The 144,179-nt window shown below is 40.8% G+C and overlaps 2 protein-coding genes across 2 annotated transcripts; both read right to left on the bottom strand.

The window, feature by feature from the left end:
* Nucleotides 1–28,818: 28,818 nt before the first annotated feature.
* Nucleotides 28,819–36,418, bottom strand: sox7 (SRY-box transcription factor 7). The gene is made up of 2 exons (XM_052024701.1): nucleotides 36,097–36,418; nucleotides 28,819–29,920 (listed from the first exon to the last, which is right to left on the bottom strand). Exons 1-2 carry the CDS (start codon nucleotides 36,323–36,325, stop codon nucleotides 29,064–29,066), a joined length of 1,086 nt encoding a protein of 361 aa, XP_051880661.1. The 5' UTR covers nucleotides 36,326–36,418; the 3' UTR covers nucleotides 28,819–29,063.
* Nucleotides 36,419–47,750: 11,332 nt separating this feature from the next.
* Nucleotides 47,751–143,467, bottom strand: pinx1 (PIN2 (TERF1) interacting telomerase inhibitor 1). The gene is made up of 7 exons (XM_052024704.1): nucleotides 143,240–143,467; nucleotides 136,261–136,370; nucleotides 133,332–133,424; nucleotides 131,376–131,448; nucleotides 121,717–121,809; nucleotides 118,670–118,770; nucleotides 47,751–48,629 (listed from the first exon to the last, which is right to left on the bottom strand). Exons 1-7 carry the CDS (start codon nucleotides 143,256–143,258, stop codon nucleotides 48,219–48,221), a joined length of 900 nt encoding a protein of 299 aa, XP_051880664.1. The 5' UTR covers nucleotides 143,259–143,467; the 3' UTR covers nucleotides 47,751–48,218.
* Between the last annotated feature and the right edge of the window lie 712 nt (nucleotides 143,468–144,179).

Raw genomic sequence — 144,179 nt, 5'->3', positions numbered from 1 at the left:
CCCAGAGGAAACCCACGTGGTCACAGGGTGAATGTGCTAACTCCATCCAGACAGCACTGGAGGTCAGGGTTAAACCCAGGTTGCTGGAGCTCTGAGGCAGCAGCTTTACTGGCTGTGCTACCAGACAGTGGAGATGCCAGTGACTGAAGTTGAAGCCTCATACATGCAAAGCATGTACTCTTTTACTGAGCTGCATCACCATCTCCGACCTGAGAATTAGTAGGATGGGAAGATAATAGGAGAGTATGATTGGTGGGGGGAGTGGACGTGGGCAGGTATAGTGGGAGCAAGGAATAAGGTCAAACATTGTTGGAGGAGGATGTGGTATTTATAAGTTTCTGACAGGTGAGCTTGCTTACAATTGAAATCAGAATTGTAATACAGGTCCTCCCCAACTTACGAATGCCTGACTTATGTACTAGCCATACAAACTATCGAGCATTTGGGAGACCAGCGGGATGGATTTGCCAGCTACTGCTGGGCTGCAGGTGACTGTACTTGTCTATAGTTAGAATTTTGCTACATCAAACCCAAGAAGAATACATTCTAGTTTACACATTGGTGTCCATTTGGTGAATCCTATCTGCAGGCAAGCCATCTGGGCCAGCAGCAGTGTCCTCTTTTGAAACTGTCAATAGTATTTAAAAGCTCGTCTGTGGTAAAAATCTTTTAAAAGAGTATAATTATTAGCCTGAGACAGAGCTCTCAACCATGTCTTCCCGCACCTCTACTCTTACACCTTCTCCTCTCTACCAAAGCAAGATTTATGTTTGCCCTTTGGGAGAGAGAGCTGTCGAGGTTGCAAAGGTTTTCTACATTTTTCAGTTTTTATTGTCAATATGGATCTTCTTTGCGGGGTCTGGTGTTTGACAGGGAGCAGATTTGTGAAGAACTTTATTTTGCCAACATGCAGAGTTAGCCCTAGGTTGTTGTAATCTTCAGAGAAGGAGTTAAGGACTGTTTGTAGGTCATCCTTTGAGTGTGCAGCTACAACTCACATATCTGCATGCTGGAATCCAATTATTATTGCTATGTAACTGATTCCACCATGAAGGCAAGAGAGATTGAAGAGGCTGTTATCTGTCCAATATTGGATACAAATGCCTTTTGGTAGGCAATCTTGGAATAATGCTTCCACACTAGAGAGAAAAGGACGGAGTTTGTGCCAGTACATGACCCTGTTTTATGCCAGTTTGGATAGCAAGGAGCTCAGAAGTAGATCCACTGTACAGAAAGGAAGCAGTAACTGAGCATCTTACAAAAGAACACAAGAGCTGGAGTAGGCCATCAGGAGTATGCCAGTTCCTCATAACCATCAATTCTTTGATCTTTCAAATATTTATCTATCTCCACCTTAAATATATCTAATAATCTGGCCACCACCACCCTCAGGGCAGAAAACTCACTACCCTCTGAGAAAAAATTTCTACACACATCAGTTTTAAACGACTGGCCCATTGTAACCATGACCCCTTGTTGGTAAATCTCCCACTAGTGAAAACATCTCAGCATCTACCCTGACACACCTCATTCTTCTAAACGCCATCCCCAAACTGTCTAGCCTCTCTTGCTAGGATAACTCTCTTATCCCAGTAAATTAGTGAGTTTCCTTTGGAACCCCTCCAATACTACTATATTTTTTTGGTGAGGCCAAAACTGTGCACCAGGTGTGGCTTCACCAACACCCTGTACAACTGTAAACTCCAACCCTTCACAATAAAGGCCAACATGCCATTTGCCTTCATAACCACATGTTGGAGCTGCCAGTTAACTTTTTGAGATTAATTCTCTAGAACACCTAGGGAATTCTAGAACACTCTGAACTTAACTCATTTGCAGCCTCTCTTTCAGTTAGTTAATCAACTTTTGATTCTTCTTACCCAAGTGCATGACCTCATGCTTCCCACATTAAACACCAATCACTAGGTTTTTGTCCAATCACTCAAACTATCCATATCCCATTTCAAAATTGCAATGTCCTCATCACAGCATGCCCTTCCACCTATTTTCGTCTCATTGGAAAACTTGGAAACCTTGTATTTCATTTCCTCCTCCAGGGTATTAATGTAATCAATTGACTCCAAGAACTGATCCCTGGACTACTGCACTAGTTACATCTCTCCAGCCTGAAAGGACCTGTTTGTTCCAACTCTGTTTTCCGTGTGAAAGCCAGTTTTTAATCCATGCTACCACACTTCCTCCCATACCTTGGGCTCTTAATTTTATGCACCAGCCTCGTATGTGGAACCTTATCAAATGCCTTTTGGAAATCTAAAAACATCTACAGTTTCCTCTCTCTCAATTCTTCTTGTCAACTCCTCAAAGAATTAAAGCAAATTTGTCAAAGTTGATTTACCTTTCATAAAATCATGTTGACTAGGTTTGATGAAATTCAGCATTCCTAAATTATTAGCTATTTCCTCTTTAATTATTGACTCTAGCATCTTGCCAACAACAGATGTTAAACTAACTGGCCTGTTATTCCCCACTTTCTGCCTTCCTCCCTTTTTGAACAAGGGAATCACATTGGCTGTTTTCCAATCTTCTGGTACCCTCCCAGAATTTAGTGAGTTTAAAAAAAAATTAATCAATGGTCCATTATCTCTGCAGCCACTTCCTTTAAAATCTCTGGGAGCAAGCATTTGGGTCCTGGCAATTTGTCCACCTTTTAGCCCTGTGAGTTTCTCTAATATCTTATCCCTTGTGATTGTTTTTTTATATATAAGTTCTTCCCTGTTATTTAAAATTGACTCATTTGTTAAGTTAGGGCTATTTGTGTGAAGACTGATGCAAAAAATTGATTTAACATAATTGCCTTATCTTTATTTCCTGCTACATCAGCCTCATTCTCTAGAGGTCCCACACCCACCTAGCTGCCTGCTTTCTATTTCTATAGCCATAGAAACTCTTGCAGTTTGTTTTGATATTAGGCAAGTTTTCTTACATAATTAATTTTCTACCTTCTTATGAACATTTTAATCTTTTAACCTGGGGTGTACACTCTCAAATTGCATCTGGAATTCTATTATATTGTGGTCACCACTTCCTTGGAGGTAAATTTGTTTGGGCAGCAAAACGTTGACATGATTTTCCACAGAGATATGCAATCAATAGAATCAAAGGCTTTGGATAGATGGATGAAGGCTTTATACAATTCCTGGTGACACTTTGACACTTTTCCTAGATCTGCCCACCCACAAGAATCATGGTAGGGTCTCATGATGGTCTGAAGCCACATTGTGATTCTAGGAGTACCTCCTCGCAAGAAGGGGCAGGTGTTCCAGTAGTTCCATTAAGAGTATTAGTAATGACTTGCTTGTGGTCACGGGTTGGCCCTTTGTCTCTTTTTGAAAATGATGATGTTATTAGTCTCGCCTAATGTGTGAATTTCTTCAGTATGAGAGATTTTAAAGAGCAGTACAGAGAGCTTGTCAGTATTTCCCCTCCCACTTTTAGTATTTCAACTGGTGTGTCAGCATGTGATGGCACCTGTGTCAGTCAATGCATGGAAGAAAAACAAGCCACCAATTTCATGCACCTGTTTTGGACTTTTGCCAATGTCAATCTACTATTCCACCAGTAGGAGATTATCTGGTTAACTGAAGTTTTGGGGGAAATAGTTAAATATATCTGTGTAGGGATTGAGAGTTTGTCTGTGTCGAATTCAATGCGAACAAATATTGATGCACTATTCAAATATGAATGGTGAAAAATCCTATATTTACCCACACCTCTATGTAAAGGGGAGTTACTTTGAAGGATAATGCAAATGGAATGAGACAGCAGCATATCAGGATCAATGTCCTCGGGGGATCGTTTGCTAGTGCTGTTGGGGAGGGTTTAAACTAATATGGCAGGGGGATGGGAATCCATGCAGAAAGACAGAGGGAAGCAAAGCAGAGACCAGAGCAACAGTTAGAAAAGAGAAAAGTAAGAGTGGAGTACAGAGAAGTCAAACACAAAGGACACAGAGGTTACTAGATTCTAAAAGGGCAATGAGTGTAAGGGCACTTTATCTGAATGCCCGTAGTATTTGAAACAAGGTCAGTGAACTTGTGGCATAAATCAGTACAAAGGGGTATGATTTAGTGGCCATTACAGAAATGTGGTTGCAGGGTGGAGATGATTAGGAATTAAGTATCCAAGGGTATCAGGTAATACGGAAGATTAGGCAGGAAGGTAAGGGAGGTTGGGTGGCGCTGTTAATTAAGAATGAGATCAGGGCGAAAGTGAGAGACGATATAAGATCTAAGGAGCAGAATGTTGAGTCCATCTAGGTGGAGGTTAGGAATAGTAAAGGGAAAAAATCACTGGTGTGAGTCATCTAAAGGCTACCGAATAATAACATTACAGCGGCACAGGCAATAACCAAGAAATATTTGATGCATGTAAGAATGGAACAGCAGTTGTCATGGGGAGACTTCAACTTCCACATAGATTGGGCAAATCAAGTTAGTCAAGACAGTCTTGAGGAGGACTTCATAGAATGTATCCATGATAGCTTTCTTGAACAGTATGTTAGTGAACCTACAAGGGAAAATTCTACCTTAGATGTGATTCTGTGCAATGAGACGGGTAAAATTAGCGATCTTGTAGTTAGGGATCCTCTTGGAAAGAGTGACTGTAGTATGATTGAATTTCTCATACAAATGGAGGGTGCAATAGTTCGATCTAAAACCAGTGTATTATGCCTAAACAAGGGAGACTACAACGGGATGAGGGAGGAGCTGGCTAGCGTAGACTGAAAACACAGGCTATATGGTGGAACAGTTGAGGAATAGTGGAAGACTTACAAAGAGATTTTTTCACAGTGTTCAACAAAAGTATATTCCAGTTGAAAGCAAGGACAGTAAGGGTGGGGAGAGTCAGCCTTGGATAACAATGGAAATAAAAGAAAGCATCAGGCCAAAAGCTCATGCATACAAAGCCACCAAGAGTAGTGGGAAACTGGAAGATTGGGAAAACTTTAAAAAAGCACCAAAGAACCACTAAGCAAGCAATAAGGAAAGGGAAGATAGATTACGGAAGTAGACTAGCACAAAATATAAAAACAGATAGTAAAAGATTTTATAATTATATAAAGCAGAAAAGGGTGGCTAAAGTGAACGTAGGTCCCTTGGAAGATGAGAAGGGGGAATTAATATTGGGTAATGTGGAAATAGCTGGTCTTGAATGACTGTTTTGTGTCGGTTTTCACGGTGGAGGACATGTCTAACATGCCAAATAGAGATGTTATGGATGCAATGGGAGGTGAGGACCTCGGTACAATCGCTGTCACTAAAGAGGTAGCGATGAGCAAACCAGTGGGTCTAAAGGTAAACAAGTCCCCTGGTCCCCTGATGGGATGCATCCCAGGGTACTGAAAGAACTGGTGGAAGTTACAGTAGATGCACTTGTGATTATTTAACAAAATTCTCTGGACTCTGGGTAGGTCCCTATGGATTGGAAAAGAGCGAATATCATGCCACTGTTTAAAAAAGGATGTAGGCAAAAGGCAGGTAACTATAGGCCAGTTAGCTTAACGTCTGTAGTCGGGAAAATGCTTGAAGCTATCGTTAAGGAAGAAATAACGAGACATCTGGATAGAAATGGTTCCATCAGGCTGATGCAGCATGGGTTCAGGAAGGGCAGGTCCTGTTTGACAAACGTATTGGCGTTCTTTGAGGATATAATGAGTGCATTGGATAGAGGGGAACAGGTGGATGTTATATACTTGGATTTCCAGAAGGCGTTCGATAAGGTGCCGCATAAAAGACTTATCCATAAGATAAGGATGCATGGAGTCGGGGGTAATGTATTGGCATGGATAGAGGATTGATTAAACCAATAGAAGGCAGAGAGTTGGGATAAATGGGTGTTTCTCTGGTTGGCAATCAGTGGTGAGTGGGGTGCCGCAAGGGTCAGTGCTGGGCCCACAACTGTTCATGATATACATTAACGATTTGGAAGAGGGGACCAAGTGCAGCATATCTAAATTTGCTGATGACACCAAATTGATTGGAAAACCAAATTACGCAGAGGATGCGGAGAGTCTGCAGAGAGAGATAGATAGATTAATTGAGTGGGCAAGGGTCTGGCAGATGGAATACAATGCTGGTAAATGTGAGATCATCCACTTTGGAAGGAAAAATAGAAGATCAGATTATTATTTAAATGGTGAAAGATTGTAGCATGCTGATGTGCAGAGGGACTTGGGAGTGCTTGTGCATGAATCGCAAAAGGTTGGTTTGCAGGTGTAACAGGTTATCAAGAAGGCAAATGGAATGTTGGCCTTCATTGCTAGAGGGACTGAATTTAAGAGCAGGGAGGTTATGCTGCAACTGTACAGGGTACTGGTGAGGCCGCACCTGGAGTACTGAGTGTAGTTCTGGTCTCCTTACTTGAGGAAAGATCAACTGTCTTTGGAGGCAGTGCAGAGGAGGTTCACCAGGTTGCTTCTGGAGATGAAGGGGTTAGCCTATGAGGAGAGATTGAGTCACTTGGGACTGTACTTGCTGGAATTCAGAAGAATGAGAGGGGATCTCATATAAAATTATGAAAGGGACAGATAAGATAGAGGCAGGAAGGTTGTTTCCACTGGTAGGTGAGACTAGAACTAGGGAACATAGCCTCAAGATTTGGGGAAATAGATTTAGGGTGGAGATGAAGAGAAACTGCTTTTCCCAGAGAGTAGTGAATCTGTGGAATTCTCTGCCCAGGGAAGCAGTAGGGGCTACCTCATTAAATATATTTAAGACACCATTAGATAGATTTTTGCATAGTAAGGGAATTAAGGGTTATGGGGGAAAGGCAGGTAGGTGGATCTGAGTCCTCGGCCAGATCAGCCATGAGCTTATTGAATGGCAGAGCAGGCTCGATGGGCTAGATGGCCTACTCCTGCTCCTATTTCTTATGTTCTTATATGTTAAATATTATGATGTTTATAAAGGTAGAAGTGCACGTGGTTGCTGCCAGAAGATTTTGTGAATCACTAAATGTAATCGTAATGAGCCTTCGTTGTTTAGAATTTTGGAAACACTGGTTTGCCTGATAATGTAAATTATGGAAGGGGCAGCAATCATTCATCTAAGCTCACACATTTGGTGCTGCCAACAAGAAAGTGATTCTCCTTGCTTTATAAAGGAGGAAACCACAACTCCCAACTGACATATACACTTGTGATGAGATAATGCTGTTATTTAATTTAATCTGAGGAAAGACAGAGCAATTAAGTGATTTTATCTGATTGACTGCTGTGATTCCCCAAACACCATCTGTTACCAGGATACTTACAAACAAAAAGTTGGCTAATTTCTGCAACTGTGGTGCTTCATCTGCATTTTGGCAGCACTTTTCAGGAAAACAGATAATGTCTGATTTTAAAGTAACTTCTACAAATACAGCAGAGAACATTTAGAAAGCTGGAGAAGTAAAATACAGTAATGTATAAGAGGCTTGAACATCCATTTCTCTAATCTCTCACTAAAGCCATGACTGAAGATTGCCAGATTTCCAGTATGAATTGGCATTTAAGCCAATTCCCTTTGGATTTTTATCCAAGTTGTGAGCAAAGATCAGAAAAGCTCTTTTGGAAATTACTAACAAAGGATATTTGTTTAACTTTAATGGGCTATTTTTGCTAAAAGATAAGCTCTTTGTTTTTAAGGCTCCAATTTCACTTTAGGATTCTATTTTAATGCTGGGATTTGGTTGAAGAATTTCTATATGATTGTGGTGCAGGTTTCCCAGCAAGCTTTATATATTAGAAGAGGAAACAGAGGTGGAACAGCAAAAGTGCTGTGGAGCATCTCATGTAAAGTCAGTACCCTATGTGGTTCTGCCCTCTTACACACATACTAATCTACTAGAAAGTAGTGACCTTGACAATCTTACTTGAACACATCCTTCATGTTCCACACAATAAGACTGCATTTCTGTATAGAAGTAGCCCTAGTAATAGAGCTGTCATCAATCCATCAGGGGACCTGCTGACCTCCCCCAGAACCAGGACTTGCCTTAATGTGGCTCATGCTTATTGTGCTTCTTTCCTGGTCATTGGATCTATCCAAAGGGCAACTTCTGCCACATCAATCAATCTGTGGGCCTTGTCTAATTTGAGTGATTGCAATGCATCTTCACAATGCAGATCTCCTCAGTGTCATTTAGGCAACCTAAGACATCTGGAACCTGTATCTGAGCCTACCACATAATGCTGCAAAGAAATGTGTTGTAGGACTTTTGTTTTTACCTCATTATTATATGGTTGCCTGTATTTAAGCAGACACGCTGTAGAGCTGATGCCCCTGCCAGTAGAAATCCTAAAAGTGGTTTTGCGTGACACATAGATAGAAGGGCAATTAGCATATCCTTTATTAAATAAGGGGTCTAAAACTATGTGCAGTACTTATGGTGTGTCCTCACCAATACCCTGTAGAATTGTAACAATACTTCCCTATTTTTAAACTCCAACCCCCTTGCCATAAAGGCCAATATACCATTCGCCTTCCTATTTGTTACATATGCCTGCTAACTTTTTATGATTCATGCACAAGAACACCCAGTTCTCTCTGTTGTCTGGCAACACAATGGCGCACCTAGTGGAGCTGCTGCCTCACAGCTCCCAACAATCCATATTCAATCCAGACCTCTGGTGCTGTCTGTGTGGAGTTTGCACATTCTCCCTGTGATTGGATGGGGCTTTCTCCGGGTGCTTCAGTTTCCTCCCACATCCCAATGACATGTGGGTTTGTGGGCTAATTAGTTTGCTGTAAATTGCCCTTAGTGTGTAGGAGAGATGAAGAACATGGAAGGAATGGATGGAAGTGTAGTAAGATTAAAAAATAGGTGCTTGGTAGTTGGTGCAGTCCTGTGGGCTGAAGAGCCTGTTTCCTTGCCATAAGACAATGACCTTATAACTCTACTCATTTGTAATCCCTCTCCATTTAGATAATGATCTGCCTTTTGATTCCTCATTTTGCATGACCTCACACTTTCTCACATCAAACTCCATTCATCAAGTTTTTGCTCATTCATCTGCCTAAATCCTGTTTCAGAGTCCAAATATCTTCATTGCAACATGACTCCCATCTATTTTGGTGTCATCAGCAAACTTGAATACTTCGCACTCTGTCTTCTTTATGATGACCAGCTTTCAATTCCACGCTATTGCTCTCCCGTCAGTGCCATGAGCTCTTATCTTGTGCACCAGCCTCTTATGTGGCACCTTGTTAATTGCTTTCTGGAAGTCTAAGTACACGATACAGGTCACCCTCTGTCAACTCAGCTTGTTACAAAGAATTTTAGCCAATTTGTCAGACATAATTTACCTTTCATGAAACTATATTAACTTGGTTTGTTTACATTAAGCTTTTCTATTTTGCCACATCTTGATTTCCATATTAAATGGACCAATTGTCTGAACCAGGCAGGTGCCTTGAACATCCAAAGGTAGGGCCCATGTAGTATGGCACTGGTCAGAATGCTGGGGCCAGCAGGGTAATTAGACGACTGAACCCATTTGGAATAACGGGTCAGGTGAAACTGCTTAAGCTTGACCTTGATGTAATCAGTGCCATCTATATTTGTCCAGCTTTACTCTCAGTGTATCCCTCTTGAGACTCTTTGCTATAATGGGAAAATTTCATCTTACAGTATCATGCTCAACAATGACCTCCCCAATTATAGACTAGCACAGTCCTGGTAGGTTCTGGGTACTACAAAGAAGACTGAAAGTGACATGGTTGGCATAAGCCAATTTTGTGACACACTACCAAACATTGTGCAAGTCCACTTCCAAGTTAAAAAAACAAAAAAAAATAAGTACACATTGCATAAATTAACAGAAAGAAATCCCAGTTTAGCCTTGATTCCTTTTCAATCAGTGGAGCCACAGACATATATTTGGACTGGTCGATACTCAACTGCTGCCCATCCTGCATAATTTTCTCCAGTGATAAGGCCACATCAGGAAATGCAGCTGAGGGAGGAAGGAAATAGTGTTCAGACCAAGTGAAAAAGAATCCAAGGGCTTCAGGAAGTTCAGCTCGATAGGAATTGATGGAAGTTGTACTTTTTTTTGCCTGCCTGTAGCTTGCATATTCAAATAGAATAAGAGAACACAATTATGGCAACTTGCACATGGATCCAGAAGTTGTGTGTCTCTGGAGGCATTATTGTAACATCAATTTAATATTTTTAATGTTTTCATCGGCTTTCTCAGAAATCTGCAGCTGTTTCCATATTTAATTTAACAAGTGCAGAGTCAATTGTAGTTGTGAAGCTCTTTTAAACACACAGATTCTGTATCCTACTTGTCTCCGTTGAACATAAGTTAAACCCTATCTGTGGCAGTTAAATGATGGATTAACATTATTTGTGCGTATGTGAACAGTCAAAAATTGCATCATGAATAACAACACTACCAAGTGATTTCTCATTATAATAAACAAATTTCATCCTTTTGACTTGCGCAAGGCCTCTTCTCCAATAGGAGATATTCTCCAAGTAATTTACCCATCGAATTTTCTCCTTCCCTGTGGAAAATTGCCTGGCTTCTATGTCTGGCACGTATGAAGCTTTGATCACAGAAATATTTTCATAATTACACCTCTGATTGCCTTGTGAACCAATGTGATGCATTTTTGCTACAATCAAATGAATTTTTTTTAAATTTTGTGGAATAAACAAGCCTTGTGTTCAATGTTAAGTAATTGTCAAGCAGAAAGTCAGGTGAAATTAAATGGGGCAGATTTTCCGATCAGATTGGTACAATTTTTATATGTAAATGAGGTGAATTTAATCAGAAAATTAGACAGTAATTCATAATATTAGATCTCAAGACGTCTAATTGGAAGCACCTGACTGAAACAACTGGGTGGTTCATTTACCTATTAAAATATAAGCCTGAATTTCTTGCAAGTACTTGCCATTTGTCCATTCAGAAATTATATTCAAGTGAAATGAGTATCCAAATATGGTAGGTAATGTTGAGTATATCAAACTTAATTTAAAAACTCAATAATGTTAAGTAAACACACAATCCAGTTTTCTATGTTACTTTTGCCTATTTAAAAAAGTGTTATTGACACTTAAGCCTCAATGTTAATTCAGTGCTCGAGTTAGACAGATGAGAACACCCTTGAAGTCATCAGCATGACACCAATTAATCATAATTTCGTTTCAATTTAACTCTCAGGCATGCTTCTGATCATGTTGGTCAGTGGATAATCTACCCTCGTACCAAGCACAATACAGCACAATTACTGAGGTCTGCTTAAAGCAGGGTAACATAAAGTGAAATTGCAGCTCTTGCTCACACGATTTTGCTCTGAAACTTCTCACATTTTAATGAGCTCCTGTTTGCCTAAGGCACGAAGGTGAAATGGGAACATAACAAAAAGAGCAGCCCAATATTTTAATCATCCAAATTGCCTTCTTTGACTCAGTAAGCAGGGTTTAATTTAAGCCTTTCATGAAGCCGTGTGACAATTGTGCTTTGCTTGTAGCTACCAACACAATGAAAGAAAGGATCTGCATTTATTTTCTGGATGTTGATATTCATAGAATCATAGAGAATCATAGAGTCATGCAGCACTGAAACAAACCCTTCAGTCCACAGACTATCAAGCATCCATTTTCACTAATCCTACATGAATCTCATTTTATTCTTCCCACATTCCCATCAACTCCCACCCAGATTTTACCACTCGGCTTACCTGTACACTAGCGGCAGTTTTCAGTGGCCAATTAATATAGCAACCTACAAATCTTGGACACGTGGGAGGAAACTGGAGCACTGGAGGAAACCCACGGAATCAGAGGGCGAATATGTAAGCTTCGTGCAGACAGCACCAGTGGTCATGATTGAACCCGGGTAACTGGAGCTGTGAGGCAACAATTCTACCAGTTGCACCACTCTGCAGCCCAAATAATGACATTGAACACCTTCAGAATTACTGAAATTAAATTGGTTTATTATTGTCACATGTACTGATGTACAGTGAAAAACTTTGTTTTGCATGCTATCCTTACAGATTATTTCATTCCATCAGTGCATTGATGTAGTACAAAGGAAAACAATAACAATGCAGAATAAAGTGTTACAGTTACAGAGAAAGTGCAGTGCAGGCGGACAATAAGGTGCAAGGCCATAACGAGGTAGATTGTGAGATCAAGAGTCCATCTTATCATACTAGGGGTCCATTCAATAGTCTTATAGCAGCGGGATAGAAGCTGTCCTTGAGCCTGGTGGTACGTGCTTTCAGGCTTTTGTATCTTCTGCCCGATGGGAGAGGGGAGAAGAGAGAATGTCCTGGGTGGGTGGGGTCTTTGAAAAAGAGTGTTAGGAGTCGACCACATGGTTTGAATGAACTGTATTAGTGAACAGTTCAGGCAGAGGTTTAAGGAGATTCGGCATGTTATTGAAGACTCTGACAGACTTCTGTAGATGTACAGTAGAAAGCATCCTGATTGGTTGTATCATGGCCTGTTATGGAACTCCCAATGCACAGGAGAGCAAGACACCACAGAGAGTAATAGACTCAGCCAGTTCCGTCACAGGCACAGCTTGCCCCAGCATCAAAGGCATCTACAAGAGATGATGTTTTAGGAAGGTGACATCCATCATCAGGGACCCCCACCATCTGGGCAATGCCCTCTTCTTGATGCTGCCATTAGGCAGGAGGTGCAGGAGCCTGAAGACTCACGCCTCAAGGTTCGACAACAGCTACTTCCCCACTACATAAGGTCCTTGAACCGAACTGAAAAACCCTAACACTACCTTGGACTATTTTCTTTTTCTTTCTGTCGGCTTGCACTAGTGTTGTAATGTTTCTTTTGCTGTTTATATATGCACAGAAGTAAGTTAGGTATAATTCATGTTAATTTATGTTGACCTATGTTTGTAATGTGCTGTGTTTTCCCTGCAAAAAGATAATTTTCATGGCATTTATACCCAGTGTATGTATGCCTATGATAATAAACATTGTTTTAATTAGATGATCAGATTAACTCAATTTAATTTGAGCTCATGACTTCTGGATTCCAAGTCCACTACCATAACACCAGTAAATATAATTGCCGTAATGCGCTGTATGTTGAGGACACAAGCAATTAATTAAACAGTAATTGTTTCTGTTGCTGAATTTAAATTCTTGGCGATGGAGCGGAGGTTGCTTTTCTCCTTATTGCAATTGCATCTCAAAAATCAACTGCTGTAGTTGGTGGTGCACATTAGCCATGGTCTCCTCCTGACTCCAGACCATGCCAGCATTTGCATGCACAGTTTTAATTATTCTGCATTCAGTTGAAATGGGATGGAGAGAGGTTTGAGGTGGTGGAAGGAGACTTGCAGGAGTTTGCATTTGTTCCTGCTCTACATCATTTTTCCTCGTCTGAATGTAAGTAATTGACCTAGAGATAATGTGGCTAATTTAAGTGACAAAGTTGAGTTGGATTGAACACATCCAAATTCAGGGCATTTTTTTCCACAAGCTTCACTAAGAAACCAATACATTCCAACTTCCTGCTGATGATGGTGGCAAGAACGCTGAACAGAACAGACCCACATAGCTTGGTTAAAACTTTATTTCAACATGGTTAGCTATTGGTGAGGAGGACCTCTCCTACTTTTGGTCCCATGGATACTATGGGCTTCTGTAGCCCTCTGTTACTCCTCTCCTCTGATCAAATATTTATCCCTCACCTCCAAATCCTTAATTGCATTACCCAGAGCTGTTTTCTTCCCTGATGACAGTCTGATTCCTCTTCTGCCCCAACCCCCATAACCCACCAACTATTGTCAGTTATATCTGCCACTTTGATATTATTCTCATCATTTTCAGGAGAGGTTTAGATTTGGGTCAATTAAATGATGTCGGAGCTAAACTCCCAGGTCTTATAATCTTGAGGCTTGGAAAGAGAAAATAATCCCACATTTTACATCACTTTTTCCAGCGCATTGAAATCCTGGGGGAAGATGTAGCCTACAATGTACGTATAATGTTACAACTGCATCCTTTTGTTTTGTTTAAGGTCATTAATTTCCATAAACTGAATCTGCCTTAGCTTTCTGCATTAAGACACATCTTAAACAAACAGACAGCACATTCTTTTAAATGCCAAACTCAAATGAAGCTTAATACTGAAGTCATTTCTGAGATGCCTCAACGATGAATCAACATTGTTATCAACTCTTGATTCCAAGTCCCTTAGGGATAGTGACATTGCTACCAAACAAAGTGAATTAATCTTGCTTGAATTAGTATCTGTCAGACTTGCTTTAAAATTGCATACAGTTGTAATGGGCCATCATTCCCTAGCTACACATTGTATACTATAATTTCAGATCAACAATATTCAAGGTGTGTTTTGATGTCTGAAGTGATTAACTTAATAATATGTTCCTTCATGAGTACAAACTTGGCAAGCCTCCTAAGGGAAGTTGGGATTTTTTTCTCTGTAACGTCGAAGATATATGCACTAAACTATCACAAAACATATTGATGTTACGTTAAATAATTTAGAAAGAATGAAGATTATAAAGATTGGCTTCTATGCAGTTTACTTAGTATTAAATGCAACAAATGCAACATGATGGTTACCCCATGGAAGCGTCACCTGTGGATTGTAAACAATTAGTGTTTAATAATGCAGCCTTTTTACAGTAGAATAATTTGCCATTATCTTTTGAGGACAGGGTTTGTCTTCCATGTTTTTTGAAAAATTTATCTAACTCTGGCTCTTAAAATAGGGATATTGCATATGAGCTGTTAAGAGGCATGATGTGATGGACAAATAACATTTTACTCTATATTTTATGTTTCTATTTTATATTGAGATTTGTGCATGTGTCTCATAAATTGTAGTACAAAATGTTTCAACTCAGAAATTTCAGAATACAGGAACCCCTCAGGTTATGAATGACCTGACTGAATGATATGAATTCTCCCATATATTTTCTAAAGAATTCTTCAAAGTAACAATAATAAAATGTTTCCTGATATTCATTAATTACTGGGTACAGTATATATTCCATTAGTTTACTTATGGGTAGTGTTAGGACAAATATTCAATGAAATGAAAGAACTATGGCAAGTGTATGTAGAACAATACAATAAATAGAAAACGGATGTTTCTGATTTACGGAGAAATCGGATTTTGGATAGTTCACAGGAACGGAACCCTTACGTAACCCGGTGACTGCCTATATTTCCATATATCGTTGGCAAGGAGTTTACCTTGCCTGCGCTAGTGAGATCATTAAATTTTTTGTGTCACTGGCCTGTAGTATCGGATTGAAAAAGCTGAGGCTCAAGCACTACCATGTAGCTCCACTTAGGATTAGGGACGCTTTAGTCGATTACTCCCATGGAAGTCCAGTTCATTCTATTTTCTGTTCAGTCTCCTTAAGTCACCAGAAGTGAATAGTGATTCCTCTCTGAGCTTGGCTTTGGATTTTTGGCTCTCTGTTTTCATCAATGATTTGGGAATAAGGTTACAGAAGACTGCATTTATATTTGTCTGCAAGACTAAAATAGTATATGTGGTACCAAAGACCAAAGGAAACTGCAGAAATGCCTAATAAGGTGGTGAAACAGGCAAAAGGTGAAATTCAGTGTCAATAAATCTGAGGTTATATATTTGGATAAAAAGTTATTATTATATTTTGGATAGAGGAGAAAGCAGATAGATTTGGGGATTCAGATTCCCAATGCACAAAAGTTTAATTTTGTGTGAATTAGACTGTTATATAATAAAACAGTGGAATACTGAGTTTTATGATGAGCAAAAAATAAAAAGCTTGGACATAATGGTGAATCAAAGTTGCACTTTAACGACACTATATCTGGAGTTCGTCACCACATTATACAAAGGACGTTGAGATACTGGAGAGCACACAATTCAGATTCACAGGAATGCTGTCTAATATGAAAAAATGCAAAACATGTAGACTTGAAAAAATCAAACTTTTTGTTAAATAAAAGACTAAGGACTGACTTGATACAGACATTAAAATGATGAGGGAATGGAACACAGACAATTGTTTCTAATGGTTAAGGTTCTCGAGAAAGGAGAATACTAAATGGACCAAGATCAAGAGAAACTATTTTAGATACAAAAATGTGAGACTATGAAATACTCAGCTGAAATTAGTGGGGTATATATTTGTGCTAGACTGAAGACTATAACAGCTGAATGCATATCATTTTACATTCCACCTAATTTTCTTTCCTTGGTTTAGTGCGTTGTTTCTAGTCTTGAATTTCAGGTTTTGTAATTGCAAGTTAACCACTGATTTATAATCTGTTGCTGACTGGCCTGAATCCTGCAAAGGAGGGCTTGAACATTGTCCACAACTAAAGAGCGGCATGTGGAATAGATTTATGGTTGTGATAGTGCTTTGCAGCTAGAGTTCAAAGTCACGAGCTTGAATGTGCCTTTCTCAGTATTGTCCAATGATTCTGATACATATAGAGAGTACCATCATGCATTCAGTTGAAATGTCATTTTTACTGCACGTTTTACAAAAGACATCAGGGCAGTGGTTGAGAGGGCAAAAAGGCACAGTGCACACACTATTTTGAAATTATTTACAGGGGAGGGTTGGAGAAGATGCACATAATTTTCTTCCATATAACTTTATGCTCTAGCTTGAACATTGAACTTGCTTATTTGCCCACAGCAAGTTGACTCGTACATAAGAATGTGACATATCTTATTGAAAGCTATTTTAGCTGTCTGATGCATCCAGCACTTTCAGGGATGGAAAGGCAGTAAGAACTTCAGAATCCTTTCTAAGTTCAGTTGATTCATGGTGACTTGGCCATTTGGATTTAGAAATGGCTTGCCTATAGAAGGTAGAGGGTAGTGGTTGATGGGTCTTATTCTGGTTGGAGATCTGTAACTAGTGGTGTTCCACAGGGATCCATACTGGGACTTATGCTGTTTGTGATGTATATAAATGACATAGATGAAAACATGGATGGGTGGGTCAGTAAATTTGCAGATGACACAAAGATTAGTGGTGTTATGGATAATGTAGAAGATTGCCAAAGGATACAGCAGGATATAGATCAGTTGCAGATATGGGCAAAGAAATGGCAGATGGAATTTAATCTGGCTAAGTGTGAGGTGTTGCACTTTGGGAAATCAAATGTAAAGGGAAATTACACATTTAATGGCAAGACCTTTAACAGTGTTGATGTACAGAGGGATCTTGGGGTCTAAGTCCATAGCTCCCTGAAAATGGCCACACAAGTTGATAGGGTGGTAAAGAAAGCATATGTCATACTTGCCTTTTTTAGTCGAGGAATTGAGTTCAAGAATCAGGAAGTTACGTTGCAGCTTTATAAAACTCTGGTTAGGCCGCATCTAGAGTAGTGCATTCAGTTTTGGTCGCCCCATTATAGGAAAGATGTGGAGGCTTTGCAGAGGGTGCAGAAGAAGTTTACCTGGATGCTGCCTGGATCAGAGGGCATGTGCTATAAAGAGAGGTTAGACAAACTAAGGTTGTTTTCTTTGGAGCGGCAGAAGCTGAGAGGAGACCTGATAGAAGTTTATAAAATTATGAGAGGCATGGATAGAGTATACAGCGGTACGTTTATCCCAGGGTCAAAATGTCTAATACCAGAGGATATGAATTTAAGGTGAGAGAGGGAAAGTTCAAAGGAGATATGTGGGGCAAGTTTTTTACACAGAAAGTGGTGGATGCCTGGAATGCACTGCTTGGGGTGGTGGTGGAGGCAGATACAATAGAAGCATTTAAGAGACTCTTAGACACATGAATATTCAGAGAATGGATAGATATGGACCATGTGCAGGCAGCTGGCATCAGTTTAATTAGGTATCATTAGCTGGGCCGAAGGGCCTGTTTCTGTGCTGTACTGTTCTATGTTCTATGGTCCATAATTCTTGACCAGTATACCTAAAACTTGCCCATTACACAGGTGGATTTCAGGGCCCTGAATTTTCACAGGATCATCCTGGTAGCTGATGGCAAGTGTGGCAGGGATCTGTGAAACCTCCAATGAAACAGTTGCAATGGCCAACATCCTACCAGAGAACCTGGTGCAGAAATTGCAGGTGCCACAATGTCCATCTTACGGATATGCAGCCACTTACACCAGGGCAAGCAATGAACGAAAAGTGGAAAATTTTAATTGTACTATTTAATAAAAACTAAAAAGTGTATAGTTTCCAAAAATGTCTTACTTATGTGAAGGATCCGGTTCTATTGGCTGCTATCCTGGCATTTATTCAATTTGCTTCCCCCAGGAGCTATATTTACCTAGTTTAAAAGTACATTTCGAGCTTTTTGTCTAGACATTCAATGTTGAAAACCTTTGAGAACAACAGTAGGTACAGCCGTACTTCTACAACATCATCAACTCCTGAACATTTTAATGATAAGGTAAACTTGTGGACAACAATGAGACTTAAGGCACATATTTCAATGTGATTCCCCCAGAGGTATGCAAAATCATAAAACTTACCCTTATTATCATGAGAAAAATTGTTAAATCCACCCTTTTATGACTTACAGTCGAAGAAAAATGTTAGTGTATGCCATCAACATCCAGCTTTCCAAACTCTTTCATAGGAAGAGATTATCAGGTGAAAAGGCTCAAGGATGTGCTCAAAGCCTCCTTGAAGAAATGCATTAACCTTACTGACTCCTGGGAGTCTCTGGCCCATGATCACTCAAAGTTTTCACTCGAGCATTCAGGATGATAATGAGAACTTGTGTCCACACATCAGGAGTACATTGGAACACACAGTGCTGAGAAAGAGTACTCCAAGAACTACCCATGCACTCAACCCATCAGGCACCTTCTGCCCCATCTGTTGACGAGTCTGCAGTTCCCAGATTGGACTCATTAGCCATCTTAGAACGCATAAAACTGGAATGAAGTAGAGTCTTTTGGGAGTCTGGTGTTGGGCATGCAAACAACATTTGCATGCACACAGTGGATCTGGCTAACCATAATCAGGGCCTCAGTGTTGGGGAAGTTAGCTTGGGTGAGGACACATATTGTTTCATTTATCCTTCCAGTGAATATTGTGGTGACATTATTTTTCTTTCAAGTGCCTTGAGGAGCACACTCTAGGTAGCCTAAGCTTCAAAAGCATACAGGAGTGCTGGGATCACTGCTAACCTATAGACAATAGTTTTGTGCCAGGTCTGAGGACTTGGTCTTCAAACACCCTTTTCCTCAATGAACCAAAGGCTGTACTGGTGCATTAAAGGTGATTGTGAACATCATTGATGCCTTCACCTTGGGGTGCTTCTCAAAATATAAAAAGTTGTCCACATTTTCCAGGGTCACCGTGAAACCTTACAGTTGGAAAATTGAACATGGGTCTCTGGCGTTGTGAGGCAGCGACTCTACTAGCTGTGTCACTCTGCCGCCCTACTATGGTTAGTAAGTTTGTAAATGCTGTGAAGATTAGTGGTGTTTTTGATAGTGAGAGGGTAGTTATAGGCTACATGTTTATATTACTTATGCAATAAGGAGAATATGGTAGAAAAGATAGGAATGTGGGAGGCATATTTAAAGAGAAACAGCACAGAATCAGCATCTGTGGAGAAAAGCAGGTGGTCAACGTTTCAGGTCAGGACACTTCTTCAGTGCTTTTCTCCATGGATGCTGCCTGGCCTGCTGAGTTCCTCCAGCATCATATTGTTTTTCATCATTGGTTAGACCTTAGCTGGAGTACTGTATATAGTTCTGGTTGCCACACTACAGAGAGGACATAATTGCACTGGAGAGAGTGCAGAGAAGATTCATTAGGGTGATGCCAAGGGATTGAGTGTTTCAATTGTAAGGAGAGACTGGGTAGGCTGAGTTTGTCTTCTTTGGAGCAGAGGACATTGAGGGGTGATTTACTTGAGGCATACATAATTATGAAGGGTATAAATAGGGTGGATGGTAGCAATCTTTTCCCAATAGCAGAGCTATCTAAAACTGGCGACATAGTTTTAGGGTAAAGTGCAAGGGAAAAGAAGTTGAGAAGGGATCTGAGGAAGAAATTTTTCACCCAGAGGTTGATTGGAATCTGGAACACATTGTGGGAGGAGCTGGTATTCTCAGAATATTTTAAGAATATCCAGACATGCTCTTGAATCAGCAAGACAGAGAAAGCCACAGACTGAGTGCAGGTTAATGGGGTTAATATAGATGAGTTGGCATGGTCATGGTGGGCTGAAGGGCCTGTTTCTCTTCTGTATGGCTCTATGACCTTTGTCTTGAGGAAATTGAATGTAAGGTCCTCTCTTTCAGTGAATGAAACAACAATGATTTGGATCTCAGCCTTTGAGCACATACAAACACACATGTCTCTGTATACAGCAACTCAACTACTGAGGTTCAGGTTTATTTGATTCTACAGTGTAGTCATCATAGGTTGAATAGCTTCCCATTTGTTCTGAGGATTACCTCCACACTTGCAGAAAGTTTGTTGGAGGTGAAAGGCAACATTGTGGTGAGAAAGATTGTTAAATGTGTCAGGCAATAACACAGCCTTGTTTGACACTGGTGTTCACTGAAGTTGGCTCTGTTGTAAACCCACTGATTAGAATCACGACTTGCATGCTATTTGGAACAGACGTTAGATGCAGATGAACTTCTGTGGGCACCAAGTTAGAAGAGGTTGTCAGAAGACTTTAGTGAGGTCAAAAAAATAAGGGCCGGTGCTGTTCTCTGCACTTTTCTTGGAATTGTCACACCATCTGCTGTGCGGCACGATGGATGGAATCCACGCTGTGATTTGGGGAGCAGAACTGAGAGGAGATGATTCAGCAGGACCCTGGCAATGACTTTCCCTGTGACAGACAGATGGGAGATTGTATTTACCACACTCAGGCTTGTTACTTTTTTTTGATGGTCATGATTAAGGTATCTCTGAGATCCCCTGGTATATTCTCCTTTTCAAAGATGTGGACAATAAAATTTGATATGGATGACTCAAGTTCTTCCCTCCCAAGTTTTTGGTGTTGGTATTGGTTTATTATTGTCACTTGTACCGAGGTACAGTGAAAAACTTGTCTTGCAAACTGATTGTACAGGTCAATTCATTACACAGTGCAGTTACATTGAATTAGTATAGAGTGCATTGAGTTAGTACAGGTAAAAATAATAACAGAACAGAGTAAAGTGTCACAGCTACAAAGGTAGTGCAGTGCAGGTAGACAATAAGGTGCAAGGTCACAACAAGGTAGATTGTGAGGTCAAGAGTCCACCTCATCGTAGAAGGGAACCATTCAATAATCTTATAACAGTGGGATAGAAGTTGTCCTTGAGCCTGGTGGTATGTGCCCTTAGGCTCCTGTATCTTCTGCCTGATGGGAGAGGAGAGAAGAGAGAATGACCCAGATGGGTGGGGTCTTTGATTATGCTGGCTGCTTCACCAAGGCAGCGAGAGGTAAAGACAGAGGCTGGTTTCGGTGACGCACTGGGCTGTGTCCATGCTCTCTGCAGTTTCTTGCGGTCCTAGGCAGAGCAGTTGCCGTACCAAGCCATGATGCATTCAAATAGGATGCTTTCTATGGTGCATCAATAAAAGTTGGTGAGTGTCAAAGGGGACATACCGAATTTCTTTAGCTTCCTGAGGAAGTAGAGCAGCTGGAGAGCTTTTTTGGCTGTGGCATCTACATGATTTGACCAGGACAGGCTATTGGCTGATGCTCACACCTAGGAACTTGAAGCTCTTAACCCTCTCGACCTCAGCACCGTTGATGTAGGCAGGTGCATATAAACCATCCCCTTTCCTGAAGTCAATGACCAGCTCTTTTGTTTTTTTGATATTGAGGGAAAGATTGTTGTCATGACACCATGTGACTAAGCTCTCTATCTCCTTCCTGTACCCCATGTTTATTTGAGATATGGCCTACTAAGATGGTATCATCTGCAAACTTGTAGATGGAGTTAGAGCTGAATCTGGCCACAGAGTCATGAGTATATGGGAAATAGAGTAGAGGGCTGAGGATGCAGCCTTGTGGGGCACCAGTGTTGAGAATGATCATGCTGGAGGTATTGCTGCCTATCCTCACTGATTGCAGTCTGTTGGTCAGAAAGTCAAGGATCCAGTTACAGAGGGAGGTGTTGAGTCCCAGGTCTTGGAGTTTGGCAAAGAGTTTGCTTGGAATTTTAGTATTGAAAGCAGAGCTGTAGTCAATAAACAATAGTCTAACGTAGGTGTCTTTACTGTCCAGCTGCTCCAGAGATGAGTGTAGGGGCAGGGAGATGGCGTCCGCTGTAGACCTGTTTCGGCGATAGGCAAATTGCAGTGTGTTGAGGTTGTCTAGGAGGCTGGAGTTGATGTGTGCCATGACCCAGCCTCTCAAAACACTTCATGATGGCGGATGTCAGAGCCGCTGGTTGGTTGTCATTAAGGCATGTTACCTTGCTTTTCTTCGGTACCGGGATGATAGTGGTCTTCATAAAACAGGTGGGAGCCTGAGATTGAAGCAGGGAGAGGTTAAATATGTCTGCAGGTTTTCCTGCCAGCTGATCAGCACTCGACCTGAGCACTCAGCCAGTGACACCATCTGGGCCAGATGCTTTCCTCATGTTCACTCTCCGGAAAACTGATCTTGCGTCCTCGATGGTGACCATGGGTTCAATTACATTGGAGGCTATCAGGGTGGGTGGTGACATCGCCTGCTCCTGAGGTCTTGATTTCTTTGAGTGGGGGTATGGTATTTTCTCATTTTTAAGGGTGGCAACAAGACTTAACCAAATAGGCTGCTGTGGGAATGGAGTCAAGGATGCTCACATCAAGGATAGGCACAGTTGAAGATGTCTTCAAAGTGTTCCTTCCAGTGACCAATGACTGCCTCTTTTGATCTACAGCCCAAATACCCACGTCCTTGAGGTGGCCTTTGGGTATTTGGTCGGTAGATGGCCTTGATTATATTAAAGAACCCATACATGTCATGACTGTCCGTGAGTTGTTGAGCTTTCTGCACTCTTGCTATGCTCCATTTCTTCTTTACTTTACGGCTTTTCTGCTGGATACCCATCTTCAGATGCCTGCAGTGCTCTTTCTTTTCCTTGAGGAATGGTAGAGCTTTCAATGCTGGAATACCTTACATTTGTGGTTAATTAGTTCCTCGATCCCACGTTGGTTAGGTCCCTGGCATGTGCACAGTCACACATGTACATGTGGGTCGGCTGTACCTTCATAGTTAAGACTCTGAATCTCTGGAATTCCATCTCTAAGCCTCTCTGTCTATTCAGCTCTCTTTTTTTTCTTTAAGCCAAACTTCAAAGCCTATCAGTTTGCCCATCTGCCAAATATCTCCTTTTGTGCCTGGATGTCAAATTTTGTTTGATAATACTGCTTTATAGTGTTTAAGGGTGCTTAACAATGTTGAAGGCATCACATCAACTCGGGATGATGTCGATGAAAGAAAGAATAGTGTTACCATTTCAACTCAGCTGACATGAAAAACATTTAATTTTCCTGACCTAGTCTTTAACATCAATTGGACTTTAAATTTGTTTGTTAAGAAACAAAATCTTGCAAGTCTTCTGATGGGGTCACTAGGTCCCAGATGATGTTAATCAGTGAGTTTTTTTCCCCAGACTGACATTAACAAATGTCCGTTCCTTAGTCTGGTGACTCTAGTAAAATAATTACAAACATCCTGATAGGGAGGTATTGGAGGGTAGAGGCTGTGTTATCAGGCAGGAAACAGAACTTTGTGCACTTCCGCCAGCTTCAGAACCAAATTCCCAAACTTGGGAAAACAGACATTGGCCATGCTTAGTTGATCTCATTCCTTTATGTTCAAAAATCAGTGAATCAGAACTCAGTACAATCTGGTTCTGTGAACTGAATTTAGATTGCATTAGTCTGTACTAATTCAGGAAGAAAGAATTTTCTCAATTTATATTTATTATGCAAATTTGTAATTCAGTTACAAAACTGTCAAAGTTTAAATGTTGCATTTCAACAAAGTAGTGTACAATTGAAATGGGAAAATGATTTTATAGTTTAACCAAAAGGTAGAACTCTAATTACAAGCATTTGAATACTAGTATATATGTATGCAGCTTTAATGTCTTCTCCATATTTGTTTGCTTGGAGATGAGGGCAGAGCTGTGGAACTGGTTATTTTGGCTTTGACACAAAAGCCTCAGGGATTCTGTTAGACACCAGTGAAAATCTGGCAGAACTTCAAGAGAATACATCAGAGACTCAATCCAGCTGGCTACTTGTCATTTCTGAGATTTCCATGGGAAACCTATCAATGACGCAGGTTTGGTGAGAGGTTGGGTAAAGCATGGAATTGGGGACAGGGACTCGCTGTGCCAAGAATTTGAGTGTTTGCATATTGCTGGCAAGTTGTTGTGGAGACTGAAACTGGGCTTTCTGCTTTCCAGATAAGAGTAAGTGGAGCCCACCAGGGAACTGAGGCCAAGGAAGTGACTTTTAAAAATAACCATTCATTCAGATCCATTGCACAGTACGTTGAGGAGAAATTTCATGAAGTTGCAGCAAATGGAATTAGGGCAACATCTTAACCCCTTGTGAAGGTGCCGGAGATTTTGCTTGTGATTTATGTTGTTCAACTACGTATCTCCTTTGGTCCCATGTAACCCTCTTGCTAATCCTAAATCATGACGAGCCTGCAGGGATAACACCATAAGACTGGAGTTAATGCCAGAGGAGTGAGGGGTTAATGCTGGAGCAGTGCGAGTGACTTGATTTTCTGATTATTTTTTTGCTGCAGAAACATTGGAGTATACATTTATTGATGTATGAAAATCTGCACTATAGTGTATAGGTAAAAATACTTAACCTCAGCATCATAGAAGCACCGTTAACATCATATAGCATTAATAGTGTCGTCAATAAGTTTGAGAGGGAGAAATTTGGGTCAGAAACAACCATGTTTTACCTAAATAAAGGGAATTGCAATGGAATGAGGATAGAGTTGGCTAAAGTGGACTGGATGATAGATTGGCAGGAAAGACAGCATGCAAGCAGTGGCGAATATTTGAGATAATTCATGATACTCAGCAAAAATGTATCCCAATTAGGTGGAAGGATTCTAAGGAAGAGAAGAACAAACTGTAGGTAATCAAGGAAATTAGAGGGTGTTTGGCTGGAAGAGAAAACATATAATGAGGCCAAGGTTAGCATTAGACCTGAAGACTGGGATAAATTCAGAGGCCAGCAAAGGAGGAAAAAACTGAAAATGAGCTCAGGCCATACTAGTGAGGAATATAAAAATGGACAATTGGAGCTTCTTTAAGCCCATAAAAAGAAAGAGAGGTTCAAATGAACGCTGCCCCCCTCCCCACTACCCCTTAAACCAATCCCCCCCCTCCCACACTACCCCTCAGAGAATGAGGTTGGGGAAATTAATTGTTATGGGAAGCAAGGAAATGGCAGAGTTAAACAGGCATTATGCATCAGTCTTTATGGCAGAAGATACTACAAACAACCTATTAATTCTGAATACAGCTAAAGAGGAATTAAAAACTATTGCCATCACTAAATAAATCCTATTAGGCAAACTAAAGGGGCTACCAAGGGAGTGGATATTGTGATATGCAGTGGTTATAATCTCCCAGAAAAATTCTTGGATTCTGGAAAAGTGTCAGAGTATTGGAAAACTGTCAGTCTGATACCCCTATTCAAAAAAGGAGTGAGGCAAAAATCTGGTAACTATAGACTGATTAGCCTGGTGTTTGTTGATACAAAAGTGTTAGAATCAATTATTAAGGAAATATCTTTTGGAAAATCATAATCTAATCAAGCAAAGTCAGCATGACTTCATGAAGGGGAATAAGTGACTGACGAAGTTATTAGGATATTTTGAGGAATTCTCAACCAGGGTGGAAAGATGGGAACCAGTGAATGAATTGAATTCAGACTTCCAGAAGGTGTTTGACAAGATGCTTCATAAAAGGTTAAGTCACAAAATAAAAGCCCATGGTGTTGGAGGTAGCATATTGATACGGATGGAGGTTTGGCTAACAAGCAAGAAGCAGTGAGGACAGACAAGGAGGTCATTTTTAGGTTGGCATCATGTGACGAGTGAGGTTACCACAGGGATCAGTTCTAGGACCTCGACATATATTTATGATTTGGAGGAAGGAAGCAAATGTAGAGTAACCAGATTTGCAGACAAAACAAAAATAGGTGATAAGCTAAGTTGTGAGGAGGATACAAACAGCTTACCAAGAGAAATTGATAAGTTAAGTTAATGGGCAAAAAATTGGCAGTTGGAGTGTACAGGTGACCCTTGTGTTACGGCCATTTGGGTTGTGGAAATTTGCCCTTACAGAATTCACAAATCACTACCCAAAAATTTGAGATACGGAATAAAGTTCACTCTTACGGAATTTAGGTGGGAAAAAAATTAAATACAATTGCACTGCACTCTGAGACGTCTGTTCACACGTCCTAGGACAGGAAAGGGCATGGCAAAGGAAGGACTCAGCCATAACTGTCAACCCACTTGGCGTTGTGAAATCATATCCAAATCTTACCTCCCACAGTTGTGAGTGACTAAAAATAAAAATTGACAAAATTTGTTGTTTCTTTCGCATGACCCTTGCCCAAACTGAGTCTAATGTTGACCCTCGGCTGTCAAATAACAGTGGTGGGTCACTTTGTCATCGCCGATAAAATGGCTTAATATGAGAGAAAACCATCCTGTGGGAATGCATCTCTGCTTATAACATGGAATTCAATGAAAAAAGGGGGTTCACAATACAGAAAATCATGATATGGACTGTTTTTTATGAATGCAACTGCTCCATAATGCGGGAGTCGCTTGTTATGTGGGAAAATGTTATGTTGTCCATTTTGGAAGAGTAAACAAAAGAACAGTATTATTTAAATGGAGAAAAATTGCAGAAAGCAGCAGCACTAATGGATTGGAGCCTCCTTCTGCATGAAACACATAAGTGCTGTGAAGATGTTTCCTCTCATGGGAGGGTCCAAAACCGGAGGGCACTGAATCAGATTAAGGAAACACCCATTTAAGACAGAGATGAGGAAGGATTTCTTTTGAGGGTTGTGAGTCTTCGGAATTCCTTGCAACAGAGAACTGTGGGAGCAAAGTTCTTGGATATATTTATATTTGAGATACATTTCCAATCAGTAAGGGAATCAGGGCAATTGGGTAAAGGGTGGGAAAGTGGATGAGGAATTTTGGATCAGCCATGATTGTAATGAATGTTGGAGGGGGCTGGAGAGCTTGTATAGCCTATTCCTGCCCTATATTTTGCGGTCTTATTGTGGAGTATGGAATAACTATTCCAGGCCAAATAAAACAATACTGTGTAACTCCAAAGGGCATGTATGATAAAAGGTAACTAACATCTAACTTCTTACTGGAGGGTGGAGGCAGCCTGGTAAAGCTCATTATACCAGTCAGCGTGCTCAGCAATCACCCAGAGACAAAGTAGAACTTGAAAAAACTGAACAGGAACCTAGAAGTCATTTTGAGGTGTTGCTTCTGACAATCCCTGCTTGTGCCATGATATGCACCATTTTAATGATTTTAAACTCAATGGATTTAATTATCACTGTCCTTCACTAAAACAGTTTCCAGAACACCTGTTTCTTTTTTGAACAATCCCAACTAATCCACAGCCATTGTCATCATCTTCAGCCTGGTTGGTATGCTGAGCAACTTTCAATGACCTTTAATCCAGTGGAAGTAAATGATATCATTGAGTACATGCAGTGCCCATCTTTTTCATAGGATAGATGGAACATTTTATTGCAAACTGATGACTGTGTTGGATTTCCCCCGGTATCACTATTCACTGACTATCCTTCTGTTTTCCATCCCCATCTCACTCAATTTCAAATAGTTCAATTTTGATTTGTAGTTCACATTGCCAACTTTTACTCCATTTATCTAAATTGTCTTAACTCGGTCTCAGTAAAATTTGGGAGGCCATCTGTTTTCATATATTTGATATTAATGAGTGTTTCTGTAAAGGGAGAATGCAATTCAGTAGGCTGGATTGTGGGTTATTAGAAAACACTGCAAGAGCTCACCAATGTAGTAACCATGATCCTCATGCTTTGTCTGTGCTGCATTGAGCACATGTGCAAGAATCCCAAGAAATGTCTGGCAATGGATCATCTCAATCTGAACAATGTGTCCAGTGACAGGAGGTTTCAACCTTATTTTGCTGGTCTTTCAAAGCTGAGCTCAATCACTGGCCCACAGTCCAATTGATTACTTCACAAATCCTAAGTAGTCAGAATAGAAGTAACATATAGTTATCAACATATGTTAAACTTGACCAAACATGGACATATTTTTCATTGGATTTTGAGAAGTGTGATGTGTAAACATATATTTACTTATAATGTTTGCTCTGGAATCCACTGCGTAAATGGGTATGGACAGAGACCACTTTGTAGGGCTGTGGGAAAAGACCAGGCAAATGGGACTAGCTCAGGTAGGCAACTTGGTCAGCATGTACAAGCTGGGCCAAGCAGCCTCTTTCTGTGCTGTATAACACTATATCTATGACTCGATAACCAGGGAATGTGACAGGTGGGATTGCTAAATCAGGAGCTAGCATAGACATTTTGGGCTGAATGGCCTTCTCTGGTGCTATGGTTTTATGATTCCTCCTCTTGAATTGTTAAACATTCATGAAGAAACTGCAATTAAAATTCCATAAAACATTTATTGGAAGCATAATTTGTGATTTATTCAGTAATAGATCACTTAGTTCAAATCACTTAAATTTTCTCAATCCATTAAAACACTATGCAAACATTTGAAATCATAAAGCTTACAATAACCAACTGGAATAAAAATGAAGCAGTCACTGGATACTTAAACACATCTTGCAAGCTCTTTACAAGCACAAACATTTCAGACTAATTTGGAAAGCAAGTAGCCAAAGTACTAAGCAGTTTTATATTTTACCTTAGAAACAAAAATTACTTCAAACCAACATAAATATTTTGGTTGTTTTTCATTTATGAAGATCATTACTGGTTTGTTTTAAAACCCTGAGGATATTTCCAGTCCAAAGATCTTTGTAAATAATACTGTTGTTAGCCAGTAAAGTTCTAGTCTACTAATATCTGGACTAGGAGCCATTATAGTATGCCGCAGTAGCATCAGCTAAGACTGAAATTAGGCTCCTCTCCGAACTTGTGCCTCCTGATGGACTCACATCAGGTAAGTGTGAATTCATTACCATTCCTGCTTGATTTAGTTGACTGGAGGTGTTCAGATACTGATCAAACTCATTGCGGTCCACTTCCCCCAAAAGCTCAGCCTGGCTGATATGCTCCAGGTTATCTAGGTGATGGTGGTCACGTGGGGGAGAAAGGTGGACTGATGTGCTTGAATTCATGGACTGGAAGGCTGGATGTTGGACTCGGCTATAATAAGGAGGCGGTGGGGGGTGGCTGGCTGAAGGGTGCATCATGGGAGATCTATTTTGGGGGATTGAGATCTGATTCAGATTTCCACATCGAATGGGGCTTTGGCTGTATTCTGAATGATATATCACTCCATTCATCTGAGAAGGAGAATCTTCTGTACACGGAGGTGGAAAGAAACTGTGTTCAGCGTCCACTACGTCTAGAGGGGACATCTCGGGTGTAGGTAGCCCGTAGTTGTCGAAGTTACCACTTGTTTTCTGTGCATCCCTGAATCTGCTGATTGCAGGAAGTCTCGAGGCTGGTGGATAGCTTTTATCCTCTTCCTCCTCCAGAGGCCCCCTACAGATTCTTCCACTGTGACCAGGAGCCTGATCGTGGGGGAAGTTGTTGAGCAGGAAGCTGGGGTCTACACGTTTGCACAGACGTTTGATCTGTTTTTTCCTCCGAGGCCTGTATTTATAATTGGGATGATCCTGCATGTGCTGGACTCGCAATCTTTCAGCTTCTTCTACAAAAGGTCTTTTCTGTGAAGGAGTGAGTGCTTTCCATGATTTGCCTAAAATATATTGCATGGTTTAAATCAGGAGTAGCAAAATCATACTTATTTACGATTCTTAGCCAAATACAAATCCTTCTAAACTTACTTTATTAATCATAACTACTTTAATGTAATGAATATGATTTTGCCATAAAATATAAATTAAATTTGTTTATGAGCAATAAACATTAATACACTGTAAATATAAAATTAACTCCTGTCATATGACATAAGGAGGATTAACTGCCTTCAGTATTTATAAGAATGTTAGAAAAATATAATTTAAAAATAGAACATTATCAGTATTGTCAATATGTTTCAAATAATGTTTATTATTTGGTGAAACATTAGATAATTTGGTGAAACATTTGATATTGTCTCCCCACAGAATTGTTTAATTTTCATTTGGCACAAGAGATTTAGAACAATTATTCTTCAAACCTCTCTCAACAATGTTATTGCTGTGACTCCATCAACCTAAACCTGCCACCATTTGTCCCCTCCACTCCTGAATATATCAGCTAGGTGTAGTTGGGCTTCCCATGCAAGAATGTTATTGAATGGTGAGTGTAGGCAGACTGCCTGGGTATGAACAACCTTCCAGCAAAACCCATTCCTGACCTTACCTCATGACCACACAGATATATTGACCACATGTATCTTTTATATGTTAACCCTGGCGGGACCACAGCAATGAGTAGTATTTTTTTTTAAAAGGCTATAATTATTCAAACTTAAATTGTTTTGGTAAAAAACATTGGTAGGTGTTCATTTTCACAAGGAACTTAAAATAGCTAAGCATATTCAAGAAACACTGAATTTAGTTTAGTTGAGCAAAGTTCAGCTTTCATTCTATGTCTCCTGCCGTATGTTGCTTGTTTTTGTTTATAAAATGGACCCCTCCAGAACATTAGAATTGAGCCTTTCACAGGAAATAGGAATAAATTCTTTCAAACCGTTGATGTACATTTGATCAGAGGTGCCTTGACTAAGTAGTTATACGATAACGCCAGTGATGAATTATTAGATAAATAACATCATAAATCTTCTGCCAATATCTTGGCCATTTCTTCTGATAGCCTGGCTGATCAGACCCCATAGGGTTTTATTCAATGATTTTCAGTTACATCAATTTTATTTAGATTCTTGATGCAAAATAATTAATCCTTTACTCAGTTGTGCATCACTAGTCTCAAATGTTGCAAGCATAAATCTTTGAACACATTGATTTAGTAACCTAGAATCAGAATAACTTTTATATTTTCTTTAAATGTGGTAATATGAAGCCCATAATTTTGTATTTGTCAATCACATTATTGTTTTAAATTACTATTTGGTACAACATAGATAAGGAGATCTTGGAGGGCAGAAAGGAATGGGTACGGTAAAAGAAATGACATGATTTGGGAGTGTGTGTTGGGACAATACTACGTGTGTGTACTGTGTGTAAAATGAGTGGGATAGAAATGGCAGAATGTATGGAAAACCGAAAAGAGAGAGAACAGAGTGTGGTCTGGAAATTGATTTTTCTGCTGTAATAGTTGAGACCGAGTTCAGAAATTACTGGTAAAAAATCTATTTAAATGGCTTTTTTAAAAAAAGAAAAAAAAATGGAAGACGCATGGGAGTAAGAGCGAGAGTGGCCTTAGACTAGATGAAGAAAATTGCCTGCATTTGTTTTGCCTTTTCTCTGCATTCACAATAAATTATATTTAAATTCTAACTTTGTTGATCAAAGCCTTACATTTTTTGATCTGTAAATAATTTGATTTTTACAGCCTTTTATACCAAAAAAATGTTTTAAAAAATTTAACGGGACATTAATCTGCAGCAAAGCTCAAAGGAGCTTTCAATTAAATTATTCGTCATGACCTCTGAATATGGAATGATGATCCTCTTATGCTAACTGCTATCTTCAACTCAATGGAAGCGAGTTTATTGGAAGTATTTGTATATAGTTTGTATGGATTAATTCATCTTGGGTATCTGAACAGGAAAACGGTTAGAGTATTTAGTTTATTACTTGTTTGCCAAGGTGAATGCAAAGGGAAATATACATTTATAAAGCTGAACCTCTGTTGCTTGGAAAATACCATTTTCAAAAGATATTAGTTTTTCCTGTGACGATTTTCTTAAACTTGTATTTATTGATTTATTAAATGAAGTTTGCACTGGGATACATTTGGAATATAATAATTCCTGAGTTTTATAATTTCTAGATATTCCACATTAAATGCTGATCAGGATAAATTACTCAACTATTTTGTTGTATGTAACACCATTTCCTTAAGATTACGCTTTAAAAAAAACCGGATTGCACAATAGGATTTAAATTAATTAACCCCTCACATAAACAGAGGAACATTTTGTAAAATTTGGAGTATTTGCACATATTTCAAATAGTGAATTAGGTGACATACGTTGTGGTTAATGACTCTTAAATTCAAACAACAGTGGGAAGGAGGGTTGGCCAGGTCTAAAAATAATTTTCACAGAGGAACATCCTGTTCTTATATGGGCCTCCAGCAAACCCTTTGATAACTTTTTCAGCCTGTTGTTTCAGCAAGAGACTCCTATATAAAAGGGAACAACAAAGGTGTCTCTCTATGCAGTGAGAAACCTGAAAATTAATTATTACTGACTTAAGATTGCTCTTCATAAATAACTGTCAGGCAAATAAGAGCCAAGATCAAATTACTGGAAGAGATACAATGCATTTGACAGGGAATGCAGGTTGGAATTAATATAAACATAATGTAATTAGAATGTGGCTGAAAGGTCAGCTGCTTAACAGTTGAATCAACTTCCTTACATTAAGGGAGGCAGTTGATCCATAACCCTCATTCAGAATGTAATCCTGACTCTTCATATTTTATTCCATCCATTTTCAGTATGGGTATCAGCTCCTCTCTGCAGGTGTATGAAAGTCTTTGTAGGCTATTTGGCCTCTGATACCTTTCCTAGGGTATATTTTGTATGCATTTACGGAGAAGAGCTTTGGAGCTAAGACTAGCACACATAAATGTCCATCCCAAGAGAGAATCCAAGAGAAGAATTAACAGTTCATCTTTTGAAGTAATATGTTGGTTCAGAACAGAAACTAATGTTCAGAATAGAAACAAATGTATTCACTGCTGCCGGATTTTATCAAAACACAAACGTTAATCATTTGAACTCGCTCAAATCCTTTCTCTCATATGTAATCCATTGTTATCTTAAAATGAGAAGACAATAAAAAAAGGGAACTGTAGCTGACTCTAGGACAATTTGAGTTCACAAAACAAACAATTGTTTCTTAACGTGCTTCAAGGTTTTTTCCCTTCCACTATTCTATTTGACTTAAAATTTATTGCTGGTGCTAATGCTGTTCATCAATTCTCTCTTTCTCTTTGGCCATTTATATTTGTGCTTCCTTGTTACTGTTTGGCTTAAAGCAATGCTTTAAATTTACACCTTCTGTTTTTTTCCTATTTAATTTCTTCAATATCTTGCTTCCTTGCAAGCCCTATTTTTTTCTGCTCTTTCCTCATTAGATGAAGACCTTGACTCAAGGGATTAACCTTCCAAATGTCTTTCCATCCCTTCTATTCCTTGAATGTCTCTTGGTAACGAAAACCCAAAACAGCATTCGGGGTGTAGATGGATAGTTCTTCACAACATCCTCAAATGCTGTCGATACAGTTCAGCTGTCTATCTGCTTTGTTGACTGCTGATTCACAAGGGCTGGGAATGTTAGCCTAGATTTTCTGATCACCATTATTTTTGTACCAGCGTTAACCTGTTTAAAATAAGTGGGTCAAGCGGTTAAAATAACAACACCAAAGGGAAAATCTAGGCTGTTAAATGTCAAGACCTACATTTCTTTTGTCTTCATTGATGGAATATTTGACACAATGCTTTTTTTCTAATGCACCTTATGAGCTATCTGTACAGAATTTCAACTGCCACAGGTTCATTGCATGCCTACGTGTGAGTCGCCTCACTTTGCTGTAGCGTCCTGTGTCATAACCAAATTTAGTATGATCTGCAAGGTATGAATTGTATGTGGTCAATTGCCTTGGGCCACTCCAGTAATTAGGGAAAAATTAATTATCTCTCTTTAATTTCCTTGTTTATATTTGTTCCCTTGGACTATCCTGAAGTAACTCATATCTGAAGGCGGCTCTCTTTGTTGCACAGATATTTCAGTGTAAATTTTATGTTCATTCCTCGGCTGAACTTTAACTCTGACTCAAGGGCAAGAGAACTACCACTGAAACAAACCGACACTACTGCATGCGTGGAACTCAGCATCTGCTGAATGCTTTCAGTGTTTTTTATGTTTTGAAATGCAAGACCCAAACTAAAATAAGGAGGAACTGTACCATAGTTAGTAGACCCAGGTTCAATCTTCACTTCTGGTGTGGAGTTTGCAAGTTTTCCCAGTGACTGTATGGGTTTCCTCTGGTTTCCTCCCACTTCCCAAATGTGAAGTTTGGTTGGTTAATTGGTCTTTGTAAATTGCCTCTAGTGTGTAGGTGAATGGTAGACTTTGGGGGAGTTGTGAAATGGGGGGAGAATAAAATTGAATACAATAGGATTAATGTAAATAGAGCTTGACGGTTGTTGTGGATTTAATGGGATGAAGTGCCTGTTTCCATTATGTATCTCACTATGACTCTGTAACTCCTCAGATAATCTTCAAACATCCTACCAAATCCTGCTCCCTTTGAGTTTCTTTCATTAAGCACTTATTCTTGTAGAAGATGGTAATTAGGTGCCACCTAGTGGGCATTTTTGTTCACTTTGATCAGGATGAAAACTTTGATAACATTGAATTAAACATTATTTGATAAACTAGAAAGTTGTTCCTAAAATTATTCCTAATGTTATTGTATTAAAACGTAACTTCCTGGTTCCTTTGGGATACAAAAGCCACATTTAGATGGCTACATAACATGACTCTTTTAGATTCACTTCAAATCCAATCTAGCTACAAAAGCAGGAAGTACTACAGCAAGGGAATAATTTAGAAATAAATTTGGAATTGGAATTATATTTTTGTGTAACCTAACACCATACATTTTTTAAGAACTTATCACCCCCATGGCTATCCTGTTTGTGAGGTTAATTTTAGAGGAGGTTGCATATTTAATTAGATAATTTTGGTTCTTTGTGAAAGTATAATCTATAAGCTATGACAAGGCAACAGCAAAGCAATGGCATATTCCTCAATTACTGAGTAATGCTGGTTGAGGACAATGTAGAAGAAACAGCTTTTCACTTTCACTCAAATGCAAAGGACAATTCAAAGTATCAAGTCTCCAACGGAATTAATGCAGCGTGTATACTCCTGGAGAACTAGGGACTAAGGCAATAGTAAATTTAATCCTTGACAGACTAAATATGCCAACAATTTTATAGAGCAGGCTCTTCATTAGTGTGACACAGAGTTTACTTGGCTTCAAAAATATTTATGACTGTAAGCTTCAACATTCCTACTTCCAAGGTGGAAGGATATATACCCCAAAATTTTAGAAATTCATAATAGCAGCCCTAATTTAGTTCCTACAAGATCATTGATCACAAATGCAATTTTAAAAGAAACTCTTTTTTCAAGTTTTTTATATTTACGCAGTCTGTAAATTAGCAAAGTGCAGTGCAGTAGTTAATTAATGGGCCACAGTACTTGATTAATGGGCCACATTTTGGTGGTAGAAAGAATAAAGGTCCTTTTCTATGTTGTTCATTTTTTTATTCATCTGAAGAAACCCCCTTACATTGAAAAACCCGCACTACATGTTTCAATAACAAAAGGTAAAATTTAATAATCAAATAATTTCTGCTTATCATTCAGTCTACAAGCATAAATTTTAGAAAGAAAGTACTATTAAATAAAACTTCCTGTGATAAAATGTGTTTCATATACATTATGATTAGAACATTCATTTCCATTACAAATAATTTTTATTCCAGAAACCTTATAATGATAATTTGTATGTTCCATTTGTATCCTTACAAAAATTAAAAAATAGAGTAGAAAATGTCTTGTCTTTAAAATAACTTGAGTATTTGAAAAATAAATTGCTAGCTTTTCCAGTTGCATTGATGTGCAGTTAGTTGTGTAAATTTTACATGTGTCTCACTTGTGACTAATAGCTTCAGTTAAAATTAAGGTTTGAAAATATATTGTTTAATTTGTTGTGCATACTTACCCAGCATTTTGCTTAGCTCTGCATTGTGTAAATCAGGGTTTTGGATGGCAAGTTTTTTCCTCTCATCCTTTGCCCAGACCATGAAGGCATTCATGGGTCTCCGAATTCGTGGCTCAGCTTTGTTTCTGGCTGGAGATTCGTGAGCTGTGAGTCCAGCCCTGGGCTTGCCTTCCCCAGCAGGAGAGTCCAAACCCTCTGTCCACGAGTATGGACTTATTATTGTAGCCATCACTGTGGATCAGGACACTTTGATTAAGAAAATAATCCGTATAACTTTTTGAAACTTGTGTAAAAGCAAGTAGGTTTAAATCACAGTGGTGCTGATACTTAAGGCTGGTGAGATCAAGTCCCAAATCAGGAAGAGAGAGTCCCAGATTCATTTATTCTATGTGTCAGTTGATGACAACTTTAACCAATGGCCACAAGCCTGTTTTTAATAGAAGCTCCTCCCTTTAACTAGTGCTGCAATCAAACAGTTCGGACTTGTAGCAACAAACCTGTAACTACAAACCAGTAAAGGGAGTGTATATTTTGAACCTTTCGGCACCTATACACATCAGTTTAGATGCCAAGAAATACTTGAACTGTGTAATGGATTAAATATAGTATTTTCTCAATTTATTATACAATATATTGCTCATGTACTATTTAGTATTATGGTATTTATTAAGAAATATTGTCAAAATAAACACTTTTTCTTAGAATCACAGAGTTATACAGAGTGGAAACTGAGGCATACAAAATTATGAGGGGCAGTACAGATATGGTGGGCTGAAGGGTGTATCTATACTGATCCCATTTCTTAGCATTCAGCTCACAGTCTTCCAGGATATGTTATTTCAGGTGCTTATCTGACTACATTTAAATGTTGTGAGAGTAGATCCCTCCACCACCCCTCAGGCAGTGTGTTCCAGATTTCATCACCCTCTGAGTGGAAAAAAATTCTCCATCAAATCCTCTCTAAATCTTCTGCCCATTATTTATACATCTGTTCTCTGATTATTTTAATATTTAATATCTACCTATCCATTTATTTAATTAATATTTATTTAGTTAATGTTTATTTATTTTAATTTTTATCTATTAGTCACATGTACCTCAAAACACACAGTGAAATGCGTATTTTTGCATTAACAACCAACACAGTCGAGAATGTGCTGGGGGCAGCCCACAAGTGGTGCCCACACTTCCTGCACCAACATAGCATGCGCACAACTTCCTAACCCGTACGTCTTTTTGGAATGAAGGAGGAAACCCACGCAGTCACAGGGAGAACATACAAACTCTTTACAGATAACGACAGAATTGAACCTGGGTCACTGGCGCTGTAATAGCATTACGCTAACCGTTACACTATCGTACAATTGGTAATTGGTTTACTATTGTCACATGTACCAACGTTTAGTGAAAAACTTTGTTTTTATTGCCATCCATACAGATCATTTCACCACATCAGTACATCGAAGTAGTACAAGGGAAAAACAATAACAGAATGCAGAATATGGTGTTACAGTAACAGAGAAAGTGCAGTGCAGGTAGACAATAAGGTGCAAGGTCATGACGAGGTAGATTGTGAGGCCAAGAGTCCATCCTATCATACAAGAAGTCCATTCAATAGTCATAACAGCGGGATAGAAGCTGTCCTTGAGCCTAGTGGGAGGTGCTTTCAGGCTTTACTATCTTCTGCCCGATGGGAGGGGAGAGAAGGGAGAATGACTGGGATGGGAGGGGTCTTTGATCATCTTGGCTGCTTTTCTGAGGCAGTGAAAAGTGTAGACAAGAGTCCATGGGGGCAGCAGGGGGGTGGGGGGGGGGGTCAGGGGGGAGGAGGCTGGTTTCCGTGATGTGCTGAGCTGTGTCCACAACTCTCTGCAGTTTCTTGCAGTCATGGCAGAGCAGTTGTCATACTACCAAGCTGTGATGTATCTGGATAGGATGCTTTCTATGGTGCATCTATAAAAGTTGGTGAGGGTCAATGAAGGACATGCTGAATTTCCTTAGCCTCCTGAGGAAATAGAGGTTATAGACATCTCTGCTAAGAGGAAAGTTTCTATTTACTTTATCTCTGCCCCTTATAATTTTGTATGCTTCACTCCGTTCCCCCTCAGTTTTCTCCAGTCCAAAGAAAACCCAATCTATCCAGTCTCCTCATAGCTGAAACATTCCATCCAAGGCAACATTCTGGTGAATCTCCCCTGAATGCTCTCCAGTGCAATCAGAGTGTACTGACCACTATACAGTATTCCAGCTGTGGCCTAACTGATATTTTATACAATTCTACTGTAACTTCTCTGCTCGTATTTCTGTCCCTTGGCTAAAGAAGGCAAGTACCTTGTATACCTTCTTAATACCTTATCTACCTGTGCTATTGCATTCAGGAGTGCTTGTATGTGTACACCAATGTTCCTCAGTTCCTCACTACTTCCTAGGATCCCACTATCCATTGCGTATTTCCAACCCAATCCATCCTCCAAGATGCATCACCTCACATTTCTCAGGATTAAGTTCCATCTGCCATTTCTCTGCCCATCTTACCAACTGTTCAGTATCATTCTCCTCACTATTGACAACATCGCCAATCTTCTGTGTCATGTGCAAACTTACTAATCATACTTCTACATTTGTACCCAGGTCATTAATGTACATAACACACAGTAAGGATCCCAGCACCAATCGTTGCTGAGAGCATCACAGACAGGAGCTGTAGTGAGGTGGTCACTCCACAGGTACAAACAACAGGTAGTTGGGTGACTACCAGGTAAGGCAGAAGGGGTAGACAAGGAGTGTAGGATTTCCTTGTGGCCATTCCTGTCAGTAAAAAGTATATGATTTTGGATAGTGTTGTAGAGGGTGGCCTTTCAGAAGAAAGCAGCAGCCTTGTCTGTGGCACCACGACCAGCTCTGATGTATACCAGGGGAGGGTGGAATCTAGGAGAGCTGCAGTGATAGGAGACTTGATAGTTAGGGGGACGAGCTGCCAGAGGAACAGATAGGGGCAGATACAGCTGCAGTATTTAAAAGACATTTGGATCTTCCCTTAACAAACCCTTGCAGATTACCCCTGATCAGTTCTGCCTCTCCAAGTGCAGATTAATCCTGTCCCTCAGATTTTTTTTCCAATAATTTTTCAATCAGTATGATAGGCTCACTGGTCGGTAATTACCTGACTTATCCCTTCTTCCCTACTCGAGTTCTAGAGTTCCATATTCTCCTGCTAGAATATCCTCCTTGATTGTGAATACAGATGAAAAATATTCATTTAAGATCTCACCCATGTCCTCTGGCTCCAGACACAGATTGGCTCTTTGGTCCCTAATGGGAGCTCTTCTTTCCCTGGTTACCTTCTAGTCCTTAAGATACTTTTCAAATCCTTTAGAATTTTCCTTAATCTCAGTCACCAGGGCAACTTCCCAAATATTGATTGGCACCTGCTTAGTACCACAGGTTTAGACAGGGCAGAGTTTGTTAAGTGTGTTCAGGACTGATCCTATCACAGTATGTTGACAGGCCGACTACAGGGAGTGCCATATTAGATCTAGTATTAGATAATGAACCGGGTCAGGTGACAGATCTCTCAGTGGGTGAGCATTTGGGGGACAGTGACCACTGCTCCCTAACATTTAGCATTGTCATGGACAAGGATAGGAGCAGAGGACAGGTAAATATTTAATTGGGGAAGGGCAAATTATGAGGCTATAAGGCTAGAACTTGTGAGTGTGAATTGGGATGACATTTTTGAAGGGAAATATACTATTGGAGATGTGGTCGTTGTTCAGGGATCTCTTGCAGGATGTTAGAGATAAATTTGTCCTGGTGAGGCAGAGAAAGAATGGCAGGGTGAAGGAACCATAGTTCACAGGAGAGATAGAACATCTAGTTAGGAGGAAGAAGGCAGCATACATAAGGTTTAGGCAGCAAGGATCAGATAGGTCTCTTGAAGAATAGAGGGTAGCAAGGAAGGAACTTAAGAAGGGGCTGAGGAGAGCAAGAAGGGAACATGAAAAGGCATTTTTCACTTACGTGAAGAACAGAGAGATGACGGGAGTAAAGGTAGAACTGATTAGGGATAAAGGTGGGAAGATCTGCCTGGAAGCTGTGGAAGTGGGTGAGGTTCTCAATGAATACTTCTCTTCAGTATTCATCAAGGAGAGGGGGCTTGATGACGCTGAGGACAGTGTTGGTAAGGTTAATGTTCTAGAGCATGTTGATATCAAGAGAGAGGATGTGTTGGAGCTGCTAGAAAATATTAGGACGGATAAGTCCCCGGGGCCTGACGGAATATTCCCCAGGCTGCTCCGAGAGGCGAGGGAGGAGATTGCTGAGCTTTTGGCTAGGATCTTTGAGTCCTCATTGTTCACGGGAATGCTACCGGAGGTTTGGAGGGTGGCAAGTGCTGTCCCCTTATTCAGAAAAGGTAGCAGGGATAGTCCAGGGAATTATAGACCAGTGAGCCTTACGTCTGTGGTGGGCAAGCTGTTGGAAAGGATTCTTAGAGATAGGATCTATGGGCATTTAGAGAATCATGGTCTGATCAGGGACAACCAGCATGGCTTTGTGAAGGGCAGATCATGTCTCACAAGCCTGATAGTGTTCTTTGAAGAGGTGACCAGACAGATTGATGAGGTTAGTGCAGTAGATGTGGTATGCATGGAATTTTAGTAATTTTAGCATTTGGCAAGGTTCCACATGGTAGGCTTCTTCAGAAGGTCAGAGGGCATGGGATCCAGGGAAGTTTGGCCGTGTGGATTCAGAATTGGCTTGCCTGTAGAAAGCAGAGGGTTGTGGTGGAGGGAGTGCATTCAGATTGGAGGGCTGTGACTAGCGGTGTCCCACAAGGATCGGTTCTGGGACCTTGCTTTTCGTGATTTTTATTAATGACTTGGATGAGGGGGTAGAAGGGTGGGTTGGCAAGTTTGCAGACGACACAAAGGTTGGTGGTGTTGTGGATAGTGTATAGGATTGTCGAAGATTGCAGAGGGACATTGATAGGATGCAGAGCTGGGCTGAGAGGCGGCAGATGGAGTTCAATCCGGAGAAGGGTGAGGTGGTACACTTTGGAAGGACAAACTCTAAGGCAGAATACAAAGTTAATGGCAGGATTCTTGGTAGTGTGGAGGAGCAGAGGAATCTGGGGTTCCATATCCACAGATCCCTGAAAGTTGCCTCACAGGTGGATAGGGTTGTTAAGAAAGCTTATGGGGTGTTAGCTTTCATAAGTCGAGGGATTGAGTTTAAGAGCCGCAAGGTAATGATGCAGCTCTATAAAACTCTGGTTAGACCACACTTAGAGTACTTGGCTCATTATAGGAAGGATGTGGAAGTGTTGGAAAGGGTGCAGAGGAGATTTACCAGGATGCTGCCTGGTTTGGAGAGTATGCATTATGAGGAGAGACTAAGGGAGCTAGGGCTTTTTTTTGGAGAGAAGGAGGATGAGAGGAGACATGATGGAGGTGTACAAAATATCAAGAGGAATAGATAGAGTGGACAGCCAGCGCCTCTTTCCCAGGGCACCAATGCTCAATACAAGAGGGCATGGCTTTAAAGTAATGGGTGGGAAGTTCAAGGGAGATATCAGAGGAAGGTTTTTTACCCAGGGTGTGGTTGGGGCATGCAATGCGCTGCCTGGGGCGGTGGTGGAGGCAGGTACATTGGTCAAATTCAAGATATTACTAGATAAGCATATGGAGGAATTTAAAATAGAGGGATATGTGGGGGGAAGGGGTTACGTAGTCTTAGGCGAGGTTTAATGGTCGGCACAACATTGTGGGCCAAGGGGCCTGAATTGTGCTGTACTGTTCTATGTTCTATTTCGCACCAGCTCTTTGCCCCTGTAAATACTTTTTTAATCACCTCACTATATTTGCTTCTCCTGTTGGGCCTCTCCTGTTTTCAGTAATCTATACCAGCTATAAGCTACTTTTTTCTTCAATATCCCTTTACATCCACGGTTCCTTGGACTTGTAGGCTTTATCTTTCACCCTTATGGGAACACATTGGCCCTTAACTCACAGATATTCCATTTCTGAATTATTCCAGCTGAGTGCCAATAGACTTACCTACAAGGAGTTGCTCCCAGTCCACTTTTGCCAGGTCCTGGCATATCATCCTGAAATCAGCCTTCCCCCAATTCAGGGCCTTAATTTCTCATATGCCCTTGTCCTTGCAACTCCCTAAAACTTAAGAGTGTAATGGGTACTATCTCTGAAATGCTGTCCCTCCACTTGCCTGCTACACTCCCAATTAATTAGATCCAATCTTGCCCTTTCTCTAAAAGGACTACCAATGTACTTGCTCAAAAAGTTCTCATGGCCACTCCTATAAAATATCACTCTTCCTGCAATCCTCTTCCCCCCCCCTCCCCCATGCCTTTCACACTAAGGTGATCCCAGTTAATATTGGGGAAGGTGCAATTCCCAACTACTTATTAATTTTGCTTAATTAATTAGCTTATTAATTTTTTAATTCTGTGATTTCCCTATGTATCTGTTCCTCTATCTCCCGTTGACTGTTTGTAGGTCTGCTGTACATCCCCAGCCTATGTCTCTAAACTACAGCCATAAGACCTTATTTAAAGAATTTCTAGGGTATCTTCCCTTCTTACTGCAGTAATGAACTATTTGATTAATATTGCAATACCACCTCCTTTACACCACCCCCATTCTATCATGCCTTATGATTCTATACCCTGGATTGTTGAGTTGCCAGTCCTACACCTTTTTCGCCAATATAGCATCAATGTAATATTCCCATGTGTTAATGCCCTTAGGTCATCAGCCTGGCCTGTCAGACTTCTTACATTAAAATAGATACAGACCAGTCGTGCATTCCTTCCATGTGCCTTGATAAATCTACGTCTGCTTGCTGACTGGACTGTTTTCCTTCTGAAATTAGGTGTTTCTCACCCCCTGCTGTTTTCCATTTCCCCTACAATTCAAATTTTGAATGATATTTTCCTTACTGAGGATTCACATCTTATGAGATGCAAAATTAACAAATGGAGACAAAATCTTCTTGGAGACACAAGAGACTGCAGATGCTGGAATCTGGAGCAACAATCTGCTGGAGGAACTTCATTTTGCTCATTGCGGCCAAAAAGTTCTATTTTAACTTCATCAGTCCACAGGACTTGTTTTGGAAATGCATCAGGCTTGTTTAGATGTTCCTTTGCAAACTTCTGGTGCTGAATTTTGTGGTGAGGACGCAGGAAAGTTTGGAGAAAAAAGGGTGCACAATTTCATGAAAAGAACACCTCTCTAACTATTAAGCACGGGGGTGGATCGATCATACTTTGGGCTTGTGTTGCAGCCAGTGGCACAGGAAACATTTCACTGGTAGAGGGAAGAATGAATTCAATTAAATACCAGCAAATTCTGGAAGCAAACATCACACCATCTGTAAAAAGAAAAAGCTGAAGATGAAAAGAGGATGGCTTCTATAACAGGATAACGATCCTAAGCACACGTCAAAATCCACAATGGACTACCTCAAGAGGCACAAGCTGAAGGTTTTGCCATGGCCCTCACAGTCCCTGGACCTAAACATCATCGAAAATCTGTGGATAGACCTCAAAAGAGCAGTGCATGCAAGATGGCCCAAGAATCTCACAGAACTAAAGCCTTTTGCAAGGAAGAATGGGTGAAAATCCCCCAAACAAGAATTGAAAGACTCTTAGCTGGCTGCAGAAAGCGTTTACAAGCTGTGATACTTGCCAAAGGGGGTGTTACTAAGTATTGACCATGCAGGGTGCCAAACTTTTGCTTTGGGCCCTTTTCCTTTTTTGTTATTTTGAAACTGTAAAGGATGGAAGTAAAAGAAGTAATCTTGCTTAAAATATTAAAGAAATGTGTCATCTTTAACTTTATGCCTTTTGAAATTTTGACCAAACATTTGCATGCCACTGTATTTCAGTTAAGACATTGTTAGCTTCATAAACTTATCTTACTGTGGAGGATTCTGGGTTCATGATCTATGTCAGAAATGTGCTCAAAAATCTGTGCTGACATTCCAGTATGGTACAAAGGCAGTTCTACGTTTTAAGGATGTTGCCTTTCAGGATTAATCCAGGTCTTAGCTGCTCTCTTGGGTGGGTGTAATACTACTTCAAAGTCAGGGAGTCTTTAGCAATGTGTTTCCATTGGTGTCTTTGCCAACCCCTTTCTCAGCATTACTGAAAAAAGATATTTGGTAGTTATTGTACTGTTGCATTTCCTAAATTACACAGTAACTGCACACTAAAGGTACTTCATTGACTGCAGTGCACTTTCAGATAACCTAAAGGAGACTTAAAAAGTGCTATAACAATGCAAGACTTTTTTTGCTTCAGTGGGCTCTCCTCATTTTATCTATCATACATCATGCCTGTGTGCTATCAGAGTATTAAGCGATAGACTGCTCAAATGCATTGCCAAGTGCAGAAATTTTGATATATAAGTAATACCTCAAGTAGCAAACTTTGCAGGTTGTTGTTCTCCAGATTTTCCTACTGTTTTCCTTTCGTATTGGGCAGGATTACATGATTTCCCTTTACATCCATTTATATCACTTTTACCATGGCTATTATATGGTCATCATTCTCCATCCACACATCACCCACATATCGTCCCACTGTGTTCCCCATCCCCACTGCTCCCATCGGCCCACCAACCTCCTTTATTTGGTTCCATGCATCAACTTCCTTTGCTATCAGATGCCATCATCTGCAACTCTTTGTTGCCTCCACCTATCACCTCCCAGCCTCTCATTATTTCCACCTTTCCCTCTGCCATCTGCCAATCGCCACTCCTCACCTGGATCCACCCATCACTTGCCAGCTCTTGCCCCACACTTCTACGTCCCCTCTACTCTTTCAGTCCAGATGAAGAGTCTTGACCCAAAATGTCGACTGTCCATTTCCTTTGCTGAGTTCCTTCAGAAGTTTGCTTTTTGCTGCTACATGCCACACTTGGTGAAATGCTGTCTTGATATAAAGGGCAATCATCTCATTTTAACCCTGGAATGTAGTTCTTGGTTCCATGTGTGGAACAAGGCTATGAGGAGGTCTGGAGCCTGGTGGTCCCAGCAGAACTTCAATTATTGAGGAGTAAGAGCCATTACATGGCAATATTGGCAACACTCTCTAAATGCTGGAGGAACTCAGCAGGTCAGGTAGCATCTATGGAGAGAAATAAACAGTCAACGTTTCGGGTCAAGACCCTTCATCAGGACTGGATCAGGATTTCATCAGATTCCAGCATATGCAGAATCTTCTCTCACTTTCTGTTACTTTGCTCTTTTTTTTGGCAGTAGATACCTGGATTGAATTTGTCCTGTATTTTTTTTGCTCAGAACATACCTTGTTAATTTTCACATTGTTAGCAAATTGGCTAAAGGCCTAGCTAGTTCAGTGGTGGACTATGTATGGCCTTGGGAGTGACCTTGAGCAGCTCTGAGCCAAGAAGGCAGGTCCACAGTCTACCTTTGTCTGGGGAGAATTTTCCAGCTGGCACATTGATAGAACAGGAAGGGCACTGGCACTGGCAGAGGTGAGAGAATAATGCTGTTCTGAAAGTTTAGAAGGCTTACGATCCAGAGCTACTGCCACTCTTCAATGCAAGGCTTCAACAATCCTAGTGAGCTAATGGAGGGCACATTGCTGGACCACTACAGGAACCCACAAACTGCTTTGTGTAAGACAATCAGTTCTAGTAATAGGACTCTGAAGTCGCACAGCAGTGTTCAGAATTTTGGTGCTGCTTGTACTGAAAAAGAAGCTGAGATGTCAGCCATCAGTTGCCACATGATGTTTAGTCACTGGCAAGCTGATGAAGTTCTCTACTGGTTCTGTGCAGGAAAGGATGAGTTCAAAGCCATACATCTAGTCTGATGCCAAGTTGATGCAGGACTCTTCCATGACCCTTGGCATTGTGCCCAAACTTTCCAGTAGCTCTACCAATGCCCGAACTCTTGCATTGTGCAATACCAGTTGGCTTTGTTTTATAACCTGGCTCATCAAATGCACAGAGGTCCTCATGGCAGAGTCTGAGTATGTGTGACCTCACCCATGCTTTAAGAACGGTAACTTAAATACTTGATGGCCAATATTGAATGTTGTAGGTTTTAATATTCAATATTCTACAGCTTGTTTGGCATCCATACAGAGTATTTTGATCTAGAATGTGGAAATTAAATCCTAATGGGCAAAAAGGTAATTTCTCATATTGGCATGGTTTCTGAAGGCTCTTGCTTGTTCCTTGATTACTTGTTTTCTAAAGGCAAGTGAAAATCCTAAAATGATTGCTATTGAGGTGAGATTTATAAATTAGACCTGTGTGTTAAATTCAAAGTTTGGAGTTAGGAGAATTAGATGGATCTAACTACCTGGTTAAACATAAAGGCCAATAACATTTCATTGATGGCTTAGATCTTGTGCCTCCAACAAAAAAAGCCACAATGTCCAGATCAATAGGAATGCTGTTTTCAAGCAAACAGCAATACATTATTCAAGGCAGTACTTGGGTTAGAAACAAGCTAATGGGACCCCATGGTCACCCTGGATTTACCTTAACAGACACATCACCCCTCCCTGCAGCTTAACAAGCTTCTTTAGTCTTCTTCCTAGTTTTGAGGAAGGATCTCTGACCTGAGATGTTAACTCTGTTTCTCTTCCCACAGATGTGGCCAGATCTGCTAGATATTTTCAACATTCTTTACTTATTTTAGATTTCCTAAAATGGAAAGTCCAAAAACTACAGGTGCTGGAAATCTTGAATAAAAACAGAAAATACTCAGCAAGTCATACAGGGAGAGAAAAACAAGGTTAATGTCAGAAAACAAGTTAGAGAAATGTGGGAGGGATGGGTAGAACAAAAGGACTCTCTCTGATAGGGTAAGTAAGTCCAAATGGATTAATATGGCTCAAACTTTTATTATATGTGTTCCTAATAGGAAGACTGAGGGACATGACCAGCAGGCCAGACTATACTAGTATAAAATGGGAAAAATAACTGAGCCAGAAACAGCCACTTCTGATATATAAAGAAATAGTGAGTTACCTAAAGTTGGAGAATTTGATAGAGTCCAGAAGGCTGCAACATGCCCATATGGATGATGATGTGTAGTTTCTCAAGCTTCCATTGGGCCCAGTTGTAACAGTGCAGGTGTCACAGATATAAGTAAGAGAGGACAGGGGAATTAAAGTGACAGGCAACTGGAAGCTTAGAGTCACTCCTACAGACTGACTGCAGGTGCTCTGCAAAATGATCACCCAATCTGCATTTGCTTTCTCCAATGTAGTAGTCTCCTGTACTAGATTAAAGCTACTAAAATATGTTCCAAATTTATACTCCTATTAGGAATGCATATTGGATATTTAAATACCCTTTGAAGTACTTGACAAAATTGTGCACAGGATGCACCTTAACATCTGCATTATTTTCCAATTAAGCAAGAACCTCTGGCTGAATGTCAAAGGCAAGTTATATAAAATATCTAGTACTGTAGTACCTATATGAGAATTTTGGAAGAGGAGAGACCAAGTGATTGTATAAATACAGCTGAAGAGATTTAGAAAGTAAAAAGAAAGTGGCATTTGGACTAAATTGCCTTCCATTGCATAAAATAATTTGAATCTAAACATTTACTAAACTAGCTGTTTTACTAAAACATGTCAATATTTAGTGTACATTCAGTAGTGATGTTCAATAATGCACTTACAGGTCATATTATTTTGTGCATTACTTTTTTTTAAAAAATCAAAAATATGATTTTATTTATACATCTTAAATACTCAATTCTTCATTACCAACGTTGCTTAAATGAGAACATAGAAGCACTATTATTAACATAACCAAACCCTTAAATGGTTTCTCAACATTTTTATTTATATTAATTTGCTTTGCAATTAATAATAAAAAACATTTAGATGGTTTTTACTATAAAATGTCTTCCTGCAGATTTCAAATCCTTTTCATTTTGTTTTTCCACAAATGAGAAACCTCTAATTTGCCCACCTATTTGCCTTTTTGTTGATCATCATCCATTTCCAAGTTCTGCCCATTGTGGTTCTGTGTGTTGAACAACCTGAACCTCCTCCAATTCAGCTTCTTCTAGTGGCCGAATCTTTTGCTCAAAAGACATTGGATGGTTCATTTTGCTTTCTTTTTCGACTTTTTAGACTTTTGAGACTGATAATTTTCCTTAATTTGACCATCTTCTGTCAATCCATTATTTATCTCTTTGCCTCCTTCATCTTTTGCTCGTTTTTTGGATATGAATGTTTGATCAGAGTTACAAATCTCCTCAATGCCTTTGTTCCGCTTTTTCTTTTTGGATTTAATTCTCACTTCTTCATTGGACTGCATCTCAAATCCTACAAGTTCCTGGACACCAGTGCCTTGTTGGATTTCTTGCACCAGTTTACGATTTTTGCGCTGTGCCATCCTACTGGCAAAATACTCTTGCATTGTAAGGGAACTGGTCACAGTATTAATTTCAACTTTGGGCTCTGAGGCATCAACAGTCTTTGGGTCCTCAAGAGTTGATATATTGGCATTGTCCTGAAAAATATAATCACACATCATTAAAACATACACATGCTGCTTGTTTTATCTAAACAAAAGATCCATAAATAGATTGCTATGAATGTATTATGACTCCCACATCACTCACTGCTTTTACAAGAACCTCTAGGTTATTGAGAGTTGCATGAATTGGCACATTTAAGAGAAAACTAGCTCTTTTGCTTATTTTACTTAAATTGCATTACTGAATTATTTAAACATAAGCAATAAATTATAATTGTAGACAAAGTAGATTTTAAGTAGTAGAAACACTCAGCAGGTCAAGTAACATTTGTGGAAGAGAAATGGTTAACAATCAAGATCAAAAGCCTTTCATCTGCACTGGAATTTAGTGATAGAATAGCTTCAACTTCTACTTTTGCATGTGCTTAAATTATTGGGGGTGGAAGAGCAAAAGGGAAGTTGAAGCTAGTAAAAACTTGATCATCAGACAGGATGGTTGCATCTAGCAAACTATGCGTTGGCTTCCCCTGCGTCTCCCAAACATGAGATATAATGGCAGAGATGCTGGATTGCATGGTGCAAGCTTTCTTGTGTTACACAGTCTAATTACAATGAAGTCAAATGTGATTAAATTGGGGATTTTGTGCAAGTTGCACAAATTCTGCAATTACTATTCTGGGTCCTTTAGTTTCACTGCACTCACACACAGGTGACTGCAGGCATGAGCAAAGGATCATAATTTCCATTTGTGCATACATAGCCATGCTGTCCCATGGGCTGATCCTGAAAGTGTAGGCTTTCATAATGCCTGTGAAGCTTGGTTCAATGTGACTTGAGGGTGACGATCCTAAACGATCACAGGTTAGCATTGAGAAACCAATTCATATTGGTGTCCTTTAAGACTGGTACTTAACAGCTCTCTTCTGCCTCTTAACTGCCACCTACCAGGACTATCCCAGGATTGACCACCAGGGACCAATGAATGCAACCCCCACTGTCAATCCATGAACACATTGCTTGATTTAAATTTATAGGTACCAATACAATTCTAGACAAACATTTTTCACCCATCACAATCCAACTGACATAAGAAACACTGCCACTTTGTGATATTTAGATTTATCCATAGGAGAGCAAGTATGGGAAAGGGTAAATTCACACATTTACATCAAAGGATGGACCAAAGAAGGTGACCTCAATATGAACTTTCTTCTCTGCTTTTACAAACATACTGGTATGTGCATGGGTCCCTTAAAGGCAGAGATTGCAGCAGCTATGCTGGGGAATGAGGAAGTGTACGAGACAGTAAACAAGTATTATGCATCTGTAATCTCAATAACAGAAATAGACAATTGGTGGTGGTGGTGGTGGGGGGTGAAGTCGCATCTAATGAGAGCTAGGAACCTAAAGCAAAATAATATTTAAGAAAAGCCATCCTGGACCTTATGGCTAACATCTTTTTAAAAAATGATGGTAGAGACAGTGGCTACATTAGTAGTAATCTTCAAATTTCCCAATGATAAGGAATAATCCCAGTGAGTTGTAAGGTAACAGCACTATACAAGAAAGGAAGGAGAGAGAGAACATGCACCATGGACCTATTATCCAGACAATCTTCAGAGTCAGGAAGTATTTAAGACTCAACATGCTACAAAGGTATTTAGACTGAAATGAACACCCTAACTTTTTTCAATAACAATAAACAAACTGCATATTAGATGGCGATGAGGAAGCGTACAGGAATGAGGTAGAATGGCTGTTTGATTGGTGTCGCAACAACCTCACACTCAACATCAGCAAGACCAAGGAATTGATCATGGACTTCAGGAAGGGAAAGTCAGGAGAACACACACCAGTCCTCATTGAGGGGTCAGCGGTGGAAGAGGTGAGCAGTTTCAAGTTGCTGGGCATCAACATCTCAGAGGATCTATCTTGGGTGCAACACAATGATGCAATCATGAAGGCACACCAGCAGCTCTACTTCATTAGGAGTTTGAGGAGATCTGGTATGTCACCAAAGACTTGCAAATTTCTACGGTGTACAGTGGAGAGCGTTCTAACTGGTTGCATCACCGGCTGGTATGGAGGTTATAATGCACAGGATCGAAAGAGGCTGCAGAGGGTTGTAAACTCAGCCAGCTCTCAAGAGGCAGTGCCTCAAGAAGGCAGCATCCATGATTAAGGGCCCTCACCATCTGGGACCTGCCCGCTTCATGTTACTACCGTTGGGGAGGAGGTACAGGAGCCTGAAGACCCACACTCAACGTTTCAGGAACAGCTTCTTCCCCTCTGCCATCAGATTTCTGAATGGTCCATGAACACTACCTCGTTATTCCTCTTCTGCACTATTTATTTATTTTTATAACTTACCGTAGTTTTATGTCTTTATGTCCTGCATTGTATTGCTGCCACAAAACAATAAATTTCACGACATATGTCAGTGATAATAAACCTGATTCTGATTCATTTTGTAGAGTTGGGTGATTGCAGCAACTTTACACTGGATATATATTTCAATGCTTAGTCTTTCCTGTTCAATCCCAGGATATTGCTAAAAGTCAGCAAATGGCTAACATTAAATATATGCAATATTGCAACAAAGTTTTTGAGATTGACCATTTATTCCTAAAGAATCAGATGGGTATAAATACTACTAAACAAGCATGAAAACAAAGCCACGATTGCAAACATAAACACAGATTATCTTAAAACACAATGTTGACACACCACAGGTAAGATGGTGGAAAAGTATATGATCACATTTGTCTTGAAACCATTTACATTTAACTTGCTTTCTTTAGCTGTACCAGCACATAATGCCAAGTAGCAATGGTTCCCAAAGATGAATATCTCAGAAGGGCACAGTGCACTGCATGATGCATGTGCTAAAAATGCTAACTGCCCACATCAGGCTGAAAACAATAAATAAATAGGTAGATCTGATCGGAGACTTTTGCTGTTGTTGACCTGATGCATGGCTACTCTCAAAGAATAGGCCTCAGTGGCTTCAAAGACCTCAGTCTATCTTAAGACTGAGATATCCTGGGTAAACAAGGTTTTGGATGGGATTGGTAAAAAATTTAAATTATGACCTAAACCTCTACCTTTCATTCATTCAGTTTTTACCATTCATCTATTACACTCATCCAAAATCAGTAGAACAGAAGAACATAAAGAGGTGTATCAAACAAGGGGGATTAAAGTATAATTTGTTCACAAATCGCATGGTGTCAATATCAGGAAGATCTGCAAATATACAGTGGCATGCAAAAGTTTGGGCACCCCTGGTCAAAATTTGTTGGTGTGAATAGCTAAGTGAGTAAAAGATGACATGATTTCCAAAAGGCATAAAGTTAAAGATGACACATTTCTTTAATATTTTAAGCAAGGTTACTTTTTTATTACCATCTTATACAGTTTCAAAATAACAAAAAAGGAAAAGGGCCCGAAGCAAAAGTTTGGGCAGCCTGCATGGTCAGTACTCAGTAACACCCCCTTTGGCAAGTATCACAGCTTGTAACCGCTTTCTGTAGACCAGCTAAGAGTCTTTCAATTCTTGTTTGGGGGATTTTCACCCATTCTTACTTGCAAAAGACTTCTAGTTCTGTGAGATTCTTGGGCCGTCTTGCATGCACTGCTCCTTTGAGGTCTATTCACAGATTTTCGATTATGTCTAGGTCCGGGGACTATGAGGGCCATGGCAAAACCTTCAGCTTGTGCCTCTTGAGGTAGTCCATTGTGGATTTTGAGGTGTGTTTAGGATCATTATCCTGTTATAGAAGCCATCCTCTTTTCATCTCCAGCTTTTTTTTTCCCACAGACGGTGTGAAGTTTGCTTCCAGAATTTGCTGCTCTTTAATTGAACTCATTCTTCCCTCTACCAGAGAAATGTTCCCTGTGCCACTGGCTGCAACACAAGCCCAAAGCATGATCGATCCATCCCCGTGCTTAACAGTTGGAGAGGTATTCTTTTCATGAAATTCTGCACCCTTTTTTCTCCAAACATACCTTTGCTCATTGTGGCCAAAAAATTCTATTTAAACTTCATCAGTCCACAGGACTTGTTTCCAAAATGCATCAGGCTTGTTTAGATGTTCCTTTGCAAACTTCTGACGCTGAATTTTGTGGTGAGGATGCAGGAAAGTTTGGAGAAAAAAGGGTGCACAATTTCATGAAAAGAATACCTCTCCAATTGTTAAGCACAGGGGTGGATCAATCATGCTTTGGGCTTGTGTTGCAGCCAGTGGCACAGGGAACATTTCACTGGTAGAGGGAAGAATGAATTCAATTAAATACCAGCAAATTATGGAAGCAAACATCACACCGTCTGTAAAAAAGCTGGAGATGAAAAGAGGATGGCTTCTACAACAGGATAACAATCCTAAACACACCTCAAAATCCACAATGGACTACCTCAAGAGGCACAAGCTGAAGGTTTTGCCACGGCCCTCACAGTCCCCCGACCTAAACATCATTGAAAATCTGTGGATAGACCTCAAAAGAGCAGTGCATGCAAGACAGCCCAAGAATCTCACAGAACTAGAAGCCTTTTGCAAGGAAGAATGGGTAAAAATCCCCCAAACAAGAATTGAAAGAACTCTTAGCTGGCTACAGAAAGCGGTTACAAGCTGTGATACTTGCCAAAGGGGGTGTTACTAAATACTGACCATGCAGGGTGCCCAAACTTTTGCTTTGGGCCCTTTTCCCTTTTTGTTATTTTGAAACTGTAAAAGATGGAAATAAAAAAGTAATCTTGCTTAAAATATTAAAGAAATGTGTCATCTTTAACTTCATGCCTTTTGGAAATCAGGTCATCTTTTACTGAGCTTATTCACAGCAACAGAAATTTTGACCACGGGTGCCCAAACTTCTGCATGCCACTGTAATTGTTAAGAAAGGATAGAGAAACACTAGCAACTAACATTTAAAAAAGACTAAGATTTTCTCAGTCATGTTAAAAAAAGTGTAGGTCTCTTTAGCAGGAGAAGTTGTAATGGGAAATAAGAAAATGGCTGAACCGTTAAACATTTTGGGTTCATTTTCACAGCAGAAGGTAAAACTACTTAATTTTAAATGTGTAGTAAGAGTGAGAAATAATTAGTAAAACTAAAAAAAATGGTAAAATTAAATGGTACTAAAAGATGACAAGACCTCAGGATGTAAATTGTCAGGTACAGGGGATTAATGAGGTCTCTGCAAGACCCAGTGGATGCATTTGTAGTGATGCTACAATAATCCCTAAATCCTGGTAAAGTTCCAAATATAACATTAAAGGAAAGAAGAACAGGAGAACTGCAGACTTTCCTTATGGCAGTTGTGAGGAAGGTTATGGCATCCATTACTACTGAAATTCTAACATAAAATAATAGTATGATTAGACAGAGTTAACATAGATGCTTAAGATTTTTGAGGACGTAATAAGCACTGTAGATAAGGGGAACAGAGATGTCGTATAATTGGATTTTCAAAATGCATTTTATAAGATGTTGTATGAAAGATTGTTTGGGGCTGTGGGCTTGGGTAATGTTTAAGCATGGATAGAGAACACAAAAGAGAGGGAAGAGGGGTTGAACATGCAGCAATTCAAACTCAGCTTTTGATCAAAGGAGCCCAGTCCAAACTCTGTGGCTCAGAGGGCTCTCCCCTAACCCCATCTCTCTTGCCCCTGCCCACCAAAAGGAGTTAGAGACAAGACCTGTTACCTGGTGAGCTAAATATAAGACAGTCAGGTTGGTTCGGTCTTCATTCCTGCACAGTGTCAGGCCATATGTGATCCAAGGAAGATATGATCTAACCCCTTCTCCCATTAGTGGGCATGATTAATTGACAGCCTTCTAAGCACTAATATTTTTGTATCAGCCAGAATTACAATATTTGTGAATACTTTTATTTTGCTCATAGATTAGGAAAGATTAAATCTAGTGACAATGGATTGAAATTCATACCGTTTTCAGTTGATAGTAGGAGACAAAATGGAACGTTGGGGAAAAACTCAGCAAAAATTTGATCCATTACTTTCAATCTTACAAGGATATAAAAATTTCCAGCAATAGCTTTCTCTCTCTCCCATATTTTCCACCAGAGAGGGGTATTTTCCAAGACAGTGACCTTCTGGGATTTGTACATCCCTACTATCACTTATCTTTTTAGTTAAAAAATTTACCAATACTTTACTCCAAGTCATCAGCAAAGTCATTGTTTTCCCTTTCATCTGAACATCAACACAAAAACTGGTTTCCATTAGTGAGGGGAGACAGATTCCTCTTCAACAGGAGGCTCTGGTAAAACTGAAGACAGTTTGTGACAGGTGCAAACTCTGCACTAGTCAGAGTTAAGGCAGAGAAAGTTGCTGCAGTTGTTGGAGACTAATCCTATCAGCTCAAGTATATCACTACATGATTGTTCTTTTTTCATCATTTTAGTCAAGGGATTAATTTTATTTTTTTAAATCACTGAATAATAATTCAAACACTTGCCTCTATTCTGTATTTCATGGCCATTTCTCTGATATTTAGGTCCAGAGTCCAAATTACTCAACTAACATAAGTCTAATCTAGTTTCAGAAATAGCAATAGCATTTAGTACCTTTTTCTCTTTAAAATCAAATCACTTGGAGCACCTGAGTAGAGAATTCAACAACTTTGCAACTAAATTTAAGAGCTTCATAATGAATGCTTCACTCCAAATGTGATTTTGGCATATTGTCTCATTGTTCTAACTAAGACTGAACAGCAGAACTCTATCACAAATATGATTATTAAGTTAGGACTTATGTGGTTTATAATAAATGACCAATTTGTTTTTCATGACTGTCTTCATTAACACAACAAACCACTAGTATAAAATACTACAAACATGAATTGTTTTTACAATCTTAAATTACAAAAACTTTACTACATACAATGCACTTCAAAAAGTTCAGGGTTAAGAAACAGGAAGAAGTTTAAAAAAATCCATTACCAGTGATTTGTATACAACAGCCCAAAATGTTAGCATGATACAGAAACGGAATGAAAGCCAAAAAAGCTCTTTGGCATTAGTTACACAACAGTAGTTGTTTTGATCTCTGATACAGTAACTCCGGTAGCATATACCTGAATTTATGGGAATGCTGGGACTCGCGCTCTACTGAACACAGAGCCACCGGGGCATGGAGACAGGTAGCTGAATGCCTCCTCCTTGTTAAACAAATTGCTGACAGATGAATGTGGGATATTTAAAGTATCATTGAACAGTTGGGAAACACAAGTAGGCCATTTAAAAGATATAATTACTGTTAACCAAATACCTAATTGTAAATGTGCAAATGGAACATATGTGCAACTGTGACATTAGGATATTTCAAGCAATTATGGAGGATTATTAAGACAAGGACATGTTCCAGTTTTCAATATTTAAAACTTGCCTTCCTTAAAAACTTACTCAACTACCCTTTTTGTTTTGCCTATGCAGGGATCCAAAATATGATTCTCCAGAAACTCAAGAAAGAACAGGCTTTACCCTGGATTCAACTAACAGAGTCAGACTTCCAATCAGACCTGCTGCCAAAAATCAGAATGATCCAACTCATTAAGTATATGTTTCTTTGTTTGGTTAGCTGAGAACATAAAACTAATACAGCTTTTGAAACAATCAATCAGTGATAACAGTAATGATAACAGCAGTAGCCAAAATGACACCCTTCAAGAAGTGGGAGTGGGTAGGAAGAGGAATAAAGTGCGTGGAAGAGCTGCAGAAACTTTAACAAGGCAGATGGATCACCAAGTTATCAGAGAACAGTGAGAGCAGAGGTAATGATTCTAAACTGATACCCTCCCCCAAAGCATTAAAACTGGATTTGCAAAATCTACATTTTCTGTTGCACAAATTAATATATGCAATTTGGCCCAACTCTTCATTAGAAGGGAGGGGTTAGTTCATTTGTCCTGGGACAGAAAAAATAAAACCAGTTATTAGCAATCCCCAAAGAGTTCATAAAAACCAAATTAAAAGGCACTGTCTGGCTGAACTGTGACAATTCCCCCATTCTGCCTACCTACAACACAATTTAGAACACCAAGTAACTTGATGATCTCAAGCCTTGCTGGCAAGAGCAGTTAAGTAGCATCTGTGGAGATGAGATACAGTTAAAATCGACAATGTCTCAGGTCAGTGACATTATCATAAAAGAAAAATGTTAGAAATTAAACATGTTTTAAGTTGTAGAGAAGGGGGAGATAGTGATCATAATTTAGTTTTAAGGTAGTTATAGAGAAGGACAAGGATGTACTGAAACTTAAGGTCCTGAACTGGGGGAAGGCCAATTTCAATGTGATAAGACAAGATTTGGCAAATGTGGACTTGGAGCATCTATTGTAGGCAAGTGTATAAGTGACCAGTGGGAGTCATTCAAAATGAAATAGGGTTCAAGGCTAAAATGTTCCTACAAGGATGAAAGGGAAGGACAAGTTGAAGGAACCCTGATTGTCAAAGGTTGGATAAAAAAAAAAGATTATGCAAAGTAAAAAGAACCAAAAACAGGAGAGAATATACGGGAGTAAAGAAGTGTAGGGAGGTCATTAAGGAAGTAATTAGGTAGACAAAGAGAGAGCACAAAATAGCATTGATAGGCAAAATTATGGAAAATTCCTTAAGCATTTTATAAGTATTTTTAAGGGCAAGAGAATAACCACAAACTGGCAATCTTTATATGGAACTAGAAATGTAGGTGCAGTCTTAGTAAATACAGATGAGAAGTGTTCATTCAAGAGGAAGGACGTTGTGGTTGGAGAATTCCATAGAACCATACAGCACAAAACAGGCCCTTCGGCCCACCATGTTGTGCCGTCCATCAAACCACCCTCACACTATCTAACCCTTTCCTCCCGCGTATCCCTCTATCTCACATTCCTCCATATGCCTATCCAACAAATTCTTGAACCTGTCCAATGTATCTGCCTCCACCACCACCCCAGGCAGTGCATTCCATGCACCAACCACTCTCTGGGTGAAAAACCTCCCCCTGACATCTCCGCTGAACCTCCCACCCATAACCTTAAAGCTATGTCCTCTTGTCTTGAGCATTGGTGCCCTGGGAAGGAGGCGCTGACTGTCTACTCTATCTATTCCTCTCAATATTTTGTATACCTCTATCATGTCTCCTCTCGTCCTCCTCCTTTCCAGTGAATAAAGCCCTAGCACCTTAAGCCTCTGCTCATATTCCATATGCTCTAATCCAGGCAGCATCCTGGTAAATCTCCTCTGCACCCTCTCCAACACCTCCACATCCTTCCTATAATGCGGCGACCAGAACTGAACACAGTACTCTAGGTGTGATCTAACTAGAGTTTTGTAAAGCTGCATCATCACTTTGCGGCTCTTAAACTCAATCCCACAATTTATGAAAGCTAACATCCCTTAGGCCTTCTTAACTGCTCTATCCACCTGTGAGGCAACTTTCAGTGAACTTTCAGAGGAAGATAGGGAAATTCTACAACAAATTACATTGAAAAGGAGGTATTAGCAGGCTTAGCAGGTGGATAAATTCCCAGGGTCTCATGAGATGTATCCCAGGCTCAAGGAAGAGATGGCTGGGGAAATTTTCAAATCTTCTCTGGCCACAGAAGGGGTGCCAAGACCAGAGGGCAATGCATGTGGAACCTTCATTCAAGAAGAGGAGCAAGGATAAGTCAGGTGTTTACAGGCCAGCAAGTCTAACGGCAAGTAGGGAAATTATTGGAATAAATTCTGATGAATAGAACTAATCTATACTTGAAGATACAGGGATTAATCAAGGAGACTCAGTAAGGTTACGTTAAGTGGAGATCCTTTCTGACTAATTTGATTGAACTTTTCTTTAAGGAGGTGACTAAATGTGTTGATGAGGGCAGTGCAATTGATGTAGTCTACTTGGATGTCAGAAAGGCAAAGTCTTATATAGGAGCCTGGTCCAAAAATAAGAGACCAGGGGATCCAGGGCAATTTGGATCTGAAACTAGCTTAGTGATGCCAAGAAGTCAGATGGTTGTTTCTTAAACTGAAAGCCTGTGCCTAGTGGTATGCCAGGGTTCGGTGCTGGGACCCTTACAGTTTCTAATGTGCAATGATGATCTGCATGTAAATGTCGGAGCAATGATAAGCAAGTTTGCAAATAACAAAAAAATTACTGGTCTTGTTATGGATGTCAAGAGTCGTACTGCAAGAAACAGACCCTTCAGCCCATCCATGCTGCCCATTATACCTATATTCACTAATTCCATTTACCTCATTTAGGTCTGCAGCCTTCTATGCTGTGGTGATTCAAGTCTAGATCCCTCTTAAATGTCGTGAGACTATCTGCCTCCACCACTTCTACCAGCAGTGCATTCCAGACTCTAACCACCATCTTTGTGAAAAATTTCCCCTTCTGATCTTGGTATTGGTATTGGTTTATTATTGTCACTAGTACCAAGGTACAGTGCAAAACTTGTCTTGCATACCATTCATATAATTCAATTCATTACACAGTGCATTGAGGTAGTACAAGGTAAAACAATAACAGAATGCAGAATAAAGTGTCACAGCTACAGACAAAGTGCAGTGCAGGTAGAGAATAAGGTGCAAAGTCATAACAAGGTACATTGTGAGGTTAAGAGTCCATCTTACAGGGAACTGTTCAGTAGTCTTATAACAGTGGGATAGAAGCTGTCCTTGAGCCTGGTGGTATGTGCTTTCAGGATTTTGTATCTTCTACTAGATGGGAGAAGGGAGAAGAGAAAATAACTAGGGTGGGTGGGGTCTTTGATTATGTTGGCTGCTTTAGAGGCAGTGAGAAGTATAGATAGAGTCCATGAAGGGGAGGCTGTTTTCTGTGATGTGCTGATCTGTGTCCACAACTCTCTGCAGTTTCTTGCGGCCCTGGGCAGAGCAGTTGCCATATCAAGCCATGATGCACCCAGATAGGATGCTTTTTATGGTGCATTGATAAAAATTGGTGTCAAAGGGGACATGCCAAATTTCTTTAGTCTCCTGAGGAAGTAGAGGTGCTGGTGAGCTTTCTTGGCTGTGGCGTCTACGTGGTTGGACCAGGAGAGGCTGTAGGTGATGTCCCTCCTAGGAACTTGAATCTCTCAACCCACTCAACCTCAGCACCATTGATGTGGTATGTGCACTGCCCTGCCCCCCCCGAAGTCAATGACCAGCTCTCTTGTTTTGCTGACATTGAGGGAAGGGTTGTCATGACACCATGTCACTAAGCTCTCTATCTACTCCCTGTACTCCGACTCATTGTTATTTGAGATATAGCCCACTATGGTGGTATCATCTTCTCTAAAACTCTTACTTCTCACGTTATGTCGATGCCCTTTTGTCTTAGACACCTCCACCATGGGGAAGAAGTTTTACTATCTGCCCTCTTCATAATTTATATACCTCTATCAGGTCACTCCTCAGCCTCCTGCACTCCATGGAAAGCAAACCCAGCCTATCCTTGTAGTCAAAATGTTCCAATCCAGGCAACATCCTGATGAATCTGCTTTGCCCTGTCTCCAGTGAAATTATGTCCTTCCCATGGGCTCTTTCTTACCTTTTGGACAAGGCTCTTATATAAGATTTTGCCTTACTGACATCCTAGTAGACTACATCAATTGCACTGCCTTCATCAACACACTTAGTCACCTCCTTAAAAAGTTCAATCAAATTAGCAAGAAAGGATCTCCCCTTATCATAACCATGCTGAGTCTCCTTAATTCATCGCTGCATCTTCAAAGGCAGATTAGTTCTATTCCTCAGAATTCATTCTAATAATTTCCCTAGAGTTACCGGCCTGTAAGCACCTGACTTATCCCTGCTCTCCTTCTTGAATAAAATGTTTCACACACACAGTGCTCCAAGAGTGGCCTATCCAATGTTTTATAAAGTTGTAATATGACACCTCAGATCTTCTATGCCACAGCCAATGAAAGCAAACATACCATCTTTCACCACTTTATCCAACTGTACTGCTGCTTTCAGACATCTATTGACATCCCCCAAGATCCCTTTATTCATCAACAGTCCCAAGAATCCTACCATTTACTGTGCACGTCTTACCTTAAATGCACCACCTCACATTTGTCAGGACTAAATTCCATTTGCCAGGACTAAATTCCATTTGCCATTGCTTCTCCCAAGGTTTCAGTTGATTTCTATCAATGCTTCAGCCTTAGACAACCCATCTATAAAACCATCAATTTTCATGTCACAGAGACCTAGAGCAATACAGCAAGGATACAGGCCTTTGGCCCAACCAGTCCATGACGATCACGCTGCCCACACAACTAGTCCCAATTCCTGTGTTCGGCCCATATCCCTCCAAGCCCCGCCCCTCCATGTACCTATCCAAGTGCTTCTTAAATTACACTATTGTACCTGCCTCAACCACTTCCTCTGGCAGCTTGTTCCATATACTCACCACCCTCTGCGTGAAAAGTTGCCCCTCAGGTCCCTTTTAAATCTTTCCCCTCTCACCCTAAACCTACGCCCCATAGTTCTGAACTCCCCTACCTTGGGGAAAAGACTATTACCATCCACCTTATCTATGCTTCTCATAATTTTAAACACTTCTACAAGGTCTTCTCTCATTCTCCTACGTTCCAAGGAATAAAGAGCTGTCCAACCTCTCCCTATAACTCAGGCCTTCTAGTCCTGGCAACATCCTTGTAAATCTTCTCTGCACTCTTTCCAGTTTAACGTCTTTTCTATAATAGGGTGTCTAGAATTGTACAGAGTATTCCAAGTGCAGCCTCACCGATGACTCATACAACTGCAACACAATGTCCCAATTCCTATACTCAATACCCTGACTGAAGGCAGCCAGTGCGATAAACGCCTTTCTCACCACCCTATCTACCTTTGACGCCACTTGCAACAAAGTGTACTTACACTCCTAGGTCCCTCTGTTCCATTGGACTCCCTAGTGCCCTACCATTCATGGTACAAGTCCCACACTGGTTTGACTTTCCAAAGTGCATCACCTCACACTTATCTGTATTGAAATCCATTTGCCACTCCTTGGCCCACTTCCCTAACTGATTAAGATCCCCCTGTAATCTATGCTAACTTTCTTCACTATCAACAATACCTCCTAATTTTGTGTCATCTGCAAACTTACTGATCAAGCATTGTGCATTCACATCCAAATCATTTATATAAACAACGAATAACAAGGGTCCCAACACCGACCCCTGCGGCACACCACTAGTCACCAGCCTCTATTCTGAGAAACAACCTTCACCCACCACCCTCTGCTTTCTACCTCTGAGCGAATTTTGAATCCACCTACTAGCTCTCCCTGGATTCCATGGGACCTAAACTTTCAGACAAGCCTACCATGCGGGACCTTGTCGAAAGCCTTGCTGAAGTCCCAATAGACAACATCCACTGCCCGACCCTCATCTACCCTTTTGGTTACCTCTTCAAAAAATTCTAAAAGATTCTTCAAGCACGACTTTCCATGCACAAAGCTATGCTGACTCCTCCTAATCAGACTTTGTCTATCCGAATGCTGGTGGATTCTGTCGCTCAGAATTCTCCCTAGTAAATCCCCCACCACTTATGTCAGGCTGACCAGCCTGTAGATCCCTGCCTCATCCTTGCTACCCTTCTTAAACACCCTTCGAGTCTTCGGGAACTTCATTAGTGGCTAACGATGAAGTAAATAACTTTTTAATGGCCTCTAAAATTTCTTCTCTAATTCTTCTGTAAACTTACTTATTATACCTCCTACATTCATATTCTAAGTCATTAATATATATCATAAAAATCAATGGTGCCAGCACCAATCCTTGTTCATAATGAGGAGGGTAGTTTTTGCCTACAATCATCAACAGTCCCAGGACCGATCCTTGTTCATATTGAGGAGACTTGTTTTTGGCTACAAATGATGATGATGTCATGGGAAGACAGGCAGAGCAATAGCAGATATAATTTAATACTGAAAAATGTGATGTGAAGCATTTCAGAAAGACTAAGGCAACTAGGATATACACAATAAATGGAAAAATCCCAAGGAAGTAGTGAAGTACAGAGGGACCTTGATATACAGTACATGTCCATGGATCTTTGAAGGTGGCAGCACAGATGGATGAGGTGGTTAAGGCAGCATATGGGATACCTGTCTTCATCAGCTGGGACATAGAATATAAGAGCAGGAAGATTAAGGAACGACTATAAAACATTGGTTGGGCCAGAACTGGATTATTGTGTGGTGTGATATGGTAATAGAGGTGTACAAAATTGTAAGAGGTGTAGTGATACCTTAAACCCATGCCTTCTGGAAAAGTAATGGGTTATAGATTTAGATGGGATTTGAAGAATTTTTTCACCCAGAGGGTGGTTAGAATTTAGAATGCACTGCCCAAACAAAATGAGTACTTGAAATACCATGGTATAGAAGGTTATGTGCTGAGTGCTGGGAAATGGGATCAATATAGATAGTTACCTGGTGGCTGGCTTGGACAAGGTGAGTCGAGGGGACTGTTCTGGAAAAATTGGAAATGGTACAAATGAATTATTGCCTCATCTACAATAAGGATTTGGGCTGTTTAATTTGGAGGCTCAGTGGGTGGAAGATGAGGAAAAATCTATCCTTGATTTGGATGGGAGGACAGGATAGGAAACATGGGGAATAGTACATATATGGTTGAGAACCCTGTCAACCATGGCAGATGAGAAATCACAGTTAAGAAAAGGAAAGATATCCTGGAAGCAGTATTGGGAAGATACCATCCTGAGTACAGATACAACAGAGCTGGAGAAATTAGGAGAATGGAATGGAGGCCTTAGAAGTAGAAGAGTGAGAGGAGGTATAGTCAAGATAGGGTCATTGGTAAACGCTGATATAAATCACTGTACTCTTTCCAAGGTTTTGTTTTGAAGAAGTCTTCACCAGTGTGTACAGAGTGGAACCAGTGGATTGTTTATACAAGGACTTCCAGAAAGTGCTTCACAGAAGGTTAACTGACAAGGTAAAGGCCTATGGTGCTGGAGATAACATATTGGCGGTATGGGTAGAGGAATGGGTCACAGGCAGGAAGTACAGAGAACACAGTCAAGGAGTGACAGGTGAGTTACTACAGGGATCAGAGCTGGGACCACAATAGTTTAACAATATAATCAACGAAAATGTACAATGGCCAGAGTTCCAGACAACACAAAAATAGGTGGTAAGGCAAATTGTGAGGATACAAACAGTTTGCAGATAATTATAGTTTAGTTGACTTGGGAAAATGTTAAGGTCCATTTTGGAAGGAAGAACAAAAGAACAGTATTTAAATGAAGAAAACTTGCAGAAAGTAATTCTGGTCACCTAGCTATAGAAATGATGTCATTAAGCTGGAAAGGGTGCAGAAAGGATTCACAAGGATGTTACTGGGACTGGAGGGCTCAAGTTATAAAGAGATAGGGTGGGACTGTTTTCCCTGGAGCAAAGGAGACTGAAGGATGACCTTATAGAGGTTTATAAAATCATGAGGGGCATAGATAGTCTTTTTTCCAGGTTGGGGGAGTCTAAAATTAGAGGGCATAGGTTTAAAGCGAGAAGGGACAGACTTACAGGGAATCTGAGAGGCAAGTTTTTCCACAGTGATGGGTATATGGAATAAGTTGCCAGAGGAAGTGGTAGAGGAAGGTACAATTCCGATATTTAAAAAACATTTGGACAGGTACATAGACATAGGAAAGGTTTAGAGGGATATGGGCCAAATGCAAGCAAATGGGACTAGCTTAGGTAGGCACTTTGTTTCGCATGGATACTCGCTGTATAGTGAGTAATAGGGATGGCTAATAGAATGTTGGCTCTTATTTCAAGTGGGCTGGAGTATAAAAGTAGGGAACCATTACTGCAACGGTACTTGGCACTAGCAAGACCACATAAGGACTACTGTGAACATATTTGGTCCCTTATTCAAGGAAAGTTATTATTATATTGGAGGTGGTTCAGAGAAGGATCACTACAATGATCCCAGGTATGGAAGGGTTGTCCCACGAGGAAAGATTAAACAGGTTGGGCGCCACTCATTGAAGTTTAGAAGAATAAGAGGCAATCTTATTAAAACATAAGATTCTAAGGGGTAAATGCTGAGAGGGTGCTTTGTCTCATGAGAGGTTCTAGAACCAGAGGACATGCTCTGAGAATAAGGGAATGCCTTTTAAGACAGGTGAGGAGGATTTCTTCTCTATGAGGATGACGAGTCCTTGAACTCACAGCTCCCTGTGAAAAGGAGCTTCAAAGTCCTTGGATATATTTAAGGCTGAAATAGATACATTTCTAATCAGTAAAGGAATCAAGGGTTATGAGGAAAGTGAACTTGAGAAATGGAGACACAATAGCCTACAGCGGGACATAGACAGGATGCAAAACTGGGCTGAGAAGTGACAGATGGAGTTCAGCCCAGATAAGTGTGAAGTGGTTCATTTTGGTAGGTCAAATATGATGGCAGAATATAGTATTAATGGTAAGACTCTTGGCAGTGTGGAGGATCAGAGGGATATTGGGGTCCGAGTCTATAGGATGCTCAAAGCAGCTGCACAGGTTGACTCTGTGGTTAAGAAGGCATACAGTGTTCATCAATCGTGGAATTGAATTTAGGAGCCGAGAGGTAATGTTGCAGCTATATAGGACCCTGGTCAGACCCCACTTGGAGTACTGTGCTTATTTCTGGTCACCTCACTACAGGAAGGATGTGGAAGCCATAGAAAGGGTGCAGAAGAGAGTTACAAGGATGCTGCCTGGATTGGGGAACATGCCTTATGAAAACAGGTTGAGTGAACTCGGCCTTTTCTCCTTGGAGCGATGGAGGACGAGAAGTGACCTGATAGAGGTGTATAAGATGATAAGAGGCATCGATCCTGTGGATAGTCAGAGGCTTTTTCCCAGGGCTGAAATGGTTGCCACAAGAGGACACAGGTTTAAGGTTCTGGGGAGTAGGTATAGAGGAGATGTCAGGGGTAAGTTTTTTTACTCAGAGAGTGGTGAGTGCGTGGAATGGGCTGCCGGCAATGGTGGTGGAGGTGGATATGATAAGGTCTTTTAAGAGAATTTTGGATAAGTAAATGGAGCTGAGAAAAATAGAAGGCTATGGGTAAGCCTAGTAATTTCTAAGGTAGGGGCATGTTCGGCACAACTTGGGCCGAAGGGCCTGTATTGTGCTGTAGGTTTTCTGTGTTTCTATGAAAAGCATCTGGCCCACATCCTGCACAGATTAGCTGGTGGGGGTACTTGCAGACATTTTTAACCTCTCCCTACTTCAATCTGAAGTGCCCACCTGCTTTAAGACCACTATCATCCCTGTACCAAAGAAAAAATAAGGTAATGTGCCTTAATGACTACTGCCTGGTAGCTCTGACATCCACTATCATGAAGTGCTTCAAGAGGTTGGTCACGGCCCGCATCAACTCCAACCTCACAGGCAACCTTGACCCACTGTAATTCACCTACTGCCAAAACAGGTTCACTGCAGATGCCATCTCCCTGGCCCTACACTCACCTTCGGAGCATCTGGATAATAAAGACACCTACGTCAGACTACTATTTATCGTCTACAGCTTTGCCTTCTATACTGTAATTCCGAGCAAACTCATCTCCAAACTTCTAGACCTGGGACTCAACACCTCCCTTTGCAACTGGATCCTTGACTTCCTGACCAACAGACCACAATCAGTAAGGATACGCAGCAATACCTACATCACAATTAACCTCAACAAGGCTGCCCACAGGGCTGCATCCTGAGCCCCCTACTTTACACTCATGACTGCGTAGCCAAATTCTGCTCTAACTCAGTTTACAAATTTGCAGACATAATTGGAATTGGTTTATTATTGTCACATGCATCAAAGTACAGTGAAAAACTTGTCTTGCATACCGTTCATACAGATCAACTCATTACACAGTGCATGAGGTAGCACGAGGTAAAACTATAACAGAATGCAGAACAAAGTGTCAAGTGCAGTGCAGGTATAGAATAAGGTGGAGGGTCATAATGAGGTAGTTTGTGAGGTCAAGAGTCCATCTTATTGTACTAGGAAACTGTTCCTTTTTTTTATAACAGCGGGATAGAAGCTGTCCTTGAGCCCAGTGGTACATGCTTTTGTATCTTCTGCCTGATGGGAGAGGGGAGAAGATAGAATGTGCGAGGTGGGTGGGGTCTTTGATTATGCTGGCTGCTTTACCAAGGCAGTGAGAAGTATAGACGGAGTCCATGGAGGGGAGGCTGGTTTCTGTGATGTGTTGAGCTTTGTCCACAACTCTCTGCAGTTTCTTGCGGTCATGGACAGAGCAGTTGCCATACTAAGCCGCGATGCATCTGGATAGAATACTTTCTATGGTGCATCATTAAAATTGGTGAGTGTCAAAGGGGACATGCTGAATTTCTTGAGCCTCCTGAAGAAGTAGAGGCACTGGTGAGCTTTCTTGGCCATGGCATCTATGTGGTTGGACCAGGATGGGCTATTGGTGATGTTCACTCCTAGGAACTTTAAGCTCTCAACCCTCTCGACCTCAGCACCATTAGTGTGCACCGCTCCCTTTCCTGAAGTCAATGACCAGCTCTTTTGTTTTGCTAACTGAGGGAAAGGTTGTTGTGTCATGACACCATGTTACTAGGCTCTGTCTCCTTCCTGTACTCTGACTCATCGTTATTTGAGATATGGCCCACAATGGTCATATCATCTGCAAATTTGTCAATGGAGTTACAGCAGAATCTGGCCATGCAATCATGAGTGGATAGGGAGTAGAGTAGGGGCATCAGGCGTCCCCGCAGGTCATGCCTCGTATCTGGTCAAGCCTTGGACACTGGCCCCTGCTGCCTCTGTGTGTCGGGCCTCGGCCTCCTTTTCCTTCGTGGGTGACACCATCGTAATGGGCCAAATCTCAAATAATGCTGAGTCAAAGTACAGGAAGGAGAAAGGGAGCCTAGTGACAGCGTGTCATGACAACAACCTTTCCCTTAACGTCAGCGCAACAAAAGAGCTGGTCATTGACTTCAGGAAGTGGGGTGGTGCACACACCTCTGTTTACATCAATGGTGCTGAAGTCAGGAGGGTTGAGAGCTTAAAGTTCCTAGTAGTGAACATCACCAATAGCCTGTCCTAATCTAACCACGTAGACGCCACGGCCAAGAAAGGGCACCAGTACCTCTGCTTCCTCAGGAGGCAAAAGAAATTTGGCATGTCCTATCGACCCTCACTAATTTTTATAGATGCACCGTAGAAAGCATCCTATCTGGATGCACCATAGCTTGGTATGACAGCTGCTCTGACCGAGACCACAAGAAACTGCAGAGAGTTGTGGACATAGCTCAGCACATTACGGAAACCAGCCTCCCCTTCATGGACTGTCTGCACTTCTCGCTCCCTTGGTAAAGCAGCCAGCATAATCAAAGACCCCATTTGCCCCGGACACTCTCTCTTCTCCCCTTCTCCCCAACCCCCCCCCATCAGGCAGAAGATACGAAAGCCTGAAAGCAAGTACCACCAGGCTCAAGGACAGCTTCTATCCTAGTGTTATGACTATTGAACGGACCTCTTGTACAATATGATGGATTCTTGACCACACGATACCTCATCATGGCCTTGCACCATCATGGCCTTGTCTACTTGCACTGCACTTTCTCTGTAACTGTAACATTTCATGCTGTGTTCTGTTGTTGCTATTATACTACCTTGCTGTACTGATAATGAAATGATCTATATGGATGGCACGCAAAACAAGGTTTTTCACTGTACCTCAGTACACGTGACAATAATTTACCAGTTTAGCCAGAGTGTGGAGTTGTAAAGCCACCACAACAGTTGTGGAATACAAGTTCAGATAATAATCTGGATTTTCTTTCAAAACTAATTATTAGTAACAATGACCACAAAACTATTGGATTGTTGCAAAAACCCATCTGGTTCACTAATATTTCAGGACAGGAAATCTGCCATTCTTACCTGCGCCTATATGCAACTCCAGAGCCATTAATGTGGTCAACTCTTAAATGTCCCCTCTCAGCACAGCTTTGTGGGCCGAAGGGCCTGAATTGTGCTGTAGGTTTTCTATGTTTCTATGTTTCATGGCCTAGGAACCCATTCAGTTCAAGGGAAATGAAGAATGGGTAATAAATGCTAGTTTTGCCAACAACGTTCAGATCCCAAAAGATGCAGGATTTGTATTCATTTATCTTCAATGGACCCACAATACTATCTCCAATTTCAAGTTTAAATAAGATTATTACTCATGTTCTGAAGTTAGCCAAGAAATTAGACCTGAAACACAGAAAAATACACACTAGAGCAAGCCATTTGGCCCTTCAAGTCTGCTCCACCATTCAGTATGTTCGTGGCTGATCTCTATCTTAATACCAAATTTCTGCTCTCTGCCTATACTCCATGGTGCTTCGTGTTTAGAAATCCATCTGCTGAAATATATTCAGCAACTTGGCCTGCACAGTCTTCTATGGTTGAGAATTTCACAAGTTCACCTCCCTATTAATGAAGAAATAGACCCTTGAGAGTAATCAAGCACAGAAACTGGCCCACTAAGTGTATGCGGACCATCAATCATCCATTTAAACTAATCCTGTTTTATTCTCTCCACATTCCCATCAACTTCCCTAGATTCTACGACTCACCTACACATTAGAGACAATTTACAATGGCCAATTAACTTACCAAGCAGAGAACCTGAAGAAAACTCACCAATCACAAGGAGAAAATGCAAACTATATGTAGACAGCACTGGAGATCAGAAATGAGCACGTTGCTGGAACTGCAAGGCAGCAGGTCTACAGGCTGTAAAACTTGTGTAGGATCAAGTACAGGAGATGAAATTTGCTGGATAGTAGCATTTCCTTGCTGGGACAATAATGCTGAAGTTGCTTGGAAGGACGTAAACTCTTTCCACTTTGTTCAGCCGTCTTTGGATACATTTACCAAACTGTAATTGTCACATTATTAACTATCTTTCCAAAAAGGAATTAAGTAATTTATTACAGAATTTTGTTCATTACCTTGAATAGATACAAGTGAACATTTGCCTAAGTTTTGCAGTAAGATAATAAATAACCATTTGTTTATGTTTTCTGAACAGCGTACACATATCAATTCATGAGAGGACGATGCAAAAGCTTATGAAGTAATCTACAAAAATTGAGAGCTGTTATCCTAATTTTGTGATAGACTCGAAATCTCCCCTTTTGGGCACAATCACCAGCACAAGCCATTTACTTTGCTTTGAAGTTAAACAAATATGAATGGATTCCAAGAGTTTTAATATAATTGGCAATATAGATTATTTTAATTTTTATTTTAATTCCTTTTTATAGGTTGATGCTTGCTGTTTTACATTCAGATGATACTATATACTAAATATCAAAGTTGGGGAGGAAGTTAATTCTTCAAATGGGTTTTTGAGAGCGCTTGTGCTTAAGCCAGAAAGGGTAGTGAGTGCTGTGGAGCCAGCTTTTCAGAAACCATTCAAACTACTTTTGCCTGATCTTAAAATAGAAACAACTTTTTTTTAAGCAAACCAAATGCAACCGAACTGCACCACTGTGTCATTAAGATGAAGAGCGTGAACCTACCCGCCAGGGAATCAAACCAAGATCAGTATTGGAAGAAAAAGGCCCAACTACCTTCCAGCAGTCATTGCAGCTCAGTTTAGTTTGAAACCAATTACACCCTGTACCTCTAAAATTTAATTCCTATGTAGAAATGGGACAATTTTGCCAAATCTTCCAGAAGCTTAAATCTTGTAAATATAAGGCAGTATGGAATTAACACTGTTGTTTACAGACTGATGATAATAAGATACACAGTTATGTGAATAAGAGACTCAAATCTAAAAAGAGACTGCGTAGCAAGTGAGCTGTCTAGAAAAGAAAGTAGTAGTGTGGCGACCCACCTTCGACGCAAGCGAACCCGCTCGGGAAACGCCGCGCACGTTGGCAGAGAGGCCAGCCACAAAATGGCGCTGGGCCTTCTTCTTCACCAGCGAGGGGAGAAAGCCCACGTGCGGGAAGAGGTTTTCGTGACGCACCTCTGACGTCATTGTCACCCGGAGAGGGCGGGAACTTGACTGCTTAAAAGCCAGCGCGGCAAAGTGCTAAATAAACCAGTCTCAAGTGCAACCTACAGACTGCGTGTCATTATTTCTAGCTCAGTGCGTAGCCCATCGCTACATCGGTGACCCCGACGGTCCAAACGGGATTTGGACCAAAGATGATTGACTCTTCATCTGTTCATGCAGTTTCGCTAAAACTGCCAACCTTCTGGACGCTGCGACCCCGCCTGCGGTTTGACCAAGCAGAGACCCAGTTCCAGATTCAGCAGATATCTTCCGATTCCACGTGTTACTATTACGTGGTGAGCTCCCTCGACCAGGAGACAGCCACCCAGGTTGCGGATTTCATACAGTCGACCCCGGAGGAAGGCAAATATGCAGCATTCAAAGAGCTGCTCATAAGGACCTTCGGCCTCTCACGGCGGGAGCGAGGTGCCCACTTGCTGCACCTGGACAGTTTGGGAGCCAGGCTGCCGTCAGCATTAATGAACAAGATGCTGGCCCTGGCTGAAGGACACAAGCCCTGCCTCATGCTCAAGCAGGCGTTCCTAGAGCAACTGCCCGAGGACATACATCTGCTACTGGCCGACGCAGATTTCAGTGACCCCCGGAAGGTAGAGGCCCGGGCAGACGTGCTGTGGAAAGCCAAGAAGGAAAGCGGGGTGTCTGTCGGACAGATTACCAAGCCACGTGCCCAACGGCAGGCCAGACCAGGCCCGGCAATAGAGCGCACACAACCCAGAGGCAGGAGTGAGGAGGCCAATGAACAGTGGTGTTTCTACCACCAGCAATGGGACACAGAAGCCCGGCGGTGTCGCCCGCCCTGCGAGTTCCCGGGAAACGCCAAGGTCAGCCGCTGCTAATGGCTACGGTGGCTGGCCACCAGGACAGCCTCTTGTACGTCTGGGACAAACAGTTGGGACACCGCTTCTTGGTTGACACCAGAGTGGAAGTCAGCGTCTTACCCCCGACAGGGTACGACACCCGCAACATGGAGCCGGGACCGACTCTGAGGGCCGCAAATTGCAGCACGATATGGACCTATGGCACCCGCACAGTGCAGCTGCAGTTCGGCGCTAGCCGGTTCACGTGGGACTTCACACTGGCTGCTGTGACCCAACCACTCCTGGGGGCGGACTTCTTGCGAGCTCACAGCCTACTGGTCGACTTGCACGGGAAGAGGCTGGGCTATGCCAGGACTTTCCAGACGTTCTCCCTGGATGGAGCCAAGTTGCCGGCCCCACACCTGGACTCCCATCACGCTGTCGGGCAACGAATTCACCAGAATCCTGGCGGACTTCCCATCGGTTCTGGCACCACAGTTCATGGCAGCCATACCCAGACACGGAGTACAGCACCACATTCCGACCAAGGGACCACCCCTCCACGCCCACGCACGACAGCTTCCCCCTGAAAAGCTCCACCTGGCGAAGGAGGAGTTCAAGAGGATGGAGGAATTGGGGATCGTACGGAGGTCTGACAGCCCATGGGCCTCCCCCCTACACATGGTGCCCAAAGCAGCTGGGGGCTGAGACCATGCGGCGACTACCGTAGACTGAATGAGGCTACAACCCCAGACCGCTACCCCGTGCCGCACATACAGGACTTTGCGGCAAACTTGCATGGGGCAAGCGTCTTTTCCAAAGTGGACCTCATCCAGGGATACTATCAAAGCCCGGTACACCCTGAAGACATCCCCAAGAATGCACTCATCACCCCGTTTGGCCTGTTCGAGTTCCTCCGAATGCCGTTTGGCCTGAAGAATGCCGTGCAGACATTCCAGCGGCTGATGGATGCGGTGGGACGTGACCTGGACTTCACGTTCATCTATTTGGACGACATCCTCATAGCCAGCAGTAATCGTCAGGAGCATCTGTCCCACCTCCGCCAGCTCTACTCCCACCTGAGTGATTTTTGCCTCACGATCAATCCGGCCAAATGCCAGTTCGGACTCGACACCATCGACTTCCTGGGCCACAGGATTACCAAAGACGGGGCAACACCCCTGCCCGCCAAGGTAGACGCGACCCACCACTTCGCCCGGCCCAACACAATCAAAGGCTTGCAGGAGTTCGTTGGTATGGTCAACTTCTACCACTGTTTCCTCCCCTCAACAGCCTGTGTCATGCGCCCTTTGTTCACCCTGATGTCGGGTAAAGGCAAGGACATTGCTTGGGATGAAGAGGCCGTGGCTGCTTTCGTTAAAGCCAAGGAAGCCTTGGCAGACGCCGCAATGCTGGTGCACCCCAGAATGGACGTCCCAACCGCCCTCACAGTGGACGCACCCAACACGGCAGTCAGTGGGGTGCTGGAGCAACTCATCGAGGGGCGCTGGCAACCCCTAGCGTTCTTCAGCAGGCACCTGCGGCAACCCAAACTCAAATACAGTGTTTTCGAATGGGAGTTGTTGGCACTATATCTGGCAATCCGACATTTCAGGTACTTCTTAGAGGGCAGGCATTCACCTCGTTCACGGACCACAAACCGTTGACCTTCACGTTCACGAAGGTGTCCGATCCCTGGTCGGCCCGCCAGCAGCGACATCTGTCCTACATCTCCGAGTACACAACGGACATCCAGCATGTCTCGGGAAAGGACAACGTCGTGGCAGATGCACTCTCCAGACCAGCTATCCAAGCCCTGTCCTGGGGGTGGACTATGCAGCACTGGCGGAGGCGCAGCAGGCAGACGACGAGATGCCCAGCTACAGGACCACAGTCTCAGGTTTACAGCTGCAAGACTTCCTAGTAGGCCCAGGTGGGAGGACCCTCCTGTGTGACGTGGCTACCGGCCAACCTCGTCCCATCGTCCCTGCAACCTGGCGGCAGCAAGTTTTCAACTCCATACACGGCTTAGCGAACCCATCTATCAGGACAACCATCCGGATGGTCTCCAGCAGGTTCATGTGGCACAGACTTCGCAAACAGGTCAGTGAATGGGCCAAAACGTGCGCACAGTGTCAAGCAGCCAAGGTGCAGCGGCGCACCAAAGCCCCGCCACAGCAGTTCAAACCCACCCGCCAGAGATTCGACCACACTCATGTGGATATCGTGGGGCCCCTGCCAGTGTTGCGAGGAGCGCGGTACCTCCTGACTATGGTAGACCGGTTCACGAGATGGCCAGAGGCAGCCCCGCTCACTGGCACCACTGCCAATTCCTGCGCCCGAGCGCTGATTGCAACCTGGGTAGCACGCTTCGGGGTACCGGCCCACATTACCTCCGACGGAGGCACCCAGTTCACCTCCAGCCTGTGGTCGGCTGTGGCCAGCCTGTTGGGAGCATGGCTACACCACACAACTGCCTACCACCCACAGTCAAAAGGACGAGTGGAACGTTTCCACCGTCACCTGAAGTCGGCTCTCATGGCCCGCCTGAAAGGGCCTAACTGGGTGGACAAACTTCCCTGGGTCCTGCTCGGAATCTGCACAGCACCCAAAGAGGATCTGTACACCTCTTCGGCCAAGCTGGTGTACGGCGCACCCCAATCATCCCAGGAGACTTCATGCCCACCTCAAAGGGGCAAGAGGAAGAACCTGCGGCAGTCCTGGACAGACTACGTGAGAGGCTCGGCAACCTGGCCCCCGTAACGACTTCACGGCATGGACAGATCCCGACCTACGTACCCAAAGACCTGCAGAACTGTAAGTTTGTATTTGTACGAAGGGGCGCACATCGAGCACCACTACAGCAGCTGTACGAGGGGCCATTCAAGGTGCTCAGGAACAACTGATCCTTGTACGTTCTGGACGTTGGGGGGGGGGGGGGGGAAGAAGAGGTTTTCACGGTGGACTGGCTCAAACCGGCCCATGTGGACTTGGCACAGCTGGTCGAGGTTCAGGCTCCATGGCGCGGAGGCAGACCGTCCAAACAGCGACTGATCCAGACTGTGGACATTGGGGGTGTATCGCCGGTTCTGGGGGGGCGGGGGCGTTATGTGGAGACCCACCTTCGACACAAGCGAACTGGCTCAGGAAACGCCGCGCGCGTCGTAAGAGAGGCCAGCCACAAAATGGCGCTGGGCCTTCTTCACCAACGAGGGGAGAAAGCCCGTACATGGGAAGAGATTTTCGTGATGCACTTCTGATGTGATTGCCGCCTGGAGAGGGCAGAAACTTGACTGCTTAAAAGCCAGCGCAGCAAAGTGCTAAATAAACCAGTCTTGAGTGCAACCTACAGACTGCGTGTCATTATTTCTAGCTCAGTGTGTAGACCATCGCTACAGTAGCTTCTCAATTTGGCAAATGTTCCACAAGGATCAGTGCTAAGACCATTGTCCATCACTATATACATAGGTGTTACATAGACTCCACAATCAGAAATCAAATTTTCAAAATTTGCAGGTGACACTAAATCAGAAGAAGTTTGTGGAAAAATGGATACAAGCAATCTTGTAGAGTGGGTATATAATTAATAAACAGATTAAAATAATGTTAAGTAAGAATTAAGAACATTCAAATTAGGAACAGGAGGCAGTCATCTGGCTGATTTTCTACCTCAGCTCCATTTTCCTATTCCTATATCCCTTGATTCCCTTAACATTCTGAAATCTATTGAACTCTTGTTTTGAATGAATTCAATGAATGAGCCTCCACAGCCTGCCAGGGCAAAAAATTCCAAAAATTCTTCCTCCAAGTGAAGAAATTTCTCATCTCAGTCCAAAATGCCAGAAATTTGAGAGTCAGAGCAGAAGTGAGTGTAGTCGCTATTACTAAGGAGAAAGTGCTTGGGAAGCTGAAAGGTCTGAAGGTGGTAAGTCACCCGGACTGGATGGACGACACCCCAGGGTTCTGAAAGAGGTAGCTGAAGAGAATGTGGAGGCATTAGTAGTGATCTTTCAAGAATCACTAGATTCAGTACTGGTTCCGGGAGAATGGAAAATTGCAAATGTCACTCCACTCTTTAAGAAGGGAGGGAGGCAAAAGACAGGAAATTATAGGCCAGTTAGCCTGACTTCAGTGGTTGATAAGATGTTAAGAGTCCATTATTAAGGATGAGGTTTTGGGTCACTTAGAAGGACGTGATAAAATAGGCCAAAGTCAGCATAGCTTCCTTAAGGGGACATCTTGCCTGACAAATCTGTTGGAATTCATTGACGAAGTAACAGGCAGAATAGACAAAGGAGAGTCAATGGATGTTGTTTGCTTGGATTTTCAGAATGCCCTTGACAAGGTGCCACCCATGAGGCTGCTAAACAAGATAGGAAAGGTACTAGCATGGACAGAAGATTGGTTGACTGGCAGAAGGCAAAGAGTGGGAATAAAGGGGGCCTTTTCGGTTGGCTGCTGGTGACTAGTGGTGTTCCGCAGGGGTCAGTGTTGGGTTCGCTACTTCTCACATTATATGTTAATGATCTGGATGACAGAATTGAGGGCTTTGTGGCCAAGTTTGCAGATGAAACAAAGAAACGTGGTGGGGCAGGTAGTGTTGAGGAAGCAGGGAGTCTGCAGAAGGACTTGGACAGGTTGGGAGAATGGGCAAAGAAGTGGCAAATGGAATACAGTGCACTTTGGTAGAAGGGATAAAGGTATAGATTATTTACTAAACAGGGTTAACGTACGAGGAGCATTTGATGGCTCTGGGCCTGTACTCGCTGGAGTTTAGAAGGATGGGGGGGGGGTCTCATTGAAACCTACCGAATATTGAAAGGTCTGGATAGAGTGGATGTCGAGAGGATGTTTCCAGTAGTGGGAGAGTCTAGGACCAGAGGGTGGTGAATCTGTGGAATTCGTTGCCACAGATGGCTGTAGAGGTCAAGTCATTGGGTATGTTTAAAGCAGAGGTTGATAGGTTCTTGATTAGTAAGGGCATCAAAGGTTATGGGGAGAAGGCAGGAGAATGGTGTTGAAAGGGAAAAATAAATTAGCCATGATCAAATGGCAGAGCATACTCGATGGGCCGAATGGCCTAATTCTGCTCCTATGTCTTATGGTCTTAAATGATACTACTTCTATGACCCTTGATTCTAGACTCTTCAGCCAGGGGAAACATTCTCCCCACATTGATCCCTACAAGAATTTTCAAAATTTCAATATTACTTCTCATTCTTCTAAACTCAAGAGAGTACAGGGCTAGTTCACTCGATCCCTCCTAAAATGGCACACCTGCTCTCCTAGAAACCAGTCTGGTGAATCTTTGATGGACTTTCTCCATGGTACATACATCCTTTTTCTGACAAGGATACCAAACTTGTGCTCTATTGGTATTGGTTTATTATTGTCACTTGTACCGAGGTGCAGTGAAAAGCTTGTCTTACAAACCAATCGTACAGGTCAGTTCATTACACAGTGCAGTTACATTGAGTTAGTACAGAGTGCATTGATGTAGTACAGGTAAAAAACAATAACAGTACAGAGTAGTGTCACAGCTACAGAGAAAGTGCAGTGCATTAAGGTGCAAGGTCACAACAAGGTTGATCGTGAGGTCATAGTCCATCTCATTGTATAAGGGAACCGTTCAATAGTCTTATCACAGTGGGGTAGAAGCTTTTTAGCCAAAGGCTCTACACAACTGCAGTAATAATAATAACACAAAATTTGGTTGAAAGGAAGTAGGGGACTATACTGGCTAAAAGAACAGAATGATTTATAGATGGTTACACAAATCACAATTAGTGTCATTTTAAAAAAACCTAAGTTCTTAAGGTCACTTCTAGATGAACATTCTTGAAAAGCAAGAATGTCAAAGACCATATTTGTACTCAAGGTCCAAGAAAAAGTGCAAAAAAGATTTACAGAGATGATACCAGCATTGAGCAATAATACGTATCAAAGATTAAACAAGTCTAAAACTGCAAAGGCGGAGTTGCAACCTGATTGGTTTGGGTTGTGAATGGGTTTAATAAGAATACATGTACACATAATGTTTCCCCTTAAAACAAAACCTGGGGCCTTAAATATCATGTTATCACTATTAAACCCAACAGGGATTTCAGGAGAGTCTTTTTGGTTAAAGTGTGGAACTGGCTACAGGCGTGAAGATTGCTGGGACTCTGGCTGAGATTTTTACATCTTCACTGGCTACAAGTGAGGTACCAGATGACTGGAGTTGAGAAATGTGGGTCCCCTTTTTCAAGAAGGGCAGCAGAGATAAGACTGGAAAGTACAGACCTCTGAGCCTAACATGACCAGTAGAGAAGTTATTGGAAAAAATTCTGAGGGAACGGATTAAGATTAATTGGAAAGGCAGGGACTAATCAGAGATAGCTTTGACAAGGGCAGATCTTATCTGACCAATCTGATTTTTTTGAGGAGGTAACAAAGTGTATTGATGATGGCAGTGTAGTAGATATGGTTTACATGTACTTCAGTACAGCCTTCAACAAGGTCCCACATGGGACACTGGCTCAGAAGGTTGGGCCCCATGGGATTCAGGGCAAGCTGGCAAATTGGATCCAAAATTGGCTTGGCAGTAGGTGACAGAGGGTGATGTAAAGTTTTGTTTTTGTGATTGGTTGCCTGTGACTCCAGTGTTCCACATGTATCAGAGCTAGGACACTTGCTGCTTATAATATACATGAATGATTTGGATGTGGTAGGTGCCATGATCAGTAAGTTCCCGGATGACACTGAGAGTTGTTGACAGTGTGGAGGGTAGTATTAAGCTATAGGGTGATATCAATGTGTGGGTGAAATGGGTTGAGAAATTGCAGATGGAGCTCAATCCTAATAAATATGAGGTGATCATTTTGGGATGAGTAAAAGCACTAGGATGTACACCATGAATGGCAAAGTCCTTGAGAGTATCGAGGAACATAGGGATGTGGTGGATAGCGAGGGTGTCTAAGGCTACAGCGGGATTATAGATTAGATAGAAAGTTATGCAGAGCATTGGCAGATGTAATTTAATCCTGACAAGTGCAAAGTGATGCATTTTGGGAAGTTGTATCGGGGTTGGACATATACAGTGAATGGTAGGGTGCTAAAGAATATTGATGAACAGAAGGACCAGTTCCCTAAAAGTGGCATCACAGGTAGATAGGCTATGGCATTGAATTTAAAAGTTGGGATGTTATGTTGCAACCTAGACCACATTTGAGTATTGTTTGAAGTTCTGATCGCCACTCCATAGTATGCGGTTGTGCTAGAGAGAGAGTACAGAGGAAATTCACCAGGATGTTGTCTGGATTGGAGGATTTTAGTTACGTGGAAAAATTGGAAAGGCTGGGTTTGTTTTTCCTGGAGTGAAGAAGGCTGAGGGATGACCTGATAGAGGTATATAAAATTATAAGAGACATAGACAGGGTAGATAGTCAGAATCTTTTTCCCATGGTAGGAGTATCAAAACCAAGAGGACATAGATTTAAGGTGAGAAGGGAGCTTTAAAAGGGATTTTTTGGGGGAAGTTTTTGTTTTGCACAGAAAGTCATTGATATCTGGAACCTGCTGCCAGAGGAAGTGGTGGAGTCTGATATCATCACTACATTTAAGAGACATTTAGACAGGCACTCAAATAGGCAAGGCATAGAAGGATATGGCAAATGGGATTAGTGTAGATGGACAAAAAGATGGTCATGGATATGGTGGGTCGAAGGGCCCGTTTCTGTGCTACACAACTCTATAACTTTTTGGATTTTCAAATCCTAACTTTATTTCCTAACCATAAAGGAACATCTGTAACATCTCAAGTTTGAGGTCAACATCAAGCCATTAAATAATTTGAAGACAGCTCCTAATGTTGAGTGACTAAACTTCTAGGCACATGTTCAAAAAGAGATGGCATCCCTAGTCAGAAGAAATAATACACAATGGAAGAATAAAACAGCAACAGGAAGTACAAAATTTTTAGCTTAAATTTCAGTACCTTATACTAATAACATCAGCATTCTCCACTAAAATGGGGACCAGTCACAAATCTACGATTGCCACCATTCCCAAGAGCCGAGAGCAACACGCATGAAGTAACAGCCCAAAAATAAGCAATGGTGTAAAGATGATACTGGTTTCGCAGCTCAAACAACACTAAGCTAACTAATTTAATTTTTAAGCATGTGCAACTGACTCTCCGCACAGCTCATGAAGACCTGATGCTAAACTGAATACCCAACTGATGACCAGCAATAAGCCACAAAAAAACTAAGCCAAAGCCCTTACCCAGGATGAGACCTAATGAATGGGAAATTGGTCTTACCTGTACCCTCATTTGACTGCAAGGTACGGAGATTGAACCTTTGTTGAAAGTATGAATTCTGTGAAAAATTTTGCACGCCAGACACTTAGTATAAAAATACATACTGCCTCTAGTTGTTTCAGCTGTTACAAAAAATACCAACTCTGTAGGACTATATTGTTAAATATCCTTTTTTCCAAGCAACTAATCCATGATATTAGCAATATTTGGCTGCACATTTTACTTCAGTGAAAACAAAGTGTGCAGCATATCTGGCACATTAATAGCATGTGGACTTGCAATGACACTCCTTCACTATTGTATTCAATCTAGTACATGATCTATAAATCTCTCAGCTGATCAATCATTACCATATCTGCACAAGCTTGGGCCTCCAGCAGAAAACTGGATAACCTGGGTTTTTCTTGGAGCAGAGGAGGCTAGGGGAAGCCCTGAAAGGGTTCTGTTATGAACTGGGTTACTATTGGTGAATGTCCCTTTAAGATAGATCATAGTGGTGTGTGTGTGTGTGTGTGTGTGTGTGTGTGTGTGTGTGTTGGCGTGGTTACGACAACAGAAGATAAAGGACGTAATGACGTTTTTGAAGCAGTCAGTTGGGGTCAGTCAGAGGAGAGAGAGAAAGAAAGGAGAGAGAGACACCAGCCTGCTAGTCTCTATCGATGGAGGAAAAACAGTAACTGTGCCTGTCACTACAATCCACGTATGGATTTTTAGAGTAATCAGGTGGAGTCCACTTTGTCGTTAACCTGTGGAGAGAAACAGGTATTTGTGTGGACGGCCATGATTCGGATGCCTTTCGGGGTGGCAGATACTTCAGAACAAAGCAGTGGAGTTCACTTTGTTGTTGACCTGTAGAAGGAAACAGGCATTTGTGCGGACAGCCACGATTCGAGAGCCTTTCGGGGTGAGGAAGATGCGGTGGAGTGGTCACTGCTGAGTAAACACTGAATTTTCGTTTGGGTTCCATCGTGGAATATTTGGATTTCATAATTACTCTCTATTTTCTCTCTACATCTACGTCTTCAGTCAACAGTGGTTGTTGAAAAAGCCTTTGATCACATTTCACCTTATGGCTTGTTGAGCTGAACTTTAAGAACCATTCCCGGACTTGGAGTTTGGGAGTTTGCCACACACACACACACACACACTATGAATTTAGTTTTTGGGGTTAATGTTTAAGATTTAACATTTTTTTTACTTCTAACAATCTAACATTTTTACTTTTATTTTTCTTATTGTCATAAGTAGTTATTAATAAAGTAGTTTTAAATACTTGTACATGACTTGGAGTGTTTCTTTTGTTGCTGGTTCATAACAGTTCTCCAAAGTTAGGCGTAGATGGGGTAGATAGTGGGAAACTTTTTCCCATTCCAGAGGTTGTCAAAATCTGGAGGACATAGATTTGGGGGGTGGGGCGGGTGGACAGATGTTTGGAGGGGATCTGAAGAAGAGTTTTTTCCACTCAGGTTATTTGGAATCTGGAATGCACTGCCTAGAAACAGGTACTCTCAAGACATTGAGCACCTGAATTGCAAATGCATAGAAGACTACTGTCCAAGCATTAGTAAAGGGGATAAAAGATGATAGGTAATTGATGGTTGCCAAGGGATTTGTTTCTGTGCTGTATCACTCTTCTGTATCACATGGAGTCCCAAACTTCCAGATTGCTCTTTATTGAATCCAACAGAAAAAACACAAATTTGTGGCAATTCCCAGCACCTGTGTTGAGGAAACTACCCATTGGATTTGTACCAGGTTAGACCTAGCTGAGGAACAGCAACTTCATTCACTTCAACGGGGGAAGAATGGTTATGAGGGATCAAGTACAAGTAATTTACATCTTTATGAATTGAGCTTACTTAAATGGTTTTCATGCCAATATTTTATTTTTTAATAGTTGTAGCTTTTCAATTGTCAATTGAAAAACATTAAAAAATTTTGATAATCAGGGCTATGGCTTAGCCTGCTATCAGAGTTTATTCGGGATTTTGTGGATGGCTACACAACAGTATCTACACAATCACCTCAATCGCCAATGATGAATGAGGTGGAGTGTATTACCTGCAAGGAGAGTTTGGACAAACTTGGATTGTTTTCTGTGGGGCTTTAGAGGCTGACAGACGACCTGATAGAAGTAAATAAAATTATGAGAGGCATTGATAGGGTAGATAGAGTCTTTCTCCCAGGGTGAAAATCTCAACTACTAGAGGCCATAGGTTGAAGATCAGAGGGAGAAGTTTAAAAGAGATTTATGAGGCAAGTTTTTTTTTTACACACAGAAGCAGTTGATGCCTGGAACACGCTGCCAGGAGAGGTGGTGGAGCAGATACGATAGTAACATTTAAGAGTCACTTAGACAGACAAGTGTACAGTCAAGAAATAGAGAGATATGGACCATGTGCAGGCAGATGGGCTTAGTTTAATTTGGTATCATGGTTGGCACAGACATGGTGGGCTGAAGGTCCTGTTCTTGTTCTGTACTTTTTTTATGTTCCTCAACATGTCTTGCTAATAGTCAGTACTCATGTTTCTTATCGCCTGATCTTTCTTAACCTATCACCATGTAGGCTTTTGTCTTGCACCTCATTCTCCCCACAGCTCTGCTTTGAAAACTGTAAACCCTCCACTCTCCCCCAAGTTCTGAGGTTCGCTGACTTAAAACATCGACAGATTTCTCTTTTCACAGATGCTGCTTGACTTGCATAGTTCTTCCAGCATTTTTATTTTTGTTTCTAATAAAGCAGATGCTTGTTTTTAAAAAGGGTAATCTCATCTGTTAAAGAAAACAAAAAGTGGAAAATGACCACTTCCTTTCTAGAATTAATCAAGTAAACTCTCCAATTGACAGGAATCTTTAGAAAAGTCAGTTTCAACAGACTAATTTCTTGGGAGATGCTTTCTTGGAGCCCTGTAATTGAAGCAACATCTAAACATTATAAAGACTTCATTATGTTGCTAGTATAAGCATTGTAAGCAAAGCAAGCTAAGTTATCCCCATGGATTCAGGTGGGCAGGTCCTGTTTGACAAACTTACTGGAGTTCTTTGAGGATATAATGAGCGCAGGTGGATGTTGTATACTTGGATTTCCAGAAGGCATTTGCTGAGGTGCTGCGTAAAAGACTTATCCATAAGATAAGGATGCATGGAGTTGGGGGTAATGTATTAGCATGGATAGAGGATTGCTTAACCAATAGAAGGCAGAGAGTTGGGAATAAATGTGTTTCTCTGATTGGCAATCAGTGGTGAGCAGGGTGCCACAGGGGTCAGTGCTGGGCCCACAACTGTTCACGATATACATTAACGATTTGGAAGAGGGGAATGAGTGTGGCATATCTAAGTTTGCTGATGACACTAAATTGAGTGGAAAAGCAAATTGTTCAGAGGATGCGGAGAGTCTGCTGAGAGATAGATAAGTTAAGTGAGTGGGCAAGGGTCTGGCAGATGGAATACAATGTTGGTAAATGTGAGGTCATCCACTTTCGAAGGAAAAATAGATCAGATTATTATTTAAATGGTCAAAGATTGCAGCATGCTGTTGTGCAGAGGGACTTGGAAGTGTTTGTGCATGAATCGCAAAAGGTTGGTTTGCAGGTGCAACAGGTTCTCAAGGCAAATGGAATGTTGGCTTTCATTGCTAGATGGATTGAATTTAAGAGCAGGGAGGTTATGCTGCAACTGTACAGGGTACTGGTGATGCCGCACCTGGAGTACTGCGTGTAGTTCTGGTCTCCTTACTTGAGGAAAGATATACTGGCTTTAGAGGTGGTGCAGAGGAGGTCCACCAGGTTGCTTCTGAAGATGAGGGGGTTAGCCTGTGAGGAGAGTCGCCTGTGACTATACTCGCTGGAATTCAGAAGAATGAGAGGGGATCTTACAGAACCATATAGAATTATGAAAGGGATAGACAAGATAGAGGCAGGAAGGTTGTTTCCACTGGTAGGTGAGACTAGATCTAGGGAACATAGCCTCAAGATTTAGGGGAATAGATTTAGGATGGAAATGAAGAGAAACTGCTTTTCCCAGAGAGTAGTGAATCTGTGGAATTCTCTGCCCAGGGAAACAGTAGAGGCTACCTCATTAAATATATTTAATGTCTCACATTCACCGCTGACTGAGACATTCACTGCTATCTTGAAATTCTGGAGATATCTATCATAACTCTTTTGCCATAGGTTTGGACTTGCCTTTGGCTGATCCCTGGCATGAAATTCTTGCACAATGACAGAATTATCTCCAAATTTAGCTTCAGTCATTCTCCCAGCAGGAACTTACGGAAAACACTAGGTGATTCTTCCATGGTCAGGCCCTGCATGCATAAATACCATCACATGAGGGGAAAGCAGAGCAAGCCACAATTTTGGACTCTGCTGCTGGTCTCCACAACGAATCCAACATCACATTGCACCCAGAAAAACACTGACAAACTGGTACCAACAAGTTTGGAAATTTCATCTTCATACATGCCCACATGGGAATCTTGAATCTGGTGGTGTTTTGCCATGAAATGTAACCAATGTCCTATTTTTCATTTACACTTATTGGATTTGGAGTTTTGGCGTTTTAAAGCATCAATTAAACGCAAGTTGTCTTTCATTATGTTTTGTATTCATGGTAAAATTGAATAAAACAAAAATAAGTATTCAGATAAATTGCTAGATTTAGATAAAACAAACAATACAGTGGTTCGAGAAATGAGAAGTTGCATTTATGAACATAAGAACTGAACACCTGGCATGTTCCTTTAAAGAAAACTGGCAAGCAGTGATATAAAATGTATGCCCTTGCACCTGGAATTGCGCTTTACAATTGGAAACAAAGGAATACAAGGGAGGGGTCATCCTGGATTATGATAAACCGGTGATGTATCTGGAAAATGAATACCACTGAACTAAAATGGAAAAAGAACACACTTTCCTTTATTCTCCCCGATTTTGATAAGCAAGGTACATAATTAAAACATAGCACAGTGCCAGATATTTACTGGTGAAGAAAAGTATACTGAGTTTTCTGGCAGTCCTCAGAAAGAGCTTTTCAATTTATGGACAACCCCAAAGCATTTTCACAACCTACTTTGCTGCCAAGTTACCATTTCAACTCAGGTATTTTTTTAAAACAAAGCTTTCTATAATACCAAAAAAGTGAAACCTTTGATGTTCTTGAACAGTGAACTCTGGCAACACCTTCTTTGTAGAACAGCACAGAATAATAAGCCAAAAAGAAATGAGAATAAGAGATGATCTGAGGTAGGTTTAGAGTGCATGTATATAAATGCACAAAGTGTGGTCAAGACAGGTGAGATGCAGGCAGCAATCAACCTGTGGGACTATACTATTGTGGCAATTACAGAGACTTGGCTAAATAACAGGAATGGGTTCTGAATTATTCCTGGATACCATATACTCAGGGAAGACTGGAATGAAAGGTGGGCGAGAGGTACTGTTCCATAGACCCATACAGCACAACACAGGCCCTTCGGCCCACCATGTTGTGCCACCCTTCAAACCACACCTAAGACTATCTAACTCCTTCCTCCCACATATCACTCTATCTTAAATTCCTCCATATGCTTATCTAACAATCTCTTGAACTTGACCAATGTATCAGCCTCCACCACCACCCCAGGCAGCGCATTCCGTGCACCAACCACTCTCTGGGTGAAGAACCTCCCTCTGACATCTCCCTTGAACTTCCCACCCATTACCTTAAAGCCATTCCCTCTTGTATTGAGCATTGGTGCCCTGGGAAAGAGGTGCTGGCTGTCCACTCTATCTATTCCTCTTAATATTTTGTATACCTCTATCATGTCTCCCCTCATCCTCCTTCTCTCCAATGAGTAAAGCCCTAGCTCCTTTAGTTTCTCCTCATAATCCATACTCTCTAATCCAGACAGCATCCTGGTAAATTCCTCTGCACCCTTTCCAATGCCTCCACATCCTTCCTATAATGAGACGACCAGAACTGGACACAGTACTCTAAGTGTGGCCTAACCAGAGTTTTGTAAAGCTGCATCATTAATTCGCAGCTCTTAAACTCAATCCCACGACTTATGAAAGCTAACATCCCATAAGCTTTCTTAACTACCCTATCTACCTGAGAGGCGAATTTCAGTGATTTGTGGATATGAACCCTCAGATCCCTCTGCTCCTCTACACTGCCCAGAATCCTGCCATTTACTTTGTACTCCGCCTTGGAGTTTATCCTTCCAAAGTGTACTACCTCACACTTCTCTGGATTGAACTCCACCTGCCACTTCTCAGCCCAGCTCTGCATCCTATCAATCTCCCTCTGTAAGCTTCGACAGCCCTCCACACTATCCACAACACCACCGATCTTTGTGTCATCTGCAAGAAGGCAGCATCCATCACCAAAGACCCTCACCATCCAGGACATGCCCTCTTCTCATCACCACCATCAGGGAGGAGGCACAGGAGCCTGAAGACCCACACTCAACAACCCAGAAACAGCTTCCCCTCCTCTGCCACCAGATCTCTGAACAGTCCATGAACCCAGGAACACTACCTCGTTATTCTTTTTTTTTGTTCATTAAGAAAAATATTCAAATTCTGTAGATTGAGGATATTGTGGAACAATCGGGCAGGATCTATTTAGAATTAAGAAAAATTAGAGATGTGATTACATTACTGGTACTATTGTCCATGAATCTGTCTAAATGTCTTTTAAACATTGTAATTGTACTTGCCTCTACCACCTCTTCTGCCAGCTATTCCATGTACCCACCACCCTCTATGTGGAAAAACTTGCCCCACAGGTCCCCTTTAAATTATTCCCCTCTCACCTTAAACTCTAGTTTTAGACTCACCTATGCTGGGGTTAGTCCTTTTTTTGCACTATTTATTTATTTTTGTAACTTATAGTAATTTTTATGTCTTTAGGTTATGCACTGTACTGCTGCCACAAAACAACAAATTTCACGACATATGTCAGTGATAATAAACCTGATTCTGATATTCTACAGGCTGCCTACTAGTGGGAAGAACATTAAGGAGAAAAGTTGCAAAGATATTGCAGAGATGTGCAAAAGCCATAAAGCAATGATAAAAAGGACTTCAACTATCAAAATATAAGACTAGGATAGCAATAGATAAGAAGCAAAGAGGGGGAAGATGGATTGTCACAGTCTTTTTCCACATAGGGGAGTCCAAAACTAGAGTTTAAGGTGAGAAGGGAATGATTTAAAGGGGACTTGAGGGGCAAGTTTTTCCACATGGAGGGTGGTGGGTACATGGAATAGCTGGCAGAAGAGGTGGTAGAGACAAGTACAATTACAATGTTTAAAAGACATTTAGACAGATTCATGGAGAGGAAAAGTTTAGAAGGATATAGACAAAATGCAGGCAAATGGGACTAGCTTAGGAAGACATCTTGGTTGGCATGGATGAGTTGGGCCAAATGCCCTGTTTCCGTGCTGTACAACTCTATGAATTTTTATGAAGTGTTTTCAGGAGAACTTTCTTGATCAGAACATTTCTGAATGATGATAAGTGAGCTTGGCTAAGTGGAGCAATTAGCCATTCAGAAATCAAATAGAATATCATGGAGATAGAAGGCTTGGCTGAGATATTAAATGAATACATCAGTTTCACCAAGGAAGACGATGCTGCCGGAGTAAGATGCAAAGAAAGATGTAGTTGAGACTTCGATTCGGTTAAGAATTAATAAAGAGCTGGTATGGAAAGGACAGCTGCACTTAGAAACTAAAACACCTGGACCAGACTGGGTACATCCAAGCTGTTGACAGAAAGGAGGAAACTGGAGAGGTCCTGGCCTTAATCTTCCTAACATCTACAGATTCAGGGGAGGTGCCCAAGGACTGGAAAAGGGAAAACCCAGTAAACATAGTAAATGGTGAGGAAATTTATGGGAAACCTCAATCAGGGTCGGTGTGGATTAATTAGAGAAAGCCAGCATGCATTTGTTAAAAATCAAAGGAAACATTTTTAAAATTGCAAATGCTGGAAATCTGAAAAAAAATCACTAAATTCTAGGAACACTCAACAAATCTGGCAGCATCTGTGGAAAGGGAAACAGAGGGAACACGTCACATCCAAAACCCAGGGTTTCTCTTTCTTAGTTTCTCTTTCCACAGAAGCTGCACAACTTGCAGAGTGTTTCCTGCATTTGCTGTTTTTATTTATCAAAAGCAAGTTATGTGTAATGAGCAATAGAATTGTTTTGATGGAGTACAGACAGAGTGATGAAGGAAATGAGATTGATGTGGCACAATTGGCCTTTTAAAAGGGTCTGTAAGGTGCAACAGGTCTACAGCAGACACAATCTCACTGGCTCTCCATTCTGCTTTGGAGCACCTAGACAACTGCAAGACATACGTCAGGCTACTGTTTATCGATTACAGCTCGGCGTTCAACACCATCATTTCCTCAGTACTAATAACTAAGCTTCAAAACCTGGGCCCCTGTACCTCCCTCTGCAGCTGGATCCTCTACTTCCTTATAGTGAGACCACAGTGAGTGCGGATCGGCAATAACATCTCCTCCTCGCTGACAATCAACACAGGCACACCTCAAGGATGCGTGCTTAGTCCACTGCTCTACATTCATGACTGTGTGGCTAAGCACAGATCAAACACCATCTATGAATTTGCCGATGACACCACCGTTGTTGGTAGAATCTCAGATGGCGATGAGGAGACATACAGGAATGAGACAAATCGGCTGGTTGAGTGGTGTTGCAACAACAACCTTGCACTCAATGTCAGCAAGACCAAGGAACTGATTGTGGACTTCAGGAAGGGAAAGTCAGGAGAACACACACCAGTCTTCATTGAGGGGTCAGCAGTGGAAAGGGTGAGCAGCTTCAATTTCCTGGGCATCAACATCTCAGATGATCTATCCTGGGCCCAACACATTGATGCAATCACAAAGACACACCAGTAGCTCCACTTCTTTCTGTATCACCAAAGACCATTACCAATTTCTATAGATGTATGGTGGAGAGTATTCTGACTGGTTGCATCACAGCCTAGTATGGAGCCTCCAATGCACAGGATTGCAGAAGGCCGCAAAGGGTTATAGACTCAGCCAGCTCCATCACGGGCACAACCCACCACCCCCATCATTGAGGACATCTTCAAGAGGCAGTGCCTCAAGAAGGCAGCATTCATCATTAAGGACCCTCACCACCCTGGGACATGCCCTCTTCTCATTACTACCATCAGGGAGAAAGTACAGGAGCCTGAAGACTCAACTCAATGATTCAGGAACAGCTTCTTCCCCTGTCTTCAGATTTCTGAACGATCCATGAACCCATGAACACTACTTTGTTATTCTCTTTTGTTGCACTATTTATTTATTTTTGTAATTTATAGATTTTTATGTCTTGCACTGTAGTGCTGCCACAAAATAACAAATCATATGCCAGTGATAATAAATCTGATTCTGAGGCTTGTATTAAGATTTAAAGCCACAGAATGAAAAGGGCTGTAGAAGCAAGGATAAGAAATTAGCTAAGAAATCAGGAAGAGAGTGAAAGATTGCTTTTCAAACTGAAGAAAAACATACTGTGATCAGGGCATAATTTCCAAATTTGCAGATGACAAAGTTTGGAGGCACAATGAACTAAGAGGACAACAGTGATAGACTTCAAGCAGATATAGACTGGCTGTTGGAATGGAAGGGGTGGGGGGAGGGGGGAAATCATTGGCAGATGAAATTTAGTGCTCAGAGATATAAAATATTGTATTTTGGAAGAATGAGGAATTATAAACTGGAGGGTGCAATTCTAAAGGGGTACAAGATAGAGATTTGGCAATATACAGTCTGTGCATAATTCATTGAAATTGGCAGGGTAGGTTGAGGAAATGGTTTAAAATGTCTATGGGAACCTGGGCATTATAAACAGAGGCACAGAGAACATGAATGCAGAAGGTACGATAAATCTTTATAAGATACTGGTTTGGCCACAAATGAAGTAATATGTCCCATTCTGGGCACTTCACTTTAGGAAAGACATGAAAGCTTTGGAGTGTAAAGACTTTTCTGCAGAAAATATGCAGCAAGGGACTCCAAGGCTAAGGAACTTGAGTTACGTAAATAGGTTTATATATATATATATTACACACACACACACACACACACACAACACACACACAGAGTAAGTGGTTTAGGTATAGAATGCACTTCCAGGAGTAGTGGAGGCAGATTTCATTATAGCTTTCAAAAGGGAGCTTCATAAGCACTTCAAAGAATTTGTAGCATGAGCAAAGGGACTAACTGAATTGCTCATACGTACATACAGTTCAGTCCCTCTGTGCTGGAACCTTTTTGTGATTCTGTGAAGTATTTTAGATACATTTTCCAAAACAAAAATTGTGCACTGGCACAATTATTGCATAGTTTAACCCAAACTCTAATGCCACTCACTGCATAAAACATAAGTACATGGAGGTATTTCTGTTCTTAAACTTAGCAGCAAGCACCTTGAATTTCTTGACTTAAATACTGCTGGAAGTGTCTAGAACTCTGACTGACAATCAGAATGATATTTGATGGCAGACATGCCATTAAGAAGAAATTAGAAGCTCCTGGTCAAATGACCAGCTCATAAGCAAAGGCAGGTATCTGAAAAGATAGAGGGCAGCACTTTCAGACTGCAGATCCTTGCCACAATATCACTATATTTGAACTGTCAACAGCTTATTGCATTAAATGAAATAATTTATTTCAATATGTTAATTTATATTAGTTGAAATTCTCATCCATGAGACAGACCTTAAACAGCACAGCATGGCTTTGGTACTACATTTTAATGTCAATATAGATTGCGTGCTCTTTAGAAAAGTCTTCATGCTTAAGTACATGACTTTCTGATTGAGAGACACGAGTGCCAACACCAAATTAAGGCTGACATCATTAACAAAAACATGAAACAACTGACAGATTTGTTCTACAAACAAATCCTAAAGCACTAGCTTTGGTTTTATTTCTCTAAGACACAAACTATTCCATGCAACAGTGACAACTCTGGAAACCTTCTAAGACTCCAATCATGGTCATCCACCAACATTCCTTCCACCTAACCTTCAGTTATGCACAGCCCCAAACCCAGCCTTCTCTCGAGGCTCCCGATGGGAGCACCAATTACCCAATTCTTGACCTGATTTCATGCCCCAAATCATGACCCAAACACACCACCCTTTACCACCAGCCATTTGCACAATTGCTAACCCAACCCCCCTATTTGTGCTATGACTGCCAGCCCAATCCTTTCTTGGGTGCTACTTAAATTTTATAGTGTTGCATCCCATACTGTAACATTTCTGGCATGCTGCTGTTTCCCACCGCCTCCCCCCCCCCAAGCCAGCACATCCATTGGGTCACATCAGACCTTGTGGGTCACATCAGACCCTCAGGTTCCTATTTATCTCTCCCCTCCCGCCTTAAACCTATGCCCTCTTGTTCTCAATTCCCCAACCCTGGGAAACAGACTGTGCACATTCACCCTATGTATGCCCCTCATAATTTTACACACTATAAGATTACCCCTCATTCACCTAGGCTACAATAAAAAAAGTCCCAACCTGCTCAACCTCTTTCTACAACTCAGTCCCTTGAGTCCTGGCAACATATATATGAGGATGTCCTCTGCACTCTTTCCAGCTTAATGGCATCTTTCCTGTAGCAGGGTGACCAATATTGAACACAATATTCTAAATGTGGCCTCACCAACATCTTATACAACTGCAACATAACATCTCAATTTCTATACTCAATGCCTCAAAGAAGGCAGCCAGTGTGCCAAAAGCCTTCTTCACCACCTTATTTACCTGCTATACCACGTTCAGGGAACCATGTACTTGTACTCCTAGGTTCCTCTGTTCAACAACACTCCCCAGGGCCCTACTGTTCACTGTGAAGGTCCAACCCTCATTTGTCTTCCCAAAATGCAACATCTCGCACTTATCCAAGTTAAACTCAAATAGCCATTCCTCGACCCACTTCCTCAGTTGATCAATATCCCTCTGTAAATCCTGATAACCATTTTCACTGTCAACGACACCACCTATTTTAATGTCATCTGCAAACTTACTAACGATGCTTTGTACATTCTCATCCAAATCATTGATATAGATGACAAATAGCAACAGGCCTAGCACCGAGCTCTGGGGAACACCACTAGTCACGGATCTCCAGTCCGGAAAAAAAACCTTCCACCATCACTCTCTATTTGCTACCATCAAGCCAATTCATTATCCAATTAGCTAGCTATCCCTGGATCCCATACGATCTAACTTTCCATAGCTGCCTATCATCATGTCCTCATTGACCTTCTTGGTTACTTCTTCAAACAACTCAATCAAATTTGTGAGACATGATCTCCCACGCACAAAGCTATGCTGACTATCTCTAATCAACCCCGGTTTTTCCAACACGCTTGTATATCTTATCCCTCAGAATCCCCTCTACTAACTTGCCTACCACAGATGTTAGACTTACTGGTCTATAGTTCCCAGGTTTTTCTTTGCAACCCTTCTTAAATAAAGGAACAATATTAGCCACCCTCCAGTCTTCTGGCACTCCACCTGTTGCTAATGATGATGCTTACATCTCAGCCAGGGCTCCCGCAATTTCTTCTCTAGCTTCCCACAGTGTTCTTGGATATACGTGATCAGGCCCTGGAGACTCTACCTTCATACATTGTAAGGTATCCAATACCTCCTCTGCTGTAATGCAGACTATTCTCAAGACCTCCCCATTACCTATCTCAAGGTCCGAAGTCTTCATGTCTTTTTCCACAATAAAAACAGAGGAGAAATACGCAGAGGACATTGCCCATCTCCTGCAGCTCCACACAAAGAAGTCCAATTTGATCTTTTAGGGGCCCTATTCTCTTCCTAGTTACTCTTTTTCCTTTAATATACTTAAAAATATTTTTTTGGATTCTCCTTAATCTTTTCTGCCAAAGGAATCTCATGCCCCCTTTTGATTGCATCCCTCAGTATACTCCTACAACCCCTTTACTCCTTCCACAATTCACTTGATCCCAGCTGCCTGTACCTTACCCATGCCTCCATCTTTTTCCTAACCAGAGCCTCAATATCCCATGTTCCCTACTCCTGCCAGCCTTGCCCTTCACTCAAACAGGAACATGCAGATCTTGAATTCTCGATATCTCACTTTTAATAGCCTCCCACTTGCCTGCAGTCCCTTTGCCTGCAAACAACCTACTCCAATCAACTTTTGCCAGTTCCTGTCTAATACTGTCAAAATTTGGCTTGTCCCAATTTCAAACTTTAACTTGTGGACCAGACCTGTCCCCTTTCTATAACTAATTTAGAACTATGGTCACTGGTTTCAAAGTGCTCTTCTACTGACACCTCATTCACTTGTCCTGCCCCATTTCCCAAGAGTAGGTCAAGCTTTGCCCTTTCCCTGGTAGGACCTTCAATATATTGTGTAGGAAACTTTCCTGAACATACTTAACAAATACCATTCCATCTAAGCCCTTAGCACTATGGCAGCCCTAGTCTATATTAGGAAAGTTAAAAATCGCCTACTATGACAACCCTATTATTCTAGCAGCTTACTGCAAACTCCCTGCATATTTGTTCCTTTGATTCCCATTGACTATTAGGGGGCCTATAGTACAATCCCAACAAGGTGATCATCTCCTTATTTCTCAGCTCCATCCATAAAGCCTCATTGGATGATCCCTCAGTGATTTCATCTCAGACTACTGCCGTGATGTTCTCCTTAATCAGAAATGCAACTTCCCCTACTCTCTTTCCTCCACCTCTATCCCACCTATAGTACATGTACCCTGGAACATTTAGCTGCCAGTCCTGTCCCTTCCTTAACCATGTTTCCGTATTGGCTATAATATCCCAACCCAACGTAGCTACCCATGTCCTGAGTTCATCCACTTTGCCTGTCAGGCCTCTTGCATTGAAATAAATGCAATTTAATCCAACAGTCTTTCCTTGCTCCCTGCCAGCCTGCTGCCCGTCTTGTCTACTGACCTTACTATCATTTAATTCCCTCTCAACTTCCAGCCTCCAATCTGCCTCACTTCTGCTTTGGATCCCACCACCCTACCAGTCTAGTTTAAATCCTCCCTAGTAGCACTAGCAAATCTGCTCACTAAGATATTGGTCCCCCTCTAGTTCAGGTGCAACACATGCCTATTGTACAGTTCATCTCTGTCCCAGAAGACAGAGGTAGAGGAGATTAGAGTTAAGGCCAAAATCAGATTTGCCACAGTTTCAATGAATGGTGGATTGGGTTTGAGGAGCCTTATGCCCCACTTGCGTTCTTATGATTAATTATCCTTGTGCAAACTTTATATGCAAACCTAGCCCACCAGTGGTACACCTTATTTGCATGGCATACAGAAGAAACATTACAAAGTTCCTTTGAAAGCTTCTTTTGAGTTTAATTTGGATTAAAACACACCAAGATGAACACCAAGTATTCATATCTTCATAACTCGTAATTCATTATTGCTTAAAGGAAGAAACATCTAGAAAGGATATCCTTTGAGCTGATGGTTTTGAGGGTTTGGAGACATGATGAAAAATTTAAGTCAGAGGTTTTAGGGCATCCAAGAGCAAATATAGATCAGCTTTGAAAGGATAGAAAGTAGACAGAATTTGGCAGAGGGCAGAATACAGACAGAGACTTGTATGAACTGAAGTTTGCATAAAATGGAGGCTGGATTTGATCTGCTGGGCTTGGATTTTTTTTAAACATATACGAGATTGAAGTTTGTGGGAGATGTTTCATTGAATCTTTCAGTGGGTGGGGATGAAATGGTGGTGGGGAGACATCACTTACAAAGGCTGATGAAGAAAACCATTTATGTCTACAAAGGTTTTGCTAGAATGAGTAATTAATAACATAAACAGACAACATAAACAAAGCAACACAGTCTCAATAATGGAGCAAAGTGTGAAGGTAGTTTAAAAGTATCTGGGTATGCATTGGCTTCTGACATTTACAAGCCAGAGTAAAAATGGCATAACTTTGAAATAAATATCCTCACTACTATTGATCTTATTCTTAAAGTGGGCTGCTGAACTACCTTGATTATCCCACTGCTTCCTTAGGATATATTCCATAAGACAGTCCAATTTATCCACAATTTTCTTTTAGAACTGCACCCAAATTGTAATGACAGACACACCCTTTTTAATTAATTTGTGCTTAAAATTGCAAGCACAGAGCCAGTTGATTTCTGCTGTTCTTTAAGAGTGAGATGACCTGATTGATCTGCCCCTCCCTCAACTAACACAAAATATCTCTTCCCCATGTTTAAAATTTCCACATTCATTATGACAAACCTAAATTATATGATGTAATTTGATCAATTATTTCAGATTTTAAACCCAGTTAAACATTGGATAAATCAGTTGAATGTGACAGGAAATTGGCTGTGCCTATTATGTACAAATCAGATGTTTAAAATTTTAGAAGCCATGCTGTTCTGGCTTTTAACTTGATGTTACTGCTTCATGTTGATTACTTGCTCCTCTGTGGATATCACCCATTCTGCGTTGGAGGATTAATGTAGCTGATTGCAACTCAGTTGAATTCTCCATGCTCCCAAATGGGAGCTTAGTTGTGGGTCGTAATTAGGGCACAATTTCTTCTGGAGCAACACAAAAAACTCTGGAGGAACTCAGCACATCAGGCAGCACCTACGGAGGGAAATGAACAGTCGATGTTTCAGGCCAAGACCCTTCATCAGGACCGTCTTTTTCCCTCTATAGATGCTGCCTGACCTGCTGAGTTCCTCCAGCGTTTTGCATGTTGCTCCAAATTTCCAGCATCTGCAGTCTTTCTTGTATCACTATTTTTTTTCTGGTATTGATCATCTTTATAGATTTTTAATATTTTTCTAAATATTCATTCAAATTTGTAGGAATGTCTCTGGAAACTTGCAAAGCTATACAAATCATTTTACCTAGTGTACATTCAAGCTCATAGCCTATCAATGACCACGAAGAAAGCAACACACAAAGATCTAATGATCATCATGCCTTCAAATTTTCATTTTTTGAGCTTGCTTTTGTCAGGCATCATTTCTTGGGGGAATCCCTGATGTCGAGGCAACGGTGATGTTGCCATGCAGGCTGAGCAACCAATGTCATTGAAATATCCTCTCATGTAGGCAACCAGCAAGGCAAAAGCATAATTTTTTAAACTTTTTTTAAAATATATTTTAAAGAGTGTAAAATCTAAATGTTGTAATATTTTGAGATTAAGGTAAAATCAGAATATCATAAAGAAGCTTTTCAAAAATTAGATAAAATAAGAGCATAGGACTTTGAATTATCTGAGGAATGAAAATCCACATGTGTAAAATTAGTTCTTTAGGATGAGAAACTTAGCAAGCAGTAGTGTGCTATTAAAAAGCTACATTTTATGCAACAAAGCATTATATTTTTAGGTAATTCCCCCCCCCCCCCCCCACCACTCCTCACTAAAATGGAAAATAATTGAAGTTCTTGGAGAGAGCTGCAAAATACTGCACCATGTGAAGGAATAAGGAATCATTGGCACTGCTTCCAGATTTCACATGTGCACACTCTGGAAGTTGTGGTCAGATTTCCTCCACTATAACAGTGAGCGCCAATTCCAGGCTGTATCACTTGAATTAGCTATAGGAATCGTGTCTGAAAATTCATTCTGCGGCAGTGTTCCCCAGAAACCTATTACGGTTTCATCTAAAATTTCTATTAATGTTTTTGGCAAATTTTCTTCAAATTCACTTTACCTTTAAGAGACTGAAAGTACCTGCAGCCATCCATGGCGGTTTATGTTAAAGAGGAAATTGGACAATTCAATTTGGTTCTGATATTTAATTTGTAAAACAAAATAAAGTAAAACTCCAATAATGCAGCAATCTTGGACTGGCACATTTTCCCTACTATTGGATTTACTCCATTTAAGACACTAACACACTTTTGGTTAGATGTTACATGGCAGTATAATAAATTTATAAAAGGATGGAAAACAGGGAGCCAGTTTGTTTAAATGGAACGTGGGAAGCAGGGCCCTGCAAGTTTTAAAGGAATGCAGGAAATGGCCCTAGAGCATTATTGAAGGGAGTGCAGAAACCAGGGGCCCTGTGAATTTAAAAGGAGTGTAGGAATGGGCACCCAGTGAGTTAGAAAATATGAGAAACAGGGCCCCGTGAATTTAAAAGCTGTGTGTGAATGGGTCATGTGCATTTAAAAGGAGCATGGGAGTCAGGGCCCCTGTGCGTTTAAAGGAAGCATGGGAACCAAGGCACCAGTGTGTTGAAAGAAAGTGCAGGAAACAGGGCCCCAGAGTGGTTAAAGAAAACGTGGGAAGTAGGGCCCCGGTGTGTTTAAAAGGAGTGTGGGAATATGACCCCAGTGTGTACTTAAAGCAAGGGAATTGGGCCCAGAATTGAAAAGGAATGTGGAAAGGGACTCTGGTGTATTCAAAAGCTGCATGTACCTCTGCTCTGATGGTTTAAAGGGAACCACACAAACCAAGGTTCTGGTGTGTTTAAAGAACCGGATGAGCCAGGTGCTGAACCATCAGAATTTCTGAATAATAGGATAGCAGATTATCAGAATTTACTTGTTCCTGCATTTATTTGGCATCTTGTCACAGCTAGAAGCACTTCAAAGCCCTTTTGAAATGCACACATTGGTGTTATTCAGAAATTTGTACACAGGAAGATCCCTCCAAAAAAAACAAACAAGATAATCAGCTTTTGAGTAGCAAAAGTAGTTTTTCTAAGCATTGGTTAAAAGCCAGTTCTGGCTAAGAGCACACTCTGCTTTTCACATCGTGCTCTTGGATTGTTTCCAACCAGATGAGCAAGCCAACATAGCATCCTTTTATTACTCATCCATTGCAACATACCTTCAGTATTGTACTGAAGCATTAGACCCGTTTATGTGCTTGAAATTTAGTGCAAGCCTCAAATTCTCAACCCTCTGTGTTTTCCATCTGTCCCAAATTGATAAACTATTGCTTTGGGGGCAGCCATCAAACTCTGAACCTACCGACAGAAATCCACTTAAAATCTAGATAAAACAGACATGCAAAATAACTTCAAATAAAATTTAGCCTACTAGTTAGTGCTAATAGCCAAAAGTGAAATTTGTTTTGGATTCATAGACTGAAGATAGGGACTTTTTTAAAAAAAATATGCCATGTACATGACTAGGTAGTTCTGACATGACAGCACTGACCCCTGGCAACAGTAGTTGCCGAACATTCCTTCTGAATTCTGTAACCAAGATATGCCAATCAAACGGTGATTACAGCTTACAGAAGTGGAGCAGTGGAGGTCCACAGCAATCAATGTGTGTCAGAAAGTTCGCAGCCCAATTAACATGTGAAGTATTGGTTGTCAAAAATAGCTCTTGCTTTCAGGTGCCTGGTCACCAATAGCAATGACTGAGATCCAAGTTGTCCACAGTTTACTTCAATGTGAACGCAGCTACTTCATCACTGGTTAAACTGATTTACTAATTACAAATTAATTCTTTGAACATGTAATTAGTAGGTTATTTACCATAAACTTTTAATTTGTTGCAGTGAATTAGACTAGCTTTTTTTTTGAACATTACTAGGGAAACATGGACAGTTGTTGAAAGATCATGGACTCCAGGATTGGGTAGGTTTTGCTATACTCCAGTGGGTTATTTCTTGAACTATTCTAAAATACTTGGATGTTGGTGTCAAGAGACAAATAATGCAATGAACATGGTTTTGCAAAAACTATAAATGTCTGTACAGCTGCAAGGACCATGAACATTCATGCGGTTGAAGTGTTGCTAACATTGCAGTTGGAAATGTTACTACATCTGTAATATATAAATTTGTACTCTTCACTCCTCTCATGCGCCACAATGCTTCTCATGATTATGATCAAATTTTTAAAATCAAATGCAAGTGCAGCTTTAATGAAACACTAGCAAAACTTATGAATAAATGGTAGCTTTCCATTTTGTTGACCTATTAAGGTTAACTGCCATCTTGCCCGATTCAGCTTGGTACATTTGAGGCAAGGCTCTTGTTGACTTTAGGGAGTTTGGCAACAGTTGTTTTGGAGCAAGTATGAACAAGTGTACTGGGAAATCACCCAAGTACCAAGTCATTTCAAACAAGAAAATTACACAATGTCCTAGATTTTCCTTAGATCTCAATTATAGAATCGATCTTAGAAATTTGCTTCTCAAAATGCTCAAAAATACTTGCTCAGGAAAAATGAATTCAACAGTGAATTGTTCTAATTTGCCTTGGATTCAAAGTACCACTTACAGATTTTTTTGACGAGCAGCACCAGACCACAATTTAGATCAGAAAGAACCATCTTTCTCCCACACCACCTCACCCCCCCCCCCAACATTTCATGCATACAGATCTAAAGATCTGACAGTCTATAGTGATAAAAACATGAATGTTCAGTACATTATTGCTTTTTGGTATAAAACCTGCAGTTTCCTATGCAAGACTCCATTTCAAAATGCAAGGCAATACAACACCCAATTGAACAATTAATCAGACATGCATCAAAATATTGACATGCATGTTCAAATTTATAGAAAAATTATAAAAATCAATGTATAGAGCAACAACATAATTCATCACATTCAACAAATATTCTTCCGTCACAGAAAGATCAGAATTCAAAATCCAATCAAATTCTGAACTAACTGAATATCTGTTTTATTAACTGTAAAGCCAGTAAACACATCAATTGGATGTTACATTGCAGCTGCATTACAATATTGTGATACTGTATTAAAGGATCTCAAATGTTTTCTACAAAGATTATGAATTTTCACCATGTTTCTTAATGCAGGTTTATAGACTTCCTCATATACAAGAGAGCAGTTAGTATTGCTGCCTCACAGCTCCAAGGACCTGGGTATGATCCTGACCTCAGATGCTGACTATGCAGCGCTTGCATGCTCTATGACTGCATGAAGTTCCTCAAAATGGCCCGGTTTCCTCCAGAATCCCAAAAGATTTGCAGGTAAGTTATCCCTTAGTATCGGTTAATGGCAAAAAGAATCAAAAAGATGATGAGTAGATGCATAAGTTGCAGGGGTACAGGGACACAAGAAGAGGTGGAAAGAGAACTAATGGGATTGTCTCCCTGGGATCTGGCATGGAACAGGCTGAATGACTTCCTTCTGTGTAGTTATGAGTAAAATTTCTAGCCTATCCCTTCACCAATCTTGCCCTTTACAGGAGTCCATTATATTACTTTACAACAGTTTTGTCAGGTCATACCCATAGCTTTAATACTGACAAATATGCTGGGTTTTGCTCAGGATTCAACTACCAAATCCTATTATTCAACAGTGCAAAGCTAATAAATGAAAGTCAACCCTACTGCAATCACTTTCTAACTTTTACTAATCATGCAGCAATTGTTGTGGCACATAAAAAATCCCATTAAATTTAAAACAGTTTAAAAAAGCATTTATGGACATCTTAGGAATTCTCCAAGGAAGTAAACTTCCCACCTTTCCATTACTTTCTTCCCTATAATTTATAATCCCACTTGCAAATGGTAGAACAGAGAGCAAAGTCAACAAGAAAGGGAATTTCCATCTGCAGCTAAGAGGCTCCACATATTTGAGAACAGTGGTTGTGTTGAAGGAACATGAACATGTCAAGCTTTATCCTAGATATTTTCAGCTGTCTTTGTTACATTCTGGCAATTTACCCATTTATACAAGTTGTCGTATCATTGCTAAATCAATAACAAATAAATACTAAGAAAAGGAAGCAAACATTTCTAATATCTACCTCTGCAATGTAGACCTGATTGTTAATTCTATGGATAAACTGACTATACCTGATGTTTTATGCAGCCTCTCCAAAATTTTATGGAATTAAAAATCAGAGACAGAAAATTGCTATAGGAGTGCAAATTTTGTAAAGCTCGCCCAGAATTGCCTGGAAGTATCATGGGTACACAATGTTTTTTCCCCAAAGCTTTAGAAACCAGAAGGAAGTTCCATTTATACCCAGCAGTAGCATCTTTGGCATCCACAGAAAAGGTCAGGTAACTCACCAGAGACAGATGGCAAAGACATTAACTTCCTGATCTACTTGACTCAGTAGGTAACAGAAGCAGAAGCAATCATTTATTTTCTGTTAAGTTATATATGGACTATAAAAGGTTTAGTTTTAGTTATTTTGCTTTTTTTTAAAAAAACATTTTCTCATAAAATGTAACAAGCAAAGACTTTCCATTTTATCAGATCATACATAGATTAACATACTTTTTAAGCTACTTACTCCAGCTCCTTTTAACTAATTCATGAGATGTAGAAGCCACCGGCATTCAATGCCTATCCCTGAATGCCCCTAGGTGGAGTCCTCACGGGGAAGACATTTTGTGTTAGATAGGGAGTTCTCAGCTTTTGACTCACCACTGATGAATGACTGGCAATGCATTTACAAATCAGGATGACAAGTGCATTAGGCTAGAATGTTAAGCACATTCTCTAGGAAGCAGAGGTCATGGGTTTGGGAGGCACTGTCCACTGCATGATAATTTAAACCACAATGGCAATGCTGTTTTACAGAGCTGCCAATGAACCTTCTTTCAAAAGCAGGTCAGAAGCTAGCTTGTTGTGGGACATTTGGTAGATGGTACTTACTGCAGCCATGGGGAAGAAAGTGAATAATACATGTACCTTGCTTTGCTGTGTTTTGGAGCTGTAGTCTCGAGGCACATGTAGTATACAGCTTCACTCTCCACTTTGTATATTCTAGGTGGCTGAAATGCTCTGGGGAGTCATGAGGCCAGTCACTTGCCACTGGATATCCAAATTAAAGACAGTTATACACACAGAAACAGATGCTTCGACTCATCACGTCCATGTCGATCTTTTTGTCCAGCTACACTAATCCCATTTGCCTGCATTAGGTTTGCATCTTTCTATGCTTTCCCTATTTAAGTGCCTTTCTAAATGCCCCTTAAACATAGTGATTGTATCTGACTCCACTACCTCCTCTGGCAGCAACATCAACCACTCTGTGTAAAAACTTTTCCCCCTAATCCCCTTTAAAATTTCCTCTCATATGAAATCTAGGCCTTGTTTTTGATACCCTAAGATAAGAAAAAGATTATGGCTATCTACTCTATGTCTCTTATAACTTTATGTACCTTTATTTGGTCATCCCTCAGGGGAAAAGAAGCCCAGCCTATCCAATCTCTCCCCATAACTAATGGCCTCCAATCCAGGCAACCTCCTGCTGAATCTCTTCTGCACTCTCTCCAGTGCAACCACATCCTTCCTATAATGTGGCAACTAGAACTCCACATAATACTCCAAATCTAATCAGTGTTTTGTAATATTGCAACATAATGTCTCAACTTTTATACTCCATGCCCTGACCTATGAAGGTAAGCATGTCATACTCCTCCTTCACCACTCTGTCTACCTGTGTTGCCACTTTCAGGTAACTATGGACTTGAACCTCAAGGTCCCTCTATGCACCAACATTTAACTTTCCAAAATGCATCACCTTGTACTTGTCAGGATTAAATTCTGACCTGCTTTTGGAAGTTACTGAAAGCAAGTTACATAGGCAGTTTTGTAAAACAGTATTGTCACTGGTTTAAATTATCATCCAATGAACAGCACATCTGACATCTTTGCTCTCTCAGTACAGCACTGAAATGTCACTCTAGATTATGTGCTCAGGTTCCTTATACACACAGAGCTCAGAAGCCTGGATAATAAAGAGAACATATGCAGTAAAATACTATTAGTCAGATAAAGTCATCTCCTTTCCCTACAAGTTGCTGAAATTTGATGACTAACCCAACCCAACTCAAAGGTCTGATATTTCTGCATTCAGCAAAATCACAAAGCCAGAATTATTTAATCACAAGCTTATACCTATTTGACTGTCAAAAATAATTAAGCTTGCACTCCTACTGCTCATCACACTTAAACTTAAATAACCCTTTTTTGGATGAGTAATTACATTCCATTTTTTTTTTAAAAATGAATCATCTGCCAAGTAGTTGTACAGGTTATTCTGGTGACAGAAAAAATTATTCTGTGCATCAGTTTATACTCTAACCTTTGGAAAGACCAACACACACCTGATGAGACTTTGAAGCTCATTAATTAAGGCACAGGCTGCTTCATCTGCTGAGGAGCTGCAAATGGAATTAAACATTGGACCTAAGACATTGCCCCGAACCCCTGCAATGACATCCTGGAAATGGAAAGATTTACCTTCGACAATTACAACCATCTTCCTTTGTGCAGATATGACTCCCACTTTTGGAGTTTTCAATGGCCATTGACTTCATTTTCAACAGGGCATCTTGATGCCAAACTCAATCAAATGCTGTTTTGATGACAAGGCCTGTCACTCTCACCTCACCTCTAGAACTCAGCTCTTTGGTCCATGATTTGAACGTGGCTGATGTGATCTGGAGTTGGGTCTTAGCAAAACCCAGACTGGGCATTAGTAAGTGGATTATTGGTCAGTATGTGCTAATTAATAACACTGCTTGAGAATCCGCCTGTCACTGCTGGTGATTGGGCAGTAATTAGCTAGATTGAATTTGTCTTGGTTTTTGTGGGCTATTTTCCACAGTGCCCTTGGCAGTGAAAAGCCCTACTGGTGGAATTTTCGAGGGGAAGGTTCTTTGTTTTAGATAGGAAGTTCTCAGAACAATTCAGGGACAGTGGTGTAGTGGTTACCATAATGCCATTACAGTGCCAGCAACCCGGGTTCAATTTCAGCCGCTGTCTGTAAGGAGTTTGGATGTTCTTCCCGTGCCTGCGTGGGTTTCCTCCGGGTGCTCCGGTTTCCTCCCACATTCCAAGGACGTATGGATTAGGAAGTTGTGGGCATGCTATGTTGACGCCGGAAGCGTGGCAACAATTGCAGGCTGCCCCCAGAACACTCTACGCAAAAGATGCATTTCACTGTGTTTCGATGTACACGTGACTAATAAAGAAATCTTATCTTGTATGTTCTGACGAAGGGTTTCGGATTTGAGATGTTAAATGCTTCTTTTTACACACGCTTCCTGACCTGCTAAGTATTTCCAGCATTTCCTGTTGCCCACCACAAAAAGGAGCACTCCCTTTCAACTTGCCTTAAAAATCATCTCAATTATGGTATTGGAGGTACTGCGGTTTATGGCTTGCCAGATGTGGATGGCATGAATGCTGATTCATGACTGAAGCAATCACACCATCCACACCTGTCAAGCCATAAAGCTTTAAAACTTCAGCCTAGATACCGTCTGCTCCTGAGGTCTTGATGTTTTTAGTTGGGATATGGCCTTTTCTACTTTGTCAGATTTGATTGGTAGCAAAGCGGACTCAAATAAGCTGCTAAAGTTTAAAGTCAAGGGCATTCACATCAAAAACAGTCATGGTTGAGGTGGCTTTTGGTGTTCCTTCCAGTGGGTGTTGACCGTCTTTCTCCCTAACAAGTTCACCACCATTCCGTGGGTCTCAAAAGGGTTTAGTGATAGGTATTTGGGTCATAGATGGCCTCAACTGGCTGAAGAACCTGTACACATTGTGACTGTCAGTAAGTTGCTGAGCCTCCTATGCTCCCTCCATCATCTGTTCTTTAGGTCTTGAGTTTTCTGCTGGACCTCTATCTTTAGATGCCTGTGGAGATGTTTTTCCTTGAATAAAGAAAAAGCTTCCAACTCAAGAATGCCTTATCTTTGCAGTTAATTAGCTCCTCAATCTCCTTGTCAGTTCTGATTCTTCTTGGTGGATAAAATGAAAGTCTCATCTCATGTTCCAGTTATGGTGGATTTCAGGGAAGCCCATAAGATCTGGGCAATTTGTTGTTCCTGCAAGCTGGGAGTTGATGGGTTGTCTGAGATGCTGTCTGAGAAAGCCACTTTTTGAGACAATTGGGAGCTTGGTCATTGATCATCACTTATGTTGATCCTGTTGCTTTGGAGCCAGTTGATGGAGATAATAGAATAGATTAGGCAGGAGGGGTTTCGTTAGTACTTTTACCTCTGATGAAACAGGATCTTGGTTATGACAGGGCCATGCTCCAAGTATTTTGTTAGGAGAAGGACACTTTGGGAGTTAGCCCTCCCTACTCCTTCCTGGCCGATCATAGCTTGCCAGAGGCTTGTGTCTCCTCCAACCCAGATGTTGAAGTTTCCCAGGAGGATCAGTTCATTCTCATTTTGGGATATGAAGCAGGATCTTTTCGAAGCCCCTTTGGCTTCATACGAATAGGGCACGTACACTGATAAGCATAGCGTGTTGGACTGAGCCAAAGAGTATTCACTAATGCTGCAGGGTGGGTCGTTGAGACATTATTACCCCACTCTTAAATGGCAAAGCTCACTTTGTTAAGATGGGGTTCCTCTTCCAGTTTACCCCTCCTTAAGAAGATACACCCATTACCTTGTTCTTTGAACTGGCCATCTTCTGCTGATATATGTCTCACTCAATGCAGTGACACTGATGTCAAAGTATCTGCATTTCCGAGCTATGATTACAGCAGCATTTTGTCACTATTGGGATTGTCCATGAGTATCCCAATAGTCCAGGTGCAAAAGCTCATACACGGAGTGAAACTTGTCCATCTGCGATTTCTTTTAATATGGGGTAGTTGTTGCACATCAGCCAGCACATGGGCTTCACAGAACATGGTCTTGATCTAGCAGCAAGGGGAACCATGACAACTGGAGACCAGGCTCTGCCACAGGGGTACTGAAGCTTGTGCATCATGGCCATACACAAGTACACATGCATGTGGATTTCTGCATCTTAGCACTTAATATCAAACTGTTCCCCCCTCTCTATTCAACTGGTTGGACTGTAAACAAAAACCCATGAATATGGAATGCAAGCATTTAGCAGCAAATCTCTTCAGAGAAGATACTTAAATAATTTTCCCTTCATGTGGCATCCCTATTTCTAAGTGTGGCAAGTTCACTGAATTAGAGAAAATGTCACCTTGAATACAGGTCCTCCCCAGGTTATGAACACCCGACTTATGTACAGCCCGTACATACGAGCAAGCACCTGGGAGATTGGCAGGACAGATTTGTTAGCTGCTGCGGGGCTACAAACATCTTCTGCTGTGTGGGAACTCAGTTCACGGCAATATCATGGCAGCTTACAGAGAACTCTGAATGGTTGAGTTAAAAACCCTGGTTTAACTGAATATTGTCCTTAGTTGGCCTGCTCTAATTTAAGTACATTGCCAGGCTGTCACACTTCTGACTTGCAAACTTCAGGTTACACAGTTCTCAGGAATGGAACCCTGTCATAACCTGGGGAAGACCTGTACAAAAAAAAACTGATACAAGCACAAATGCAAAATACTGAAAACACTGGAAGTTTGTGATTAAAAATGAGAATACTAGAGGTTCTCGGGCAGCATCAGGGGAGAGAGAAATAGTCATGTTTCTGGTTCTGGTCACTGTCCCTTCATCAGAAAAATCTGGAAAAAAAGTTTTGAGATGCAAACAAAAAGATGCAAGGAGAAAAAATGGTCAGTGATAGGGTGGAAGGCAGGGCATTAAATGTTAAAGGTAAATGGTACAAGGCGAAAAAGGCATGGTAATACAAGAAAATAGTGATGGGTCTTAAGGGGATGTAAATGGTAACAGAAGATTATCTGGTTACTAAATTCAAAATGGAGTCTGGAATGTGTCCAGCCCAAAAAAATGAAGAGCAGTTTCTTGAGCTCACACTGAGATTCCACGGAGTTCAGAATGGAAGTGGGACAGTGAAGTGACTGGTAACTGGAAACTCAGGATCATGCTTGTGTACTGAACAAAGGTGCTTTGGAAAGCATTCCCATAGTCCACATTTGGTCTCCCCAGTGCAGAGCAGTCTGCTTTGCCTAGAACAAATGCCTGGAACCCTGGACAATTTGAACCTAGACAGTATGAAGGAATAAGGTAAAGTGGCATTGATAATGCCACCATCCATATTGGCATTCCCAATGTCCTTTTTTGCTACTGTGGTTAATAGGGATGGGTATGGCACATTGATAATAATTCAAACATGAACCAGGTTTTGTGAAGGAAACATTTCTTGGGAATAATGACAGTGGAGATGACCAGTTTAGTACTGGTACCAAACTGGAGGAGGATCTATTGAATGTGGAGACTGAGGTCATGCAAAATGTGGGCATGGGTCCTGAAGAGGAGGGTAAGAGGTGAGAGTAGAAATGCAGGAAATGAAGTGGACATGATTCAGAGCCCTATTAACCACAGTAGCAAAAAAGGACATTGGGAATGCCAGTATGGATGGTGGCATTATCAAAAAGCATGCCACAGAGACAAAGAGACTCAGAGAATCTCATACGGTTCTTCCAGGAAGTGGGTGGGAGAAAGTGCCAAGGCAGCTGTAGCTGTCAATAGGATTTTAAGAAGATACTAATTAGTAGTCCACCAGCAATACACATCATAAAGGGAAAGGAAGTTTCAAAGATGGACCACATGAAGGTGAAAGATTGGAAATTCCTGGAGGTGTTTCCAACTTCAACAAAATAGCACCAACATTAACACCAATTGTTAATGTAGCAGAAGAGGTTGGGAGCTGGGGAGGGCTGAAATAAGGAATGTTTCACATTTCACATGAAGAGGCTGTCACAGTGAGCGTCTATACAGATCCCCATAGCAATATGTTTTTCATTTGGAGGAAGTGAGTGGAGTTAAAATAAGTTTTTCCAATGCAAAAACAAGTTCAGACAAGCAGAAGATAGTGTCAAATGGAGATTGATTTCAGCTCTATTCAAAAAAGCAGAGCGCCTTGGGCTATTCCATTCAGGGATGGATTTGGAGTAGGATTGGAAGTCCAGAGTAAAAATGAGATGATTAGAGCCAGTAAACTGGAAACTGTAATATTGGAGTGTCCCAGATATAGATGACAAGATAGATGTTTACTATAACACTTAATTCTGAAGTAGATAATGCAAAATTTATTCTGCTCTGAATACTTAACCTGTTTAGGTTAAAAATGCTGATACCATTAAAATAGATGGGAGGGGATTTCATAAGTGCCCTTTAACTCTTTCACTCATGTAGGAAAAAAAGCGCTAAAAATCACTACAATCACAAACGTCTGTTTGACATATCAACAGTACATTCAATGTTACTGGTACACCTTACAGTACACATAGTTGCTGAAAACTGCTTTAATCCCCAGTTACTATGTTTAAAATGTGCATTTCGGAATATGCTTAAACCTTTTTAAACACAAGTTTATTTTGCAACAAATTAATCTGTATTAGCACATGGGATTAACACAAACACAAAATTAACACCTTAATCTCATATGTCTATTTTAAAAGAATACAATTTTAAAAATGCTTTAGTTTCACACTATAGTGTTAACCAAGTGGGTAGATTGATGGGGGAATGAGCAGGGAGGGAAGGGTCAGGGCAAATGGGAAAGAAAGAGCAGTTAAGGGAGAGGATTTTGAGATTAATAGCTATATTTTTATTAAAGCAATTTTTATTAAACGTCTTTGGAAATCTTATCTATGGAAAGAGGAATAGAGTTAACGTTTCAGGTTAATAACCTTTCATCAATATTATCACAGATTTACCTTTCTGCTGAAAAAGGTCCATATTTACCCTTCTGTTGAAAAAGGTCCATATTTACCTTTCTGTTGAAAGGTCTGTTAGCCTTTCTCTCTCCATAAATACTGCCTGACCTGCCAAGTATCTCTAGCACTTTCTAGTTTATCTATGGGTTGTAGGACCAGAAGAGGTCACAGAACTAGGGAGGGGAAATCCAGAGATTGCAAAGGCAAAACATTTTCCACTGGCTGATTCAAACTTAAAAACAAAACACTGTCAGTATTGTTAACAGTGCGATTAAAACAGCAATGTACTTGCAACTAATTTTTCTTTTAAATCACTTTGGGAGTCTGCACTCACCAAGGTTCTGGTTATTTCACTCCAAGTACTGAAGCATTGCTGATTTACTCACTCAGCCTCCATCATTACTTTTTTCTACACACTCACCCAGAGAATTATCTAGGCCACAGCTAGCAATCAGCAGAAATACATGGTGCCAATGTTCTTAATCAAATAAATATTCAGGATAGAAATTTAGTTTTAGGATTGTGTGGAAGAACAACACCTTTATTGTCTTGGCAGGAAATACATTTTGTATTAACAGTTCAAGACCACAAATTCAGCCCAATCCTCCAACATATTCATCAACCCATTTCAAGTTCCCTTATGATCAATTACAGCTTTCTTTGGATTCATAATCTATAATACAACATTTTTATTGCAACTCTGAAAAACAAATCCATCTTCTCCCGACATTCCTCTCCAAAAACATTTGTAAATTGCAGAAAGTCTTCTATTGAAAATCCATTTCTTAGAAAAATATTTTGTACCTTTGACTGGCATGAGTCTGAAATACAGCTACTTAATGTGCAAATTTTTTCATTTAAAACAAACTATAAATCATCCACATTTTTAATTTGAAAAATATAGCACTGTTTGCAGGGATCAAAACCAATGTGAAGTTAGATCACATTTGCAGCTGAAACATTGAAATGAATACAGAAATTGACAAGTGCAATAGGAAAATTTCTTTCACAAATATCACAAGCTGATCAATAAGATTTATAGTAAATCAATGCTTTAAAATTTACAAATGTCACATTTCTTGTTTGGCTCAGAAGATAACACACCTAAAACTTACCCACAGCACTGATGAACATCCTAGAGAGTTTAATGGATGGATAACACAGCCCTTGAAAATTGTAACTATTAATAACTTAATGTTATCTCATTTAAGGTACCAACACATTATCGATAAATGTATTTGCCAATTAACTACAAGTTACATGAAGTTTGAACACAAGTTCAGTGGAAGTGTTGTGGCATCAGTTTTCCTGCTGTACCTATAGTTCATTGTAGCAGCAATTTAATAACAGCAGCAAAAGGGAGAAAGCATCATCTGCAATCTGCCTTCACACAAACTCAGGTAAAAAATTACTAAGTATTTGTGATATATGAATTCGGGAACAAACCATTTATCAATAGGCTGGTTTACCTCTTCAGCCTGGTCCCTCAAGCCAAGCGCCATGTCATTCCCCTTTGACTGATTAATTAACCAATCACAGGACATTTTTCAAAGGAAGCAGGATGGTTTATTTCAGCTAATGTTCAGTCTCTAATGGCGACACGTTACAGCCAACTCTGCTTTCTGGTCGGATAAACTGACGGAACAAAGGGCTGCCGATAAATCAAAGCCTCTCCCTTCAGCTCTGCAGTGGAGCTTAACAAAGCCCCAAGGAGCAAGTACCAGGGCAAGACTCCGCCAAAAAACCGCCACAACTGTCCGATTAAAAGTGGGTTTTTCCTAGGCTTTCAGATGTAGATCAGTCATCTACTGTGAATAATTGTTACTATAAAGAGTAGAAACCAAGAAAAAGTTCAGGTATGGCTCCTCTCGCCATGAACAGAAAGGGAGTGAAGCATTTCAATATTTGTCAATGCTGAGAGAAATGCTGCTGACCATTGCAGCAAAATGTGAGGAGAGGTTAATTTCACTGTCTCAATGAGACAATTTGGGCAGGAAATGCCACCAATACACCAAGCAGCAATGAGGCCAGTAAGTGAAAAGTTAAGGAAAGAGTACACCTAGAAAGTTAGTTGATGCAATTGGGTGAAAGGTCCCCCAGGTTTTCCCACCTGGAAGGCACCATTTAAGTCCAGAATGTTAGCTGATTTCAGTGGCTGCTTCAAGCATTTGCCACATTGCTCAGCCTAACTGAAAAGCTTATTCCTCATTACTGATTCTGCTGTTTTTGCAGGACTCCTTTCCCCACCCCTCCATCCAACATAACTTTTTATTACCAAGCTCACACTTAGGCTCCAGAAATATTATACAGAGCAAAAATAATTCAGCCCTCCCCCAACAAACAGAGCCACAAAAATTTAAAGCAAAATTATCAACTGAAGTGCAAATAATAAAATATTAACTGAAAGAAATTTATAAGTTCTAAGAAGCTAAAACTGTTTGTGTAGGAAGGAGCACAACATACTGCAGGAGGACTCCAATATGTAATTTATGTGAATTATATGAACAGGCTGCTGCACTGTTTCTAGATATTGCAGATATTAACAAGAAACAGTACAAAAGCAGCAGATTACAAATGACAACTACCTCACACCACCCATACCCCACCCCAACTTGCTCTGCTGTTATCACTTCAAATTGTTTCCTCTGTGATGCTATTCATAACCTATTTGATCAATAGCAGTTAAGCCAACTTTAAGAATGTGATTCACTTCTATACTGATAAGTTGGCAAGCTTTCGCAAGGAGTTGATGTTTACTTAATAATGAAGATGGGTGCATGTTCATTCTTCTCTTTTCCTTCCCCCTCCTTGTGAAATTTTCCTTTCTCCAACTGAAGGTTTTGGCTTCTTGCTGCAGTATAGTTCAAGCAGCACATCAACCAAATGGTCATTAGATACATGAAATCTGACATAAATGTCATTGTTTAAACAAACTGTCATGGCTGAGTCTACCTCTGCCAGACAAGATGATATGGTTGCTTCTTGCCAATACTAATAAAAACAGAAAATGCTGGAAACACTCAGGTGGCATCTGCGTAAAGAGAAACAGTTAACATTTTAGGTCTAGGGCCCTTCATAAGAACTGAGAAATTGAGAAAACAAGTTAGTTTAGGTAGCAAAGGTGAGGGAGGGGAATGGGTGGAACAAAGGGAATCTCTCTGAAAGGGTGAGACTGGATGATTTAATGTGACAGTTAAAAATCTGATTAAGCTTCTTTGCTAATGGCAAGGCTATGGTACATGCCCAGCATGTTCTCTTTTGGTTTCAGATTTCCAGCATTTGTTTATTTAACTTTCTTGCCAGGTCTATCAGATAAGACTGGTAATTTTATTTAAGCTGCAGTTATTTAACAAATGAAATATTCCAAATTAATAATCAGTTATGTTCAAGAATGTTTTATTTTTCACATGGTATGTAGGTTTACTATGTTGCTGATGTTATGGCCAACACTACTCTCAAATCCAAAAATATACATCTTCAAGCAATATTAGTAAGGCAGCCAGCCAACATTCCTGATAGATGAAAAATGAACTGCAAAAAAGACCACATAAGTCCTGCGCTTTTAAAATTTAAAAAACCACAATCATCTTCAATCTGCTTGTAAAACCCTTGGATTGAGGAAATGGCTCCCTCTACTGCTCAAGTCAATATGCACTAGAAAATCGACAAACTAAGTTCATCTTTGCAAATGTACGAAAAGGCTAAAACACGAAATTCAGTAGCAATCCATTCTTGCATCTTCCTCAATTAATGGCCAGTATTGATCAAACTAGCTACTGGTACAGCCAAATAGTACTTTTAAAAAAAAAGAGCTATAACAATGATGGAAAAAAATACCAGACACCAGGGGCTTACTAAATACTCTGAGGATAATCCATTTTTTGCTACACACATACACCAACTCTATAATGAAGGAACACATCAAGTATTTTGTTTAATTCCATTAAGCATCAATCTAAAAATAATAATACATCTACATGGATTACAATCTAGGAAACAATTTTTTTTATTGCATCGCCAGTTCTAATACATCTGTTTCACTTTTCTCCTACCCACAAATAAAATTTAAACTTGATAATGGAAAAAAGGTTGCTAGTGTTATTTTTCTTGTCACCTGGGCCACAAAACTGACATAAGAACAATCAAAACCAAGGACCACTTCTGTCTAAACCAGTTGCTTCTGGTCCTCCTTCAATGTGTTCTGAACTGCCAACAAAATCAAAGTATGTCTACCACCATGCTACTCACGAAATTGCTCTTTACCAGCAGTAGCTAAACAAAATTGTGCCCATGCTCAATCCACTTAATATGTATCTAATCAATTCTGTGCAAGACTAGAAATAAACGGCAAAAGGTAGAATGATGTGAAGTGTCTTACAGATTCTGTCTAGATGCTCTCCATCCAAGTTTCATGAAAAAGTAATTGTATACTTTGCAAATGGAATGGCTGATAATATGGTGGCCACTCAAACTTATTTATTCAAAATTTGATTAAATATACCATTACCTTACCAAGGAATGCAGACTACTTACCACAACAAAAATCTCAAAAGGAATGTACAGATTTCCTAACTAAAGAACATTATTTCACTAAAGAACAATATCTTCCAGTCAAAGCTATTACACATTCCCCCAGCTTATGAATGCTTGACTTACGTACAGCCATACATACGATCAAGGCAGGCAGGATTTGCTGGTTGCTGTGGAGCTGCAGGCATCATCTGCTGTTTGGGAACTTGGTTTGCGGCCACGTTTCCAATTTGAAAATGGTTTGGGTTATGAACAGTTCACAGGAACTAAACCCTGCCATAACTTGGGGAGGACCTATAAATGTTCAACGAGCTCTTCTCATGCCAATCATTCTCCACTTACAAAAACATAAGTGAGTCAAAGTAGTCATCCGAACTGAGCTGAAGTTTTATTGCTCACTTCTACAATTACTTCCTGATTATTTTGAATAATCAGCTCAACTTGATTGGAAATGACTCCATGCCACTGGAAACTGATTACTATACAGAAAGAATAACTTGAAGACTGGAAAGTAAAACAAAAATGTAAATAATTTTGCTCAAGTACAAATATCATCTTGATGGGGAGATATGTCACCATAACTGCAGCAATGGCACATGCAGACTTAGCACTATTCCACACTACCACGTTTCATTATATCTACCAAGGTTATGAAACAATATTTCTCAAAGTTAAATGTCAATTTTGTTTTATTTACATAATGAATGGATAGCCACTCAGTCCTGTGCATGGTGAATTCTTAATTATTTGATGACCCTTGGAGCATTTCTATAGTTTATAAGAGCAATATGTACCAACCACCCATTCTTTTATAAGTTCATTAATTCCACTACTACAATAATAAGTTCTACCAGAACATTCCCAAGAAGCATAGAAATTTCACGGTTCAACCACATTTCTGGAAGTTGAACAAGACTGATTCCTTCCAAGTGCATACCATAGCAACCCTGATGCAGCAAGTGACCTATTCACACAAAACCTCCACATAACAAGTTTCTGGAAAAGAGCCTTGTGGTAGGAGAAACAGTGTGTGACTATTTTAGCCTATTGCAAAACATTGAGACAGCAATATTTGTATTTCTGAGGTACTGCTCCAGAAAACTGCAGGGCAGAGTAGGAAGAGTGGTTTGCAGAGGAATACACATCTTAATTTCTTATAAATCAAGTCAGTTAATATAATGATCCAAGGGCAAGTGGAATCTAAAGAAATGCAATAATGATACATTCAGTTTTTAAAGACAATAGGATATTGAAATATGTACAAAAAAAGTCAAGTGAATGGAAAGACATATTTAGAAAGCCAATTATCAGGGCATTTGTATTTGTGCATTAGAGAAGTCAAATTCAGATTTTTAAAAAACGTGGAATTTTCTGATATTTTGATGATTGTATTCCTTTGATTTTCCATTTTCCCACAGAAACTATAAATCATTGGCCACAGCAATAATTTCTCTTACAATAAATAGGAAGCTAGCATGACTTATTGTAAGAATGCACAGCTGAATTCCTCACATTTGGAGGGCTTGTATAGAAATTAAAAATAAAAACATAACACTTTATAACCACAATTCCTTGCTTCCTTCTTTCCTTTTGTTTCAGTTGGACTTGTTATTGAATTTGAAAATCCTTGCAAGGATATCACATACAATTTAAAGGGGATGTCTATTTAAATAAGGTGTAGATTTATTCGTCAAATATTTTTCAATTTACTTCAATAACAATAATGGCTAAAGTGGACATTTCCTGCTGTCCCATTTTTTAAACAGCTTACTGTAATTTTTCTACAACATCAGTGAACATCTGTGCATCTCACACTGACTGCACAATCAAAATGAAAAGTGTCACATAAACCAAGATTGTTTTTCCACTTAAATGAGAAACAGAAGAGTTTTTTTGTTTGCTTGAGCTTTAGCTGTGTTTATTCACCACAGTTGGAGAAGGGTTAAAATATGCTAAATGCTTCTGATTAGGGAAGAGAGGACAAAAAAAGTCAAGCTGAAACAAACATCAGTTGTCGAGCTCAGTCGTTGGCTGAAGAGCTTGCTGACTCAGATGCAAACCTTGTCAATTTTGGAAATGCACTGAGAAGCAAACAGCTTCCAGCATTCCTCAAAGTGTTGCCAAGGGAAGCAGGATAAAGATGATCTCAAAGCCATTGAGACAAGATTAACAATACAGGTTTGTGATATGAATCATCTCAATATTGCAACAGTCTATTGATTAATTTCAGATCAACATTAAATCTAAAACTTGTGATTAAAACCCCCATACAACTTAAAACTAAGTACATTTTAGTATATGGATATTTAAACTCAGAAATTAGATAAGTGTAGAGTTCAGTTATGTGACAAGACTAGAGAAGCTGAAACTATTTGTCTCAGAGCAGAGAAGACTAAGAGGAAATCAAAGAATATTAATTTTTTGATGGAATAAGGAGTAAATCGCTCAGGCTGTACATGTTTATATCCGAGGCCACAGAATTAAAAGAAGAAATTTCTTCCTAGGGTGGCAAAATCCGATTCCATAAGAACATGCAAGGGAATCAAACTTTGCAGGGCTGGGAGGACTAATTTGGATAGCTCTTTCAAGGACGTGGCACACAAGCACACAACAGGCTGAATGGCCTCCTACCATGTTGCAGGATTCATATGTTTCAATGTAATGATAGGATTGGGGGGAAATTTGAGATGGTGCAAAACTGCTCCCCATTTAATTTCACCATTTTTTAAAATCTTGGTCAAGTGACCCAAATTTGGTGGGTTACTGCTCTTCATAAGAACTCTTGCAAATAAAACAGAAAAACACTGCAGATCAGTTTTTGTTTGATTCCTCCAGTACCGTGGACTTCCAAAACAAAAGCTGCTATTTATCAAACTGAACTATCCAATGCATTTAGATTTTATTTATTAATGCTTATATTCAGCTGATGAATTTTACCACCATTTATTCTATACTGATTAGATCCTTTGAAGATTTGATACAGCAAAACATCAGCTATTGCTGTTTTTGCACGATAAAACTAGGTGTCTGGAAAACCAAGATGAATTTCACAGCCTATTATGCAATGAAGTTATTTTCCCACCAGCTAGTTTTTTAAAATCATCTTTTATTGACTCAGCTATGTTGACCTCCCATACTCAGCTCACACAAACTGCTTCAATACAATTTATCCTGTTAAGAAGTTGCTTTTTATAGTCTTGTATAAATTGGTAATATTTGTTAAATTAATGGAATATGCCATTATTGTGTCCAAATATTTTAAAATAAATCAATAATGAAAGTACCGATCTTCATTTGTTTTAACGGTAGGTTTCACCTGCATGACTCCCTTACCAATGAACTGATCAATCTTAAGTGTAACTGGAGAGTCAGAAGATTGAGCACCTAGGCCAATTATTATTTCAGTACTACCTGTCCACTACTAACAGAATAGAAGTGATTGTAATGTTTTAAACAAAAAAAAACAAAGTCAGGTGCAGTCAGTCAAAAGTAATAAGACAAGTAAGGGAACCATGCCGTTGAAAACTACTATTAAAATAAATTACGACTTGTACTTCCACTGTAGATTTATCTTAAAGTGTTTAGACTCAAAAATAATGGCATATCATTCTGTCAACAAATATTACCATGTTACATAAAAATAAAATGACTACATGAAAATTACCTCCATGATAAATTATGTTAAAGCAGACCGTGTGAGCAGAGTATAGGCAGCAACAACATGACAACATTCACTGTAAAGAAAAATAAACATCAACATAGGACCAATGAACAAACATTGAAAAATCAGAAATGCTGTTGTTCAAGATTCAAAATCTTTAAGTCCAATAAAGAGAAAGATGACCAGAGTTGTTTAAAATGGATAAAAGAGGATCAAACCAAAAAGGGTTCATGTTTCAGTTCTGATCAGTGATCAGTCAATTCATCTTAAGCAGGATGACTGATAGATGGAAGGAGAAGGTCAATGTTCCAAAATATCTCATGTCTTTCCTTGAGAAACTGTTTGCCATTTAATAAGAACAGATTAGCACTTAGCTATGTTGTCTTAGCCAACAAACAGCGTCAGTCTCTACACTCAAATTATCACAAAGCCCCTAGCAGCTTTAAAACCTACATTAGTACCTGTTGAACTGTACTTTCATGCATCATATTAAAGGAAGAAATACCCCAAATCAGAAGTGATAACATACATTTTTATATAGTTTATGTAATACAAAATATAATTGTCCCTTTCATGATTATCCACTTATAAATGAACACTGTTGAGGACAAAATTGCATGGCACCATAATAGATGAATAAATAAAAGCTTCAGCTTCAGTTTCAGTTTACTTCAGGTGAAAGAACTCCTCTGCCATAATGTGATTTTACTTGGTTAGTGAGATTTTAACCATGTATAGCATCAATAGATTTCAACATAAGTCTTTAGATGAAACCACAATTAAATAATTCATACAGCCAGTCAGAGCTAACATACTACTCATCAATCATACATTATACAGCTGGATTTAAGTGTTTATTGAGATTATAATTAGATTGCGTTATTGACAGCATTTCACTTCAACAACTAATGCTTTGCCAGCAAGATTAAGTGGAGTAGACCATGGAGGAATTATTACAGTCCAGTTTGCTTGTTTTTGTTTCTAAAAAAAAACACTTCGTCTCAGCTGAGTATTGAATGTTGGTTGCATTCTTCCAAAATATCATATGGTTCAGAGCGATAAGATGCACTGTACTTCTTGAGTTACACCAAGACATCACAGTCAAATAGTTTGAATCAAATGAACTCAGTGCACCCAAATCTGAGAAGGGAGCCCCTTCCCAGACTCAATCTTTTTTCAGGAACATATTGTTTAGTTGTAAAGCTTGTGACTGGTCTATGCCAAGACCCTGTCTATCCTATATCATTTTCTGCAGTGATAAGGCCACATCAGGAAACACAGCTGTAAGAGGAAGGAAATGGTGTCTGAACCAAATGGGAAAAAAGCCTAAGAGCTTCAGGATGTTCAGTTTGATAGAAAGCAATGGAAGCTGTACTTTGTATTTTCTCATTCTACACAAACACGTGAGCAACAAGAAAGAGAAAAAAAATGTGGAAATTTGCAGGAGGTGCAACTGTAATTTCAATTCAATATTTTCAAACTTTTTAATCAACTTTTGAGAAAATTGCAGATGTTTCCGGAATGTATTACAGTATACAAAACATATTTAAATGCCAGAGGTCTCATTTGTCTTTAACGACAAATAAAAATAAGCACTGCTTAGATGAGCACGAAGATTACTTCCATAAGATTAGCTACTCTTCAAGGAGAAAGTAATCCATTAAATCTAACTGCAAAGCACAGAGGCTGGTCATTCAGCCAATGAAATCTGCACAAGTATTTTTCCTTTTTATGAGGCATCTGGTCTAATGACACTCTTTTTGTTTCCGACATATTTTAAGACTGTACTTTCAAACAATTGTGTTCTCCAATAAAATTCAAATATACTGCTTTAACATGTTTATAACAGATGCTACATCTTAATTACACTCAATAATAGATAGTTTCGCTTCTAAGTTGCCCTTTAATTTTAATCTTAAAAGTTATGAATTCATCACTTCACCCTCTTACAACCTATCACATGCTTCATAACTAATTTCATTCCACAGCATGCACTTCAAGACAGGTGCATTTGTAAGTCTGGAATTAACTCTAAGTATCATATGTGGCTGCAAATAATTTTTCAAAGAAGAGTGATGGACAAATGGAAACAATCAATTCTACTATTTTACATTTTAGTTTAATTAGTACAATCAATACATGTAAAAGCCTCACCTCTGTTCCCTTTTCATCATCTCTAGATCCTTTAGCTCGCTTGATCCGTTTTCCAAATACACAGGCAAGATCATTAGCACTTCGAGAAGAGAGGTCCTTTCCTATCATCCAATTGCAAACAAAAGGTGTTAATTAGAAATTACACGGAAATTGCTCAAACTCAACTGAATTAACCAGAACTCTACCAAAACTGATAGGCCAAAAGTCACTTTATTTGAGCATAAGCCAAGATTAATGTAACATATGAACTACACTTATTACTTCCAGCTCCAAAAACAATAAGTTTCTGCTGTATACTGCAGTTATAACATTGTAAAAGCCCATACCATTGCACTGACATGTAATATGATTTGCTGGATCACAGGTGTTTAATAGCAAGACAACATTTTTTTCCTGTCACTAATTTTGTGCTCCTGACATTGGAATTGGAGAAAAGATGTTCACAAGGACATTATTCTGTATACTGGGTAGGGCTCACAGAAACATTGACATGAAAGCAATCTAATCAACACGGGTAAAAGGACCTACAAACTCTAAAAGATTAATCCAACTACTAATGTAAATTATCAAAAAGTTTTATTCTTGCTTTTAAATCAAAATCTTAGGCCTGACTATCAAATCACCAGGCTACCTTCTGCAAATGAGTTTCACTATTTCCTGACAGCAGTAGCTTCAAAACTGGAGGGCCACTCACCCTAGAACATGTATTAAGTGGTCAAGGAGACAAGACACTGTGGATGCTGTAATCTGGAGCAAAGTAGAACCTGCTGTAAGAATTCAATGGGTCAGGCAGGGATAGTCGATGTTTTGGGCCAAGATGCCGCATTAGCCCTCTCAAGCTGAAGAACAATGGGGGGGGGGGGGGGTGTAGGTGTAGGAGCGGTGGAGTGGTGAACTAAACTGCTTCCTGCTTGCGACCACAACTTAAAAGTATCTGCATGTGCACGTGAGACTAAAATGAATCATGGTCTCAGTTCTAATTCTAAAAATGAGCACTCTGGGCAGTATAAGCTTTAATAGGAGTTAGTAGACAAGCAAACTCATTTAAGAAATGCTTTCACACTCTAATAATATGATCAAGAGTAACTATCACAGAACAATGAGATCGAACAGGCTTCAGCAACTTTTTCATCTTAATCCAACTTGTGCAAAGCAGAGGGAAACTAATAGCACATCAATCTAACTATAATTTCCTAACAAACCATAGGCAACCTTCAGCTTAAAGTTAATATTTCTAAAGCTGACTATTCCATTGTTGAGGTGGATCCCTAGAGGGGAAACTGGAAATATGGATCCCCATCGGCACAGCAGTACTATGGAGCTTTGACTTATTAGTTGGATTGAATGAATGATTTGATGTTTCTCGTTGAGATTACAGCTGAGCACAAAATAGCAATCTAAGACTACAGATAGTGTGAAATGATTTATCTGCCTCAAAATTTGAGTAGCTTCTTCTCAGACTATATCCTGTTCTCATGTCAAACTATATATTTATGAAATATACTTTGTCTGGTTTTTTATGACTTATGTCCATCTACTTTCTGCTTTAAACATCAACTCAAATGAAACATCAAAGTAGAGATGATAGAGGAAAATTAATTGCTTCAGAAAACATGTCTTTTGCAGGAGCACTAGTATGCTTCATATTTCCTAGGAAAACTATTGCAAGATTGCAACTCATCTTAATAGGGTATGCCCCTTGGAGAGATGTCCAAGCTGAAAAGTTTTTCTACACAGGTTTCTATGAAAAAAGGTGAAAAACTAAGATTCCAATTAACATAAATGTCATTAAATATAATCCTTTACTTTTCCAGCTACTTTGTGTTTTGTTTAAGTTTACCCAATACAAAAAGCCATTTTATTCAAAAATATTTATCATTAGTTGAAATGAACAACAGTTGGAATTTTCAAGCCTTGTTCAAGCCTCAAGTGTTGCTTTAACTTCAAAATTATAGCAGGTGCTCTAAGTCGCATGGTAAATACCAATAGGTTAGCACACTTACAGCAATAATTAAGTTCTAGGGTTAGGGCAAGAGAGGAAAAGCTGCCTCAGGTACAAGGTCTTTCCAAACATTTTGTAATTAAAAAACTAGCTATTGCTATATACATTTTTCTTGCAACAAATCAAAATAATCACGTTTCCTGAACATGCACTAATACAAGTCATAACACTGTTAGCAATTGTTCTGGAGTTATGAAATGATGGATAGCATTCTTATGGATTAAATAAGATGAGAACCAGTCTTCAGGAAGTGGAACCTGTTCACAATTTAACTTTTAACTGATGCTTTGGGGTCACTGAAACAAATCATTGTGCATGGGATATCCTGATTCTGTATCATTGAAGCTACGCAGGGGAAGACAACAGATGAATGTCCATGTTCATTGGCAGTCACTGAACACTTCAGGTGGAGAGCAGGAAACGCATTACGTAGCCATCTCCTGTACTAACACATTGTTAAAAGCGTATCCCCTGCTACTTAATGGGCAGTTCAGGACAGACCTGATCTGTCACTTAATATTCTGGCTAGTTGTATACTCAAGGAGCCATCCCTCAACACTAACTAAAGCAGTATATTTTGGGTGTCTGGAGTTTGTGCTCAGAAGCTTTTGGACCAGCCACCTTTAATAGAATACTCAAAGGGGTTCTGCTATTTGGAATGTGCTACCACTGTAAAGATCTAACTCTGGAGTTACCTGTCTATATTCCAAATGTTAAAGTTAAGTAGATGATTATAGCCATTGAAACCGTGGTTAATCATTTATTGTTGTGTTTGTGTTCAAAAAGTATAAAACATTGTGTCGGGGGAGGAGAACTAGATTCTCTCCAGAAGATCTGCTGCATGAAATAAAAGTTTTTATTTATCCCAGTTACAGCTTCTGTGTAGCTCAGTTCAGTCAGTAACAACAGCACACACAAATCATCCACCTAACTAGGAAATATCATGCTGTAAATATAGATATCCGAGTCTAAATTGCAAGTGTCAAAATTTGGATACGTATTAATATCAACTACAGAATACTGCATACAAAGTGCTACAACTCACCTTTGGTGTATTTCTGATAATGGACTCGTTTCTTGGAAGATTTAGATTTCTCTTCCAGGCTGAATACTGTTTTATCCTCCACCACAGTCGAGCCTGTTAAAAACAAAAGCTTGTCAATGTTTAATTAGGAATAAGACCATTGCTAAAGTTAATTGCTATTAATACAATTTTGGCATCAAAGGGAAGGTTCAGAGAACTCCAATTTGTGGAATTTTATTCTACTATCCAGCCATGGTGGTTGGGATGACACAAAGACGAGTACCAATTACCAACTATTTTAAATCAGGCCCACGGTCAACCACCAAATCAAGTCAGTTTTGCAACAATACAGCACTGTCTGAAAAGGCAATTCAGTATATGCAATTAATATTAATTTTGCTTTCAATCAATGATTGATCAAAAATTTTATGCCATATTCCACCAGCTGATTTGAGAATAGTACTGTTGTGCTTCTTAGTATATTAAATATGTATAATACAGACACCACAATTTATCTCTTAACCTTGATCTAAGCAAGAAACCCAATTAAAGATCACTAAATACAACTTCTGTGAACTACAACTAAATCTCAAAAACAGACAATAATCACAGCAGAATTGGAGCTGATTAAGTTCATGTTTTCAATGGCCAGATCATGCTGCTTTTTTCTGACCATTCCTGTTGAACCATCGGTTTTCTGGTGTAGAAACTGAAGCAAGAACCTAACTTTAACGCATGCATGGTGAAACCCACAGGACTGGTAGATTCGGAAGGCTAAATCTATCAGCCAGCTTTGCCAAAGGACTCTGCGCATAGTCTATGGGTGAGGCACAGTGTTGTTAAGAATCCCCAGCATTATGCTGGATAAATCACTAGGACATAGCACAGGATCCAAGACCCACCGATTCCAATGAGAATTGAAGGGCAAAGATTAAAGGGAAAGGGAAGCAAATTTCTTGCTTTAATTATTTTTCTTTAGTTTAATGTATTTAATCATTTAAATGTTTCAGTTAACTTTTGTTCATATATTTATAACTTATTTATACATTTCTAATATTGTAATAAATTTAAATTTTCTGAATGCATCAGATATTAAAGAAAATTAATGTCAATGGCAACTTTTATAGTTGGCAAATCTCTGCCCCCAGCAATGCCCGATGCCCTGTTGCCAAATTTCAGGCTTTGGAGGCCCAGCAAGGTATGCCCTCTGTATCTGGCCCAAGTGAGCGTTCACATAGAAGGATCAGGGGCCACAATTCAAAGTTAGGGAGGCCTCACTAACATGATCTGGCCCAAGTTACTCCATGTAAGATTTTATTGTTTCTTTACAAAAAACTATTTTCTTGCTTTCCAACGTTCAAGCCTAAACTCCCATGGCATCAATTTCAGAATCACAGAATTCAAATTCAATAAGGAATATATCAATGTCATAGCTCATCAGATTTACAAATGTTTGTTGTACCATTTTTTCCACAATTAATAACAGAGTTTCTGGTCCCTACTCCACTTTGACATCTCCTGAGGCAACCAGCATCAGTGCTAACTGGCTGCAGGCGAATATAAAAAAATTATGCCCTGCTGCTCTGGGTCTCAAGGACCCCAGCTCTCTATTTGTCCTCTACCAGTCTCTGGCCCCAACTTTCAAGCACATCAATGCACTGCAGTGTTCACAAGGTCAGTGATCCTACTACTAGACACCCTCCACCTCATATTCAAAATATCCTTGAGGTCTTCAATTTTCTACACATTGCACCAACTGTGCCCCCGGGGTTAGTGTTCTTCTTATCCAACCCTCCAACTTTATATGATACTTTATATGACCTCAGAAAAGGGGGCAGTGTACATGCACCTGTCTACATCAACGGTGCCGAGGTCGAGAGGGTTGAGAGCTTCAATTCCTGGGAGTGAACGTCAACAGCCTGTCCTGGTCAAATCACGTAGATGCCACGGCCAAGAAAGCTCACCAGCGCCTCTACTTCGTCAGGAGGCTAAAGAAATTCGGTTTATCCCCTTTGACACTCACCAACTTTTATCGATGCACCATAGAAAGCATCCTATCTGGATGCATCATGGCTTGATACGGCAACTGCTCTGCCCAGGACCGCAAGAAAATGCAGAGTTGTGGACACAGCTCAGCACACCACGGACACCAGCCTCCCCTCCCTGGACTCTGTCCTTACCTCTCTCTGCCTTGGTGAAGCAGCCAGCATAATCAAAGACCCCACCCACCCAGGTCATTCTCTCTTCACTCCTCTTCCATCAGGTAGAAGATACAGGAGCCTGAAGGCACGTACCACCAGACTTAAGGACAGCTTCTACCCCACTGTGATAAGACTATTGAACAGTTCCCTTATACAATGAGATGGACTATGACCTTATGATCTACCTTGTTGTGACCTTGCACCTTATTGCACTGCACTTTCTCTGTAGCTGTGACACTTTACTCTGTACTGTACTGTTATTGTTTTTACCTGTACTACATCAATACATTTTGTACTATCTCAATGAAACTGCACTGTGTAATGAATTGACCTGTACGATCGGTATGCAAGACTAGTTTTTCCATTGTACGTCAGTACAAGTGACAATAATAAACCAATACTCTTCACACATGACCCCCAAAATACTACAGAGCATGTGATCTCCTTATCCTATTTCATCTTAAAGACATACCTTAAAACCTGAACATGTATTTAGTCACCTGCCTTAATCTGTTTTTTTATCTATATATCTATCAGTAGGACAATCACACAAAGATTTTCCAATTTCTGCTTTGGAATCCTTCCTGTGAGAAGGAAGTTATTATCTAACTTGCCCCTTAACTATGATTGTTATTGATAGCCTCACCACTGCTACTGCAAAGCCCAGACTATAAATTTACCAATTTGGCAGTAAGCCCAAGGATCCATTCCCACCCTTAACTATTTTATATCCCTCATGTTCTCATCAATTCCTTGCCAGATTCTACTCACTTACATACTAGGGGAAGTTGCATTGTTCAATTAACCTACCAATCTGCACGTATTTTGGATGTGGGAGGAAACCCACATGGCTACGGAGAGAATGTGCAAAGTTCACTTAGACAGTACTGAAGGTCAGAAGTGAACCCAGGTTACTGGAGCTGTGAGGCAGTGGCTCAACTAGCTGCACCACTTTGTCACCCTGACTAATTTTTGATGAGAAAAACCCTAGAGGATTTATGTTATAACTTTTTAAAGCAGAAAAAGAAACATCGTAGAGGTAATCTCTGCAAAATTTAAGGCACTACTCTTGCTAGGACAGGAGTGATGAGTACAATAATGATTTTATATTTTGAAAGAAGCAACTAATTTCAGAAGTTGACAAATTCAGTTGACAATCAGATTACATTTGATCCCATGAACAAGCACCATAACCCTGCACAGTTACTGAGAATCAGCCTACTTGTCCTCTACAAGAAATATTTATTGCACTAGGGCCTATTTTGTAACTTATTAGAAAATCACCAGTGATTTAGAAACTGTATTCTGAAATCTTCCCAAAGAACTGACCAATACAAAATGCAGTATTGATATTCTTATGGAGCCCAAATACCAGATAATGAGGAGAGAGAGTGGGACAGCCACCTTTCAATAGTTTGTAAATGTTTTCCACTGGCTGTAATTAAAAAATAATCTGGTGGAATGCCCAAGTATTATGGGAGTATCCACTTAAGTTGATGCAAACCACTTGCCAGAACATGTAGCTACATTTACTCCAAAGAGTAATGTCACATTGACCTAAAATGCATCAAGAATTGGCCTAGATTGAAGAGGGAAGTGAAAACCAAATGCTATGGGGAGGTGGCAGTACAAATGTCAGACAATAAATGATATGGCCCACAGCACATCCTGTTCAATACATCGAAACTCCATTGACACTTCTCCATCAATTCACAAATTATTCCACGGATACTGCTAACTTTACCTGACTAGCATCTCAGGTACCTCAAGTGAAAAGTGTAATAACTTCAAATAATAGTTGCTTCCTAGAATCCATTCCATCCAAAAGGAAACAAAGTGTTGTCTCCAACATGAAATCTGTAGGAGGCAATTCCTTATTTCCTTCTTTCAATTTTAATTATGTAACAGATAACATAGTTTCAATCTGACTAATGAACCTTTAACAGAGGGAGCAGAAATAGTCTATTTAGCCCCTCCAGTCTTTTCAATGGCTAACCTGTTACCTAACTCCACATTTTCTGCCATTTCCATATATCCCTGGTTAAGAAAAATCTATTATTCCCAATCAGAAAATTTACAACTGAACCAGCATCAATTGCCAAATGGAAGAGAAATCCAAATTCCACCTCTTTGGGAAGCATTTTCAAACTTCAGCTAATGGCCTAGCTATAATTTTTAAGACCACAACTCCAAATTGTCCACTTCCCATATCAGGGAAATAGTGGCTCTTTATTTTCCTTTAATATCTTCTTTAGTCATCTAGGTTTCCTAGGAATACCACCAAGAGTAACTCATTTGTACAAGTATCATTCTGCAAAATCTAACTTAAATTAAATTTTTTAAAATTTTATTTACAGCGTGGTAACAGGCCCTTCCGGCCCAACAAGTCCGCGCCACCCATTTTAAACCCAAATTAACCTACCCGTACGTCTTTTGGAATGTGGGAGGAAAACGGAGCACCCGGAGGAAACCCACGCAGACATGGTAGAACATACAAACTCCTTACAGACAGCAACGGGAATCGAACCCCGATCGCTGGCGCTGTAATAGCGTCGTGCTAATCGCTATGCTACCGTGCCGCCTACAAGGTCGATCCTTAGTAAAAGGCAAAAAGCAAAACCTTTATAACTTGTACTCCATTCTTGAGGAAGTAAAAGCTAGCATTCCACTGACATTTTTGATTGAGTTCTATGCTAATTACTGTTTTATATGAGAACGAGAGCACAAGAGTGAAAATCAGAAAATTCTGAAACTTCTGAGACTGTCATCTGGAAAAATGAAGCTCAAGAGTCCTGAGATAAAGTTTTTTTTAAATTATGAAAGGATCTGAAAAAGATAGATGTAAATGAAAATATTTTAATTTACATGCTATGAAAATCTGTGTTACAAAGACCTCTATGTCTCTGTAGATTGGAGATACAAGAGACTGCAGATGCTGGAATCTGGAGCAAAATATAAACTGCTGCAAGAACTCAGCGGGTGAAGGAGCATCTGTGGAGACAGGAATAGTCGACATTTCAGGTCGGAACCTTGCATCAAGGCTGACAGTGTAGAAGGAAAATAGCAGTATATAGAAGTGAGAGGGAGGGGTGAATCGGAGGCTGGTTGGTGATAGGTGGAACCAGATGAAGTTTAGAAGTAAATCTTTTCTATAATTTTAAGAATCTCTCCTAATGTAGCCTTTGGTAGTCTAATTATTATTCTGGTAGATCTGAGTAGCACTTCCTCCCACTATATCTCAAGGTGTGATCCCCAAAACCCTTCACACTACTGCTGATGTGGTCACAAAAGAATTTTACATAATTGTATCATATATTCTATCCAGTTGTACTCTAGTCCTTTAGATGTAAAGTCCAGCAATCCACCGAGCTTATTTTTGTACCTGCCTTTCACATTTTCATGATCGATATGCATTGACACAAGTGTCCATGAGCCTCCACCACTTCTAACACACAAAATGTTGGAGGAACTCAGCAGGTCAGGCAGCATCTGTAGAGGGCAATAGACAGTCAACATTTCAGGTTGAGACCTGTTACGTACCAGCAACAATAGAAACACACCGAGTCATGTATAAGTGTTAGAAACTGTTTTATTAATAACTACTTGTAATAATAAGCAAAAACATTAGATATTCAACAGTAACCCCAAAACTAATAAACTCAAAGTGTGTGCGTGGCAAATTCCCAGACCCCAAGTCTAGGAACAGTTCTCAAAGTTCAGTTCAGCAAGTCATCAGGTAAAACGTGAGCAAAGGCTTTTACAAAACCACCGACTGAAGAGAAAATGTAGAGAGAACGTAGAGAGAAATTACGAAATCCACATGTTCCACGATGGAACCCATACGACACATCAATCTCTGATGATCTCCACTGCTTTGTTCCAAAGTATCTGCCACCCCGAAGGCATTTGATACGTGGCCACCCACATAAATAGCTGTTTTCCAGTACAGATTGACGACAAAGTGGACTCCACTTGATTGCTCCAAAAATCCATACATGGATTGTAGTGACAGACACAGCTATTGTTCTTCATCCATTGATACAGTGATCAGCAGTCAGTGTCTCTCTCAGACTCTCCTCGACTCACTGAGCAAAACAGCAAGCTGGCTGTCTTGATAACACCACACACACACACTACTACTCTACTGTCCAGGTGCCTTAAAGGGACATTCGCCAAATAGCAACCTGGCTCGTAACAGACCCTTCATCTGGACTCCAATATAGAGGGGAGATAGCCAGTGTAAAAAGGTGCAGGGAAGGGGTGGTGCAAGAGCTTGCAAGTGATAGGTTAGTCCAGGTGAGGAAGGGTGATAAGCAGATGTGGGAGGGGAAACTGGGAATAGCACCAGAAACTGGGAAGTGATAGGTGGAAATGACAATGGGCTGAAGATGATGTAATCTGATAGAAGAAGGTGCATCATGAAATTAAGGTAGGGAGGGCAGATGGGAATAGTGGGGGAGGGGAACTAGTGGGAGGAGTGTGTGGGTGATGGACAGATGGAGAAGGGGGCTGAACAGATCAGGGGGAGAGAGAAAAGGGACAGAGCAGGAGGGGCTACTTACCAGAAGTTGGAGAGTTCAATGTTCATGCCACCAGGTTGTAGACTAGTTAGGCAGAATATGAGGTGCTGTTCCTCCAGTTTGAGCAGAGGCGTCCAAGGACAGGCATAACTGTGGGAATAGGTAAAATGGCTGCACCTGGGAGGTTCAGACGGCCATGGCAGACGGAGTACAGGTGCTCAGCAAAGCAGTCGCCCAGTCTGCATCCAGTCTCACTGTTCTAGAGAAGGCCACACCAGGAACACCTGATGCAATAAATTAGGATATGCAAGTGAATGACTGCCTCACCTGGAAGGGTTGTTTAGGGCCTTGGATGTTGATGAGAGAGGTGGTACAAGGACACCTCCTTATACCTCTTACGAAGCCATTTTAAATCCGCAGCAGCTGCTCCATATTTTGACAAAGGCCCACACTCACCATGCTGGTCAGGTTCAGTCCTGAGCCCCATACCTCAGCACTAAGCACCCATGCCTGCCAACTGTCCTCACAGACAGCCTTTACACATTGCCCCAGTGGCTTGCTGCACACCAGTCCACGCAGTACCGAGATTACCATTTCAATGTGATGGGATTACCAGCAGAAAGCAGGCATTCACAAAAGATTCCCACCAAGGCAACATACAGCCTGGGTGGGGATGTCTTTTGTTTTAAAAAGTATACAGGAGTTCATATTTGTGATTGTTCAGACAAGAGCGCCAAAAATAATCAGTGGTCTGCAGGGTAGAGCTAAGCAATGTATATGCCATCTGCCAAATTGACTGTCTATATCCTAATGTGAAATTCACCCTGCCCACATCTGTATTTGTTCGGTTGTGCTACAGCAGGATTGAGCAATTTTTACTGATCAGGAACAATGCATATTAAATACTGTTTGACAGTTGAGTGTGAAATTCTCTTCACTCAAATAGGTGAGAGAGCAATCTGTCAATTCTAGCAAAGCAAGATTCTGGGAATCATACAATGTTCCATTTTATTTTGCATATGAAACACTAAACTGACATGGTTTACAGGAATTACAGGTCTCTTTAACGTTGAATAGTTGGTTTTTGAAAGCATCAGAGTTACATCATTTTATTTGAAGAATGTGCATTTTGTTTTACTTTCATCACATACTCATTTTTCTAAACAATACACCAGAAACTAGTTGTCTTGTGATTTCTAAGGTAGCACTGCAATTTATTAACCTTCAGGTCAGCAGACTGTGAAAAATCAAATAAAAGTTTACTTTTAGAGAATAATAATTGCTTTTGGGGAGTTAACCTAAAAAAAGTAAAGAAATCAAGACAGATTAGATGCTAAAAATAAAAAAAATACTGAAATCATATCCAAATCAAGTTTGTGCACCGTAAGGATGACTGTCATTAAAAGGAATCTTAAGTTTGAAAAAATAAAGCAACTAAAAATACACTCCAATTGCACCTTCAAGTAAGGTAGTCCTTGTATTGAAACATGTAACAAAATTTCTTGACCAAGGTATCACAATCCTGCAGATTCTCTTCACAGAATCCTTCTAAAAGTTGTAGAAGTTTTAATCACTGAGAACAAAAGTTAGACAACAGTACCCTCTAGTGACAAATACCTTACACCATGTTTGTCACTGTACCATACCACATGCATTCATTTGAAGATGAAGAACTCAGAACGTCAAGCTTTCTCTTTCACCAATTTTGTGAATGTTTAAAAATGTTTCACAACACTATGAAACACAAATGTTTCAAACTTTGCCAAAACTGCAGCTGAAAAAATATCCTGCTTTATAAATAATACCTGAAATATATTCCATTCCCCAATTAATGAATGGGAATGGTGGGTGGTAGGCTTGGGTCAGTGTCAAATGTGAGGACACAAAACACAAGGAATTTTCTATAACGTACAGAGTGATCAAACACTACAAAAAAAGCAGCAATTTTTCATCTTAAAAAGTTATTTTTCCACAAGGAAAATATAATTCAACTGCTTCTCTGTAAAATCATATTCATTAACTATCAGATACACATGATATATATCATTCAAGAGACTGTTGTACTCAATTATACAACAAATTAACCTGACCAAACAAAAGACTGAAGTGACAAAATATATTCCATGGAAGTAAACACTTAAATACAAAACAAAGTACTAGTATCAAATTTGTATAAAGTAGAATTGACTTATTGTACTTTATTGTAGAATATTGTAGGCGAGTTACTGAAATTCTTTAGCATAAATTCTATAATTAACATCTGTAGGGAAGTTGTGAACCTTTCACCATCACTAAAGGATCATCCAACTATGCTGTAACTCTTCTTCTATTTACTCACAGAAAGATGGCCTGATGGCCAAGGCCAGCATCTTCTGCCATTCCTTGCATACACCGCACCAAAGACAGTGGTAGGCCCTAATCTTGAACCATTGCAAATTATTCTCTATAGTAGTTGAATTAAACCGGATAAAACATTTTGGTTCAAACTTAACCTTCCCTTGGAGTGGAACCAGGGTCTTACACAGCCTCAACCAGAAACAAACATCATTTCTCTGGGATAAAGAGCCAGATGGCAATGAAAATATTTCAGGCTGTAAGCAGATAGAAGGCAAGCTACAGGAATTGTATGTTGTAGCAATAGGGAGAATTGGAGGATTAAAGGACCCAGGACAATCAGGAGCAGTGTTCAAGGTGTGAATGCAAGCGTCACACCATATGGAAGAACTTGCGCAAATTTAATGAAAGTACATGTTGGATTTTCAAAATCCAATTCAGGATACAAAAATCTCTTTATTTTCTGCAGTAACAAAGGCAGAGTACCTAAGCAGAATCATCAACAGCTCCAATCAAACGATTCTGAATTTAATTTAATATGCAAAATGTCAGCCAATGTCACTTCAGCAACAATGTTACACAGTGATTTTGAATAGATTAAATAGAAAGGAAACATTGCACTTACCATTCTGCCGATGGCAATCATTTAGTTTAGATAAGAGCTCATTAAATTCATCTTGGTGCGCAATCCAGTTGTCCTAATCAAAAGTAAAAGGTCACCAGTTAAACTTTTTTCCCCCCATTTATTAGTTAAATGAATATAGATAAAAGCAGAAATGTGAAATAAAACAGATCAAGTAAAATGTAGCTTAATCAATATACAAAAAGAGAAAAGATGATTAATATTTCAGCTGGCATATTTCCCAAAAGCAAGATCTTCACCATTCATAGAATCAAAGCACTGAAAGGGGTCTTCTGGCCCATGGAATCTGTGCTGACGCTTTATAGAACAAACTAATCAGTGCCATTCCATTGTTTTTGCCACTGCCATAGGGGAGACATTGTGAACCTGCATGACCTATTGACTCTAGCAGCAAGGACAATAATTTATGTACATAAGTTAATTGGCAGAGTAAAGGGAGTCTAGAAAACACTGCCTGAAAGGTTGACAGAGGCAAGAACTCTCAACACATTTGGCAAGTGCCTGGATGAGCATCTAGGGCCATAACCTACAAGGCTATGGGCCAAAGGCTGAATGGCAAAATGCCAACAGCTCATTTCCCTCCATAGATGCTGCCTGACCCGCTGAGTTCCTCCAAGCAGTTCATTTTTTTGCTCCAGATTCCAGCATCTGCAGTCTCTTGGTCTCGTGTCTTCAAATATTTATTTATCTAATTCTCTTTTGAAAGGCACAAATGATTCTGCATTCACACCACTTTCAGGCAGCATATTCCAGATCATAACTACTTACTGTCAATTTTTTCTTCACTTCAGCTCAGAACATTTGCCAGCCTTTTTAAGTCTATGTCCTACTGCCCCATGACAACTTCACCAATGCAAACTGTTTCTTTCTATTTTCTTCTAAATTTCAAGATTTTGTCCACTTCTTTTAAATCTCTTCTCAACCTTCTTTACTGCAAGGACAACCCTAGTGTCCATGCTTAAACTGACCCCCTCATCCCTGGAACCATTTTTTGGAACCTAAGGATGTCACATTCTTTCAGGTACAGATTATGCATTTATGGCATTTATTGATTATTTTAAATTCTTTATTGTTTATAATCCATATATCATTTTTATTTTTAAACATTTAGAGTTTAAGATTTAAGATTTTTCAGCTTCCACTTTAATCATGTCTTTTGTAACTATTTTTGTTTAGCACTCTAATTAAAAATGGTGCTTTTTGCTTCCTGATACACTGAGACTGGCTGCTCAACAATTTGATGATATCACAGCTGCTGCATATCAGGGATGCTGACAGAGACAAGAAAAGAGGAAGTTCTCATTACGAGGGATTCTTTGATGTCAACTGCAAACACAGGTGCTTTGTCACCAACTAAAATCTGTGGACCACTTATCTTTCCAGTGCAACTCCCATGCTGAATTGCAGTATGTCTGAATACACTGTTGTAGTGCAGAAGGGCAGGGAAGCTACTTCTCACTGGGCACTTCCCTCAAGGCAGAGTATATTTCAACCACATACATGTTTCAAGAACAGACAAGAAAGAATCAGAATTTGAACTTGAATTTTTTTTTACGTCAGAATAATTTTCTTCATTAAAGTAGACAAATTATTTTTTTCCAATCACAATTCCAGAAAGCTCGTTTTAACATTTTATCAATGATCACTTGACAATTACTTGAAAATTTAAATTAAGTAAAACACTTGAACTTGGTTGCATTCTCGGTTAGTGCTCAAAAGTGAAATGCGATTTTACAGCACCTGTCAATAGAATCAGCTGAAAAATAGGAGGTGATTTTCTTTTTACAGTTTAGATTGGAAGCAAAATTGCACATCTACTAATTGAATATACTCAAGATATTTATACACTTAAGTACCACCTTATTCTAGATTCATGACAACCAGAAATTTCATGCATTTCAAGAATGGATTTAATCTATGTAGTATCACAAAGCTCACTTCATGATTCTTGGTTGCTCCTAGACCCACTTTGTTGTTTTTGATTTGGATTTTAATGTTTTCAGTTTCCCCCTGTTCATGAGCTCCAAGTCCCTAGAAAAGACAGATAAAAATCATTGTTTTGTAAATTAAATGTGTCAAAAGCCCACATCTAACTTTAATTGTTTGCCTTGGTTAGCTTATAAACACATGAAATATTTCAAATGTTAATAGTTACAGAAATTTGCTAATAAAATTTAGGACACTTCCCTCTATATAATAGTCTCTCCAGGTAGCTCTAAAATATTGATTTTTCCCCATGTTATCCAGCAAGTTAGAAGCTCCAAATCAAAACAAAAAAAATACTGCTGCTATCCATTTTGACAACTATCTTTTTCACAAAAATTGATGTTGTAAATAGCAAGGACAGTTGCCTAAGGCTGCACCACAATACAAGTCAGCTAGAAAGTTGGATGGAATGGCAGATGGAATTTAATCCTGACAAGTTGTAGGTCAACTAAGAAAGAAGCAGTAATGGATTGAGCATTGGAGAATGAAATTGTTTTAATGGAAGAGGTTTCTTTACAGGATTATTTTGGAAAAGGTGATCACAACAGGATTGGATTCCTGTGTAGTATCATGCAATGATTTCAAGTACACAATGCTGTAACCCCCAGACTACTGCTGCAGATGATTTAGCCAACTCAGCACCAAACAAGGGTAGAAGCCCTAGGGAGTGTTGAAGAACAGAGGGACCTTGGGATACAAGTTCATAAATCCCTGAAAGTGGCAGCACAGGTGGAAAGGGTGAAGGCAGCACATGTGATGCTTGCCTTCATCAGCCATGGCATAGAATACAAGAACTGGGACATCATGTTACAACTTTATCACACATTGGTTAGGCCACACCTGGAACACTATGTACAGTTCTGGTCACCACACTATAAGGAGGATGCAAATGCACTGGAGAGACTATAGAGGAGATTCACTATAAATTTGCCTGGATTGGAGTATTTCAGTTATAAGGAGAGATTGTATAGGTTGAGTTAGTTTTCTTTGGAGCATAGGGAGTTGAGTGGTGATCTGATGAAGGCATAAAAAATTATGACGGGGATAAATAGGGTAGAAAGCAAGAATCTTTTCTGCCCCATGGTGGGGGTGTCTACAACAAACAGCATAGCTTTAAGATGATAGGTAGGAGGTTTAAAGAGAACTGGAAGGGGAATTTTTTCACCACACAGAATGTGGTTGGAATCTGGAATGCACAACCTGAAGTGGCTGCCAAGCAGATGCTTTAACAACATTTACGCAGCATCAAGACAAGCACTTGAATTGTCAAGGCAAAAAAGGCTACAGACCTAATAATGTAGGTAAATGGGATTAATAAAGACAGGTCAACATTCAGCACAGACATGGGGGGACAAAAGGTCTATTTCTACGAATCTGTTTAGGATTTGAAACAAGTAAACACATTCTGAAAGTCATCACCTTGAAACATTGACTAGTAACCTAGCTTCTCGACCACCAGATAAAAAACAGTAATAAAGCACAGATTTGGTACAATGTTGCATAAATAATTCATCTCACTGAAATAGCAACTTCTGATTATTAATAGCATGAAAACTATCCTTTGATGGATGGGACAGGGGCATGAAAAGATATCTTTCTGCCCTCAAGACAGGCCAAATTACAGTCTGGATTACTTCTGATATACAGTTACTGTGACAGTGTCACAGCTATATGTCTCTGGTTATGATCATTCCTGGCACACTTGTGGTACATTTATGACAGTGGTGCCCTACATACCAAGAAGCACTCCTTTACATGAAATTAGTAGAAAAGAAAAACATTTTTCTGGAACTAAAGTACACTCCAGGAGCAGTAAATTATTTAAACAATAGCTTTCTTCACCCACCATTTTCATCACCTTCACAACTCCTGCCCACATTTGGTCCCCTTGTCACTCACCCAAAAAAGTAGAATCTACATTGTCTCAAATGACACATACACTTCTAGCAACTACTGCCTAAAAGCAAACAGGAGACAACTGCTGGCTGATTTGTACTCCATAGATGGCTCGGGAGTGAATGATGTAAATGCACAGCATGCTTTAAATAAGGTTGGTGACCTGCAAGCCAAATAGTGGTTTGATATAGTGGCAATAGCAGTGGAGGATAGATGGAAACTGTATTCCTGGCTACATGATAAGAAGGCAAAATAGGGAAGGGAACAAAATGGAGATGATGCTATTGATACAACATACTGTTGCAACATTTCAGAGGAATAATTTACTTAATTCTCTTGGATTACAGAATTAGGGGAAAGTGAAAGAGCCATTATACTATAGGACGTATACTATAGGATATCAATCAGTGGAAAGAATGTACAAGAACAATAAAAAAAACAGAGCATCCAGAAATACTTGGCAAAATACAGAAGGAAGCTAATACAAGAAATGCTAATGAGGGACTATAATTACCCTAATAAAAACTGACAAACTAACAATGTAAGGAACAAAGAGAGAGGAATTTCTGAAAGGTGCACGAGAACTATTCCAATCAGCAAGTTGTAGGTCAACTAAGAAAGAAGCAGTAATGGATTTAGCATTGGAGAATGAAATTGTTTTAATGGAAGAGGTTTCTTTACAGGATTATTTTGGAAAAGGTGATCACAACAGGATTGGATTCCTGTGTAGTATCATGCAATGATTTCAGGTACACAATGCTGTAACCCCCAGACTACTGCTGCAGATGATTTAGCCAACTCAGCACCAAACAGAAATTGGGCACAAAGGAGAGACATAACTTTTAACATATACTGTCTATATTTAGACAAATTGCTCAAATATAATTTACACATCTGACCCTCCTTTACAATAGTCACCTTGCAAAGGTGACTATTGTAAAGGAGATATAGTCTCCAATACAATAGTCACATATACAATAGTCACCTTTCCTTTAGACCATCCCATTTTTTCCATCATCTTTAACCCAAATCTGGATTCATCATTTTTCCAGTTGTTATTCCTTGGATCCACAGACCACTTCTGCTTCCTACGGGCTAAAAAGAAAACAGTTAGAAAAGCATCTGGTACAGAAAATTCTTTGTTTCTTTATTCAGTCACTGAACGTGGATATCACCAGCAAAGTCCTTCCTAAACATATTTGAATGGGCGTTGGTGAGCCATCTAGTTAAATTACTGCAATACTTTTGGTGAAGGTGCATCCACACTGCTGTTAGGGACAGAGTTTAAAGATTTTGACCAATGACAATGAAGTAACAGTTATATATTTCCAAGTCAGAATGGTGTGTGGACTAAGGCAACGTCGCCCTAGGCAGTAGAGGCTGTGAAAGGAAGCCACATGTGAGTGCACACGGCAGCCTCTGGGCACTAGTGGTGAAAGGAATAAATCTTCACAAATATCTGTTCCTCTTCTCCTGGCACCTTCCCATACAGGAGGTGTAAGCTTTCTTATTGCCTTCCTTCCCACTGGCCTGGGATCTAAATAACATTTAAGAAAAGCATAATAACCCATTTGCAAATCTTTTGCCCACTCACCTAACCCACAAATATCTGTAAACCCTTTGTATCCTCCATGTAACTTGCCTTCTCACATACTTATGCATCATCTGCAAATCTGGCTACTATACATTTGCTTCCTTCCTCTATAAGGCATAGGAACAGTTGTAGGCCGTTCAGATTCTTGAGCCTCCACCATTCTGAACTCTCCCATGAGAGGCAGCATCTTCTCACCATTTATTTTGTCAAGTCCCCCACATTTCAATTTGATCATCTCCCATTCTTCTAAACTGGAAAGAATAGAGTTCCAATCTGTTTAACTTTTCCTTGAAGGATAACCCCCCCATATCCAGGAACATCCTCACGAGACTTCTCCAATGAAATATTTTCGAAGTAATGTATTTCCAAAATTAACATGCTTTGTAAACAGTTGTGGTCCTAACAGTGATCTGTGATACCCCCCCACCAGTCACAGGATGCCAACCTGAAAATAATCACCTTTTCTCTACTCCCTGCTTCCTGCTAATCCTCAATCTGTGCCAGTATATTACCTGCAACATCATGGACTCTTATCTCATGATTTAAATGCCTGCGATTCTCTACCTTGAATATATTCAATGGCTATCTCAACAGCTCTCTGGGATGGAGAAAAAGACTACCAATGTCCTCTAGCTCTAGATATCCTAACTAGGGGAAACATCCTCTCAGCATCTTATATGATTCAATAAGACAATGCCCCCTTCTTTTATACACTAATAAGTATGAATCAAAACAGCAAAAGCTTTCTTCATTCATCAACCCCTTGATCCCAGTAATCCACTTAGTGAACCTTCTCTGTGATGCCTTCAATGTAAGCACATTGCTTCTTAAATATGGAGACCAAAACTGTACGCAGTACTTCGGGTATAGTCTCTCCAGCACCCGGTAAAGTTCTAGACTTTTATTCTCCATACCCCTGCAATAAAGGCCAACATTCCATTAGCCTTAATTACTTGCTGTACCTGCTTGCTAAACTTTTGTTTCAATGCACAAAGAACCCCATTTCCTTTGGTATCATAACATTTTGTAGTCCAACTTCATTTAAATAGTTTGCTTTTTCATTCTTCCTTCCAAGGTGCATAACCTCACATTTTCCCATATTACACCAGAGACAGAACCAGTCCCCTTCCACTAACTCTCCTCTGCCTGGCTGAACTTGTCCTCACCCTAAACAACTTCACTTTCAATTCCTCTCACTTTCTACAGACCAAGGGCGTAGCTATGGGCACTCACATGGGCCCCAGCTATGCCTGCCTCTTCATTGGCTACGTTGAACAGTCCCTGTTCCAAGCCTACTCTGGCCCCATTCCTCAACTCTTTCTCTGCTATATCGATGACTGCATTGGTGCCACCTCTCGCACCTGTGCGGAACTCAACAGTTTCAAAAATTTCGCTACAAATTTTCACCCTGCTCTCCAATTCACTTGGACTATCTGACACCCCTCTCCTTCCTCGATCTTTCCATCTGCATCTCAGGAGATTCCGTATACACCGACATCTTCTACAAACCCACTGATGCCCACAGCTACCTCGATTACAGCTCCTTCCACTGTCTCTTGCAAGGACACTATCCCTTATTCTGCCTCTGCTCCCATGAAGAGGCTATCCACTCCAGGACATCCGAAATGTCCAACTTCTTTACTAACTGTGGCTTCCCCCCCACTGTGGTTGAGGGAGCTCACACCTGCATCTCTGCCATTTCCCACACCTCTGCTCTCACCCTCACCCCTCCCAGACCCAACAGGGATAGGGTCCCCTTTGACCTCACATTCCATCCTACCAGCCTACGTATCCAACACATCATTCTTCACAACCTCCAACGGGACCCCACCACCAAGCATATCTTCCCCTCTCCACCCCTTTCGCAGGGACTGCTCTCTCCACGACTCTCTGGTTTGCTCCTCCTTCCCCACCCATCCTGCTCCCACCCCAAGGACTTTCCACTGCCCCTGAACCTAACACCTGCCCCTACACTACCTCCATCAACTCCATCCAGGGACCCAAACAGTCCTTTCATGTGAGACAGAGATTTACCTGCACCTCCCTTAATATCATCTATTGCATTTGGTGTTCCAAGTGTTGGTATATTATCACTTGGACCGAGGTACAGTGAAAAACTTGTCTTGCATACCGTTCATACGGATCAATTCATTACAGTGCATTGAGGTAGTACGCGGTAAAAACAGTACAGAATACAGAGTAAAGTGTCACAGCTACAGGGAAGTGCAGTGCAGGTAGACACTAAGGTGCAAGGTCATAACAAGGTTGATTGTCAGGTCAAGAGTCCATCTCATTGTATAAGGGAACCATTCAATAGTCTTGTAACAGCGGGATAGCTGTCCTTGAGCCTGGTGGTGTGTGCCCTCAGGCTCCTGTTGCCTCCTCTACATTGTTGCTTCCTCTAAATTGGCACGACTAAATGCAGACGAGGTGACCATTTCACAGAACACCTGCGCTCCATCTGTAACCACGATCTGCATCTCCCCATTGCCAGTCACTTCAACCCCCCCTCCATCACAGATATGTCAGTCCTCGGCCTCCTCCACTGCCAGGAGAAGTCCAAGAGCAAACTGGAGGAACAGCACCTTATTTTCCATCTTGGAACCTTGCAGCTTCATGGCATGAACATTGAATTCTCCCACTTTAAGTAATCCCACCCACCCGCCCCACCATGCTTCTTCTCTTTCCTTGCCTCTCTTTCTACCCCCCCCCCCTTTTTTCCTCCTTACCTTTGACCCATCCGTTAGTGGATCTGCTCTCCCCTCCTGCCCCACACCTGCCTATCACTATCTCTTACCTGCATCTACCTATTACCACCTTGTTCCCACCCCGCCTCCCCTCCTTTGTCCACATCACTGCTCTGCTTTTCCCTCCTATATATTGGGCTTCCCCTTTTCCTATCTTCAGTCCTGAAGAAGGGTCCTGACCGGAAACGTTGACCGCCTGCTTTTCTCCATGGATGCTGCCTGGCCTGCTGAGTTCTTCTAATATCATGATGTTTTTCATCCAGATTCCAGCATCTGCAGTCTCTTGTTTCTCTTGGTGTCACGATTAGTAAGTTTGCAGATGACACCAAAATTGGTGGCATAGAAGAAAGTTTTCTAAGATTACAAAAGGATCTAGATCAACTGGGGAAGTGGGGAAAGGAATGGCAGATGGAATTTAATTCAGGCAAGTGTAAAGTGATGCAATTTTGGGAAGTTAAACCAGGCCAGGACATACAAAGTGAATGGCAGGGCCCTGGGACATGTTACTGAACAGTGAGACCTTGGGGTACAAGTTCATAGTTGCCTGAAAGTGGCCACAAAGATAGAGTGAAAAAAGCATAAGGCATGCTTGTCTTCATCTGCTGAGCCATTAAGTACAGGAGTTGGGATGTCTTGTTCCAGTTGTACAAATAGTTGGTTAGGCACACTTGGAGTATTGTGTGCAGTTCTGGTCACTGGGCTATAGGAAGAATGTGATTAAGCTAGTGAGGGTGCAGAAAAGATTCACAGTAATGTTGCCTGGATTGGAAGGCTTGAGTTACAAGGAAAGATTCAATAGACTGGGACCATTTGTCCGTGCAGTGAAGGAAGCTGAAGGGTGACCTTATAGAGGTTTATAAAATTATGAAAGACATAGATAGTCACAGTCTTTTTCCCGGGGTAGGGGAGTCTAAAACAAAATGGCATAGGTTAAAGGTGAGTGTGGAAAGATACCAGAAGGGCAGGGTTTTCCCCACACAGATGGTGATGGGTATATGGAATGAGCTGCCAGAAGAGATGGTGGAGGCAGGTACAATTATATTGTTTAAAAGACATTTGGACAAGTACATGGATAGGAAAGGTTTAAGAGGTTATGAGCAAAATGCAGGCAAATGGAATTAACATAAATGGGCATCTACGGTGTTTAGGGCTGGCGACCCAGAGTCATACAGGAAGGCCAGGTATGACCTTCAGAAGGCCACTGCTTGTGTAAGGAGGTAATTTCAAACTAAACCAGAATCACAGATGCATGCTTGACAGCATGGCAGGGCTTGCATGATATTACTTCCTACAAGGTGAGATAGTTTAGCATAAAGGGCAATGACCCATCCCTCTGGGATGAGCTCAATGCCTTTTATGCACGCTTTGATAGGAATAACTATGACACACCCACATGAGCCCCTATATCTCCAGATGACCCTGTAATCTCAGTCTCCGAGGCCGACATCCGGGCATCCTTCAAGGAGGGTGACTCCACAAAAGACAACTGCTCCAGAATAAAATCAAAGCTTGCCAGCCTAGTTGTTGTGAATAGTTAAACAATTAACAAGAGCTGGAGGCTCAGTAAACATCCATGTCTTCAACAATGACACTGACAGCACAAGCATATAAAAAGACAAAGCAGAAGCATTGCAATCATTTTCAACCACCAGTGGATCCACGTCACCCCACTCCCAAGCTCCCATCCATAGTTTCAGAAGTCATCTGCCAGCATATTTAGCCAATTATCTCAGCTCCAAGGCATCACTGCAGGAGTCTCTCATGTTAGTACCCAAAGATCAAACATCTTCAGGTACTCCATTCATGTCCTTCCCTTCATCATTGTGCCAGCAGTGAGAATATTTGTTGACGATCACATTCACAACTATTCAGAAAATGATGCAACCAATGGCTGCGTACAGCAAAGAGCTGGGCAACATTCAGGCATGGAAAATCTACAACACTGAGGGAGACCATCCAGCCACCTCCCTTTTCCAACATCTAATATAACACAATTCAATCATTTTTCTTTTCAAATTTCTCACCAGTCTCACCCTGCGTGTGTAATCTCTTACAACTGCATAAGGTGCCAACATACCCATCTTTCTCTAATTCTGGCCCATCATTCCTCAATGTAATCATACAAACTTCACTGGCATATTTTCAGTTGGCAAGACCCTGGCTTCTGGTATTTCCTCTCAAAAATCACAAGAAATAGCAGTAGTAGTCTATCCAGCCCCTCATACCTGTTCTGCCATTCAATAAAATGATGACAAATCTTATACCTCAATGCTACTCAGCAACTCACCCTCCACAGCAGTAAATTTTAAAGATTCAGTACCCTCTGGGTACAGACATCTTTTCTCCTGTTTCTGAATAGCTAACTCCTTATCTTGAGACTGTGACTCTGATTCTAGACACTCCAGCCAGAGGAAACATTAACTGTTCACTTACTGTCAAACCCAAGAAATATTGTATGCTTCAGTGAGATCTCCCCTCATTCTTCTAAGCTCAGGAGAGTAGAGTTCTGTATTGCTTAATTTCTCTTTGTAGAAAACATTTTCCTTCCCAGGAATCGATCTGATGGACCTGCACTCCCTCAATCATAAGTTTATCCTTTTAGATACTGAGATCAGACCCATTCACAATATTTTAGGTATGGTCTCACTAGGGTTCTTTCTAATTAGAGCAAATGTCTAGACTCTTGTATTAAAATCCTCTTGCAATAAGGGCCAGCAAACTATTTGTTTTCCTAATTGCTTACTGAAACTGCATATTAACTTTCAGTGATGTGTGTTCAAGGACATCAAAGTTTATCTGAACACCTTTCAATCTCTCTTCATTTAATTTTGCCTTTCTTGCTTTTGAAGGGAACCACCCCAGTTTTTCTCACTTTTTGTTCCTTTAAAGCACTCCATATAACTTAGTCAAGTTGGCCATCTGCTCCGTGTAACTCAGTGCCAAACTTTATTTGATATTGCTCCTCTAAAACAGTGGACTTTGTTTAAAAGAACGGAATAAAATGGAAATTGTGCGAATGGGTAAAATGCAAAATTCTCCAATCACTGAAATGTGCTTTCAAAAGCAGCAGCCAAGGGAGAGCTGTGGTATTTTCAAATCAGATCAAAACAGCATGTTGAGAAGCAATACACAAAAAGTGCTGGAGGAACTGAGCAGGTCAGGCAGCATCCATGGAGGGAAATAAACAGTCGACTTTTCGTGCCCAGACCCTTCATCAGGACTGGGAAGAAAGAGGACAGAAGCCAGAATAAGACGGTGGGTGGAGGAGTGATTTTCGTGCAGTTTGTAAGCGGGGATGTCGGAAGCATTTTAATAAAAGGCCTTAAAAGGATGCACGACGCACTGGACGCTGCATCACAGTGTCAGCCCTGCCGGACGGAAAACAAAACCGCAGGCACCAGAACCGGCGACAAAATCATAAATGCTGGAAGATCTGCGCCAGTCTACAGGAGAGACCGGGAGTAAAAGAAAACAGCGGGTCGGGCAGCATCCGAGGGGACAGGTGGAGACACTGCATCAGGGCGGCAGTGGGAACCAGCCCAAGGCGCCCGGCGACCCGCCGCCCTGACCCGCTGCCCCGCCGCCCCGGCACCGCTCGGGCGCACGTGCTCCCTCGCACTCACGCTCCGCCAGCATCGCCATCCGCCCGCCACAGGCCCCTCTGAAGACCAGCCAACTTTTCCTTCTGTCCGGCCCAACTGAAACGGATTGGGAAGAACGGCAGGAGTTTGCCGGCTGATATTAAAGTCGTTTTTTGTTATTTATCCACGTTCCCGGGCCTCCGAATCCACGTTTAATCTTCCATCAGGCAGAAACAAACCTACTGCGCATGGGCAGGAGAGCAGACCGTGAGTGCGCATGCGTACCACTCCTCCGCCTCCCCGGGAAGGGAGGGGTTTTCAGAGGAGGCGGCGCAGGGGAGGGGAGGGGGGAGGGTGGGGTGGGAGGAGGGGGGAGGGTGGGGTGGGAGGAGGGGGGAGGGAGGGAGGGGGGGAGGGGGGGAGGGAGGGAGGAGGGGGGAGGGAGGGAGGGAGGGGGGGAGGAGGGAGGGAGGGGGGGAGGGGGGAGGGAGGGGGGGAGGGGGGAGGGAGGGGGGGAGGAGAGGAGGGGGGAGGGTGGGGGAGGGGAGGAGGGGGGAGGGTGGGGGAGGGGAGGAGGGGGGAGGGTGGGGGAGGAGGGGGGAGGGTGGGGGAGGGGGGGAGGGAGGGAGGGGGAGGAGGGAGGGGGAGGGGGGAGGGGGGGAGGGGGGGAGGGAGGGAGGGAGGGAGGGGGAGGGGGGAGGGAGGGAGGGAGGGAGGGAGGGAGGGGGAGGGAGGGGGAGGAGGGGTGGAGGGAGGGAGGGGGAGGAGGGGGTGAGGGAGGGAGGGAGGGGGAGGAGGGGGAGAGGGAGGGAGGGGGAGGGGGGGGGAGGGAGGGAGAGGAGGGGGAGGGAGGGAGGGGGAGGAGGGGGGAGGGTGGGGTGGGGGGAGGGTGGGGGAGGGTGGGGGAGGGAGGGAGGGAGGGGGAGGAGGGGGGAGGGAGGGAGGGAGGGGGAGGAGGGGGGAGGGTGGGGTGGGGGGAGGG

The sequence above is a fragment of the Pristis pectinata genome, chromosome 10 (assembly GCF_009764475.1).
Source record: "Pristis pectinata isolate sPriPec2 chromosome 10, sPriPec2.1.pri, whole genome shotgun sequence".
In the NCBI taxonomy this organism is placed as follows: Eukaryota; Metazoa; Chordata; class Chondrichthyes; order Rhinopristiformes; family Pristidae; genus Pristis; species Pristis pectinata.
This window is presented reverse-complemented; position numbering and strand designations above follow the sequence as displayed.

Excerpts from the sequence above, each read along its gene's own strand:
- sox7 (XM_052024701.1), bottom strand. The coding sequence starts at position 36,325 with ATGGCTACAATAATAAGTCCATACTCGTGGACAGAGGGTTTGGACTCT. Across the intron at positions 29,921-36,096 it reads AGAGCTAAGCAAAATGCTGG|GCAAATCATGGAAAGCACTC; the intron begins GTAAGTATGCAC and ends AATATATTTTAG.
- pinx1 (XM_052024704.1), bottom strand. Across the intron at positions 131,449-133,331 it reads GAGCAACCAAGAATCATGAA|GACAACTGGATTGCGCACCA; the intron begins GTGAGCTTTGTG and ends ACTTTTGATTAG. Across the intron at positions 121,810-131,375 it reads TGATTGCCATCGGCAGAATG|GCTCGACTGTGGTGGAGGAT; the intron begins GTAAGTGCAATG and ends TGTTTTTAACAG.